The sequence below is a fragment of the Panthera onca genome, chromosome D2 (genome assembly GCF_046562875.1).
Source record: "Panthera onca isolate mPanOnc1 chromosome D2, mPanOnc1 haplotype 2, whole genome shotgun sequence".
Classification (NCBI taxonomy): domain Eukaryota; kingdom Metazoa; phylum Chordata; class Mammalia; order Carnivora; family Felidae; genus Panthera; species Panthera onca.
In genome coordinates this window covers 21,074,118-21,218,296 of record NC_138349.1, presented here as the reverse complement: position 1 = coordinate 21,218,296, position 144,179 = coordinate 21,074,118, and the positions used below count along the sequence as shown (strand labels likewise).

General features: G+C 37.6%; 1 long non-coding RNA gene across 1 annotated transcript; it reads right to left on the bottom strand.

Moving 5' to 3' along the window:
- Nucleotides 1-28,761: 28,761 nt before the first annotated feature.
- On the bottom strand, nucleotides 28,762-136,859 carry LOC132684569 (uncharacterized). The gene is made up of 7 exons (XR_009612728.3): nucleotides 136,710-136,859; nucleotides 134,998-135,082; nucleotides 131,126-131,196; nucleotides 125,162-125,252; nucleotides 58,045-58,173; nucleotides 41,497-41,602; nucleotides 28,762-28,870 (listed from the first exon to the last, which is right to left on the bottom strand). It is a non-coding gene; the product is annotated as an uncharacterized LOC132684569 (long non-coding RNA).
- Between the last annotated feature and the right edge of the window lie 7,320 nt (nucleotides 136,860-144,179).

Genomic DNA, 144,179 nt, shown 5'->3' with positions numbered 1-144,179 from the left:
CAGAATTGCACCAAAAAGCATAAAATACCTAGGAATAAATCTAACCAAAGATGTACAAGATCTGTATGCTGAAAACTATAGAAAGCTTATGAAGGAAATTGAAGAAGATGTAAAGAAACAGAAAAACATTCTGTGCTCATGGATTGGAAGAATAAATATTGGTAAAATGTCAATACTACCCAAAGCTATCCTCACATTCAATGCAATCCCAATCAAAATTGCACCAGCATTCTTCTCAAAGCTAGAACAAGCAATCCTAAAATTTGTATGGAACCACAAAAGGCCCTGAATAGCCAAAGTAATTTTGAAGAAGAAAATCAAAGCAGGAGGCATCACAATCCCAGACTTTAGCTTCTACTACAAAGCTGTAATCATCAAGACAGCATGGTATTGGCACAAAAACAGACACATAGACTGATAAAATAGAAGAGAGAACCCAGAATTGAACCCACAAATGTATGGCTAACTAATCTTTGGCAAAGCAGGAAAGAGTATCCAATGGAAAAAAGATAGTCTCTTTAACAAATGGTACTGGGAAAACTGGACGGCAACATGGAGAAGAATGAAACTAGACCATTTTCTTACACAATACACAAGAATAAACTCAAAATGGATAAAGGACCTGAATGTGAGACAAGAAACCATCAAAACCCTAGAGGAGAAAGCAGGCCACAACCTCTTTGACCTCAGCCACAGCAATTTCTTACTTGACACATCCCCAAAGGCAAGGGAATTAAAAGCAAAAATAAACTATTGGGACCTTATGAAGATAAAAAGCTTCTGCACAGCAAAGGAAATAATCAACAAAACTAAAAGGCAATGAACAGAATGGGAAAAGATATTTGCAAATGACATATCGGATAAAGGGCTAGTATCCAAAATCTATAAAGAGCTCACCAAACTCCACACCTGAAAAACAAATAACCCAGTGAAGAAATGGACAGAAAACATGAATAGACACTTCTCTAAAGAAGACATCCGGATGGCCAACAGGCACATGAAAAGATGTTCAACGTCGCTCCTCATCAGGGAAATACAAATCAAAACCACACTCAGATATCACCTCACGCCAGAGTGGCTAAAATGAACAAATCAGGAGACCAGAGATGCTGGCGAGGATGTGGAGAAATGGGAACCCTCTTGCACTGTTGGTGGGAATGTGAACTGGTGCGGCCGCTCTGGAAAACAGTGTGGAGGTTCCTCAGAAAATTAAAAATAGAACTACCCTATGACCCAGCAATAGCACCGCTAGGAATTTACCCAAGGGATACAGGAGTACTGATGCATAGGGGCACTTGTACCCCAATGTTTATAGCAGCACTTTCAACAAATGCCAAATTATGGAAAGAGCCTAAATGTCCATCAACTGATGAATGGATAAAGAAATTGTGGTTTATATACACAATGGAATACTGCATGGCAATGAGAAAGGATGAAATATGGCCTTTTGTAGCAACGTGGATGGAACTGGAGAGTGTGATACTAAGTGAAATAAGTCATACAGAGAAAGACAGATACCATATGTTTTCACTCTTATGTGGATCCTGAGAAACTTAACAGAAGTCCATGGGGGAGGGGAAGAATAAAAAAAGAGGTTAGAGAGGGAGGGACCAAAGCATAAGAGACTCTTAAAAACGGAGAACAAACTGAGGGTTGATGGGGGGTGGGGAGGAGGGGAGAGTGGGTGATGGGTATTGAGGAGGGCACATTTTGGGATGAGCACTGGGTGTTGTATGGTAACCAATTTGACAGTAAATTTCATATTTAAAAAAAAAAGAAAAGAAAAGAAAAGAAAAGAAGAGAAAAAAGAAAAGAAAAGAAAAGAAAAGAAAAGAAAAAAAAAAAGAAAAGAAAAGAAAAGGTCTTGGGATTACTGGATTTCCTATTTCCCAATAAAATATAATGAGCTTTTGGTGACATTTTTCATAGTGCCATGGGTCAGTCTTTGATAATCCTGGGCTCCACCATACATGAGACTCCATGCACATACCAAAAAGTGACCAGCATTTAGGCACCTCTAGAATGACCTGTACAATTGCTCAGAAAGTCTCTTTTGAGCAAACAATGGCCACTACCATCTATGGGCAAGAGAGTGAGACACAGGATGTGCTCTCAAATCTGATGCATTTCTCTGGCCAGAATTATAGTTCAATAAGAGAACTGAACCCTTTGGCACTCCCTTTCTCCACAAATCTTTTCCTGGCTAAGTTAATGAGAGCAAACCCACCAGGAACGTCAGGACATAGAGTTTTTGCAGGGAAATAAACACAAGCTACTTCCAAGGTAAAAGACAATGATGCAAGAAGGATCAGAATGGTGAAGAGGAAACAACAGAAAATACATCACTGAGGGGTGCCTGGGTGGCTCAGTCGGTTGAGCGTCCGACTTCAGCTCAGGTCATGATCTCGCGGTCCATGAGTTCGAGCCCCGCGTCTGGCTCTGGACTGATGGCTCAGAGCCTGGAGCCTGCTTCCGATTCTGTGTCTCCCTCTCTCTCTGCCCCTCCCCGTTCATGCTCTGTCTCTCTCTGTCTCAAAAATAAATAAATGTTAAAAAAAAATTTTTAAATAAATAAATAATTAAAAGAAAATACATCACTGAACCTATAACTACAAATAAGAGATATCAACCATCTTGTGATTTTCCCAAGTAGCCTAGCACCCGAGTAGGTACACAATCATTGGCCTATGGTCAAACTGCAAACTTACAATAGAATGTTTCCAAACTAGATAAATTACAACAGCTGTAAGCAGCCACATTTTCCTTATTTGTTTATTAGGATAGAAGATATTTAAGAGCTCAGCAATGGTCAGAAAATCTGAAGGACACAAAGACCACAAAACATGAAGGACACAAAGCTCATGGCTTACTCTTACCACCAATATTACCAAATTGTTTAGTTACTACTCCCACTTCATTTCAGAAAGGACTACCATGAAGTATTAAACACTAGTGGGAAATGGACTTTGAGTTGTTTGCAGTCAGTGTAAGGAGGGAACTTGTGAGTTACATGATGTACAGCAGTTCATGCACCATAATTGCAATTCTCACTGCAATTCTCACTAGACCGAAGCACTGTGGTGTGGGCAGCAGACTGAGAGAAGACAATATTCTAAGACCTATATGTCAGTATCATTCCATAGCTGAAAAGTGGTGTAACGTACAATAAAAACTAAACCTCTGTAATATAAAATTAAGAGGTTTAGGACAGTTGAATTGAACCAAGTAGGAACTGCAACAAACTCCAAAGCAGAAATTTTTACCCAAAATTGAAAGGTGGTCACTCAATAATATGGAAAAAAACCAGCTGAAGACCTACCTGACTTTGCAGCTACAAGTGCACACATATATGATAATCTTCCTCAATGGCATCATCCTCAAAAGACAGAGACCAATGACAAAAGCATGAAGTGTATGTGTCACAGCCAGACCAATGATGACCTAATGTCTAGAGCAGAAAAGAATAATGATCAAATACATTAATCACAGTTTTGCTGGTTGATGTTAATCATTTATTATCAATGAAAAGGCTAGCCTTATTCAAAGCCATTAGTGTCCATTAGTAAATTAAAATTTGTTGTTTTTTAGTTTTGTTTTTATTCCACATATTTTGTCCAGTTTGACATCAGGAAGTCACTTAGATTATTTCTACATTTAAACCTAAATATAAAAAAGTGAATTTTCTTTTACAACATTACCTAAACAGACTTTCTAAGTCGTTAATTTGCAGAATGTTCCTCTCTCCCCTCAATCACAAAATTACTGAGTACTCTATCTGCATATAGGTCTTAGCCACATCTTTATCAATGATGTTTTGTGAGCCCTAGCTTAATATTGAGCTGAATAATCTGTGCTTGGTCAAAGTTTTTGCAAGTAAAGAAATTTGCCAATCCTAGATTATAAAACAAAGTACATTTTGTAGAGAAGATGTACTTGCTTTACTTGATTTTCTTCTGTATTTTTCAGTGTTCAAGTAACATTTTTAGCATTCCAGGCAACCTATATAATCAAACATAAGTAATGTCTTTCTTCATATCTCTTCAGAAGCAAAACATCCCAAAATACTATTAGTTGGCTTATTTTGTGCATTCATTATCTGCTATATAGTCTCTGTCACCTCAGAGTATTCTTTCTCTCCCTTTCTACACACACACACACACACACACACACACACACACACATTATGAAGACAAGTAAATATTCAGTTTAGTTATAGACATAGGCAAAGTTCAGAGGATCACTAAGATCTTAGTAAACAAAGATTCTCAATCTCCACTACCACTCATACTTGATCCTCACTGAGCTTTTCTCAATGTCATTGTTTGTACATCTTTTGAGAGTGAAATTTTGTATCTCTTCAGATAACATGAGTTAAATTCTGGGCCTTGGAAGGAGCAGGAAATCATTGGAACACACAGTTGAAGGAGATAGAAGAGAGGAAGAGGCTTCTGGAGAAGAGATCTCAGTGGGCATCAGAGTGTCAGCCAGACAACACGAGCAGTGACTTTCCATTGAGAAATTACCAAGTGGTGGACACTGTGCTAAGCAATTCACATTTGTTATCTCTAACAACAACTCAGTGATATTAGTACTATTATTATCCCCACTTTACAGATGAGAAAATTGAGGCTTATAGAGTTTCAGATGTGTATCTAAGGTGAAAACTAAGTCCTGGAGCCTGAATTCAAAGGCAGGCAGTAAGATTCTTAACCATCATGCATACAGTGTTAGCTTCACATCCTATGCCAATCTGCAACTATGCCTACGTAAGGAAGAAGGAAAGTTTACGTGTGTGTGTGTGTGTGTGTGTGTGTGTGTGTGTGTCAGAGAGAGAGAGAGAGAGAGAGAGAGAGAGAGAGAGAACTCTAACTAGCCAATCAGTGAGACACATAGCCTCCTGCCATTCTGTGCATTAAGTATTCTCCCTGGAGGAACTAGACATGGGAGACCAGCTCTCATTCCTTTCATCAGACCCAGTGTCTCTCACAGCGCAATCTTGTGAGCCTCTGGGGATCTTACCAGTGCCTGAAACACACACTTTTTAATACGGCATGGCCTATAGATGAGCCAACTACTTCATCAGATGTTCAATCACAGAAGGACCCATAGGGTCCACCAGGAGATGGCATTTGTGTCTCCAATGTGGCACTTTCTTAAAGGATTTGGGAAGCAATGTAACTTTACCTCATGCACCCCTTTAAAACTTAGTGCCACAGTGAAAGTAGCTTCTCTCTGCTTCCAGATGGTACAACTCCTGCTCTCTCTCAGAAGCCACAGACTTTTTTGGATGCCCTTATTTTGCTCTGGTCATTCTTAATACAGGTCTCTAGATTCCTGAGTAACATAAGATAATGTAAAACTATTATTTAATTGCTCTAGAAAGAAATTAAAAGTGCCTCACCAAGGACACATGTTTTTTCAAGACAAGGCTGATCATAAGTAGTCATCTTAAATAATCCAAGACAGTCTATTTGACATAGGACAGTCTCCCTATTACTAGAATAGTAGATAAGTGAACAGATTTCCAATTGGGATGAGAAAGATAACAGAATGAGAGATGAGACATGAGGGGCTGAATATGAACAAAGATTTGTGCAAATATAGATAGATGCCCACCTTCTTTCCCTCTTTGTGCAAGGAATAATACAAAAGCTATTGTAAAAGAAAGAAGTACATTTGAATTATAGTTCTGTCACATATTAGCCATGCATCCATTATTTAATTTGTTTGAGCTTCCCATTACATACTTATAGAGAGGTTATCAGAATAGCCATTTAAGAAGTCTACTAGGAAAATATATACAAAGTTATTGGAGTGGAGATATCCAATAAGAAGTTGCTGCCTCCACAATTTCCTCCCCTCTCTTATTTCAGGAAATAAATGATGGGCATCCTAAGGCACATGATGGAAATGTGACTGTGAGAATCCATTCTGGTGATAGTGATGGAGCCGCCTCTGTGCTCCCCATTTCCTACTCATGGATGGGTAGAATTATTTTCTAACCAAGTCCATCACCATTTCCAGAATGAAAACCTCATTGTTTTCTCTTTGGTTTCTCTCTTTTTGGCACTTACTGTCTCTATGGCAATATCATGCCCTGAATAAGAGGATTTGTGGACAGAATATATTCTATGTTATACCTATACCTATATTATGCCATGAGTCAGAATCAGGTACAGATGCTCTATCCAGAAAAGATGCTACTCCCAATGTATGAATCACAAAAGAATCACCTACTTTTTGCTAATATCACACCTGCTCCCCACTTCCCTGAAATAAGATTCCACAATTTCATAGCAACTTTTATTTTATTCGACACCCAGTTGACCATTTGCCTGGAACCATGTTTTGTTTGTTGATTTGGTTTGATTTGATTTTGCTTTTTTCCCCCACCATTTTCCTTTGTTATCAATGAAAACATATAATTTGGATGAAAAAGAGAAAGCAAGATCAGTTAAACTACTTTAATTTGGTGTTTAAATATCAACATCTAAATTTTTAAAAACCAGCACTGCTTTCTTCTCAAGATATACATGGAACTCTGACCAACTGACTCTAAATCTTACAATTGCCTCAGCCCTGTATTTATATGATAGATATTAGCAAGAAAACAAGCACACAGATGAACCACAATATCATCTCTATTTGCTTTCAGACATTTTGCTTACAGCATATCTCCCATTTTAACTAAGTTTTATTTAGTCTCTCTAACGTGAAATGTCTTCTGATTCTGAGAGGACTCCATTTTATTCAAGTGGGGCAAGTATGTCCTGAAAAAGTTTGGTGGCTGAGGGAACCAGCCTGGCTCTTACATTTTACTACACAGAGTTAATTAAGATCAGTTCAGTAGTCCTGTATCTAGTATCTCCCTTGTGCCAAGAACTAATCCCTTCCCGGTGGTGAACCTTCGTGTGGCCAGCACTTGCTGGGACATCATTCAAGATATGTTGTAATATGCCATTTTAGGTTATTCTCCTAATCTCATCTCAGAAAGGCAGAAACAGACATCATTTCTTTTCCTTTTAACAATGCTCCTTAACTATTTTTAATTGCTTGTAAACACTTTTTTATTTCATAATAGTAGATGTCATGTATATAGTGAAAAGCACAGTTAAAAGCAACATATGATGCTTTTTATCAATAAAATGAAAATAGTTCACTTTCTCTTGCCCCAGTGCCTCCACGTCCCTAAATTCAGCTCCAAGAAACAACCATTTTTATCTTTTTAAATAGTTTGTGCACATCCTTATTTAAAACAGAATTTTCCTTTGCTATCCTTCTCTCCATTCTTCAGCTCAAGAACTTGGCTATACTGGGTGACACCAACTGCAGTGAATATCAATTCTAACTTAAGCCATTTAATGGGGAGAGGAAGAATCAACAAAGAAGTATCTAGAGCAAGCAGTACTGCATCATGTTGTTACTTTCCTTCTCTGGAGTCATACCCAAATCCAGCATTAGGAAAAAAAAAAACAGGAAAACATACTCTTTTCAGTCCTTCCTTTCATCTCTACCCCCTTCCTTACTCTGTTTATCCCCACAGCAGATCTAAAATTTCCTCTGGATTTGTTTTTTACATTAATTTTCTTTCTCAGTGCCACTTCCTCTCCCCATCTTAATCTTCACATCAAGATTTTGATGAACAGTACCAGCTTCATCAGAAAGGCCACATGGCTTAGAGATTAAGTACCTAGTCTTTGGCACCCAAAGATATAGTAGGAATCCTAACTATATCATAAGGGTGACCTTGGGAAAGTTATGAGTTTGTCCTATCTCCAGAATGTTGAGGGTATTGACTATCTTTCAGGATTTCTGTGAGAAACAAAAATTTGATGCAAAAAGCACCCAGAACATAACAGGTAGAAAATAAATATTTAAAAAAATTTTTTTAACATTTATTCATTTTTGAGAGAGAGAGACAGAGGGACAGAGACAGAGACCAAATGCTAGCAGGGGAGGGCAGAGAGAGGGGAAGACACAGAAACCAAAGAAGGCTACAGGCTCCGAGCTGTCATCACAGAGCTCAACATGGGGCTCGAACTCCCAAACTGTGAGATCATGACCTGAGCAGAAGTTGGCGCTCAACCGACTGAGCCACCCAGGGGCCCCGAAAATAAATATTTTTAAGTCTCCTGTTATAGAACACTGTTGCTAAAGAGAAAACAATTTGAAAGTATTTAGTCACTGAAAGGTTGTAATAAATTCGGATTATTGTGGCAGAGATATTGGCCATGAATGCACTGGATTTCCTTTCCAACATTGACACTGATGTGTTACTCTTGATCAAGAAAATCTCTTCTGTCCATTGATACATTAGCCCTATTTTGGTGATGCTATGGTTTCTCAAGGACAGAGTAAAATAATTAATTTATTATTATGGCATATATTGACAAATTTGCATTACAGTTGCTTTTACATGAGAGGTAAGAGTCAGATTCTCACTCCAGAAAGGATAGGCAATAGGACTCTGACATTACTAACTACAAGGCCTTGGGAATATTACTTAACTTTTCTAAACCCCATCTGTAAAATAGAAATAGTAGGCTTGCCTCTCTTTAGGATTTTTCTGTGAATTAAATGGAAAAAAAGCATATAAATGCTTCATCACATATGGGAAACCCTAATTTTTCCATGACCATTATGGCAATGATGAAGATTCTGATGATGATAGTATCATAAAATGTCAAGAAATATCAAGATATTAAGAAGGAGATAGCCTTCCTGGTGGAGAAATTCTTCTTTGGTGAGATATTGCATATGTCATTTTTAGTTAGGGAGCCTACTTCTCCAGTTGCTCTGGATAAGTAATCAGACTACTCAAAAAGATATAAAATGACTTTATTTCTCATTAGAGGATAATTGGATCTGTCACCTGTTAATTATGACATTAGTTAAATATTTTGGAAGGTCATTGAGGGTAAATCACTAAGAGAAATATCACTGCATTTGTTTGGCATGTTTCTGTGTATTGCAGATGGTGACAGCCTCAGCATAAAATTAGTCATTTATAACTTCAAATGGTGCCTCACATCCCCTGAGACTCCACCTAAAATGAAATCCAAGGAAAATGACAGTACAAAGGACAAAGAAGATGATTGTTTGCAGTAGTTCATCTTTAGTTTGTGCACAGAGGAGTTATCAAACCAGGCTTGTTATTAGAGTAGATAAACTTCAAATACATAGAGCTCTCTTTTGTTCATCTTCAAACTCCTATCTCTTCCATCATGATGCCATACAGCTCATAAGGCATGAGCAGAGTCACCTGTTCTCAGGACCCACTTCTTCTGGGAACACGGTGAGGGCAGACAGTGCCCAGTTCACAACTAAACCACAGTGCAGGGACGGAACACAAGCAATTGTACGGAAGCATACAGAGTACCCAAATAACATCCAGCTAATCTGTCAAACCACTACTAATAGCCATTCACAAAACCTTCCAAAGCCCCAAAATGTGTCCCAGGCCCTATGTATCAGGTAATAGAACACAGCATCAGAGACTAAAGCACATTTATGGGGAAAAAACCCTACAGGTAGTATCATACTCAGTGATGAAAGTCTGAAAGTATTTCCCCAAAAAAGAGGGAAAAAAGATAACCTTTACCAGTGTTATTCAACATTGTACTAGAAGTTAACTAGAGCAAATAATGGTGGGTGTGGGGGAGAAAGAGTATGAAAGACACCCAAATTGGAAAGGGAGAAATAAAACTATCTTTATTTGCAGATGGCATGATCCTATATATACAATATCCTTAAAAAAAAATCACAAAAACTCTACTAGAGTTAATAAATATATTCAGCAAAGTTCCATAGTATAAGATCAATACAGAGAATTATCTGTGTATACCAGCAATGACACTCGGCAAATGAAATTAAGAGAATTCAACTTATAATAACATACAGATAATAAAATAACTAGGAATAAAATTAATTAAGGAGGTGAAATATTTATACACTGAAAACTACAAAATAGTGCTGGAAGAAATTTTAAAAGGCCTAAATAAATGGAAAGATACTTCACATTTGTGATTGGAAAAGTTAACATTAAGGTGGCAATATTACCCAAAGCAATCTAAAGTATAGATTCAATTCAATCCATAAAAAACAATATTGAAAAAAAGAATAAAGTTGTAGGATTCACTTCCTGATTTCAAAAACCAATACAAAGCTAAAGTAGTAGTAATAATAATAATAATAATAATAACAACAACAATAATAATAATAATAATAATAATAAACCTTTGGTACTGGAATAAGGGTAGGCATAATTCTATGGAATAGAATTAACAGTCCACAAATCCATGTGCAAAAGGATACAGCCTCACACTTTACACAAAAATTACCTCAAAATGGGTCAATGACCTAAATGTAAGAGTTAAATCCATGACATTCTAGTGGAAAACGTAGGAGTAAGTCTTTACGACTTTGTTTGACAATAGATTCTTAGACATGACACCAAAAGTACATGCAACAAAAGATAAAAATAGATAAATCAGACTTCATCAAAATTAAAAACTTTTCTGCATCCAAGGACATTATAAAGAAAGTGAAAAGATACCCTGAAGAATCGAGGAAATATTTACAAATCCTGTATCTGATAACTGATAAGTATCTAGAATATATAAAGAAATATTATACAGCTCAACAACAAAAATATAAGCAACCAAATTTTAAAAAGGGAAAGAATTTGAATAGACATTTCTCCAAAGAAGATAAACAAATGAAAAACAAATGCATGGAATGATACTAAACATCATAAGTCATTTAGGAAATACAAATAAAAACCACAGTGAGATACCACTCTTTACTCAATAAGATGCCTAAACTTAAAAAAGAAAGAAAGAAAGAAGGAAGGAAGGAAGGAAGGAAAGAAGGAAGGAAGGAAGGAAGGAAGGAAGGATGAAAGAGAAAGAGAGAGAGAAAGAGAAAAGAAAGAAAGAAAGAGCAAATATTGGCAAGGATGTAAAGAAATTAGAACATTTGTCCATTGCTGGTGGGAATGTAAAATGATTCAGCAGCTGTGGAAAACGTTTTGGTGGCTCCTCAAAAACTTAAACTTAGGATTATGATATAACCCAGTATTTCCACCACCAGGTACATACACAAAAGAATTGAAAACAAGTACTTAAACAAATATATACATATCCATCTATGTTTGTGTTAGGACTATTAACAATAGCCAAAAGGTGGAAATAACCCAAATGCTATTCAACAGATGAATGCATTAAAAAAAATTGTGGTGTATATAGTCAATAGAATATTATTCTTCCATAAAAAGGAATGAAGCACTGATACATGCTACAACATGTATGGACCTCAAAAACATGATATTATGTGAAAGAAGCCAAACACAACTGTCAAGTATTCTGTTTTCATTTATATTAAATGTCCAGAAAGAATAAATAAGCTCATAGAGACAGAAAGCAGATTTGTGATTGTCATGAACTGGAGAGATGGGGAAATAGAAGACAGTTGCTTAATGAGTACTGGGTTTCAATGCGGGATGATGGAAATATTTTGAAACTCAATTTTATTATTACATAATATTGTGAGTGTACTGAATGTTGCTGAATTGTACCTTTAAAATGGTTAATTTGATCTTGTCTGAATTTTGCTTCAACTAAAAAAATGTTGAGTATTGAAGTCTCCAACAATTGCTGTATTATTTCTTCTTTCAATTCTGATAGGGTTTTTTTTCCCCATGTATTCTGGAATTCTATTGTTAAGTACACACATATTTATAATTGTTTTATCTTCCTGATGGATTAATCCATTTATCACTATAGACTTTAATTTTGGTACTAGTAACATTTGTCTTGAAGTCTATTTTGACTTCTATGAATATAGCTGTTCTATCTATTTTGTTTTTAAGTTGTTCCCATGGTATAATTTTTCCATCCATTTAATCTCAAACTTTAAGTGTCTTTAAGTCTCAAACATACATCTTATACATAATTTGGTTGAATCATATTTTTAAAACTTTTTCAATTTCTTTCTATTTGTTAAATCTATTTATTTTAAATGTAGAATTCCCATCTGTCATTTTACTATTTGCTTTCTTTATGTCTTATGCCTCTTTAGTTCTTCTATTCTTCCATTACTGCCTTCTTCTTATTAAAAAGATATATTCTAGTCTATCACTTTAATCCCTTGTCATTTATTTCACTATAATTTTTACTTACTCTTACAGTGATTGCCTTGAGATTAGGGGGATTTTACTCAGTTGATATGTGTAAAATTTTGTTTCTAGATTTTCTGCAATAGTTCTTTATGGGTTTTATTTTCCTTTTATTCATTTTAACATATTGAAGTGCTTTTACAAAATGCCAAATCTAATGCTGTGCTTTTTTGTCAGGCTCATAAATGTCCAGATACCTCAGTGGGTTCTGTTTGCTTGTGTGTTTTTGTGGTGAGAAAAGAGTTGTAAATTCTTTCACTGTCTGCTTTAACATTCTTAATGGTTCCAAGTTTCAAGAACATTGAGAAGGGACTCATTGGCACAGCCGGTTTCAGTCACTTCATTCTTTAAACAAAGGAAACTTTGTCAATAGGGTGGGTCATATAATAAATGCTATCTATTTAGAAGTCATTTCTTTGTAAACCAAATGGTATTTGTGGGTAACATTTTAGGAAAAAATTGAATTGCTTTTCCCAGAAAATACAGGACTACTGACTGGAAAAATAATTATGAATCCATTATAACTACATATGCAAGGGAAGGCCCTGCATCAACCATATGAGGGTACTTTCCTGTAAAACCAGAATATGATAAAAGGAATTACATGGTATGTATAACCAGCCAAAATCATCAATAACTTTGATCGTGTGGTCCCACTCTCAATTCCATTTGAATAACCCTTCTCAAACACTTTATTCTGTTTAAATTCTGTACACACACAATACTAGTGCATTTCTATTTTCCTCTTTGAGCCCTTTACCAAGTGCCATATTCATAGCTGTCAATCTTTTTCCCCAACTTCCATAATAATGATAATAACTTACATTTGCATTCATTGATGATACAATGTGTTTATCACCCATTGTCTTTGATGTGCAGCTCATCCATTATTGTCAGCTCCTCAAAAGTCTTGGAGGCATTATTAGGAATAGCATAGTTAAGAAAAAAGTATCTTTGCTGTATCATCGGTAATTTGTACCCCAAACCTTGTTAAATTAGTGAACTTCTGTTTGAGAACAGATTTGGGAAAGAAAAGGTTAAGCATTGCTTTTATGAAGCACACTGAAAAGCCCCACAACAAGCAGAATAGTTGACTTCCAGGATAACTGACTTCTTGCTGAGACATAAACTGGCTCCAGTATGAATCATATCTTTAAGAATCATCTCAGACTGAGTGATCAAACTCCTGGTGTTTGTCACATGTAAGACAGTGTTTTGGCCACCTTGAAGCAGTATGCTAATGATGATCATGGAGTCAGGAGACCTTTACCCTATTTCTTCTATTATCTATAAGATTTATCTCAGAAGAGGAGGCTCAAAGGAGTATTGTCGGTTTTCCAGAAGACAAAGGAAGTTTTTCAACACAGATTTTTATCATTATTTTTTTATATGTTTGTAAAGTTTTATTTATTTTGAGAGAGGGAGACAGTGAGCCGAGGAGGGGCAGAGAAAAAGGAAGAGAGACTCTCAAGCAGGCTCTGAGCTGTCAGCTCAGAGGCTGATGTGGGGCTCGAACTCATAAACAGTGAGATCACGACCTGAGTCAAAACCAGAAATCAGACGCTTAACTGACTGAGCCACCCAGATGCCCCTCAACACGGATTTTTAATGCTGAGGCTTGTCAAATCAGGCATTAAAAACAGCTAACATACCAGCTTACTAATTTCAACTACAATAACAATTAGAATTTTTTTTAACTCAGAATTAAAAGGTAAAATAACTGAAATCTAATTAACAATATGTAACCAGAATATTCTCCACACAGCAAACATTCCTTAGCAAACTAATCATGAAGATTTGACACCGGGCTTTTTATTGTTAGGATATAAACAATGATCCCTGCATGACTGAAAACAGCTTGTTCTTTGAAATAAATTAAATCCTTTTTTATACCTGTCTACATTATTGTTTGCTGACTTTTATAATTTTGCTCTTGATTATGTGCAACAGATTAAAGTTTAAGGTGACATTCTCATTTAACCATTACTTATCTTTAAGAAGTAAGTAAAGACACTTTAATGGGCAAAATAGGTAGTTTAAAGATATTTTGTGAACTGCCTCAAGACAGGTGTGTGTATACAGTGGGGCTAAAATCAATAGAATCAAGTTCCTACTAATGACTCAGGTAAGCATTGACCACAATCTTCCAGTCTGTTAGTGAAATCTGAATAAATAATGTCATTTTTTAAAAGAGATATATGTTGATTACCAAAAAAAATATCTCTGTTAATTCTCAAAGCTCTTACAGACTTGATATATGGAGTGTTTGGAGTGGGATGTAAGAGTCTATCTCCCTTAGTTTTGGCTGGGCTGGACTGCACTGTAATATTTATCATTTTTTTATTTGTTGATCTGATCCAACGTAATAAGAATAATATATGTTAAAATAAATGAATGATATTTCCTTTTATGTCCATTTATCATGACTGGAAAATTGGAACCAAATTGATCTTTTGAAGTTACACTGAGTAAGCTCTCTCCTTGCCTCTCTGTCTGCAGAACCCCTGCTCAGGACTGTTGACAGAAAAAAATTACATTCACTGCTTGCTTAAACCAATATATTTTGCTGCTAGATATGCAAGTCCAATTAAATCCTCTGACAATATGGTAAAATGAGGATATTGAATTATGTTTGTAGCCAATTAGAAACGTCACGGTTGAATACTCATTCTTGTAACACTATTTAAAGTTATGAAATCATGGTACTGAAAAATATTTCATGGAGTGGGGAAGAAAATTCAGGAGCAAAGTGAGGAACAATTAGTCCCTTTAGATCACGATATCAAAGTCATAAATTCTTATATATGTTTAGTGGGGTTTTTTTGTAAGAATCAGAATTATGTGGGGCATAAATTACTAGAAGTATATCTCCTTATCATTAACATTATTACTAAATTATAAAAATTAACATTTTTTGATGGAAAAAAATATGGTAAAATGGATGGAATATTGGGTTAGGAAATCAATAGGCCCAAATCCCAATTCTATATTTGCTGTTCCCTTAGTCACAACCTCCCTCATTTGAAAAGTGGAAATAATAATTCTGATATCATAAGAATCAAATGAAATAATACATGTGATTGGATTTGAAAAATATGAATCATAAAGAATAAATACTTTAAATTTATAAATTTAAGTATAAATTAAAAAATTATAAAACAAATTTGGAATAAAACATAAGTCTTATAAAATTATTTTAAACTGTAGTGCAAGCAAATCTTCCTTTACATATTATGAGTACTTCCAAGGAAATATTTATAAAAAGAATAAGTGAGAGCCAAACTTCACTTTAATTGTGCTAAAGAAGATCTCTCATACATATTATATATTTCATATATATTATAATATATTATAAATATTTTGTGAGAATGGAGTTTCTAATATAACATGGAAAAGCTGAAGAACTTATGCCAGAAAAGCAAAACATCATTATAATGGAGCAGATCAACAAGAATAGAGGGGCCTCTTGGAGGAACTCAAAGCCAAGTGCTAAAAACCAAGCAAGCAGTGCTGAGCACCAGGACTGAATGACCCCAGGTCTTGGTCCCCAGCACCAGTTCTTATCCTCTCTAGCCATAGTTCAGCCCGATTCAACTTTGGTGATAGCTAACCCCTTCAACAATACTTCTCAGGTGGTATTATCACCCACAGCTCAAAAATAAACCTGAGGCTCAAGGTGGTCATGCAATCTCCTCAAAATCACAAGATGAGTAAGTGAAGAGTCATGTTTGATCTTAGTCATACTCGAGATCTCCAAAGCTCATGTACTTCTACTCCTTTAATCAAAGAAATCAGGTATTTCTTTTGAAGTGGCAAGTCCTCTCCCATATTTGTGACCATGTATACCTAACACAATTTTCTTCCTTGGTTTCTCATCATAGTCAAAACACCACTGTTCCCGATCACATAGTTAAAAGAGAAGTACAGACAGTACTTGGCAGAATTGGTGAGGGCAACAGCAAGGACAGACGGGCTTCCTCCATTCTCCAACACAGTGAGAAAGCAGACCTAGATAATGGATCATCAAGTTGTAATAACATTCACATGGCTGCCATGAGATGGGAGAGTCAGGAGCAGGCACAATGGGAAGGAGTGTGGCTACCCCATCATTATCTGTGGACCCACTAGCCAGGCCTCCGGCACAAAGCAGTATTTGTTTTCCCTTTTGCACAGCTGAAACCAAAAAGGAAAAATTCATCCTTAATCACAATAAACACCTTTTTCTAAACTGCTTGGAAACTACCTTAAATTAGGAACAGCTTTGAGCATGAGCATGCACAGACTCAAAGTAATGTAGTTGGTGAAGCCGCTGGAGGTCTGTAAAACCAACCTGGAAACAACTTGACTGAAATTCTTGTAGTTGTAGCAATTATTAATCCTTAAATCCTATAAATTCATATGCCGGTAACTGGTAAAATACTAGTTAAACCCAGAGTTACAAATGAAATTCTTTTGTGGATTACTTAGCTTTGTTTCCTTCTTCAGAGAGTACCATGGGTTCCCACACAGTTAAGATCTAGACCAGAAAGTGTGGGTGACTCAAAACATACCCATCTCTGCTACTACAGGGGAATAAAAATATGAAGAAAAGTTCTGCTATAGTTGGGAGAATAGCCTAATAGCATTCTTTTTAATTATAAAGCATTATTTCCGTACTATTTAATATTTGTATAAGTGTCAGTTTGTATAAGTGTCTGACCTAAAAGTTCACATAATGTTAGGGCTAGAGTCTATGCCCTATGAACACTAAAATTTGAGCAAAGAAGAAAGTGGAAAGAGTAAGATGGGTTAAAGCAGTGATGGGCATGTGAACAGACAGAAGCAGAAATATTATCTCACAGAGACAGACACACAAAAATACTAATTGAGACATAATTTGACAGAGTCAGAGACACATTTAGATATAAAGAAAAATCTCTAATGGCTTTCAGCTATCAAATTTAATTCCCATAAAATCTGTGAGATCTCTGATTCTTAAAACAACTCTGCTTTTCCATTTGCATGAATTTGCTTAAGTAGATTTCTTTTTCTCATAAACCAAAAATACATGGATTTTATAGTCGTAAGGTTTTGTAAAGAATATATGTAGTTCACTTGTGCATTGCATTAGAATAATGGAATGCCCAGGATTCTTTAACCTGATTCCTATAAAGTATATCTCCTGACACAAAAAGAGTTTGAGCATCCTCCCTGGGCATAGCACTACGCTCTCATTGAGCTCTATGTTTGGAAGTGTTAAAATATTCATTGGTGATAGATTGCAAACCTAAGTGAAGCTCTTTATGGAAACTAAAAGAAAGAGTTTGACTCAAAATATAGAGCAAATTTGGCACAGACTAGGGCCTCAGCCTTACATGCAACAGGGAGTGTTTCCAATAGACAGAAGTTCAAGTCTCATCTTGCCTCATTGAACTAATGGGAAAAGACACAGCATCACAGAGACAATATAGCTTGCGGGCTTTTGGAAAGACTGGGTAAGGAGTTCCACAAATCTTCTCCTCCTCAAATAGCAGCAATAAAACTTGCTAACAGTTTGAAAAACATTTAAAATCTCTGATAATTCTCTGGCATACAACAAATAAAGAAATAATCATTCAAGAAAATCTAAGGAATCTGGGTAAAAACAATGGGAGTGTGTGGTTTATAAATCAGAAACTGCATCTTAATCCAAAGCCCCTGCTACAGAAGTTTTATTCTTGAGATGCAGGGCAGGTCATGAGAACTAGCAGCTCCAGCTCTGTGGCATAGAGATTCTACTCCAGATAGTTGCATAGGAACTTGGGGTCAGCAGCTATGTGATCCTGCCTGAGGATGTTGGCTTGTTAGAAGTAGAGTATGGGGGAAAAAAACGTACCCAGAAGCACTGTTAAAGATAATAGAGATCTTAATGGAAAACAATTAGGGAAGGCAAACATCTCTGTGATAAAGCAAGATAAATTGTCCATCCAAAGAACAGAGAGAATAAGCAAAACGAACAGTCTCAGAAACCTGTAGGACACCATTAAATATATAACTCATTATTATTCTAATGGTTGCTTCAGTGGTTGTAGTGTTTACCAAAGTCTACTGGGATAGACTAAACAATTTCCCCCAAATTTTCCATGTCCTAATTCCCAGAAGCTGTGAAAGTTACCTTGATTGGTAAAAGGCACTTTGCAGATGTGACTAAGTTAAGGACCTTGAGATGAGGAGATAAGCCTCTACTACTGTAGTAACACAGAGCTCAAAGTAATCACAAGGTCTTTATAAAAGGAAGGTAGAAGGTCATGGTCATGTGATGACATGGAGATGTGTGACATAGTCATGTGATGACAAAGGAGAAGACAGAGAGAAACTTAGAGATGTTACACTCAGGCTTTGAAGACAAAAGGAAGGACCTATAGCCAAGGAATGCCTCGAAAATCTGGAAAAGGCAAGGCAATGGAGTCTTCCATAGAGGCTCCAGGAGGAACACTACCCTGGTGACACTTTGAGTATCGCCCAAGAAGAACATTTTGGAATTTTTAGCTCTAGAACTATGAAAAATAAAACCATGTTCATTTATACCACTAAGTTTGTGGTAATTCGTTACAGTAGATATAGGAAACTAAGACATCATATTCAAATCAGACTGCACTGCTTCTTGTATAGTAGGTATTCTTAATGGAATCATTTGTGCCCTAGGGGACAATTGACAGGATCTGGAGACATTTTTCATTGGCACAGATGGAGGAAGGCAAGGAGGGTACAGGAGGATGCTGCTGGCATCAATTGGGTAGAAGGCAGAAGGCCAAGATGTTGCTAGACAGTGCATAGGATAGATCACAATCAATCAATCTATCAATCGCCCAGGCCAGAATGACAATTACTAAAATTAAATATTTTGATGTGTAGGGGCACCTGGGTGGCTCAGTCGGTTAAGCGCCCAACTTCGACTCAGGTCACCATCTTGCGGTTTGTGAGTTCAAGCCCCGCGTTGGGCTCTGTGCTGACAGCTCAGAGCCTGGAGCCTGCTTCGGATTCTGTCTCTCTCTCTCTCTCTCTCTCTGCCCCTCCCCCGCTCATGATCTGTCTCTCTCTCTCTGTCAAAAATAAATAAATAAAAATTTTTTTAATATTTTGATATCTAGAAGTATATAATATTTCTAATATATTTCTAATTGCTATATTTCTAATATAAAATATATAATGATAGAACACTTTTATTTTTCTACTCCCATATTCTATGCTTTTGTTGTCATGTATTTTGTTTATTCAAGAGTTATTAAGTATAGAATACATTATTATTTGTATGTAAATAGTCAATGAGAATTTTAACAGCTTTATGGAACTATAATTCATATATCATACATTTCAAAGTATACAGTTCAATGAATTTTAATATGCTCAGAGTCCTGTAGCCATAACCACAATCAACTTCAAAACATTTTTATCACCCCCTCAAAAACCCCATAGCAGCAGACACTCACCAAGGACTTCTTACATTCTTTCATTTCAAGCTCTTGGCAGCCATGCATCTGCATTTTGTCTTATAAAATTACTTATTCTGGCCACTTTATATAAATGGAACTGTCTAATATGTGTTTTTTGTGAGTAGCTTCTTTCACTTAGTGTAACTTTTCAAGGTTCATCCATACTGTTGTAGTACTATTTCCACTTACTAGCGCCAGATAATAACCCATTGAATGGATAAACCAGATTTTTATCATCAATTATTCAGTTGCAGATACTTAAGCTTTTTTCTATTATTTGGCTAATAACAGTCATATTGTTAGGAAAACTCAGGTTACAGATACTGTGTGGACATATTGTATACAAAGGAGATTTACTAGCTCATGTGATAACTATAACATGTTGAGAAACTGCCAAACTATTTTCCAAACTGGCTGCACTATATTACACTCCTACCAACAATATACAGTGTTCCAATGTCTCCACATCCTAAGCAATAATTGGTTATATCTGTCTTTGTGATTACAGTCATTCTAGTGGGTATGAAGTCATAGGTAAGTGTGGTTTCAATTTGCATTTCCCAAATGGCTACTGATTTGAGAATCAGTATATCTTTTCTGGAGAAATGTTTACTCATAGAGTTTTCCCATTTTTAAATTGAGTTATATGTCTTTTTATTATTGAGTTGTAAGAGTTCTTTCTTTATTCCAGAAACAAGTCCTTTATCAGATATGTGATTTGCAAATATTTTCTTCCATTCTCTGATTTGTGTTTTCATATTCTTCATGGTTTTCCTTTAAAACACAAAGTTATTAATTTTGATAAAGTCCAAATTATGTTTTTCTTTTGTCACTTTTGCTTTTGTTTTATACCTAAGAAACCATTGTCTGACTCAAGGTCATAAAGATTTACTCTTGGGTTTTCTTTTTAGTATTTTATCGTTTTCATTATTCAAGTTTATGATCATCTTGAGCAAATTTGTATATAATGTAAGGTACAAGTCTAACTTCATTGTTTTGACATGTATATTTAGTTGCCTGAAATATCTATTTTTCCCCCTGAAGTTCATACTTGTCTTTGTAACCACCTTTCATAGAGGGAGAAGAATTCCAATCCAATGCTCCTACCCTTCTCACCTTTGATCATGGTTCTTTAAAGGAAGACAAGGGAGTGCTGGATGAAAGTTCATTTTTTTAAAATTATTTCCTTTCTTCAGCTGCCATGCAATAGCACTGTCCCTTCAAACTGCCAATCTTGAGCAAATTAAGAGAGGAAAAATGCAAATTCCCCTGTATCACTAACAAAAAGAGCAAACCAATGATTTATTCAGGTAATTTCCCCTTTCTAAGGGCCATAGGTACCAAGAAACTCTCATTTCTGGCTTCTGCAGTGCTGACTTGATACTGAAGTGAAACAGCTACTCAGCTCACTTCACCTTGTATTCAGTACCATTTTCCTAAAGAGTTGATACATAAACCATACACATCAACTCTGAATCCATACTGCAGTGAGCATGCCATATTTACTGGCAAAAATGTGTACCTTGTCTAATATTTACAAGGCAGGCAGTTAAGAGACATAGGGGCAACCTGGATAACGAAAGCAGAAGAGAATTCAAAAGTTTAATAATCAAATATTAACCTCCTTAAACCAAAGTGAATCCCTTTTTATAAGCACTGTACCATCTCAACTATCTCTAACTCTGTGCATTAGTCTGAATACCCCCAGAAAGAAGACCTTGAGACAAAAGTGCAAGTGCAGGTGATTTGCCTTTTGGGAGGAAATTTCAGGAAACACAAGTAGGGGGACAGGAGAGCCAGACAGAGAAAGGTAGGAAGCCAACAGAGGTAAGTTATTATGAAAGCTATCATTATGGATGACTAGAAAATAATCACAGTAGGAAAGTCTGGGAATAGCAGGGAATGTACGCCTCATAGCTATCACACATGGAGGTGGGGAGGGAACTGGATTTTTTGCAATAATGCCACTCATTGGGTGAGGGCCTTCCCCTCTTTAGGAGTGATAATTCCCCAGCACATCTTGCCTGCAGAGTCTATGGGCAGAGCAGGCTCTGGTGGTGAGAGAAAGCCCCAGACAGAAGCAGGGATGCCAGTTAAGCCACCATGAAATGAAAAGGTAAGGGCCAAGAGGATGCAATTAGGGAAACAACAGTGCCTTCTATGATCACATATTTGTCAACTTTCTTTTTTTTTAAGTTTATTTGTTTATTTTGAGAGAGAAAGAGAGCATGTGCAAGAGAGAGTACCAGTGGGGGAGGGGCAGAGAGAGAGAGAGAGAGAGAGAGAGAGGAAGAGAGAGAAATCCCAAGCAGGCTCTGTGCTCTCAGTGTAGAGCCTGTTGCAGGACTTGATCCCACCAACCTTGAGATGATGGCCTGAGCCAAAACCAAGAGTCAGATGCTTAGCTGACTTATTTGTCAACTTTATAAAACAGATCTAGATCAAGGAACTAGCTAAGAAAGGTGTCCTTGAGTACTCAAATCTCCTTTCCTTGTGGAAGATGCCATAACTTCCCTCTTAAAACACATGTGCTCACTCCTAGGAGAGGTTTTGAACCTCTACAAAATTTGAATAACGAAGGGCATCTGGTTCCCTAATTCATTTTAGCTTTCAAATTAAAGGCAGCAGATGCCTCCTATTGGCAGGCATAGGCTGAAAACTAAATCAACGGCAGTGGAGTGTTAAGAGCTGATAGTGAAAAAGAAAAGTGAAAAATTATACAAAACATATAAAAGAGAACAATGAATGCAGATCTTTAGGATAAGGAATAAATAATCTTATACTTTTCAATACTGTTAAAGGTACATTATATTAAGTCCTAGGATCATAAACAATGATCATAATAGCAGTGTCTGGGTGACCCCATCAGTTAAGTGTCCAGCTCTTGATTTCGGCTCAGGTCATGATCTCACAGTTCGTGAGTTCAAGCCCCACATCAGGCTCTGTGCTGACAGGGTGGAGCCTGCTTGGGATTCTCTCTCCCTCTGTCTCTGCCCTTCCCCCCACTTGTGTGCACTCTATCTCTCCCAATCTCATAATAAATAAACTTTAAATAATGACCATAATAGGCATTGATTAATCCAATATTGAGCATGTTGATATGTCATTTGCACTGTTGAGCATGCAAAGGATTCATAATTAATATTGCCATCAGTGTCACAGCCATTATAGAGTCACCATTCTGTGGTGAAGGCAGATACTTAAAGAAATAGATATGTAAAATGGTTATGTTCAAAAAGATAGGAAGTAAAATTCATCCTGCAAAAAAATACTCAAAGAGAAGTTTGTTTTTAATTTTGAGGGAATAAATATGGGCAGGTTGTTCCATAAAGAAAGAAAACCTGGTTATTTAGAAATATTCATTTCCCTAGACTGAGCAATTGCCAGACTTTCACTGGGACTGCCCTGCACTTTCTTCCATTTCTGCTTGCCTTCTGTGTGAAAGGTTTTAACAAACTACTATGTGGTAAACACAGGACTACACAGGAAACGAAACTTATGGAATTAATCCTCAGAAAGGACAATTAACCATGAAGAAATGTGTATAGTAATGCTGAAAGGACACTAGGTTGTGATGCACTGCAGAGAGCTTTGGAGTCAGGAGAGCTCAGCTATCTGGTAACTAATCTTGAACAAGGAACGTTTCCTCCCTGACCCTCCTCAGTTTCTTGGGATATAAAATGAAGGGTTTTTTAAGGTTATTTTATTTATTTTAAGAGAGAGAGAGAGAAAGAAAGAGTGAGACAGAGAGAGAGAGAGAGAGAGAGAGAGAGAGAGACAGAATCCCCAGCAGGCTCCACACTGTCAGCACACAACCCAATGAACTCGTGAACCATGAGATCATGACTTGAGTCGATATCAAGAGTCAGACACTTAACTGACTGAGCCACCCAGGATCCCCTGAATTTTTTAATAATATCTAGCTTTAAGGGTTGGGAAATTGGATTGAAATATAAAATGTAAAGTGCCTAGCTCAGCAATTCTTGTCACAATGATAGCACAAACAGTAAATAGTTCCCTTCTTTTCATAAGAATATTCAGTCACTTGCCAGATTTGCGTTGATCCATCCACATATTTGAGGCCAAGAGTGCCTCAGTGATGGCTGCCCTGGACTAAGTTTACCTGTGTATTTTGTCAAGCAGATATTATCTGGGAGAAGCTATCAACATGAGGATTTCTAGCCCACAACTCTAGACTTATTATACATATTAACCATACTCAACTCACCAAACCCGACCACCCAAACCTTAGTAATTTGCTGGCTTCAGAAATAGGAGTAGCATTTTGCTTAGAGTTTATCTATAATTCACTTCGCTGTGTTCCAAGTGTTCTCTGTAAAGGTGCCAAGCACTCTAATGTTTCAGAACTTGGAAAAATGCACTGAGCTTCCAGAATCACTAGCAATCAGGGGCAAATATGAGGAAGGAGAGACAGATGAAGAATAGAACCCATTCCAGACCCATTCCAGATGTTTAAGGAAAGTCATTTGCTTAGAGCACACATCCTACTTGCTTAACTAGCTGTAATCAGAGCCTTGTAGAGCTTCACAGAGAAATTAGTAGTAACAAATAAATAACCTAAGAAGACTTAACAATTCCATACTAAAGACAGAACAGAATGGCATATAATAAACAAGATGGCAAGTGAAATTGCAGGTTAACGACCTTGTACTTTATAGTATAATGAAGCACATACAGTACCAGGCTGGAATAAAATGTATTATAGGATATAAACTCATACAATAGCAGTTTATAAATAAATTATTTTACACTAATTGCGATTAAATTGCCTTATTTTAATATGATCTTGTAATTAAGATATGAACAGCTTGCTGCCTAGTTCTTGCCTGATCAGCACCAAACACAGATATTTTTCTTAGCTACAGTCATTGTGAATAAACACCCAAACATTTTATCTGAACTTTCTTTTTTCTTGACAAACATCCACGTTCAAAAGTAGATTCTCAAAAATTTGGTAAATCTGCAAACATGGTCTATTCTGACTTCCCAGAGATTGTATCTAATTGTTTCCAATGTAAAGAAACTCTTAAGTCCTCCAATTTTCCCTTTCATGTGTCCAGTACTACTGGACTGATGAAGCTCTGGTCAGAAATGTCATAGCAACTTTGAACTTGGCTTCCCCTTCAGTCTGAATCAGGGCCACTTCCCCTGGGGCTCCTGTGTGTAGCTCTCCTACCACTACCAATTGAGAGGTCAATTCTCAACATCCATTCATAGGCTTGTTTATGTTGATCCTGAGCAAAGAAGCATGAGGTCTTTTGATGCCCCAGATCACATGCTTTTTCTGGAATTGGGTTAGAACCCAGTATATACAAAGGAAATGAAAAATCCAACAATCCTTGCCTTTAAGAGCTTCAATTTAGCAGAGAAATAATAACATATATACTACTTATATAAGGCACCATGACATTAGCTTTCAATAATGTTAAAAGAAACAATTTCTGGAAGATGAATGGAAGGCACAACTAATTGGCTAGAAAGTAATAGGAAAAGTTCATGATAATGGCATTTTTTTGCCTGGGAACTTGAAGGGAAAGACTCCCTTTGCCAAGGAGTTCCTGTGTGTGTCTCTTTTGACATAAATGAAAGGATGTCTTTTCAAAGTACCATTCGACGAAGAAGGAAAACCCATCACGCTTGAAGAACAAACAACTCTAAGGAGAAGCAAATTAAAAATAAATAAATCCTGGATTGAGGAGAGGGAGTATGTGTGAAGAGAAATGTCAGAGGGAGAGGGGATTGCAAGAGAAAAGAGAATTTAGCACCACTGGGGTATTGTGAGTAGAAGAAAATCACTATCAAAATAGTTGAGAGAGTAGGCTGGGTGTAGTGAGATCAAAGGAAGTATGCAGAGATCAGTACATTGCTCTGTACTAACAAGTGAGTAACGGGCAAATTTAAGTAAGAAAAGCCTATGTAAAGCATTAGGTTCTCAGGAGACCCAACAAATAAAGGCTCTCTGTCCCACTCTGGGTTCTGAATAAAAGAGTAAGGCCCAAGGGGTTCAAAATATCACCTTTACTATGATAAAACCAAAACAGGAAGACATACCTTTAGTATAAAGACAAACAAAACAAAGCATAACAATGAAGTCTGCCATGTGAATCTCAGAATTGGAAAGACCATTGGTGCACGCAGAAGCACTGGTCCAGGGCAGGCCTCCCCACTCAAGAGGAGGAGGCATGGGGGGGGGTGGAGAGAACCCCACTTACCTGCGGGTACCTAAGAAGAAAAGCAAGCAGGTCCAATACATTGTTTGGAAATTTACCAATCCAATATGTCATTCCAAAAGGGGATCATAAATCTTCATTTTTAACAAGCAGCTGCCATTCCCATCCATTCTCTTCACCCCACCCCCACCTGGGAGTGATTTTCTTGCAGCTAGTGTGTAGGCACTCTCTGAGAGCAGCACACTATCTCATGTTGCCTACTTCCACAGCTTGATTGGGATGACCTAGCAAGCTAATGAAAGTGAACTATGTCAAGTTTTGTATAGTTCTTTATCACTACTAGTCCTATGTAATTATTCACTGCATTGTTATTAGTTTAATTTTACATTCTCAAATAAATATATATTTTTAAAAGAAATTCTTTTGCCTCTATTGGTCAAAAGTCTAAAGATCATTTTCAAAAAATCAGTTGCCTAATGATTTCTCAAGTGCACTGAAGAGCCCTTCATTAACTAGGTCCCCAAATTTCAGTTGTGAGACATAGCCATCGAACTCTTCTGATGATTTTTTACCAAGAGCTCTCCACCCCATCAGAAATGACATACAAAGGCTTTGGGACCCTAGCATTCACACAAATCTCATCCATTTTCTTGGCTACGTGCCCATGGAAACAGTTACTTCTACTTTCCAGGTGATTCAAATTCTCTTTCAAATAAAAGACCAACAAGTAATTAAGCACTAATCTTAATTTTCCATGCTGAGCCATGACATTAAATCTACACAAGATTGGAGGATGTGGATTGAGCAAGGAGACACAGGCCTCGGTAGCTGCCCATTTTGCTCTTCAAAAGTTTCACCAAGAATATTTTCTTAGTTTGCTTGTGTTTAAGATGTCTAGCTTATTTAACTAAGTGTGACACTACACTTGATTTATGATTACATCCTTTAGAATCAATAGACATTTTGGGCACCACTGTTTCATTAACAAGGTATTTCTTTAAATTAGGTGATGGATTATGGAGATGTACTTAGATCTCAATTATAAATGAGGTATTACTTGAAGAAAACTAAAAGAGTTATCTCTTGCCAGAGATCATCAGCCAAGTTGCTCTCTTTTGCAGGGATAGGCTTTATGAGTTAAACTATAGTCATATTCTGCTTTCGTGATCCAGGTTTCGAGCTAATGCAATCATGTTCCCCTGGTATCAGCCTGATTTATTGAATAGGGTAGCTCCCCACAGAATAGGCCCTGACTTTCAAGAAGCCCCTGAGAAAACCATCTCTAGTTTAGTCATCCCAGGAAAAACTAAAGCCTAAAGCCGGACAAAGGTCATGAAGAGTTGAATAGAAAATGGGAGCTAACTGAGTGTCCTAAACATACATAGATTTATATCATTTCAGATCAATTTCATGTTTAATAATTGACCAAATAATAATAGCAATGAAATTATAATAGGAATGCCTGGCTGATTCAGTTGGAGGAGAATGCTACTCTTGATCTCAGGGTCGTAAGTTTGGACCCCACATTGGGTGTAGAGATTACATACACACACTAACTAACTAACTTCAAAGTCTGCACAATCTTGCCCAGCCTACTTGGGGTTGGGCAGGTTGGATGTGCCTGCCTGTGGCCACACTGGTGCTATGACACTTCTTGTTTTATCAGAAAAAAAGAAAGGAAAGGAAAGGAAAGGAAAGGAAAGGAAAGGAAAGGAAAGGAAAGTAAGGGGAAGGGAAGGGAAGGAAAGATAACCATGACTTATGGGGACATACTACATGTCAGACATGATGCTAAGTATCATATTTCTTTCAACCCTTACAACAATCTAGTCAGATGGATTTTATTACTAACATCTTTTTTAAGTGAAAGTGGCTCGATATGTTAAAGCTTTTTGCCCAGAGCTACATGGCTAATGATTGACAGTTTTAGAATTAAAGCCCAGGTTGGTAAGATACTGAAGTCCACGATCTGATCTGCCATGCTATACTCACCAATACTCTTACCAACCAACACAGGTTAATGGGAAGCAGGAAACCCTGATGGCTTGATTTATTTATCTGTCACAAGCACAATGAGCCTCTATTTGTTGGTAAGATTTGAGGGGCATAAAAATTCACTGGTTAAAAAATCCATGTCTGCAATGAGCCAAAGATTCTTTTTAGTCATCGGTGAAGGCTTCTTTTAAATTCAAATTGTTTCATGTATGGAGGAATGGAAGTAGGATGAGAAATGTATCAATATTCTTTGGACTATTTTCAGGCATTCTGTGGAGCCTGAGACAATGGAAATAGGATGAAGAGCAGGATAGAGGGAGAGTCCAGATGTCATATTACTTAAGGACATGTCAAAATAATGATAGAAGGATTTATCTTTTTTTTCCCTCTGTTTTCTAGGTGGAAAAAAAGCTCCCTTAGAAAAAAGTCAAGATTTGTCCTAATTGACCACAGGAAAAAGTATTTCTGCATTGTTAAGCCATTTGGTCACAAGTAAGGTAGATCGAAAAAATTTTGTAATTTTATAGAGTGCTTTAGTGTTTATTTTCCTATCAGATCCTCACAATGGCCATGTAGAAAAATAGGATAGAGATTATTTTACCCCATTTTACAGGTGAGTAAACTATTTTTTTTTAAATTTTGAGACCAAAACACTAAATGATTAGCCTAAAGTCACATGGGTGGTAATTAGCAGAGTCAACACCACCCCCCTAATCTTCAGCTCCAAATCTCCCTTCTATTACAGCTCAGAGACGGGTTGAAATAAAATGTAATGATCTAAGGATAAGTTGATGGATAAATCTGTGAACACTGATCCTAGTCTACCTTTACCATTTCCCATTCTCCCCCAAACTTTGTGAATAAGAGGCCTCTAAGAATAAGAGCAATCACATATGCTTATGCATCTATTGGTTCTAAAAGCCATTTCACAGACATAGTTCATGGTTAATTGAGGATGGAGAAACATCAGCCAATGGTCTGTGCTATTCTTGTGTTTTTCATGCCATTATCTTGGCAGTCATGGAACCGAGAGATCCAAACATGCTCCAGTCCATCTGCTGGGAAGGTAGCAGAGTTGGGAGAACATAAAGAAGAGTATTTCAATGTTTCAACCTGTTAGTAATGATAAAAAGATGTTTTAGAGTCTTTAGGTTAGAGAGGTTAGTAGCCAGGTGCTAGTTTTTCTCACTACTCAGTGCAACAAGGCCAAATGTGTGTTTTCTTTATTTTGGTTTGGCTGGTTTTAGGTTTTTAATTCTTGTGCAATTTCCTTAAGCTAATCATTACCAGCACAGCTGGACCAGACAAGCACATGTACTGCTTCTATCATTACCAGTTCAGAATAAATACATTAGGCAATGATGGCACCCTATTGCTGAGAACTTTTCATATTCAGGGGTCTAGAGACTCTGAAAAATAACCCTAAATCTTCTTGTCTTTGAAAAGTCAATACTGGAGTTGAGCAGAAGATAAATTTAGCTATGGCTTATTTTTGATGAAACTGAAAGCTGAATAAAAATGTAGGTACAGAGGTTCCTGGGTGGCTAAGTCAGTTAAGCATTGGCTTCAGCTCAGGTCAGGATCTTGCAGTTCGTGAGTTCGAGCCCTGTGTCAGACTCTGTGCTGACAGCTTGGAGCCTGGAGCCTGCTTCAGATTCTATGTCTCCCTCTCTCTCTGCCCTTCCCCTGCTCACACTCTCTTTCAAAAATAAACATTAAAATTTGTTTAAATACAGGTACAGACACACAGTAAGTACATTTGAGCTTTATCTGTGCTTCCAACTAGAATGTGTTACAGAAGAGACTAGAGACATGCATTCTATGGTTCCTGCCCATAATAGGTTCAAAGTCTAGTTGAAAAGATAAGACTTGGATGTATATTTCACATGAAGAAACAGTAAGATTGTTCCTCATGAACAGGACACTCATTAGATATTAACCACCAGTTTTTAGTCATTTACAAGGGCCGTGTTGTGCTTATGAGTATAAACTCTAGAGTCTGATGCACCTGGCACACAGTCCGGAAAATGCACTTCCTTGGGTATCATAGTTACTTTCACCAAAACTTCATATTATTATCAGCAAAATGGGAACACTATTAGCTACCACATACTGTTTTCATGAAGTTGACTGAGCTGATACATAAAAACAACATAACAGTGTTTGATGTTTTGTAAATTCTCTTACGTGTTAGTAGTAGTAGAAATAGTAGTAATAAGCAAAACCTTACAGGAAAAAGATCAAAACTGGGTATAATCCCATGGGGCTCAGTAATGTGAACGGAAAACAGCATCTCAAGGAGTACCACATCAGAGCTTAGAGGATCACTTACAATGTTATTGCCAATCCAATAAGCTTGCCAGAAAAAGGAATGATGCCCTTGGAATCTGCCACCAAGGGGAACAGATAGAGGAAGATGTTTGAAGCAGAGGGAGGGAACAAGAGCATGAAGTAAGTTCAGAGCTAATGTGCAGGGGCTGAAGCCCTGCTACTATCTAGAATGGCAGCCACTATACCCTGGAGAGTGCGTGCTATACCAGATGACCCCGTTGCTATTCACCCTCTCCCATCATAGCCCAAAGGAAATATCTGAGATTAGAAGTTGCCTGTCTGTGGACTGGCCAGTTTCTGGCTCAAAATCAAGAATGCTTCTATTGGGAATTTGAACACAGGGAAATTCCAATCCCAAATGGTAGAACTCAGAAGTCCATGAAAGTGGAGATTACCAGCCCATTTATACCACATAGTCATAAAGAAGTCCCAGAGGCTGCAGACCAAGAGCAAGTTAATTAGTTCAGAGCAATCACACGTAAGGAAGTAAGCTGAGAGAGCAGCCACATTCTGGGGCTGTGCTGGAGGTTCTGTTGCTGACATTTCTGAGACTCAGCTCTTTCTAGATTCCCATGAAATCTCTCTTTAGTTTTTCCATGGCTCCTCCTCCAATCCTTTCATTTTAACCTATTTTCCTGTCTTTCCAAATAGATCAGAACCCCTATATTAATTGTAAAAGAAAAGATTTGAAGGAGCCAACTTCTAAGCAAAGCTTTTTTTCTAAAGTTTCACTTCATGCTTGCTAATGCTTTGGGATTATCCAGGAAAACTATATGCAAAAGTATCTGCTGGAAGCTGAGCTATCCCAGCCTAAGTGGCAGGGCCCGGGCTGTGGACGGATTGGTGACTGCGGGGCGGCCCACGGCAGTGAAGCTTCTTGTAGTGTCTACAACAGCTTGGGAGAGTCGCAGGTAAACCAACTGGTATCTAATCTGACTAACGAAAAGCCACAGCTCCTTTCCATAGAAAAGCTTCTCTGTGGTGCAGTGCAGACCTTGAAACTGAGGGGAAATAAGCCAGGACTCTGCAGTTTCCCAAGACTTGAAAGGAGTCTTCTGGTGACTGGCCCCCTGACCATGGCTGATTTGTATCATTCCTATGGGACTTATTTTCTGCAGCTGTATATTGTGAGTAATAATATTTACCTTATATGAGTTCACATAAATTAAATGTGATAGTGCATTAAATTTCTGCACGTGGGCACCCAGTAGCAAGTCTTCCTCAAGCCCATACTACCTTTACGAGAATAAGAAAAATGTGCTTTTCCTTCTGGGCAAAAAACTGGCAAGTAGAGTAAGGTCTCTAAAGAGCAGTACAAGGCAACCCCACTTAACTAACAGTCACTAAGTGGTGATTATTATGTTGTTGTAGTACATAATGTGTGTCCAAGTTTGCTTATTTTGGAAAAGTAGCATGGCTACATATAGCAACTTATAATTTATATAATTTTTCCTCTGCAAAGGTTCATAACCAAGTAGTTGGAGTGAAAAAAGGCTGTCATCAGATTTCAGGCTGATAGGAAAATCAATGCAGGCCAGAGTGTTGTCAATAGCACCAATTACATCTCATTGGTCATGATGGAAGTTTACATTTAATATGGATCCTTTTTTTTAACTTGATATCTGTTTACATGTCACCATAAACACTGAATCAGAGCAGGATGACATAAAAATAAAACACATCCTGATCTTCCAGCAGCTCAGTTAGCTGCCTAGGAAGAGTTGATCTATCTATAGTACAGAGTGCATAATTCAATTGACAATAAAGAAAAAAAGAAGCTTGCATAATTTCACACACATGAAGAGTAAAGATTGCTGACAGATTTATGGATTATAACCTGCTGAAGACTCTGTGCGGAAATGTTTCACTCACTCCTCTTTGCAGACAGGCAAATTCTTTCATCTCCAGACCTTTTGGATAAATTTTCCCCAGAACTTTTTGGACATTAAATCTGTCACATAGAGACCTATGAAATCTGACTCAATGCTATAAATAGTAGCAGCTCTAAAGATGACACACACCTCTCCGTGTGGCACTTTGTGTAGAGGACAGCAAGGTTGTTAGGATCGTCGTTCTCCAAGACAGAAATGGTATGGAGCATCTGTGATTCCTTCCCCTCTTAGAGGACTCCTCCTTTTAAAGCAACTAACACCAACCCAGGCAGCTGTGGCAACTGCCCAGCTGGACTGTGCTTTGCTCTCACATGTTTCAATGGTCAGGATGGGTGGATAAAAAACTCAGAGCCATGTGATTCTCCAGAATTGGTTAATGAATATTACCCAAAAGACTGGGAAGCAGTGATATTTTTGTTCCCAAATTTGGCAGCTGGTGATCAAGCATTCTGAAGGTGTTAGATTTGGGAACATTTTGATCTAACACACTTCACTGTGTGAGTAAGCCAACAAAAATTCAAGGATGCTTAGCCAACTGAGCTCTCTATAGTTTATATTCCATCTGTCTGCTTCCAGAAATCAGTGCTTAGGCACCAGAACCTAATTAAGGAAAAGAGAAATGAGGTCTCCAAATGGTCAGTCACATCATTCCTAGCAATAGGCCTAGTATACAACAGGTGTATCTTAAGAAGGTCCCCCTTTCTTGCTTATCTAGGATATTCTATCCTTCTGACTGAAGAATTTCTTCATAGCATGGGGGAAGGAAGAATATTAATTCTGTCCAGAGGAGAGTTGGGCCTGAGGACTCTCAGGGTCTATTGGAGGTTGGTATTCCAGAAGCAGATGATAAGATCGAGTTTGGCATGCTATACACCTTCTAGGGATAAACACTTGTGGAAGAGTGTTGGAGGAAGTGAGATTGGTAAGAGAGAAAAGTCTAACTGCAAACCAGGTCATATAAGACCTTGGCTAACCCCACTGGAAGCGCTGGAATACAATTTGCTTGTCTGAATTGTTCCTTGTTGGGTCAAAATGGCTGGGCTTTTGGTCATATCTTTAGGGGAGGTGGCTGTCTTCAGTAAGGCACATCCTGAAGAGATGACAACTAGATAGTCTGTAGGCTAGAACCTGGGGCAGCCAGATCTTCTTTGAAAGAGTCCCACTCTTTCCCTGTAGTTCTCAGCAAAACAGACCTATCTTGGTTGGGTTTTAATCTCTGTAGCTTAGCCACTCTGATTTAGTACCTGGTTCTCAGCTTTCTGTTCCTCTTGCTACCAGAGATGAGAGCCTTTACATAAGCTACCAAGGATGCCTTCCTTTCCAGTTTCCACACTTTTATTTCAATTGCTTATTAGTCTCCTTGGACTTTTCTGTCCCTTCCTTAAATCCTGGCCTATAGGCTAATTGCTACCAACTGGCCTCTATTATTTAGTGTTCTCTGATCTCATTGTTATCAGTGAGCCTGGTTCTCTCTTAACCCAACAATAGCTTCCAGACAACTAGCTCTGACCATTGTTAGTACACAGATGTCCTCCCTGAAACTTACAGCTTGTAAAGTCCATTTTAAAACTGATTACCTATTTTGGAGATAAGGAATAGGCTAGAATTATTAATAGTGTGGACTCCAGAGTCACATGGATAAGTTGGATTGTGAGCTCAGCCTATATCAGAGTAACCTTTGTGTAAATTATTTAACATATTTGAGTCTAGGATTCCTTACCTACAAAGGAGGTCTAATAGTATCTAAATTAAACCATTAATAGATAGGGTATTTAGCAAAAGGAAGGAAGGAAGGAAGGAAATATGGTAGAAAGGAAAAGAAAGAGAGAAAAATCAAATAAAACTGTTTGAAATCAAGTCATTTATACAAATGATCTGCAGTGGAAGAGACTGGAGATGTCCTTCCCAGGGCATTCCAACCAGAGCCTGTACTTATTCTTAAATTTCGCTAACAATTCATATGAATTCATTTAATATGAATTAAAAGGTAGAAGATTATATTAACATGGAAGGAGCATCAGCCCTCTAGGAGTGTGTACCCAGAGGCCATCCAAGTGTCAAGCAAATTTACTGATAGTCATGGTGGAGAGAGAAGATGCCAAGTTTTCCTATGGCCATGTGGCCTAGCAGAGAACATCAGCAGATACATGCCCTTGCCCTTGCCCTGTAATTACAGACACTATTATAAGGGCAAATGAAAACAAAAGAGTCTGCAGCAGCTTAAATCCCTAACATCAGCTACTCTGCCTGCACATATCCTCAGACCCACTAAAGAGAGACTTGGGCTAGAGCCTTCTCATTATCACTTGGCAGCTTCTTTTAGAAGAAGTATATGGTGGAATTTGGTGACCCCACTTTGTCCCTAGTAAGGTTCTCTGTCCCCAAGATCATAATTACAATAAAACTAAAAGAGCTGATTTTGTGAATATATGCAACAGCATATGGAGGGTGGCTATATAATTTATTACATAAACCAAAACACTACTGGGAGTAAAGATGTATTAATCTTTAGTATTAATCTTTAGTATTAATAGATGTATTAATATTTAGTATTAAGAATTCTATAGGCAATAGTCTAAACTAGAACTATCCCAGGTAAATTGGCCATACATTCATCTAATTATAGACACACAGCTGATGCAGGGCATGAAACTGGGGCTTCACACTGCATGAATCCATTTAAAAAGCAGGTATGAAATCTTCATTGGTTGCCATTCTCCCTTTGGAAACCACTTATGGTGCATTGAATAATGGTCCCCCAAAACATCATGTACTAATCCCAGAATCTGTAAATATGGCTTCACATGGAAGACTTTTCAGATGTTTTAAGTTAAGGATCTTGAGATCAGAAGGTCATTCTATCTGGCTGGGCCCTAAATGCAATAGCATGTATCACTATTAGAGACAGAGGAAAATGTGATTACATGTAGAAGAAGGAAATGTGAAGGTGGAGCAGAGAAAATTTAAAGATACTGGTCTTGAAGACTGAGGCAATACCAGGAGTCATCATAACTAAGAGAGACAAGGAACAGCTTCTCCACTAAAGCCTCCAGATGAAGAATGGCCCTGTGACACCTTCATTTAGACCCAGTGATACTGATTTCAGACTTTTGGACTCCAGAACTATGAGAAAATAAATCTCAGTTGTTTTGATAGTGGTAGTTTAATAGTGGTAGTTACAGCAGCCACAGGAAACAAATACACAGTTTTTTCTTTAGCAATCATTTCTTAAAACAAAAGTTTTTTTTTTTAACTTTTAATAAGTATGTAATATAAAAGCATACCAAAAAAATAAAGTTAAAATAAAACCACTGAAAGTTTCACATCCCAAGGAGGGGAAACCATTTGTTGAACATCATTTATACTGTCTTTCTATTCATTTAGGATAAATCCATAAGTGGAAAAATAGCTATATTGAATAAATCTAATTCAACAGAATTGAATTATATTCAATTTTAATCAAAATATTTAAATTTAATTTAGCATGCCAAAGGACATAGACGTGAAATAAAAGGAAATGTTGAGCTTCAAATAAATGCTTCTTAATAACGAGTAAGTTGAGACTTGATTTCCAAACTCTCCAGGACTCTACAAGACTACATTTCTTAATCTCTTTCCAATGTAACCCAAGTCTAGCATCAGTTTAATGTGGGTTAAAGAGAAGGTTGGCCTTTAGCAATGCAACAGCCTTTTGGTAAGACTAAAGAAACATCAAAGATATTCTTTGTGCCAAAATATCTTCCTTGTGGCTCTGGGCTCTCTAATCTCCACCTTCAGACACTGGTTTGTAGAAAGGCCTCTGATAAAATGCCAAGTGCAACATCAACGGTTGTATTGTGCAGCAGGGAAGGGACGAAGGGCAGTGCTTGGTAAAAATAGGACACTAAGGACTTTCATCCTTGTGACTTTTACTTGCTGCTCATTATCATTCAAGGTTTTTTAAAAATTTTTTAATTACGATCATAAGAGCATAAGCAGGGGAGGGGTAGAGAGACAGAGCATAAGCAGGGAAGGGGTAGAGAGAGAGGGAGACACAGAATCCAAAGCAGGCTCCAGGCTCTGAGCTGTCAGCACAGAGCCCGACGCAAGGCTCAAACTCACAAACCACGAGATCATGACCTGAGACAAAGTCAGACGCTTAACCAACTGAGCCACCCAGGCCCCCCTCAAGTTTTTTTTAATCATGGTTATGTTTCCTTCCTTTGGATCTGGTATTAAGATCAAATGTGAGGCATCATTTGAAATTTTCAAAACGTATAGCCCTACGATATGGTTAGTACAATAGCCCAATCATTATGCATTTAGGATTTGGACTCAGGAACGAAAAACAAATAGAAGGTCAAAGGAATAAGTTATATTCCTATGGTCTTAATCTCATTTCTTAAAATTCCTGAGCCTCAGTTTCTACATCTTTAATGGAAATAGTAATAAAACTTGTCTCTTAGGGTTAGTGTGGAATTAAATAATATACCCTATAAAATTATCATAATGCAGATTCAGCATAAACGCTTTATAAATGACAGCTAAGAAAATACAACAAAGCAAATTTTCATGAAAAGAATTAGGGAGAAGGTACTTCCTGGGACAGACAGGCTTGAATAGGGTTTGGCAATAGGGAGCCAGCACCACGGACAGCTCTAGAAGATCATAATGGCACCCCAGAATGCAAATACAGAAAAAAAAACACTTTGTCCACGTCAGATTTTTACCTTACCCAGCTCTGCTGATCATGGTTCATATTCAATACTTACAACGTGCAAATTCTCTGAAACACATTGAGTGGGATAGAGAAGTATGGTGGTGAGGAATACGGGCCTTGGATTCAACCACTGGCTCTGCTCTAAACAGGCTGTGTGACCATGGGCAAGTTACTTAATCTCCCTGTTTCTTCATCTGTCATATGGGAATAGTGATCAACTTAATAAAAATGTGGGGAGGATTCTGTTTGTGGTGTGTGTCCCACAGGACCAGTTACTAGAAGTAGATATTTTACAAATTGGAGGTACTTTTAGGACAAATTTTACCAGAACCTGCCTTTGGAGAGGCTACAGCATAGCTGGAGGGATAAAACTAATCAAAGTGAAATAAATGAGCCACAAACAGAACATGGGAAATTATTAAAAGTTAAATTTAGGGATTGCTTTTCTCAATACATATTAACTATGTATTGTACTAGTAATTGTATATTATTATGTGCCAGCTGCTGCACAAAGTGTAGTGCATAAAGTAGCAACACTCCCTGCCTAATGGCATATACAATCCTGGGGTGCTGGTGACTCCACAGGAGTCCATCCCACAGAGATTCCTACTTCCTTCTTCTACTCCCAAGACCAAAAATAAGCATAAAGAAAGGTTTATTTGGTGTTCACCGTCCATTTTCCCTCCTGCTCCTGCTAATATAATCCAGCACCATTTGCACAAATTTCTGTTAATATCTAGATATAAATTTGCAGAGTCAAAAGCTGTAGTCCTGGAGTCTGATTTGCATTTATGAATATGTAGTAGGATATTCTTTTACAAAAGTGGCAGTATCTAAAACACGATACATATAGAAGAGCCATAGAGTACGTTATTTGGTGTTAGACTTGGCCTGAAAAATGAACTTTGAATCAAAAGAGAAACGGGACAAGAAAGAACACCTTCACTCACTGAGAACTACCCTGAATCAGGCCAGCTGCTTTGAAATATCAGTAATTTGAAAAACTAGTCCTTAGGGTTTGCATTATTACTCCCACTTCACAGATGAAGAGCCCGAGGTTCAGAGATATTAAGTGACTTGCCCAAAGTCACAAACCCAGTGAAGGACAAAGGCAAATTTTGAAGCCTAGTCTGTTTGACTCCCATCCCAAGGTTCATTCCACTCTATTGTGGAGCTTCAGGAGACAGACATCCTGGCACTGGCTCTGTCATCAACTCACTGTGGCCACTATACACAGAATATGCATTGTCTCTTGGGCTCTGTGTTTGTGAATAAATGGGTGGTTTGGACTAGAGGATCTCTGAACTCTCTCCATGATCTCTTCCTTATCTTCTGGCTAGGACTTGACCGAGGACAATAAAGACAGAGCTGTGGACATCAAAAGCAGTGTGTACTACTTGTAGAAGGATTTCTCTGAATATGGTCTCATTGTGAGCCTCTTACCCAAGGTACCTTTAGATGACACTCTCCTTTACCCAAGACATTGTAGATGCCCACTGTCCTGGGAATTAGAGGACAGCCTTTAAAGAAGTCTCTATCAGGGAGCCTGGGTGGATCAGTCAGTTAAGCATACAACAGTTGGCTTCAGCTCAGGTCATGATCTCATGGTTCATGGGTTCAAGCCCCACATTGGCCTCTGCACTGACAGTATAGAGCCTGCTTGGGATTCTCTCTCTCCCCCTCTCTCTACCCCTCCTCTGCTCATGATCTCTCTTTCCCTCTCTCTCTCTAAGTAAATAAACCTTAAAAAAGCAACTTAAAAATTTTTTTAAATAATAATAAAGAGGTCTCTATCTAGTAGAGACAATTCTTTTTTTATTATTTAAATTCAATTTAGTTTACATACTGTGTAGTACGGGTTTCAGGAATAGAACTCAATGTAAATAAAGAGACTATTCTGATTGCAATTTCAGGAAGCATCCTGTGGCATTAACACAGTCACAGTTAACAGTTACAAGCCTAATTAACCTAGAAAGACCATCTAACCTTGCTTAGCCTCAATTTCCTCAGCTGTAAAATGGGGAATGATACACATGCTCCTCATTTGGATCTCTTAGATGCCAAATGATTAAATTAAGATGTGAAAATACTTTGAAAAAGATAAAACGGTCTCAGTAGGCAAGTTAGATGTCTATAACTAGAAGAGATCACATAGTTAATATCAGAAAAGGAATAGATATATTTAAATTTGTATATATTAAAATTTATATAAATTTCATCATTTATATCTGCTCATATTAGTATTCTGTCTGTGTTTTTTAACACAACTCTAATTTTAAGGACAGAGAGCACATTTTCTGACAAATTCATCTATATACAACAATATGTCTCATCATGATCCCAAAACAAGTCAGAAACACTGGAGGCATTTACAAAAGCAGATGCTTATGGCACCAACAAGACCAGTTGCTTCAGAATTTCCAGGAGTGGGACCTAGAGATGTACATTTTAACTTAATTTAATTTAATTTCCCAACTGATTCACATCTAATGACCCACAGGATTCCAGGGGCAGAGAGGGTAAGCTGAAATCTTTTGATGTTGAAGCTAACCCAGTCTGGGGTTAACTAAGGAGATGACAATGGGTAGATGGCAGCAGTAGGTGGCAGATGTGGGTGGACCATCCTTGTATTTCAGGGGATAGGGGTCAGTTTTAATTAAGGTGTTACAAAATCTTCTATTTCTTTTACTCTGTATCTATAAAATCAGGAATAGCCCAAGAGGTTGAGAGCTGACTCACTAACTAAAAAATAATACTAAATGCTCTGAGAACCTTAGACTATCTATCAAGGTATCATAAAAGTAAAGGGTTAGGAATACGGTCTCTGGAATGGATGGCTAGGACTAAATTCCAGCTCTAATAATTGTCAGCTATGTGACTAGAAAAGTTAGCTTCATTCACCTAATTCATCTCTAAAATATGGATAATAATACTTCTGTTGCATAGTTTATGTAAACACTGCATGAAATAAAGTATTCTAAATACCGCACCTGGCATCAAATGAGGGCTCAATAAATGTCAGTCACCTAGGAAAATGGACCATCTAAGTCACATATTTGGATCCCAGTCACATTTAGAAAACTTGCCAAGTAAACAATTATAATTTTTTAGGGGTTACATGTATGTGCACGCACACACACACACACACACACACACACACACACATTTGAACTGAGAAAACATCTGGGAGTGAATGAAGGAGTCGTCAATCCTAAGGGAATCCTTACAGAATCTAAGAGAAAACAAAGACAATCCCAAGAGCCCACTGTGCCTGTAACTTTCCTGTAACTGAACCACACATCTTGATCATGGTTGTCCAACTCTTCTCCTATCAAGAGCATGTAAATTATTCCGTATCTCTTGATTCACAATGAGGAGAATGAGAATTTACCATGTTTCAGAACTAAGTGTTTTATATTATAAAAGATTACAGTATTCACTTTTCACAAGAATCACTGTCGGACAGATATTATTAGCTCCAGTGGATAGGTGAGGCACTCAAGACTGTTCAATCTCCTTCTAGATTTCAAGATCTCTTAGAAGAGCCATGTCCTACCTTCTTTGGCTATGCTCTTGAAGTAAGCAAAATCCTTGAATACAGATAGTGCTTAATAAATAATTGTGATAATGCCCAGCAAGTGCTCCCAGGAGATTTTAGCTGTGGCTTTCTAGTCCTTATATCAAGCAGCTGGGTAGCAGCTTCCTGCAGTGGATACCTTCAGTGACTATTGTATGAAATCTGCAATGTTTCTCTCCTCACGCAAACCTTCAAAAAGCTATTAGGTCCCCAGAACTTGGACAGATCTCATGTACTTGTTTCCACAGAGCAGCTAGAGCATAGCCCTAGTGCAAACCCAGTAGTAATGGATATTTTTTTTTAATGTTTATTTATTTTTGAAAGAGAGAGATCATGAGCAGGGGAGGGGCAGAAAGAGAGGGGGACAGAGGATCTGAAGCCAGGAAGCCAGCTCTATGCTGACAGCAGCGAGCCTGATGCGGGGCTCCAACTCACTAACCATGAGATCATGACCTGAACTGATGTCAGATGCTCATCAGACTGAGCCACCCAGGCACCCCAGTAATTGATATGATGATGCAACTGGTCTTTGAATTCACATGTGCTCTTCCCACTGTATATCAGATGACTCCTGTCCCCAGGTCAGATAGATGCTTATGAATCCACTTTGGTTTAAGCTCTTATGCTACAAAAGTCCTTTTTCCCCCTCACTCATAAAGTAGGAGAAAATCACACACATATCACAGTTTCCACAAACTCTGATGACATAATTTGCCACAGACCCAAATATTCCTCAAAATTCTCAATATTATTCACAGAGAACCTTATGCAAATAAAATCCTAGAAGTTACTTTATTGCACCTATAACTTAATTTGATATGCAAACCAAATTCTGATAGTGACTCTGAGGTTATACAGGATGAGAGTTGGAGGAAGAGTATGGGAAAAGATAAAAACTATGTATTCCTATTTCAGTATTCTCAAAGTGTGGTCCAAGGACCATCACATTATAAACAAATGGGTTTTTTTGATAAAGTCTAAGTGAAAAACCACTCAATTAATTATAGGATGTGATTGGCAATTACTTCCCTGACCCCACAAGAGAAAGAAAAGATATGGCACTCTTGATTTAAAAGTTCCAACCTTCCCAAACAAGCACACAGGATTATTCACAAAGAAAATATAAAATTTGAGTTGATTAATTATACATTGCTCAAAGCCCACAAAACAATCCTCCCAGCTTACCAATGATATACTCCAGGGATCCTCAAGATAAAGCTCATGGATGTGCTGAATGATATCTGTAAATCTCACTTGTGTTTAGTCTGGATAACAACCAGTGTTCTTTCTGCTGTAAATGTCAGAAAATCCATCCCAAATTAGCTTAGCCAAAAAAACAAATGTATCAATTTCCTTAACTGACAAATTAGTTTAAAGCTGGATCTAGAGGCTGAAGTGATATTAAAGGGTTTCTGTTATTTTTCACCTTGCAGGTCACCTGCCTCCAGGTGATCGCCCTCAAAATCTTCTGTTTTAGGCTTTTCCTGCTTTGAGTTCAGCAGAGGAGAGATTTCTGCTTCCTTAAATCTCCAGGATAGGCCAAGTAAAGTAAAGCATTCATTCTTGAACGAATCAGTGTGACTGGAAAAGGAAGTATCCCTTATCCCACACTTCCAAGTCATAAGGGGGAAGGATGTTTTCCCCTACCAAAAAAAAAAAAAAAAAAAAAATGTTCACCTGCTTTTACCAAAAGTGTGCATGGATATTATACAAAGCAACAGAATTCATCATCGTTCATAAATGTATTAGCCCCCAACTTGAGAAGAGTGTCCATGGCTTTCATCAGTCTCAATATGATAAAAATAATCTTTGAAGTTAACAACCGATCAAAACCTATAGTTCTTTCATTACAATTAAGGTAGTTATAAGATGGAAGAAAGGAGTTCTAAACCAGGAAAGAAAAGGTATATGTTTTTGCTCCTATATCTTCCTAAAAAATCCTTAGGAATTCCTTTTTCTTCATCTATGTTTACAAAAAGCAAAAATAAAAGAATCAAAGAACCTACAAAACTTTCCCTTCCATAACACTCTTTACACTTGCAATTACTTTTTAAATGCCTGACTTCTTATTAGATAAGAATTGTGAAATAAAAATTAAGTGTTAGTCACACGTGTAATTTTAAATTTTCTAATAATCATATTAATAAAAATAAACAGAAGTTGAAATTACTTTTAATTATAAATACTTTTAACCAAATACATTCAAAATATTATCATCTCAAATGAATAAAAAACCATCAGTGAGTTACGTTAAAAGCTTTTTTGATAGATAAATTAAATGACATAAATTTCACCCATATAAAGTATATAATTCAATCACTTTTAGTATATTTGCAGAATTATGCAGCCACAATCATAATCTAATTTTGGAACCTGAAAAGAAATCTTATACCCATTAAATTAGTAATCACTCCCTACCTCACCCTTCCAGTTCTAGACAAATTCTAATATATTTTCTACCTCAATGCATTTACCTATTCCGGACATTTCACATAATGAAGGGTGAGACTAAATACACACATACACACACACACACACACACACACACAAATAGATAGGCTATATATAAATATACAGTATAAATATAGAACTCTCAGTCCAAAAAAGTCAACCTGCTACCTAAAGTAACCAGTTGAGGAAGTCAGACAATAAACAACATAACAATAGGCCCAAAATGTCTAGGACATGATTAAAAACTGACACTTTTCTAATTCTCGCTCCCATTTCCAACTTAGATCAACCAGAGAATACCAAATATTTATCCCTAATCAATTACTTAGAATGCCCTACTTCTAGTTAGCCTACCTAAGACTTCTTATATCAACAGCATCCAATCAGAGCTACCTGAAACCATCCTTTTTTTCCATTATAAAATTTTCCCACTCTTCTTGCCTTTGATTCTCTGCCAAATGCAAGTGATGGTGGCTGCCTCCCTTGCCTTAGGAAACTGAATAAACAGGCTTTGCTTATTCTCATTTGGGTGGTCTTTCTTTATTTTCCATAGAATCATACAATACGTGACTTTTGTGTCTGGCTTCCTTCCTTAGTATAATTTCAAGATTCATCTATGCTGCAGTACGTATTGGTAATTCACTCCCTATGATTGCTGAACGATATCCCACTGTATTGTTATACCACATACTGTTTATCCATTCATCAGTTCATAGACATTTAGGTTATTTCTGGTTTTTTTTTTACTATTATGACTAATGTTTCCATGAACATTTCTGTACAAATTTTTGTATGGACATATTTTCATTTCTCTTGAGTATATACCAGGAGTAGAATTGCTGGGGTCATATGACAACTTCATATTCAACATTTTAAGGAACTAATAACCTATTTTCCAAAGTGGCTGCACCATTTTATATTTCCACCAGTGGTACATGAGAGTTCCAGTATCTCTACATCCTTGTAAACACTTGTTATTGTCCGTCTTCTTTATTTTAGCCATCCTAGAGGTATGAAGTTGTAGTTTCTGGATTTTGTTTGTATTTTCCTTCTGACTAATAATGTTGAGCATCTTCTCATGTGCTTTTTGGCCATTTTTATATCTTATATGGTTGTATAGCTATTCAAATCCATTGTCTATTTTCACACTGAGTTATTTGTCTTTGATTATTATTTGTATCTTCTCCCGGGCTATTGATATGTGGTACAATACTTCCTTGAGATGCTGGGAAGTGACAAGTGGTTTCCAATAAAGTTGGGAAAAAAGTACATTTTATTTCATTATATTCTATTAATTGGTAGTTGTAGGCTCAAATTATCTGGGAGAAAAAAATCTGTGTATTGAAGGAAATGCCAGAAAAATCTACATTCTAATTCCAGCTCTTCTGTTATCCAAAAGGGTAAAATTTTATCATTATTAATTTCTCTGAGCCTTTTTCTCATATGTAAACTATAGGGATTAAAGTGAATGATCTACAAAATTCCTTCCAGGTGTAAATTATGTGGGTTTGATATATAGTAGGAGAAAGTGTGATACCTGAAATATAGCCACTTCATATATCAAAATCCTGATGTCAAATAATTGCTCTATAGTCATATATCATGCATATGAGTTGTGTCTCTGAGCACCATCCATCATATGCTTTCCTCATCTTCACTTCCTTTCCACTCTTTCATGCATTTATTAGTTACTGAACACTTGCTTTGTAAGTGCCAGCTCCAAAGGGGATTAAAAAAATTAACTGAATTTCTCTATATACCTTCCTTCATCACCAGGGTGATGGTGTAGTACAGGTCTTCCACTTCCTTGACTTATAATTGGGTTACTTTCCAATAAACTCATTGTAAATTAAAAATTTCCTCAGCAAAAATGTGTTTAATATGGGGTGCCTGGGTGGCTCAGCTGGTTAAGCATCCAACTTCAACTGAGGTCATGATCTCACAGTTCACGAGTTCGAGACCCAGGGTTGAGCTCTGTGCTGACAGCTCAGAGCCTGAAGCCTGCTTCGGATTCTGTGCCCCCCCCCCCCCCCGTTCCTCCCCTGTGCTCGCTCGCTCTCTCTCTCTCTTTCTCTGTCAAAAATAAATAAAACATAAAAAATTCTCCTACAAAAAAATGCATTTAATACACCTAACCTATCAAATACCGTTGCTTACCATAGCTTACCTTAACATGCTGAGAAAACTCACATTAGCCTACAGTTGAGGGAACTCATCTAACACATGCCTATATTATAATAAAAGGTTGAATACCTCATAAAATTGATTGAATACTGCATTCAAAGTAAAAGACAGAATGGTGGCATGAGTACGGAATCATTGTAAGTGTATCGGTTGTTAACACTTATGATTACAAGACTGACTGGTCACTGTCACTGCCCAGCATCTCAAACAAGTATTGTACCACATACCAATGGCCCAGGAGAAGGTACAAATTCAAAGTCTTAAGTGTGGTTTCTACTAAATTCATACCACTAACCCGGGAAAATATCCAAATTCAAAATTAAAACTATGATTTCTACTGTATGTGTATCACTTGAGCACCATTGTAAAGCTAAAAAAAATCTTAAGTTGGAGATCACCTGTATCTGTCTTTTTAGAAGTCTCAAAGCCTACACTCGTACAATTAACAAGATAAGCTATTTCCTGATCTAATGTATAGGCTCTCACATATTATGTAAATGACAGACTATTTCTTTTTTTGTGTAACAACCCTTTGAGAATAGAACTTTGGATATAATAAAATAACCAAATATATATTAGAGAAGAACTCTTCTCTCCGGTGAATTTCTTCTTTCAGTATGGATTAATTTGGCTGCTCTTACTTCCCTGAAAAATTTCCTAGCCCTCAACCATATATTAAAGCTACCCATGCTAAATTGACTCCCATGATGTATTACACCTGAATGTAAAAAAAAAAAAAAAAAGTCATTCCTCCAACGATATACTTTATGCCACAGGTACTACAGCTTTCCCCAGCTTGTTCATTGGTTCAAGTCCATTAATAAAACAATGATCAAATAAAAAGGCCTCAGGCATAAACACAAGAGCAAAAGTCTCGATGATGGTTTGCACTCATTTCTAATATATTTTTCCAGCATGTTATGAGCTTTTTACCTTAAGCAAAAAGAAGTTGATTTTATAATAGAGTTTTCTTTCTAAATCCTTTTCTTTCTGCTTAAAAACTGCTGACTTTTACCACAGGCTCTCATACAACTGCTTGCCAACACATGTCTCTAAATTTAAAAGCTACTTCAATAATGCCTGGTTAATTGTATGGGCACTTGGTGGCAAGCAGAAGGCACAAATCATTAATTGCACAAAATGTAGCATCTGAATGGCTACTATTCTTTAAAAATCTCATTTTAAATTGTAAATAGAACTTATTTAATTCCAATCTTCTAAAAAATTACTTTATACTAATAGTGTCCTAGCTATTCAAACTATAATTATGAGCCTTCTGGTCTTACAGATACAGATTCAAATCCCATCACTATCATTTTTAAGGGTGAAAGTTTGTATGTTACTTAAATTATTTAAGCTTCAATGCCCTTACCTTTAAAATGGACTGAAAATAGTACCTACCTCATAGGGTGTGGTGAAATTTTGGGGACATAGCTTGAGGTGCTGTACAGATGAATCTAATAAAAAACTTCACAAATGCTTGTGGAGCACTTAAGAACAGGATTGGTATGAGCCATGTTCTTGTGACACATGGCATGAATGTCTTCATGTCTCCATGTGACACATGGCATGAATGTCACTTCAGTTTTGTCAATCTAGACCTTTGGTTCTAGAAGTGATCCAAATCAAAGACAGCAGGAATCTGTATAATATGATATGATCACTTTACTGCCTAAGCCCTTCCCCAGATCACCCTCACATGTAAGCAGCCTGCATACATTCCTGGAATCCCTTCTCATATCTTCAGGCAACAGGACACTGTGTTTGCTTTCTACTCTGCCTTCCTTCATCCCTATTACCGGGTCTTCCCTGGTCTCCTCTCCTTTCTGTGTATGGTCCAATCAATTAAAGCCTATGTCCATCAACTTTAGACATTTTCCTAAATCCAAAACAATATGGCTTTAAAATTTTTTAACGTTTATTTTTGAGAGACAGAGAGAAACAAAGCATGAGTGGGAGAAGAGCAGAGAGAGAGGGAGACACAGAATCCCAAGCAGGCTCCAGGCCCTGAGCTTTCAGCACAGAGCCTGATGCAGGGCTTGAACCCAGGAACCATGAGACCATGACCTGAGCCGAAGTCGGCACTTAACCAACTGAGCCACCCATTTACCCCTGAAACAATATGGCTTTAAAATCCCTGATCTCACCAAAACTAAAACTGCTAGACTCCCAAATGACACTTGGGAGCCGCTGTATCACAAGCTTAGTCTATTTTCCACCTAGGATTACAAATGCTTTCTCTGCTTCTGGAGCAATCTTTCCACCATTTTCAGAATCAACATACAGAACTGGTTTACATGGTCCAGAGAGGAAAATGTGCATCTGGTATACGAGAGCTAGAACTATATTAAATCAGCTGCTGCTTTTGTTAGGTTACTATGGATGGATGGGTTGGATTCAGCCTTCTATTTGTTTGTACGTCTTTATTTATGAAATGTTTCTTCCTTTCTCACTGGCTGAGTAGAGGTGGGAGCCCCAGCTGCATTATTCTAAAGGAAGTACTAACACCATTTGTTACTTAAAGAGCTTTTCTAACACATGTCTCCATTTTCCCAGGAATGTTATTCTAGTGAAATAATATAAAAAGAAATTAATAGAGATGCCCAGGTGCTATATTAAAATGTCAACTCTGACCTTTGAAGAGCAGAACAGCCAGGTGGTCATGATTAATGATTAATGGGTGAAAAAACATATTTATAAATTACAACCTGTAGGATGAAGAGAAGGTGTGTGTTACTGGACAGGGTGTGGAAAGCAGTCAGTCCCTGTCTTCCACCCTCTTGTCTATTTCTTAATTATGCCAGTTTAGAGGCCATCATTTGGTCATTTATTCTTAAGTTTCTGCCATATTCATTTAATTTATTTATCAATTTCGTATGTTTTTCTTAAATGTCTTAGCGGTCATATGTCCTCCAGGTTTCGGAAAGAGAAAACTTAGGCATGGATCCAGAAAACTTCAGCACATACTTCTGTTCACCTGAAAATATGTCAATATCTCTTCCCATCCAATTCCTAGAACAGGTTCAAGGGGACAGTGCAGATGGTTGTGGACATGCCAAGTGCCTCTCCTCCAACACTGTACTATGGACAGGTGACATCGTAGTTTGAGGCATGTGTTTATGAGATACAAAAATGAAGTTGAAATAACCTAAGTGACCAATTACTGGTTTTTAAATATTGCAACACTAGCAGATTCCAGTATTTGAGGGAGAAGACTCCAGATTCAATTTCATTAACCACTTATCTTCACGTCTACCACACACATAATGATTTACACACACACACAAACACACACACAAGGCTGGTTTAAATGATTACATAAATACATGCTGACAAGGATCTAGAGAAACATCATACATTGATGGATGAAATACAAATTAGTACAATTTTTAGGTGGAGAAATTTGGTGATATTATATGCTTAATCCTTATAGCCTTTGATCTAGCAATTTCTTTTCAGGTACTTATCTTACAGTTAAACTAAAACGTGTTAAATGTTAGAAACAATGTAGATGCCCATATTAGTGACTAAGGTAAATAAACTATGGCACATTCATATCTTGGAATGCAATACAGCTGTGAAAAATGAAAAAGCTCTGTCTATGCTGATATGGAATGATATATTGTTAACAATAACAAAAAATCTCAATGCAAATCTATGTGTATTTTAGGAAAAAATAAAGAACATGCGTGTACCTACATGTACATACATAAAAGGATACACAAAAATTGATAATAGTGTTTATCTCTGGGGAGAAACACTGGATTGCTGGGGTTCAAGAGTGGAAAGGAGAGTTTTTACTTTATGTCATTTGATATCTTTTGAATCTTGAACCATGAAAATGTATTACCTATTCAAAAAATTTAATTATCATTAAATATTTTAAGTAAATTTAATATAAACTTGTCATTCTTTACATTCCTCACTAGAAAGATGCTTATTTCAGCAGGACCCCCAAAGATGCCTCAGGTGTAACAGAATCCCAATGAGGCCAGGAAAAGAAGAAAAGACTGAGGGAAGGAGCACTCAGGGCATTCACCTGGTATGTTCTTAGTAGGACTCATCCTCACCACATTTTGAAATCATCGAAAGTTACTCTTAAGTCATTTTGGTAAGAACTCTCAGCAGAAAGCATCATGAAGAGGAGCTCAGATACGACAGTTGTTCTGGGTTCCTCACATCCTGCATTCCTGCGCCAGAGATGGGCTTAGCTTATATTTGCCTGTTTCCATCATTAATGAATAGAATAAGTAGTTTGTGGGGTTTGAGGCCTTGGACCTTTGTGGAAATGAGAAAGCTGAAGGCCCAATCTGTTTACCTTTGACAGTTTGATGTGAATTTGGAGATATGTCCTTCCATACTTTCTTTTCCCTTAGGGAAATTTTATTCATACCCAAAGCATCCTGGGCTCAGGATATCTCAGAGGATCTGATGGGAACAAATGCAAACTTCCAGGGCTTTGGTACCAAGCAAAGGTCAGTAACAAGTCTGAGAGTCAAAAGCAAAACAAAAGAACACAAACAACCTGCATCGAAAACCAAGCATATCTTACTGTCTCCTCTTTAATCATAAAAACTCATTTCTAAGAAGAGGTAATTAGAATAATGCTAATTTCCAAACCACTTTAAATGATACTTTAAAAAATAAAGAAGACAGTTCTTCATTTGAATTGGCCTCAATAAGCTTTAATTATGCAACGTGAGCAAGTGAGCTAATTAGAAAGTATATCCTTGTGTAGGTACATTCCCATCAATGTGCTTTCCTAAGTAGTTTTCATTTAAGAAGAGACCATTTTTTAAAATTCTACATAGGAACTTTATCTTTGTGGATAAGGAGTGAACAAAAAGAAGTGTTAAGCAGGATAAAAAAGTGAACGTAAATGTTGTATGGAGGCTTTAAAAAATACAAATTAAATGCTTGTGTCAATTGAGTCAATTGGCCCTACTCTGAGCTCCCAAACAGTTGAAAGATGATCTCCAGCCTGACTCCAATGGGAGATGTTTACAAGCTCTTCAATTTCCATTTAGCAGGAAGGAATTGATTTATTATTAAAGCCTTAAAAGTTGCAAAGGGCTCATACCAGACCATATTAAATTTTGGATGAATACGTATAGGATTACAAGTTCTCTCTTTTACTGTGTCTAAGTTTAAAGTCAGAGCATGTTTTGAAAGAAAAACTTTATAATCTACACCGTTGTTCTCATTTCTAACATTTGTGGTGATTTTATTGTTACATTATCACAAACTCCTCACCTTAGAGATACATCTGGTTTTATTTTCAATCTAAAATACCCAACGTTCTGGAGGGGAAAGTGTGACCCATGGTGATATTCAAATCAACTAACAAATTACAAAATATAAAAATAATACTTGCTTCCATTTACTGAAGTATATGTTCCTCTCTGTACCTTGGACTTTACACAGATTTACTGAGTCATTTCAACTGACCTATGAATATATTTATTTTATTTGTAACAATATCTTTACTTCTGCTGCTCCCCAAACTCCCAAGCCTCTAGGCCATTTTTTCAAGCCAACTGTATCCAAAACACTGAAAAATTTCCAGTGGGGAAGATCCCAGGAAAATCCTAGGAATATCAGAACTTGCACTTTTCCTCCTCAGTCACACACACAAATCAACTTACATCACTATTCTTCTGAATCAGCAATACAGCATATATCTGACCAGAGAGTTCTTTCAGTCCTAGAGAAGTGGGATGAGGGTCATAGTGATGACTTTTTCTGGGTACTCCACAGTAATCTGTTGGACCAGGTTACTACACTCTGCCCTGGACGCCGGCCTCATACACACAGCTGGCGCCTCTTTGCACAGTACCAAACACTTTCTAGATTATAAAACATATTTCTTGAAATGGCCCTATGCTACTTGCTAACCACATTGGCTGCCATTGCTATCACCTTTTGCTTTTGATTTTTAATCAACTTTTTACTGAGACAATAGTAGATTCATATGCATTGTGTAAGAAAAAAAACACAGATAAATCTTCTGTGCCCTTCACTCAATGTTATGGGTTGAATTTTGTCCCCCAAAAGATACGCTGAAGTCCTAGTAACCAACTCCTGTGAATATGACCTTATTGGGAAAGTCATATTGGGGCATCTGGATGGCTCAATCGATTGAACATCTAGCTCTTGGTTTTGGTTCAGGTCATGATCTCATGGTTCTTGAGTTCGAGCCTCGCATCAGGCTCTGTGCTGATGGTTCAGAGCCTGCTTGAGATTCTTTCTCTCCCTCTCTCTGCCCCTCTCCCACTCATGTTGTCTCTGTCTCTCTCAAAATAAATGAACTTAAAAAAAAAAACAAAAACAGAAAACAAAAAAAACAAGATGAGGTCATTGCAGTGGGCCCTAATCCAACATGACTGGTGTCTTCAGAAGAAAAGAGACACAGAAATAGAGACCCACAGAGGGAAGTCAATTATTTAAAAGATGAGTCAGAGATTGAAATGATGCTGCCATAAACCAAGGTGTGTCTGGAGCTACTGGAAGTTACAAAGAGCAAGGAAGTATCCTTCCCCAAAATCTCTGAGGGAAGTATGATCCTGCCACCATGATTTGAGACTTCTAGTCTCCAGAACTGTGAGAACAAATTTCTGTTCTTTTAAGCCACTGAGTTGATGGTACTCTGTTCCCACAGTGCTAGGAAACTATTAAACCCATACTCCTTCTATTAGTAACCTTTTGCAAAACTATAGGATAATATCATAACCACTGTTGATCTTGACACAATCTACTTTTCCTATTTATACTTGTCGCAGTTCAATTTGTATGCATTCGTGTGTTCAGTTTACACTATTTTATTATATGTATAGGTTTATGTGCCCATCATCAAGTTAAGATAATGAACTGTTGCATAACCTCAAGCATCTCTCATGTGGCCTGTTTAGAATCACACCAACCTCCTAGGATTGTGCAGGATTATACAGGATTCCATCTTTAACCATTTGGAAGCCCATAATTTGTTCTCTAGCTCTAAAATTTTGTTATTTCAAAAATGTCATATAAACGCAATTATATAGCTCATAAACTTTTAAAATTGCTGTTTGCTGTTTGTTTTTCACTCAACTTAAATCCCTGGTGATTCATCCAAGTTGTTTTATGTCTCTATCTGCAAAAACCTTGCTGAAATTTTGATAGGAATTGTATTAAACTCATACAATAGTTTGAGGACAAGTAGCACCATTACTGTGCTGAGTTTCCAATTCAGGAACATTCTATATCTCTGTTTATTTATGTGTCCTTGATTTTTCCCATCAACATTTTGTAACTTTTACCATACAGATTATGTACATATTTAAAGAATATCTAAATACTTGATTTTCTTTGAAGCCATTGTCAAAATATAAGCCCAGTTTTACATCAAAAAGAGATTCTGACACATGTCTCCAATGAGTTCTTAGATAATAAGGAATGCTTTTGAAGTTTTATCAGTGCGTTATAATGCACTTAAGCTTATTTTGATGACCAATTTGCCATCAAGCAATACACACACCTTTTGTACATTATAAGATAGGGTGAACATGTATACTAAATTAAGTTTGTTGTTATTTATTGTTGAAATTCTGGATCGTGAAAAAAATACAATCAAACTATAACACTTCAGACCCTCATTGCTAGTGAGAGTCTTGAACACAGAGCAAATGGAGGAAAAAAAGAAACCAGTGACATTTAAGAAGGCTTTTTGCCACCCCCACCCCTAACAAAAGCCTGGGTATAAGGATTCCTATATCTACTCTTTCATCACCCAAAAACATTTTGATATATAGGAAAGAATTCAAAATCCTTATTAACTCATTTGGTCTCAGTTTCTGTGCATGCTGCAATATAAATCAAAATAAGAACATGATAGAAAGTAAGAGGAAGAAAGTTTAGACTGAGCTGGAAAAACTGACCAGGCTGAAAGGCTAACTCTTCTGTGTAGTTAGCATTCCCCAACAGTGTGCAAAAGGTTGGCAACCTCAGAAAAGTTTCAGACAAGTTTTGATATTTATAAACCGCTAATTCAGGGGCGCCTGGGTGGCTCAGTCGGTTAAGCGGCCGGCTTTGCCTCAGGTCATGATCTTGTTGTAGTCCGTGAGTTCAAGCCCCGTGTCGGGCTCTGTGCTGACAGCTCAGAGCCTGTTTCGGATTCTGTGTCTCCCTCTCTCTGACCTTCCCCCATTCATGCTCTGTCTCTCTCTGTCTCAAAAATAAATAAACGTTAAAAAAAATTAAAACAAACAAACAAACAGCTAATTCAGTAGTGACATCATAGTGTTCTCATCCAGGTGGGCAGAGTACTTTGGCTCTGAATAATTGCTCTCTTTACATCAGTATGCAAAGCTATGATTAAAGATGAAGGAAAAAGTTACTTCTACCGAATAGGGCTATGATGAGGTCAGGGTGGAGGTGTCAGGGATCCAGGAACATACTTTGTTTTCCAGAGGATACCAGGAATAGGGCAAAGAAAATCTAGATAGAAGGAAAAAAGCAAAGACTGAATCAATGGTGGCAAGCTCGGTTTAAAAGGTTGTGTCCTGGGGTGCCTGGGTGGCTCACTTACTTGGTTAAGTTTCCAGCTTTGGCTAGGGTCATGATCTCAGGGCTCCTGGGTTTGAGCCCCAGTTCGGTCTCTATGCTGACAGCTCAGAGCCTGCAGCCGGCTTCAGATTCTGTGTCTCCCTCTCTCTCTGCCCTGCCCACTCACACTCTGTCTCTCTCTAGATCTCAAAAATAAATAACATTTAAAAAATTGAAAAAAAAGGTTGCCTCTTGATGGGTACTTGGGGGTTCAGACCACAAAATAGGTACAATTAATAAGAGATCTATGGCAGGCAGGTAACCCTAAGTCCTGGAGGGCTAAGACTGCTGATGATCTCCATGGCCTGGTCAGGACTGACTCAGGGATTAAATAAAACAGAGCTTGAAGGTAGAAAGCCTCTGTATTTTAGCTGTTTATCTTGACCAAATGTTTTGGGGCAGTGGGATCATAACCACAGTATCTCTCACACCCAGCTCCCCATTAATAAAAGTTCATTGAACTTCAGGCATGTTTATCCTGTGATTCAATCCTCCCAGGAATCCTAAGCAGTAAGCACTCTTATTAATTCTATTTCAAAATGAGGCCCCGGAGGCAAAGGGAAGTTATGGAATGTGTCCATGGTCAGAGAGATAAAAAGCAAAGACTGACTCTGGAGCCTAAGTAATTAACCACTAGGTTATACTGCATTCTTTTTTTTTTTTATTTTCTGGACCACATGAGCAAAACCCAACCCACTGGTCCTAATGCAGAGATACCACTGAAACTATCCACTACATCAAATCAGACTTTTTTTTTTTTTTGCCCCTGGCTTTTATAGTAGCAGATACTGTTTTCCTTTGAATACTAGAGCATTTCAGAAATATCCTATGAAGATGTAGCAGTTCATACTATGGTGGAATTCAGTCAGGATCTCAGGAAAAAAGCAAAATCTCTTTCAAATCAACACACATATAAGAGTTTATTTTTTAATTTATCTCACAGGAGCAAAAATACCTATGAGTGAGGGCAATGTGTATAGCAGTGGAAGTTATCAACCATTCTTTTAAAATATTTTGAGATAATTATAAATTCAGAAGCAACTGTAAGTAATGATACAGAGATTCCACGTGGCCTTTTTCCAGTTTTCCCCAGTGGTTCAACCATTTTCAAAACTTACATTTTGTAAAAAAAAAATGTTATTAAATGTATCATGCCATTGTAAAATATGGCAGCAACCAGTGGGCAATTGGGAAAACCATAATAGTTTTATGATATGGCAATGAGCTATAATTATATTTCCTCCAATGCATTAGTCCTAGATTCAGATACTTTTATTTAATCTAACTCTGTGTTGTTTGTGAATTATATTTCAAACAAATGAGTGTGTGATAAATTATTAGCAACCTCTAGCTAATAAATCCAGCACACTCTTCACAAAAAGCTAATTTATTTAAGGATATGTATGTTTGACAAACAACTCTTGCTTGCATGATTTATCAACTTACTGAAATGGCATTACAAAAGCCAGCTAGTAGTCCTATTTTGCGTTTGGATCTTCCATTCAAGGCTGAGAGAAGGATGGCAGAAAGTATAATTCTATTTCAAGAGATAAATATTAAAAGGAAAAATGTGTATGAAGTACATGTTAAGTACATGTTAGAAATGAGTATATGTTAAGAGAATATAGCTCAAAAAAATGGAAAAATTATTTTAAAAATGATAAAATACACAAACCATTTAAATCAGAAATCATAGAAATTATATATGGTCACTGAAGAGAGAAAAAGTATCATTAATACTATATAAACCTATTATGAAATTGTAAACTTCATGATTACTAGTTACTAATAATAAATTAATTAATAGTTACCAGGGTTGTTACCAAAAAAAGAAAAAGACGAATTGTTGCAGCCACTCATAAACAATTAAATGTATAGGCCTAGGTCTTGAAGAGTGATTTATTTACTTATTTTAATAACTATAAGTGATTTTAATGTAGAGCCAAATTTGAGAAACACTGATAGCTGATTACGTTCTTTGAGAATTTCAATGTATTCATTCATTCTGCAGCATTAACATGTAATTGTGGTAATACTAATTTATAGCAATTGATATATAGATCAATATTGCCATATCTATATCTATATATCATGTATCTATATCTATATGTATCACACACACACACACACACACACACATATATATATACACACATATATACACATACTATAGCATAATTCATTGTCCTATGGGTTCTATTTCCAGCGTCTATTTAATCCAGTTAAAGTGATTTAATTTTCATGCCTCCATTTCTTTATTTGTAAAATGAATGGTTAATCTAAATGACTTCTAAAATCCCTCTGGCTCTAAAACCCTAATCTAAGATTAGTGCTTAATCTTCAGGGAAGATGGCAGAAAACTATCATTTTTACCTGGGGGATTTTGCTCAGTGCCAGTTATCCATACCCCAAGAGATTTTGACATACTATATCTCCGTCTTCACCACCAATAACACACACTAACAACAGGCAGAGAAAATAAGATTCTCGGAGTCAGAAATGATCTTTCATTTCATATCATTGGCTGCATAAGAAATTATCCTCAAACTTAATGGCTTAAAGCAACAACCATATCATAGTATCTCATGAATTTGTGAAGTGTTAAAATAGATGGTTCTTCTATACTCTATGAAGCACTGAGGTCATTCAATGATATTCTGTGAGCTACTGGACTGGTTTGGGGTCCAAATGGTTCTACTTAAATGGCTGGTGCCTTAGCTCTTTGTGAGGCAGGGCTCAACTGGGAACTTCTAACTCTTGGGGTTTAGGCTTAGTATGGCTAAGGGCTTCTTATAGTCTTAAGGCTTCTCCAGGTCATCTAACAGGACATCAGACTTCTTACATGGTGGCTGAGGACGCCAAGATAATATATATTAAGGGACAAGAAGAATAAAGTTTCTTAATACTTGGACCCATAAACTGACATAGTGTCAATTCCATTGTGTTCTATCAGTCAAAGCAGTCAGAGTCCACCCAAACTGGAGGGAAGGAGACATAAAATCCAACATCAAAATGGAAGAAATTCAAAGAAATTACATCAACCCTGAATCAGCGACACAGTCTATCAATCCATTCATCCAACATAGGGAGGTATTTAATTGTACTGCATTCAGAGTTTTAATCCTAGCTCTACTACTCTCTGGTTCAGTGATTTGAGGCACGTTAATCTCTGAACCGAGCCTGAGAGTCTGGATCTGTAAAATGAGGTTAGTGATAATACTGCATACATCATAGGATAATTGTGAGAATTAAATAAGAGAATTTGTGAAGTGGAAAGTGCATAGTGTCTGGCACATAGATGATAGCCGTAATGTGATTATTAGGTTTAAGAAATTCTGCTCAATATTTCAGGATGCTACAAAGATGTTTCAGATGAGGGGTCTATGAGCAAAATTTTTACATTCAATGAAGATGCGTGCTCTAGAGTTGAGAGGAAGAAAAAACTGCTTTCTGACTTGGGTGCTCAGAGAAAGCTTCATGAAGCAAAATCCTGAAGGCTGGCGAGGGTTTGGCAAAGGGTGATGGAGGAGATGAACACATCTGTACCCTCCTTTTGAAAGAGAAACACATTGATTCCCACAATAATAAAGGGAAATGCTTAAGACTGGTTCACAAATTTATTTCTTCCTCTATTAATAAAAAACAAATAGAACTTTTCTATGCGCCACTTGTAGCCATATGAGTGACTCCCAGTTTCACTCACCTCTCTCATCCACATCCCTGGAACAGTCATTCCCCTTCTTAAAAGAGTCTGTCCAACACCCTATCCTTTGTAAAGATTTCTCTGATTCTCTCAGGCCGAATGAGTTCCCTCATCCCAGGGTCCCACAGCACTTTCTGTGATTTTTCAGTCACAGATATGTGTCCATATCCCATAATATTGTAATTATTTGTCTAGGTACAGGATTTATGTGTATCTCTCTACTCTTCACCACCCCATGAATGCTTTGAGTGCACAAAGGAAGCACTAAGCACCTGCACCTGGTTTGGTAATAAGACTATACCAAAAGGGAGCCATGGAGATGAACATGTCCTATGTCCTTGCTGTTCAAATACTGTCCTTAGACAAGAAGCCTCAGCTTCACCTGGGTACTTGTTACAAATGCAGAGTCTGAGGACCCACCCAACATCTATTGAGTCAGAATCTGCATTTCCGTAAGATCCACAGGATAACCCTGTGTACATTCATATTTGAAAAGCATTGCCCAGGCATAAGCTGCAGAGTGGATGCTGTTCATTAAAATGTACCCCATGTTTCCTGACAGAAAATAAATGGAGACATTTTTCAAACCTTTCTCCCAATTTTTGAAGTTAAATAATTAATTTAGTATAGTTTGGTTAAAATTCAGAGGTTTTTTTTTTGACATTTACACATATTTTTTTTCACTCATGGACAAATCTATGATTTGTCCCCTTGTTCTGGGGGTGACACTAACATTATTCTCAATACTTGTGAAATTTCACACATTACTCAGAGAATGGAAAAGGAAGAGAAAATTCTACTTTAAGAAAGCATACCTTCTTTTTCGCATTTCATCTTATTTCCTTGAAACTTCTCTCCTGATTGGTTGTTCACATCCCCTGCATTACTTGGAGAAAGTGATGGCGGATGGAGTGGAGAACAGATTGATCAGGAGAAATCGATCTCTGTGGGGAAAAACATCAACATTTTCTTAAAATGTAAAGTAAGAAAAAATATGTCCTGTAATCTGAATCTGGTCTCCAGCAAAAGGTGTGGCAGAAGCAATAAATGAGAGTCAGAGACCCCTCCATCTGGGAATCAGACGGTATTGCCCATGGATTGGGATTCAAAAGAGTGTCCTGGATTGGAGCAATAATCTGCCACCTTGGAAATGCTCCCCTGTGTCCTCGCTGGTGGCCTTTAGGAAGACAAGTCTTATTCAAAACCCAGCATGAACGACAATAATGCGATTTCCTTTCATTTATTGAGAAAATTACTACGTAGCAGACATTACCCTAAATGTTTTACCTACATTACCTCATTTCACCTTCACAACAACTCTGAAAGGTTGGAATAATTATCCCCATTTTATAGAGAAGGAGATTGAGATTCACATTCACAAAGTGATTTTTCTCCAGGTTTTGTGAAAGAAATATAGTTTTTGATCATCAAAGTTTATTACTTTGATTCCTATGTCTAAAATAAATTGATGAAACTAATGTTCTAGAAGACGTGGTAATGGGCACCAGAAAAACCTTAATAGGGGTGTTGTCAAGAGACACATCAGGAGGGGCGCCTGGGTGGCGCAGTCGGTTAAGCGTCCGACTTTGGCCAGGTCACGATCTCGCGGTCCGTGAGTTCGAGCCCCGCGTCAGGCTCTGGGCTGATGGCTCGGAGCCTGGAGCCTGTTTCCGACTCTGTGTCTCCCTCTCTCTCTGCCCCTCCCCCGTTCATGCTCTGTCTCTCTCTGTCCCAAAAATAAATAAAAAACGTTGGAAAAAAAAAATTAAAAAAGAGACACATCAGGAACTACAATGTCCAGTGGATGTGGACTGATCTATAACAAAGTCAGTTAGGTGTTAACACCAATTTCTGATGGACCACAAGATATCAATCTCCACAAGTGTTTGAATTTGTAACCAATGGCCTCCATAGTGCTTAGTGGGAAACAGACCAATCGGAAAGCTTCATGGATAAACATCCCAGGATCTCACAAGCCTGTGCCAGCAGATTCTCCTATTGATGGTCCAAGTGAAAATCAGATCCTTTTGCTGAGAGCAACCCCTCAAGCAATAGATTGTGTGTACTGAGTAAGTAGGTCCACAAACCCCCGTTAGATCACCACTATGGAAGCTGAGCTCTTGCTTTTATTTTGGCTTCCAGGTGAAGATGATCAGGGAATATGTGGAATGTGACAAACTCTTGTCAGTCACTCCAGGGGTGGGAGGTAGGGAGAGAAGAGGCTTTGACTCCCACTCAGAGAACCCTGTATACCTCTGAACAGATACCATTGAAATGGCCAATACATCAGGATCCTAGTTCAAAATGGATGCCATTTTATCACTATTACACATCCCAATTATAGTGTCATTTTTATCACTACAAGATAATGTGTTATCTTTCATGACACTCTGACATGACAGTCATATTGTAATTTCCTCGCCTTTGCAAATTTCTTCCTTTTCTTCTCTCTGGTTAACAGCTTTTGCTTTGTTTGCTTGTTTTATAAGTGCTACTATGTGAATTTTCATGTATGGGGTCAAAGGATTTTTTTGGTGTGACCTAAAGCATTATGCACGACATAGCTACATCACACACCCCTAGGTGTGAATGTCTGTCCTCAACTTCATTCCGTGTTGGGATTTTGCTGTGAAGGAGAGAAACAAGATAAAAAGTAACTTGAGAAATCAACAAGTTAATTTTTGTTCTGAGAATGAACAAGTAGTGAAATCTACTTTACAAGGAAAATCAGAAGGGGCTGGAAAGGGCAAATGGGGGGAGCAGTGTAACAGGGTACAGGCTCTCCCATCAGACAGGAGTAAGCCTGAATCCTGAGTATATCATTTGCCGGCTTTGTGACCTGGAGCAAATGAGTCTTCAAGTCTCAATTTCTTATTTGTCAGTGGGGCATACCTTACCTAACTTAAAGGGACTTTGCACAGAGTAAAGAGAAAAAGAAGGAAATGGACTGTAGCGTCTGTGTCTAGGCACTCAAAATTATAAACTGAATTTGTAAAAGTATTAAATCCCCTTCTCAGGTGGGGTTCTCTGGAAGCAGACTCTGGAATAAAGGTTTTCTTGAAGGAGGTTTATGAAGGAGTACATTTAGGGCCAACACATATAGGGAAGTGAGCTTATGAGAGCGAGTAAGTTCAACACATGGAACAGTAAGTTCCATGTTCTAGTCCCATGGAAATCTTTGGAGCTTCTAAGGTAGTTCATCAGAGTTGTCTAAATTGAGGCAAGGGAACTAACTCAATCTGTTACCCATCATCCCAACATCCAGTAATAACTGGGGTCCTTGGGGAGAGTTGTAACTTTGGGCAGGGCAGTTCCCTTCAGCAGTGTACAATTCTGGAAAGAAACACAAAAGTCAACCACAGCAGTTAACACTCCTGGCAAGTGGAGAAATCAATGTCTCTGTTCTGAAGCAGGAGTCTGTACAGAGTACTGTATTATCCACTACAGACCTCCAAGTGCCAAAGACAAAATTCTGGTTCCAGACCTTTGGAAGAAACCACTCATGTCTAAATCCAATGAGACAGCAATAGCAGTATTTGCCTTTGCACTTCTGAACAAAACCTCGGGGCTGGCCTCTACCGTATATCCCATCACGATGCAGAATATCAGCTTTGTACATGCTAAAGTGAAAGCACTGGGTTCATAGGAATTGGATCATTTTGTCATTAATAGATGCACAGTACCTACCACAGGCCTGCACATAATAGGGGTTCGATAATTATTGAATAAGTGAATGAATGGGTATACATAATGGGCTGAATGTACCCTAAAGAGAGATGCAGAAGAAGCCTGTACAAAGGAATCCCAGAGGTCTTTTCACCAAATACCAGATAGGTTCTTAGAAGTTGCTCAAGTTGCTTCAGAGTTTATTACATATGCTTTAAACAAACAAACAAAAAAGGCACTAAAAGGGTTATAATATTGAATAATGAAGAATCTCAGGGAAAATGTAATTTTAGAATTCAGTTCGTTTATATCCCATAATGAGTGTAGCAGCAAACATGCTTTTTACAATAGTCTTTAAAGCTCTACAGGGTTGGAGGGGAAAAAATTGTCAGAAATCCGTTTCCCCAGATGGCAGCTACCAATTTTCTAGCAATCCTAAAGGAGATACAGAGTTAGCTTCATAATATCTGTTATTAAACAATGTCAGCCTAATATTACTAAGAATACATATACAAGGCACAGGGGACAGGTTGTTATCCAATGTATTTCATGGATACATTGGCCTGGCTAATGCTTTTCTCATTAGACCATAGGGTGAGATGACACCTACCTAGAGCTCGAGAGCAAATAAATATTTTATGTAGCTGAAAATTACATGTAACCTTTGCAGTGAAAAACCATTTTTCACATTTCAAATTTAACACGATTTACATGATGAAAAACACATTTATGAGAGCCAGCTAGCACTTTCATGCCTTTGATTTTGGGTAATTATTTTTACGCTGAAAGATTTTTACTGTCTTCCTATATTACTTTTGTCCATAAGCATGCCAAGTTATTCTTTTCTTTTCTCTCTCTGATTAAAAAACATAAATAGAAATTTCTCTGAAAACTATTTTCAGAGGCAACTGATCGCCCAAAGTTGATCAGGAAAGGGAGTGTTCTGTTCTTGCAGCCTGGGTAGCATACTCCAATCTGACAGAACCAGGCTCAGTGACAGGCATGCAGAATCACATGGCTGTCTGAGTTCTATTTAAATCACCTTCCAGTGTGTTCACTGGGAACTTTCACCAAGACCACTGCTACAGTTCCAACTGGGCTCCCTGCTTCCCCTCTTGGCCCTCTTTAACCCACTCGCTAAAGAGTTATACTTAATAATTAAGTATAAATCAGATGTTGTCACTTCTCTGCTTTAACCATTTCAACGGCTTCCCTTGACTCTTAAAATGAAACCAAAAGCTCATGCCATGTCCTAGTGGTACTCATGATCTGGCTCTAACTCCTCAACCAGGATTACTTTATGAGAGTTTTGAAAGCTAGTTAAATTGGTATTTCCTACATGGTCATGGTCTAAGAGATTTGTCCTAGAACATTACTAGCAAGTCCCCAAGCATCCCGCCTCCCATTTCCAAAGAGCCACTCCTCTCTCTGCTCATATGCTCCTACTCTATATTTCAATAAACTTGTTTGTTTGTTTGTTTCTAAACTTGCCTTTGGTGCTGAAACAGAAATAGAGACTATGGAACTTAGATCTCAGACTTTGGGGAAAAGTATAATTTTTCCCCTGATGATCCTTGCATTTGGTCCTTTTCTAGCTTTTAATTTAGCATCAAAGATTGATGGCCTATGCCAACATTCTAAACCAGCCTAGCCCATTAGAGGCACATAATAGAAAGCAGAAGAAAAAACCTTTATGTTCTTAAGCAATGAGTTTGGTATATAGAGAACAGTTCATTTGCACAAGCCCCACAAGTTGGTTTTTTTTTTGTTTTGTTTTTTGTTTTTTTTTTTTTTTTTTTACTCTTAGGTTGTTCATCTGTGTCTACTTCACTGCTGAGGCCCAGATATGTTTTGATGTTTGGTGAGTAGGTAGGACCCGTAAACATTTTACCTCCCAAGTCCTGTGATAACCAACAGAGCAACAAATTTAGAAACCCTCCATGGCTACCATGGTTACATTAGGAACTGAGAGATAAGAAAATTTATGTTAACTGTTTGAGTTCCACAGAGATTCAGGAAGGAGAAGACCCTGGCCAAAACCAGTAGGAGTGGCCACCCTAGAAGCTGTACAAAAAAGAAAAATGCAATGAGCAAAGATGAAGCCAATGACAAGAACCTCTCACACCCCTGTGGAAGCCTGCTCCCTTCCTTATTTATTTATTCAATAAATATTCAAGATTATGGTCAGGTTTAGTGATTGATTTAGCTACAGCACACAAGGCACTCTAGTTCTGTTATGTAGATATATTTAGAATTATTAATGGTATATGTTATCAGTTATTAATTAATAGTGAGAACTTGAATTCTTCTCCTTCTTATACTTGTGAGAACAAGTCATGTGCCGATCAACCAAAATTTTCAGTGCTAGCATGAGGAGAGAAACTTCTCCATTTTTATCAGATTTATTGAATGGCACCATTATAGCTATATCTCACACTGACACGCAATCTATAATAATGTGAAGGAATTAAATTTATAGTTGGGTGATTAGTCCCAGCTATGAAATAAGAAGTGACAGAGATTGTGATTTCAGTAGTTTTGCAAATACATGTTGGAGGAAACTATCACCTGAAGGGAGCTATTTCTCAAATGTGTCTCCTCTGTGGTTTCAGAAGAATAAAAATTTTGAAGTTAAAAAAAACCCTATAACTTCTCAAAAATACATATGCAGTGTCATCAAAATGAGCAATATGCAGGGCTGAGCAAGGAAGTGGGGAAAAGTTCTTACACACTTTGCCTGCAGAAGTGAGAAATAGATAACACTTTTATTTAGAGAAGAGAGATCCCAAACTCATCATCCTGATAGTTAAGTTAGTGGTTATTATAGTCTGACTTCGAGATATTTCGTTTTCAGTGAATGGTGAAAGCCACTCAGCAAAAGCTCAGAAGCTAGAGAGCTTTAGAACCATAGCCTTCAGCTCTGGGATTCATGCCAACTCCCTCTCCCTGCAGAATGTAATCCTTTCTTGGATTCACAATAGTGTGCCTACTAAAAAGGGTACCTGGGGAAGTTCCGAAGTACTTTTGGGAAAAAACACCAAAGAAATTATCAGGGCCCATTGATCCTATCGACTACAGCTACAGCACTCTTAGAACTAGGCTTCTGATTACAGTACTATTTTGCCTTCCTCGATATTTACTAAATTTGAAGACTCAGGCAACCTATTTAAACTGTTCTCATTTTCCATGTCTATCAGATTGGTTTGATACATTCTCAGTAGACTACTTTTGAATTACATGAGTAAATAAGATAAAACACTCAAGGCAGTGCCACCTGTCTTAAAGAGAAATTTTAGTGGTAAACATCACACTAACATCGCCCCCACCACCATCATCATTATCACCATCATCATCATCACCATCATTACCATTATTACCATTGTAATGATCAATTGTCAAAAATAAATTCTGAGCCATTCAGTATTGATTTCATGGTGGAGGAAGTCTTGTGGCCTTGGGAAAGTAACACTAACTCTATTTCCTGAATATTTTCTATGTTATATGCTTCATGTTCTGAGTAAATAAAATGACTTCTACCACTTGGATCACATATGTTTGGACCAGGGCTTCATCATGAGCTGAGAGCACCCATACATTGGCAAGCTATGAAAATGGAAAACCACCTCTGAGATGACATGTATGAAGTTCTTCCCAACAGGAGTGCTCCAAATTAGATGGTAGCAGGCACACCAATCAAAACCTCCCTTTTTCGGGGCACCTGGGTGGCTAAGTCAGTTCAGCTTCTGACTTCGACTCAGGTTATGATCTCATGGTTCATGAGTTCAAGCACTGCACCGGGCCTTGTGCTGACAGCTCAGAGCCTGGAGCCTGCTTCAGATTCTGTATCTTCCTGTCACTCTGCCCCTCCCCTGCTTGTGCTCTCTTTCAAAAAAAAAAAAAAAAAAAAAAAAAAAAAAAATTAAAAAAATTAAAATTAAAACAAATAACCTCCCATTTTAGAATGTAAATACAGAGAAGTTAGTAATGAGCAGCATGGTCATTAAGCTTGAGTATAACACAAATGAACCTTTGAGATTGCTATGGTTCTACCCGAGGACCTGGAAATCCCAGTCTTAGTCCTGATAGTCAATGTTTTAGAAGGAAATCACCTGCTGCCCTATGGGGTGTGTGTGTGTGTGTGTGTGTGTGTGTGTGTGTGTGAGCGCGCGTGTGTGTGTCTACGTTTGTCTATCTATCTATCTATCATCTATCTATCTATCTATCTAGAATACCTCCCATTGGTGAGGCACAATTATATATGTCTCTTCATTTAAAAGCCTAAGTGGTATTATATGTCACTCACATGTGTATGTCTCTTACTTCCTGTCTTGGCACACAACTTCAGCATCTCCTAACTTGTGTATTTCAATGAGAAGACTTGATTTTTTGTCTCTCTCCTTATATTTTCATTTTTCTATACACTTCCCTATTCTTCCATTACTGTGGCTCTCTAGAATCAATCTTAATGAAGAATATCATTACAGTGAGAAGAATTAGTTCAAAAATGATTACTTTTTATAGAATGTTTGGAAAATTTTTCTCTTCTAATCTTTGTAATTCTTTTGGGATTGTCAATCATATGATCCCTATTTTTCTAGCTTCTGGGGTAAGCAACTGACTAAGCCTATCCAATGAGTGCCACATGCCCCTTATATGCTATATAGTGATTGGTCTGTGGTTGGGCAGTACTCATTTTCTAGGGCTGCCATAACAAAATACAACAGACTAGGTGGCTTAAACAACAGAAAATTATTGTCTCACAGTTTTGTAGGCTGGAAGTCCAAGACCAAGATGTTAGAAGGTTTTGTTTCTTCTAAGGTCTCTTGGCTTGCAGATGGCCATTTTTTGACTATGTCCTTACACAGGACATAGTCCTCTTTCCTCTGTGCATGTACATCTCTGGTATCTCCTTGTATATTCAAATTTACTCTTCTTATAAGAACACCATTCAGATATGATTAGCCCCCTGTGATGGTTAATTATATGTGTCAATTTGGCTGGGTCACAGTGCCCATATATTTGGTCAAATATTACCCTGAAGTTTTCTGTGAGGATATTTTTGAATGAGATTTACATTTAAATCTATAACTTCAAGTAAAGTAGATTGACCCTCTCTCATGTGGGTGGGCCTCAACCAATCAGTTGAAAGCCCACACAGAACAAAAGGCTGACTTTGCCCAAGCAAGAGGGAATTCAGCCAGCAGACTGCCTTCACACTTTATCTGTAACCCTGGCTCATCCTGGTTTGCCAGCATTCTGCCTTTGAACCTAAACTGCTACTCCTTCCTGAGCCTCAAGCCTGCCAGTCTTCCCCACTAGATTTTCTGCTTCCAAGCATTCATAATCACATGAGCCAACTCCTTAAGATAAGTCTTTCTGCATACATACACACACACACACACACACACACAATCTTATTGGTTCCATTTCTCTAGAGAACCCTAACACAGGCCCACGCATATGACCTCATTTAACCTTAATTACCTCTTTAACAAACTGTTATTCTGAGGTACTGAGGGTTAGGGCTTCAACATATGAATTTTGAAGGGAAACAATTCAGTCCATAAAACAAAGGCCAATCATAATCTTTTGTTGGCACTGATATGGATACTAAGGGAGAAATATTTGAATTCTTACACTGGACTGATGAGTTTTAAGGATCTTGTAAGCCCAGGTTGACTTGATGCCATCTTGCTGCCTGATAGACAGCATACTGAGCATACTGAGAAGGAAATCAGCTCAAAGGAAATCAAGCCAAGATACACATAGAGAAATCCCTGTACAACATCATACGAAAAATGGAATCTAGCTACATCTAAGGTCAAATATTGGACTTTCAAATATGAAAGCTACAGCTATAAATGATCTTTCTTTGATGCTTCTAAATCTAATCAATCATATATAAAAAGTATTTCAATTATACCACTAAAACACTCCTTATATTATCTCTATTTCATCTCAGGTTAGCTCCTCTTGGTCTAGTCTTTCATTACCCCTTGAATAGACAATTGTAACAGCCACTTGTCTCTAGTCCCTCTCTGTCCCCAAGACCTATCTTCCATACCCAGCTTCTGATAACATGTCCCATTCTCATTTGGGAAACTGTCCCTTCCCCTACTCTTCCGATTTATGTGCCTCAATGGTATAAACTCCATTTCAGCAACCTGGGTGCTGTATAATCTATACCTAGTCATTTAAAGTCTCATGTTACCATGGCAAAAGTAATTGACACAGGAATGAGCATGTGACCCAATCAAACCAATCAGAGATGATAATGTTTAATTCTAGGACTTTTTCAGCACTATTAAGGGAGTAGGTACACATTTCAGTCTGCAAATAAACCAGAGAAAATGTAGCCCAGGAACGACTAGCAGCCAAATGTGACCAAGAGGAAAATCCTGACTAACAATGGAGTTAACACAAAAATGATGTTAATAGTGCTGACACTGAGCAACCCTGACGGAGAGAAACCAGATCCTGAAGATGTCTTTTAAGCCCTTGTAACCAGTTATGCTTGTCCCTACTGCCAAAGAGTGTGATTCATAGGTCTGTGAAGGAGCCCTAAAGCTTAAGTTTTAAAGTGCTCAGAAAATGTCTACAAAGACCTTATATAAAGTGTCTTTTGAAAAACCATGACATAGACTCTTTTCCTCTTACTTCACCCCTGACTCAAATTTCTGACTAACTCAGCTCTTCAGCCCACCCTAAAGACTGAGCCACCCCATCTGGTTCCTTGAGCCTAGTGAATCTGACTCTGTGGCCTTTTGAGATGGAATTTCTTCATCCTTCATATTACCTTTATTTTCTGAATCCATGCTAGATGATTTCTATATTATTTCTTAAATGTATCCATTGAAGATGGATTCTTCAAGAAATATATGACATGCATACAAATTTGAATCTCTCTTTACTCAGTAGTTTTATTTAACACTAAAATCTATTATGACAATACATTTAAATAAAGTTGGTGCTGATGATCTGGGTTCTTTCCTTGGTGATTCTAATAGCAAAGCATATATTCATACTCAGAAATGCTCTCTTTGAATTTGTCTACAGATTACCCTGTATTTACAAGTTTGTCTTGTATATTTCACAATAGCCTTTGACCAAAGGTATGCAACCTGACACAACATTCTTAATTTCAGAAAGATGGGTAAAGTGTAAATGTCACTAAAAGAAAAAAAAAGCAAATGTCACTAAGAAATAAAAGGAAATGCAGCTAAAAGGTGTGTATTGGAATAGCAGGTATAGGCTTGACGTTTGAAACTGAGAAGAGAGAGATCATGTTACAGATGCAACATTCTCTAAACCTAGTGAGAGCTCTCACATAATGGACAAAGTGAGGGAAGTAGAAAGAGAGTGAAGTGAGTGAGAGGCAGAGCTACTTGGGAGCAAAATCTGTATCTCACAGGTCTTTGGGGCTCCTAACATTAAGAATCCTAGGTTCAAAATTCTGAGTTTACTCACCTCCTTTTCAAAGTTTTATTCCTTTACCTCTCACACCAAATCCCAAAATAAATTTGGAATGAAGAAGTAACTTGCAGCCAGGGCAGTATCTCCCTTCCATAATTAATCATATTCTTAACAATATTTTCTTCGATGAATCCTTTTATTTCTATGACTCATCTTTTTCCCCAAGACCAATCCCCCAAAACTGCAAAAAGGTGGTTTTATCACACTGTATGCAAGACATTTATTCAGCCTGTGGTGAGTGAAGGTTTCTAGCCTGAGCCAACCCCATCCTCAGGCTTTGATGATCCATACACCACTCAGCGGTGAAAAATATTTCAAACCATAATAAATTCAGATCAAGAAGAAATCATACTGTGGAAATTGAAATGATGCACACAATGGTAAAGGGTCGAATTTTATTGGAACGTCTATTCCTTCTGAATTCCCTGAGTGTATACACTGACAAGTACATACTTTTTTCCTATCCACATGAAGGGTTGTGTACACATCAATATTGGTCCTAGTACGTAGTACAAAATACATTTTTGTTGTATGTTGAATGAATGAAATGAATGCTTGAATGAATGAAATGAGAGTAACTGGGAGGTCAAATCTACATGTGGAACAATCTCTAAAGTGTCTTCATTATCTGTGTTCGATTATTATATCATATTGCCTTTCATCAAAGTTGGCTCATTTATGGGGCACCTGAGTGACTCAGTCGGTTAGGCGTCCAACTTCAGTTCAGGTCATGATCTCCCAGTTAAAAAGTCCGAGCCCCGCACCAGACTCTGTGCCAACAGCTCAGAGCCTGGAGCCTGATTCAGATTCTGTGTCTTCCTCTCTCTACCTCTCCTCCCTCACTGTCTGTCTGTCTGTTGATCTGTCTCTCTCTCTCAAAAATAAATAAACATTATTTTTTTTAAGTTGGCTCATTTGTGGAGTCAAGTTTAAAATGGGACGGAAGCATAATTGTCTTGGTTCAGACATCCCCCGCCACCACCCCCAGGAAGCAGGCAGGAAGACAGGATTTGCAAGTGATTTATTAAGGGGTGTTCCCAGGAGAAAGGGAGGAGAGTGACAGACACAGGGAAAGAGAGGGAAGAAGCCAAGCAGGATACAATTTCAGGTATCATACTCCTCTTCAGCCTGATGCAGCAGGGGCTCTGCAGCACAATTACATCACAGAGTTTGTCTCATCTCAAGGCAAGGGGACGGGGCTTACATACTCCCTCCCGAGTGCCCCCACAAGTCTCCAACTGGAATAAAACTCCAGGCATCTTTGACTTCTGGTTTGATCAAAATAGTGCCAGAAGCCCAATGGTAGGTCTCTATAAACAGTTAGCAGGTTCAAACCCTTAGGAGAAGCTCACAGAAATCAGGACTTACCCACAGAACTAGTGGAGGAAATCTTGGGGACATAAACAATATTTTCTATAATATTTAAAACAAAAAGAAAAGATGAAAGCACCTACTCTATTATCAAACAGAATGGAGCTTAAATCTTACCTGAACACTTAATTGCCTGCATCACATTAGGCAAGTTACTACATCTCCTTGATCTTTAGTTTCGTCATATGTAAAATGCATATGCTAGTAACACCTACCCCATGTTTATGAGACTAAATTAGAAAATATATATGAAGCAATGTAAAACTGTGCCTTCTATGATAATCACTCAATAAATGTTAATTATCATCAATATCCTCCTCCTCATTTTCACCATTGCTAGTGACAGAACATTCTTTGGTAAATCTCAATACTTTGGCATTTCCCTAATGCTTAAATTCCAGGCTGTCTTGGTCTTTTGTTATTGTTGGGTTTTTTTTTTTTGTTTGGTTTTGTTTTCTTTCTCCCTGGCCTAGAATATGTCATTCTCCACCTCAGTTTTTCAATCTTAGGAAATATTTGAGCTCTCCTCCTCCTCATCATCCTTCTCTTGCACATCTGTCTAATCCTCATGTCTGTGTCAATGCCGGTGTTACTCTTGACCTTGATTTTGGAGCCAGCCAATTTATTCTTTAGCCAACACTGGCCAGTCCAGAGAGGGATGTAGATCCAAAACTAATGGATATACTTAGTAATCCATATTCTGATATTAATGGAATTATTGCCAGCAACTTGGAAGACCTGCCAGAAAGAAAAAGTAACAGACTTCTGGCAAGGACAAAGCTGAGATGAGCAAGCTTTCTTAAAATGCGGCAGGAGAGAGACTGCAACACAAAAATATTGAGGCTCAGCACTGCTGAGGGTCTTGGAAAGTCTCACAACATTTATGGCATCATTTCAAGTGCCTTAGCTCATAAATTAATTTCTGAGGCAAATAAGGAAGGATAAGAAGAGCAGTGTGTTTTCCAGGGAACATTTTTCTGGGAACTTCCAGTACTTAGCAAACTGGAAGCTGACACAGCTTCAACTTTTAAGGCTTCCGCGCAACTTGTCAGGCTTGTCAATGGTTCCACCTGCTCAGAGCAGGACAACAACCAAACTTTTTGTTGTTGTGAATGTCAAGTATGTTCCCATATAACACCTTAAATGATTCCTTGGATTTTCTGGTCCTTGACACTAATCACGGAAGGGTCTGACATTTAATTATGAATACTATGCCCTTAATTATGGAAGTACCTGATAAATACAATAGATTCTCAGAAGTTGGTCCCAGCACTCAAGACAAGAACTCTAGCAAGGTACCAGAGTGGTTTAGCAAGGAAAACATTGCCCTTCAACATTTGTTACTGGTTTTGCCAAGATGCCTAATGACACAATAATTTGAAGATAATAGAAATGAAAACCAAATTACTCACATTCTTAGATTATGTTTCACATTAGAAAATATAATTTAGTTTGTTCTATTTTTCTCCCATTCAATTGATCTATAACAAAATCATCAGTTAACTTAAGATGCCAGTTTAACACGGACTAGAGATTCTTTGTTGAGAGATGCTTCTTGGAGGCACACCAATTGAATATGTATTGGATTTTATGTGACATGTTATTGTTATTTCTTTGCTCATCTAAGATTCCAAGTTGGCAAAGGAGATGTCAGGAAATAATCACCGTTGCACCAAATTATCTTAAGTCCTGAAAGTGAGAGCACTAGAGCTTGACGCCAATCGAAGGCACATACAAGCACATATGGCCCCAATCTGTAAACATGGTAGAACACTAAATGAATAATGTATTGGAACATAGAGTATTCAACATTCTGTGGATTACTTGTGGCTGTATGAAAAGGCAGGTTGGAAGGCATCCATCGTTTCATAAAATTCATCTCTGCCTCTCACCTCACAAGACAAGGAAACATAGCTTCATGACGGTAACTACTATAACCTAGCCTCTTGCTCCCTCTCTGACTAGCTGCAAAGAGGAAAAAGATTTGAAGATTTAAATTCATGATACTGGTGTTTTGTTGTTCTTGTGTAAAAATATAGGAAACAAAATTAAAGGAAAAAAATTATCACGCCAGATATTTTCCAAGACCCAATGAATCAAGGAACCAAAATGTCTTAGTGTTTTACAACTATTATACCTCCCATACTGTGCTTAGTGTGGAGGGATGAGAATATCTGTTTTCAAAGTTAAGAATCTGGTGGAGAAAGCAAGATTATCATATATGCAAAATAGACTGAAAGAACACAAGACATGCTGAAATTGTCAGAAAATATCTTGGGTGGAGGGAGATAGATGATAAAATGCTCATAAATCAGATTAGTAAACTCTCTTCTTTGAAGCAAGGTCAAACAAAAGATAATTATATTCCTGATGAGAAAAAAATGATTAAGCTGGCCCCTAGGTACAGTAGAGGCAACCCCAACTTCCAACTTCCAATTTCTAAACTTAATTTTCATTCTAAAGGGTCCTCTGGAAAATGAGGGATACATAAAACAATTGCTATACAGTAGCGATGCTCCTGTTCTGCTCTTTGTGTAGGTATATCAGTAATGAGGTCCCCAGGACCAATGTTTTCCCCAATCTCTCCACCTATTCAATATTACCCTCATCCATCAGGGCACAGCTGAAAAACTGCTTTCTCCATGAAATCTTCTCAAATGGTTCAATCATTGGTTCATTAATGTTTCAAATGACAATCTTATTTCTTTCAAATGGATTGCATTATACTTTTTAAAAATAGAGTCTATGCAAAACAAAATAATGTTATATATTTATCAAACTGTATTATTTCCCTAATGGAAAATATAAAAGACTAAATTTTCTTGCCTCTAGGTAAGGTCATTTGATCACTTTTATCAAATAGAATATTAGAGAAAGTGATACTTTTCCCAAGCCTGACCCCTAAAAATCCACCCATTTAGAATTTTCCAGTATATCCCTTTACCACACAGAACCATATGTTAAGGATAGCCACGCCCAAAGATGGAAGGAGCCTGGATCTTTGAGTCAGTGCTTAGAGAAGACCTACTTAGGAGTACTAGCTGAAAGCAACAATCTCAGAAATATGACTAGGAAATAAAATGTGGGGAGCCTGGGTGGCTCAGTCTATTAAGCAGCTGACTTCAGCTCAGGTCATGATCTCAGAGTTCATAGGTTCGAGCCCCACACTGGGCTCTGTGCTGACAGCTCAGAGCCTGGAGCCTGCTTCAGATTCTGTGTATCCCACTCTCTCTGCCCCTCCCCCCATTTGCACTCTCTGTCTCTCAAAAATAAACGTTAAATTTTTTTAAAAAGAAATAAAATGTTATTATACTAAACCATTGAGACTGTATGATCACTTATATAGTAACTAATATTCATAACTTTAATATAGATGTTTTTTATTTGTATTTAACCTTTCATTCAAGTATGATACACTTCAGTATGTGTTATTTTAATATGAAGTATAACATACACACTTTTGTATATGCATATAAAAAAGCCAAAATCAGTGTACAATTTGATGAATTGTCACAAACTAAATACATCCATGCAGCTGGCCCCAGGATCAAGAAAAAGATTATCTGCCTCCCTCCATGTCATCCCAAAATGATATCCTGGAAGAGTTACCAGCATAATGGCTTCCAACAGCACAGATTAGTGTTGCTACTTTATAGAAATGGAATCACGAGACTATAGTTGAATGGGTTGCCAGTAGAGGCAAGAACACAAATCCCCTCACATTGGACTTGCCTCCCAACTGCAATCCCCTGAGCACTTCATCCACTATAATAAAGCCAGTGGTTTCTCATGTTAAGGAATGCAGGGGAAAAGAGAGACATGATGAAGCACCAGAACTACTAAGTGGCCGGGTCCACAGTTCAAAGGCCCCCAAGGAGACAGGAGGGGGAAAAAGTGGGTGCAGAATCATCATGTAGGGCTTTGTTGTCAAATCTCACTGCAATGTGCCAGTGAGCAAGTGTTGCCCAAATGAACAAAGAGAAACTACCTCTTCCCAGGAAAATGCCCTGCTATCTCTTAGTAATTTATTCTAATCTCAAACCCTAAATTCAGCTCACTCTTACTATAAAGAGATAAGGTGAAGGCCAGGAAGAACATAATGTGAAAAAAAAAAAATAAGAAAAATAAAAAACAAAATAGCACACAGAGATTAAGTATGCAGGTACTGGAGTCATTCAAAGAAAGGTTGAAACATTGTTATTTATTCGATTTGTAAACTAATATTCTGATTATTTTTTAGTATCTGCATAATATTCCAAAGTGCAGCTGTTCTGTAATTGAGTAAGCCATGTGCCACTGGGATACGTAGGTGACTATAAAGGGAGTATCACAAGGGTGTGTTTCTGGAGTTCTCCATTTATAGACACTCTGTACTCAGTTGATCACCACTAAGTACAATGCTGTCATAAACACTTGTACATATACCTTTAAAAACCTGGAGCTCTTATTTCTATGGGAAAGATTCAAATAGTGAGCCTTCTGGGACAAAGGGTTTATGTAGTTTCAAGTTTTAACAGCTGTTACAAGATTGCTTTCAAAAAAACTTCTGTTGCAATCTACATGTTCATCAGTAATATATGAGCATCCTTTTACCCAAATTCCTGCCAGCCGTGTTAACCTTCTTGAATTTGTTTGCTTTTTACTTTTCAAACATGTACAAAATAGAAAAAGTTGCATAATAAACTCCCAAACACTCATCGCCCAGTTTCATCGATACACCACCTCTGAACCCTTATATTTTAATTTTTTGAGGCATCATTTATATCTAGGAAAAAATATCCTCTTTAGTGTGTAATTCTATGAGACTTAATGAATGCATACCACTGTAAAACCTTCCAGACAGTCATGACACAGCCTTCCATCACACCATAAAGTTCCCTTGGGCCCCTTTATAATCAAACATTCCCTTCACACCCTAGTCCCTGGCAAGCTCTGGTATGGGTTTTTCCCCCCCTCTATTTTTGTTTTTTCCAGAATGTCATAGAAACATAATCATACAGAATGTAGCCCTTTACATCTGGTTTCTGCAATTTAGCATAATGCTAAATCTGAGAATCATCCATATCATCACGCTATCGGTAGCATGTTCCTTTTTATAGCTGAATGGTATCCAATTGTAAGGGTGTGCCAAAGTTCATTTATCCATTCGCCAGCTGAAATTTGGGGTGATAATGAATATAGCAGCAATAAACATTGATGCCCAAGTGTTTGTGTGAACATAACTTTTTATTTTTCAGATAAAAACCCAGGAATGGAAGTGTTGGGTCATATTGGTTAATATATATTTGACTTTATAAAAAATTGCACACCTGTTTTCCAGAGTGGCTATAACATTTTACATCCTGCCAGCAATGTATGAGAAGTCTAGATTCTCCATATCTTCACAAGTATGTGGTACTGTCAGCTTTGTTTTTAAGTCACTTACTTGTTATTATGATTAAATGTGTACTTTCTTAATAACGAATGATGCTGAGTACTTTTTCTTGTGCATATTTGTGTTCTCTGTTGAAACATTCTTCATTCTTATTTTTTAAATTAGATTGAATGTTTTCATATTATAAAATTTTGAGAGGTCTTAATGTATTACAGACACATGTGTTTTATTTTTTTTTCCTTGCCAAAAAATCTTTTTATTTTTCTTCAAGAAAGCCATTGGCTACATAATTCTTAAGATATTTTATCTAAAGCAACCCACCCAAACGAAGTCTTTGATACATTCTTTTGTTTAGAGGCTTTTTAAATAAATATGAAAAAGGCAAAAGCTGGAGAAAGGACAGTATTATTGCAAATTATTGATATAAAAAAGGAAATTATGAGCATTCGGCTCATCTGAACTCAGAACTTCATTTTTTTTTTACAGCTTTATTGATATGTGATTTATAACATGTGTTTTATTAAACATGTGTTTTGAAACTGTTTTCTGTCTTGTCTTTTCATTTACTTACCAATGTCTTTATTTTTTAAATTTATACAAAAAAGTTGATCTGTTGGTAACACAGTTCTATGAATTTCAACCCTGTAAAGGTCCATGTTAATACCACAATAATACAATAATCAGTGCATAGGAAGCTCAATTTCCAAAAAATAAAAATAAAATCAACTTCAGAAATCACTGACATATTTTCCATATTTGAAGTTTTATCTTTTGGGGGGATATTATGTACATGTAATCATACAGTAGTAATGCATATACATGCAAGTTATGTGTACAACAATTCTGTTTCATTCTATTCCTATATCTGAGCTGTATTCTACTGTGTGGATGTACCTTTGTTTACTTATCCCTTCACTTATCGGACATTTGGTTTGTTTCCAGTTTGTGTCAATTATTAATAGAGCTGCTATAAATATCCACGTAGAAATTTTTGTATGAACATATATGTCCATTTTTTAAGATATATTCCCAAGAGTGGGATCACTGGGTCCACAGTGTAGTAGGGTTAACTTCATAAGAAAATGCCAAACCATTTTCTAGAGTGACTGTACTCACCTGCAATCCATGAAGAGTTCTAGTGACTATGACTTCCTTGTCAGATCCTGGTATTGAATGTTTTGATTTAGCCTTTCTGTTCGATGTGTAGTAGTACCTCACCAAGTTTTAATTTGCAATTATTATGGCTTTAACTATTATGACTTTTCATGTGTATATTTGTCATCCTTTGGGGAGAAGTGTATGTTCATGTCATTAGCTCTTTTTTAAATTGGGGTTTTGTTTTCTTATTTTTGAAAGTATAGTTGACACATTATGTTACATTAGTTTCAGGTATACAACGTAGTGATTTGATAAGTTTATACGTTATGCCATTCACCGCAAGTACAGCTACCATCTGTCCCATCACATCACTATTACAATATCATTGGCTGTATTCCTTATGTGCTGCTTTTTAATCCTGTGACTTACTCACTGCATAATTAGAAGCCTGTAGTTCCCTCTCCCTTTCACTCATTTTGCCCAACCCTCTACTCACCTCTCCTTTAGCAACCATCATCAGTTTGGTCCTCTGCACTTATAGTTCTGAGTCTGTTTTCCATGTGTTCATTTTTTTTTTCAGATTTCATTGATGAATCATAGGATATTTATCTTTCTCAGTCTAACTTATTTCACTTAGCTTAATATGCTCTAGGTTCATCCATGTTGTCTCAAAGGCACAATTTCATCCTTTTTATGACTGTGTAATAGTCCATTTTATTTATATTTATAGATACCATATATAGTATATATTATACATACACATTATGTTTGCCTTATCCATTCACTTACAGTGTGCCCTTAGGCTGCTTGCATAATTTGGCTGTTGTAAATAATGCTGCAATAAACATCGTGGTGTGTGTATCTTTTCAAGTTAGTGTTTTCATTTTCCCTGGGTAAATACCCAATAGTGGAATTATTGGAGCATATGGTATTTCTATTTTTAACTTTTTGAGGAACCTCCATACTGGTTTCCATAGTGACTGTACCAAGTTTATATTTCCACCAACAGTGCACAAGATTTCCTTTATATTCACGCCCTCCCGAACACTTGCTGTTTCTTGTCTTCTTGATTTTAGTCACTTTAACAGGTGTGAAGTGATATCTCATTTTGGTTTTGATTTGAATTTTCCTAATTCCTGATTGATGTTGAGCATCTTTTCATGTGTCTGCTGACCATATGTATGTCTTCTTTGGGAAAATGTGTATTTAGGTCCTCTGCCCATTTTTAAATCAGATTGTTTGGAAGGGGGGGGGGGGTGGCTGGTGTTGACTTGTATAGTTCTTTATATATTTTGGATACTAATCCCTTAGTAGATATATAATTTGAAAATATCTTCTCCAATTCAGTATGTTTTTAGTTTTGTTGAATGTTTCTTTTGCTGTGCAGAAGTTTTTTATTTTGATGTAGTCCCAATAGTTCATTTTTGCTTTTGTTCCCCTTGCCTTAGGAGACATATCTAGAAAAATGTTGCTATGGCTAATGTCAGAGAAATTACTGTCTGTACCCTCTACTAGTATTTTTATGGTTTCAGGTCTTGCATTGAGGTCTTTAATGCATTTTGAATTTACTTTTGTGTATGGTGTTAGAAAGTAGTCCAGTTTCATTCTTTTTCATGTAGCTGTCCAGCACCATTTATTGAAAAGACTGTCTTTTTCTCACTGTATATTCTTTCCTCCTTTCTCATAGATTAATTGACCACATAAATATGAATTTATTTCTAGGGTCTGTATTCTGCTCATTGATCTATATGTCTATTTTGTGCCAGTACCATATTTTCTTATTTTTGAGTTTTGAGAGTCATTTATAAATTCTAGTTATGATCCATTGTAAAATATATGGTTTGCAAATATTTCTCTTAGTATATAATTTACAGTCTATTTATTCATTCCCTTAATTGTATCTTTTGCAAAATTAACATTTTAAATTTTAATGCAATGAATTTATCAATTTTCTTTTATGAATCATGCTTTGGGTCATGTATATAAATTCATGATCAAAGTCATATAAATTGTTCTCCTGTGTTTACTTCTAAAAGTTTTACAGTTTTACGTCTTACATTTAAACCAATGACCCATTTTGAGTTTATTTTTCAATGTATAAGATTTAGGTCAAAATTTTTTTCTTGCTTTTGTTTATTGCCTATGTATATCTAATTGACCAACAACATTTGTTGAGAAGGCTCTTTATTGGATTGCTTTTTGTATTCTTTTTTAATATTGGTAAAAAATAAATTATCTGTAATTATGTGGGTCTATTTCAGGATTCTATTCTTTTTTTTTTTTTTTTAGCTATATGTCTCTCTTTTTGCCAATACCTCAATCTTGATTGACATAACTTCATGGAAAATCTTGAAATTGAGTAACATTATTCTTTTTTTCAAAATTCTTTAACTATTCTAATGTTTTGTCTTTGCATATAAAATTTAGAATCAGCTCATCTATATCCACACAAATAAAATCCTACTGAAATTTTATTGGTATAAAGTTAAATCTATAAATAATTTGGGGAATATTCAACATCTTTCCTATGATGATTTGCTAATCCATGAATATTGTCTGTCTTTTATTTAGCTCTTTTAAATACTTTTATCAGTGTTCCATAGTTTTCAACATACAGATCCAGTGTATTTTTGTAATATTTATACATAAATATTTCATTGTTTTTTGGTTTACTGAAAATAGTATAATTTTAATTTTGGCCTCCAAATAAACATTGCTAGTATAAAAATATCCAGTTGACTTTTATAAATTGATTTTATCCTGTGATTTTACTAAACTCTCTTATTAATTGTAGGTTTTTTTAAAAATTAGTTTCCTTGGGGTGCCTGGGTGGCTCAGTCAGTTAAAGGCCAACTTTTGATCTCAGTTCAGGTCATGATCTCAAAGTTCATGAGATTGAGCCCTGCATCGGGCTCTGTGCTTACAGCTTGGAGCCTGCTTGGGATTCTCTTTCTCCCTCCCTCTCTCTCTGCTCCTCCCTTATGTACTCTCTGTCTCTCTCTCAAATAAATAAACTAAAAAAAAAATAGGTTCCTTATAAATTTATGTTATCAATAAATAGGGATTGTTTTATTTCTTCCTTTCCAATTTATCTTTTATTTCTTTTTCTTGTCTTATTATACAGACTAGGGCTTCCAATTTTATTTGGACTGCAGTTGGAATAGGTGTCTGTTTATCTTTCCCTACATTTGAAATTTAAAGGAAAGAAAGTAGAGATCAATTGGATTTATGTGTTGGCACTGAGAAGCAACAGTCTTAAAAGCACTCAGACACATAGTTGTGACTACCCTCAAAGGACTGTATGATTTGTGTTACAGAACCTGAAGGGAATATTGTGGAACACCCTGGGTGGCAATTATGGAAGACACACAGAGTAAAGGACTGTTCTCACCACTGCCACACTCTGATCATGTTGACCAGAGATAGCACATATTCTAAGCACAGTCAAGCAAGACCACTAGTGTCTCATACCCAATGGTTAGTTGTAGACTATCTATAAACCAGAGCCCTGAATTCATCTCATGTTCATCATCAGTAAGTGACACCCAAAATCAGGGTGTTAGCACTATTCTGGAAGTAAATCTTATGTAATCTGTGAAAGAAATATTGTAATGGTCAGCAGGAGCATTCCACTTACCAAGTTGCTTTCCTGAATCAGACCCTGGCTATGAACCCCTGGGACAATCTCACAGTTACAGTCCCTGAGCTCCTTGGGGTATGTAGTCAATTCCTTGTATGAGGTGGATGGTTACAGTGTAATTCCAAATAGGAAAGACCAGAGACCATGTGGATCTTGGTCAAGACTGGGTGACCATGCCTGAATGGCACTGCCATATTGGTTGGCCCTAAGCACCATAGAGGACTCCAAAATTTAGGGGCTCCTAAGGCATGGATCTAAAGTCCTGGGATCCCTCTTGTCTGAGCCTATGGGTGGTACTTCCACAATGCTTGAAAGTCCAAACTAGACTATATACGGTGTGGAATGGTTCCCACAGAAAATTTAAGAGTTCATTCCCAAGCAAAGAGAAAGGGATGCTTCGCTGTCATAAACAACAGACATCAATTACAGATGAATATGGTATTACAATAATTATAGTTAATATTTATTATTCCTTATTATTCCTGGAAGACTGTTCCAAGCACTATTTTAGAAACTTTTCATATTTTAACTCATTTCACCTTCAAAACAACACTATGAGGAAAATAATATTATTATATATTTTTTACAACTAAAACTCCAGAAGAACAGAGAATAAATAACATATCCAAGGTCATAGAGCAAACAAAGGGTAAAGCTAGAATTTGAACTCAGGCCACCTGGAACCAGGGTCTACACCTTTAAACTCTACTTTATGCTTTTCAAATGTGTCATTCATGCTCAATGGAGAAGTACACCAAATAGTTTAAAGCAGAGAGAAGAAAAGGCCTCGAGGCATTCAGTTTTTCCATTTTCTGTTTTGTTTTAGTGTATTGTTTTATTCTATGTACTGTTTTATCCCATTTACTGAAAGGGTTTTCTAACCATCATTTGATAGATACGAAGCAAATTCACAGTCTCACTTTCACTGAAGGCTAGAAGATTAACACACATACATGCACACCCACAGAAACATAATCATTTGTAATGATTTAACACGTGAAATCAGGATTTTTATCTTCTCCAAAATTCTAAGGCTTTAGTGCTGCTGTTACCAAAAGATTTCTCCCCTTTTTTATTAAAACATGAGACCTTCTTCTTGAAAGCAGCTATGATCATTAATGCCTTGTCAGTTGAAGTCCCTCATGGAAATATTGAATAGAGTCACATAATTGAAGACTTGGCAAAGCAGAGTAGGTGTTAGACAGTGATAGTAAAATCAGATACTGCTTTTATCTCAGAGCCTGAAAACCTAGGCATTTCACACTAGAAATGACTTACCAGTCTCAGGAGGGACAAAGAAAAAGAAGCCTTAGATAGCATGTTTATAATAGTCAGTATATCAGCATTCTTGAGATGTTGCTGCAATAATCAGTCCACCTAAAGCATATGCCAAGGACACACAAAAAAATAATGTCAAATAAGAAACTTTTGTGGGATGGGGCTCTAAAACAGGCAGATGTCCAACAGCAGAGCTGTTACTATTATCAGCTAGTTTTCCTAACAGTGAGCATCCATTATGATTGTGACCTTAATTTTGTACATGCTACTCCAATTGAAAATTATATTTACATGTGGGCAGCACTGATACTCTTACCCCAATCCCAAAGCTTAATATTGATTTAAAATGACTTTGTTCCTTTAAAAAATGTTCATCTTCATGGACTTTTAAGTCATTAGATAATGTATCATTATATGATCTATTATTATATGCAGGTTATTCTATTATAATTGCCATCATAATAGAAAACAAAGAAGAATCTCCAAAGACTTCTAGTAAATCTGCTTTCCAAGATAAAATATTTTTAAGAAAACTTTAGGGTTAAAATATCTTCTCAAAGTCATTTTCATATCTGTGCAAATATCATTTGCACCCACCCACATGTGTCTTGGAGCTCAGGGTCAACAAATGTTCAAAAAATAAATGTTAGAGAATTTCAATACAGATGGGGTGAAATGATGGAGGGAGGGGAGTATTAGATTTAAGACTGCATTTTAATACAAGATTATAGAAAATTTATCTGGCACAAAAAGAGAAGAAAGATTGCAAAGTAATCTTGACTTTAATTTCTCTAATATTATTTCACACATAAGAAAGACTTCTCCAGGATGGGGAATAAGAAAAGAACTCATTTTTGAAGGAGAGAGCAGACAGTTTGTGCAGGATGTATATTCTATTGGTCTGATGGAATACAAGGAAATTACACTCTCAGGTTGCATTTTTATTGTTTGGAGGTTCTCATCTCATCAAAGTAACTCAAATGGCATAACTCTATTCTCTAGAAGAAAGGACCAAAGGAAGGAAGGAAGGAAGGAAGGAAGGAAGGAAGGGAAGAAGGGAAGAAGGGGTAGAGAGGGGTAAAGGGGGGGGTATGGGAAAAAGGAAGGAGGAAAGAGGGGGAGGGAGGGGGAAGAAGGAAGAAAGGGAAGAAGAGAGAGGAGGGAAGGAAGGGGGAAGGGAAGGGGAAAGGAAGGAGGAAGGAAGGGAGAGGACTCAATGACTCTCCAATCTTAAGTCAGAAAAACAGAAATGCAAAAATTTTACAATAAATTGTATTTGTATAAAATACCCATTAAAAGAAAGTGTGCTACAACAAAAGTTACAAGGAGGTCAGGAAGAAAGGTGACACACATAAAAGAAAAGCAGAAATCCATGAATAACATAGATAATAAATATTGGAAATGTCAGGTTGGAGATACTTAATGAATTCTCTACATTAATTAGTAAACATTAGAAAAAAGAGAATAAGAAAGCTTTCATATCATCCAGTGTTGGAGCACCATCTTGAAAATTAAGGAGAAAAGCAATAATAAGCCATGATCTTGAGTATCAAGACTCCTGGAAGAGGAGAAATACCCAATCGTTCAGGTTACATTAAACAAATATTTAGTGTCTTCTATGTGATATGCATCATACTAGACACTGAAAATTAAAGACTACAGAAGGCAATCCCTATTCGAGAACTTTTAGTCCAGATTTTGAGTCCTTGTAATATTCAAAAGAACTGCCTGATTCTAGATGGTTCAGCTAAATATAAAAAGATGTAGGGAAAGGCAATGGGCGAGAAAAGGCTACAAAATGGAGTTCATCCTGAGCACAGTTGCCCAGCACATCCTATGAAGGGTAGGTCAAATCATGTCACTTCTCTGCTCCAAAACCTTCAGTGGGCTCCACATTTCCCTCAAAGTAAAATGTCCTTATGGTCCTTAAAAAGGGCAACATGCCCTAAAAAATCTAACCCTCTGTTTTCTGTGTGTAGTTCTTTCTAATCTCCCTTTTGCCCCTTCAGTCCCAACCATGCTGGACAAAATACACACTGCTGCCCCTTCTTCCCTTTCTCTAGAATGTTCTTCCCACAGACATCCCCATAGTTCACTTCCTCACCTTCACCTTCCTCAAGTCTTGTTTTAAATGCCACATTTCAATATGGCATTATTTGAACAACCCATTATAAATGTGACACCTCCATAGACCAGATCCCTATTTTATTTTCAGGTATCTCCTAACACATTATATAATGCACATATTTATTGTGTTCTCACCATGCATTATCTGCCTGTCACTGGAATATAAGCTGAAGGAGGGCAGAGGGATTTTGGGTTTTATTTTTTCTTTTTCTTTTAAATCACTGTTCTACCTGCAGCACTTAGAACAAATACTAAAATAGATTACACATTTAATAAATATTTGTTGAAACAATGAATGAAAGCTAAAAGAATCAATACATACAAAAATTCCTTTTGGGGTGCTTCATGTTGAGAAACCAATTTTAGTTTTGCATACTAATTAAACATCATTTATAAGAATTAAGCGAAATTTCATCCCTAGAGACCTGTCAGGATAAGAAAACTGGCTGTTCTGAGCACTGTAGACAAGCCTCCATCTATAAGAAAATGTGTACAACCAGAGAATCGTCAGGATACTTTCACTGTTCTGTCCTCAGAGAATGGGTAGTAGGAAAAGAAGTGGATATTGGGTACTTCAATGACCATACTTTTTGAAGAGTATATCTTTGTGCATTAGCATAGCTACATGAAAAGAGCTGCCATTACAGACTGTTTTGTTTAAATATGTCCAATCCTTACAATGCTGCATTGTTTTCTCATATTACTTAAACTCTTCACCTATATTGATGTCATATTCTATTTAGAAAACAAGCATAATTGGAGTTATTATAATACAAACTGATTTACTTGTATTAAATGCAGCATGACATGGTAAAAAACAAACAACAACAACAACAAACGGGATTTGGAGGCAAGCAGACTAGAAATGTAGTTTCAGTTCTCCTGATTTCTAAGCAACTGGTCTTGAACAAATTACTGAACTTCAAGTCTTCCATTTTCCATTCTACAAACTGGAGGGAGTTGGTAATAACACCTACTTTATGTCATGGGAATTAAGTAAGATTATGTAAAGCACTGTTATAGCATTTGGAATATAAGGTCATTAAAGCATTAATGATAATAGCTACAACTAAAGATTCTCTATAACCCCAGCACTTGGGTGCCAAGTGACTTCCAAGCATTATTTCCTTCCATCACAATCTTGTAAGGTAGAAAATATTATAATCCCCATTTCACAGATGAAACAAATACGATTCATTGCGATTGACTTTTTCACTGATTGCACAGGCATAAAGCAGCAGAGCTAAACTATCAGTCCAGTCTTCCTGAGTTCAGAAGTAGAAAATACAAATACATATCTATACTGTGTTCCCACATGTTAATATGCTAACTCCCTTACCCTTAGATTTAAGAAAAACTTACACAGTCTTGCATTTTACTCCAAAATAGATTGTATTATAGCAAGACTCAAATATTTCACCTATCCCCTAACTTGCCACAATGTTTTTCACTTCCTCCTGGTTATTCTCACTAAACAATCTCTGTCCGCCCATTAGCACCTTTTCTTTATGGAGGGAGGGAGGATTCAGAGAGTTTTTTCTCATTTCAACTTTCCTTCATCATTTTTTTTCCCCAAACCATCAATATTTAACACCTTTACCCACAACCCCTCCTGACTGGTTCATCATTTTGCTTCCTTCTTTCTCCATTTGTTGACAACTTCCAGGTATAGAGATACTCTGAGATAAAGCCATGTTCCAAAGGGAGGCTTGCAGATCCCTCATTTTTACCCAACAAGATTCACTTTTGATTTCTAAATTCAACCTCCCAGTGCTTCCCAAAACAGGAACAAAATATTCTAAAACTCAGTTTGGTAGTTATAGTGATGAGCACAGATGTAACTTGGTTTGAATTCCAAACAAAAGGGGTTAAGAAGAAGGCCCAAGGCATTATTCAGATGAGAAGCCAAGAACAGACAAACCAAAGAGCTGGAAGTACCTAATACTGCCGTTCCACTTATCTTCATAAGACAAATATTTGAATAATGATTGCTGGATGAAAGTACACACACATACCCTGACATAAGTCAAGAAAGTTGAAAATACCCAGTAAGTTCTGCTGAGCAGTTAAAAGGAGACACCAGATAAAAAAGAAAACAGGGAGACTGCCCTAGTACATGGTGTAAACACAAGCTTTTTCAAAGACCTCCATATATTCTTTGAAGCTACACACAGCAAAGAAATTCTATGGACAGCCCAGGCATAGCCAAAACCAAAAAGAAAAGGGAAAAGTAAAGAAAAAGGACAGGGGTGAGAGAGGGTTGCAGTCTCAAACTGAAGAATGGTCTTAAATACACAACTCATTAAGCTTTTACTAGATGTCAGATATATTTGATATTCTCTGATCATTATCTCAAAACAGCTCCATGAGAGAGGAATCTACTTCATACAAATTAGGAAACTGAGGTGAGATTACTCATAAATCATTTCTAGTCGCAGGATTCAAACTCAGATCTACATTATTTCAAAGCCCTTTCTCTTAAGAACTCTGCTTTCCTCCTAAGAAATGTTTGTAGACCTACTTCTTCGTTGGAATTATCTCATGAGGAGAAATGAGGGTTTCCAAACCAGGGAGAGGTGGCTACATTTAGCAACGTGGAAAGCGTGAATGGTCCAGAGTGTTGTTTTCAGCCACTTTGATCTTTATAGCCATGGTTTAGCTACCAGGATCTGTTAAAGTCTTTCCGCCAGAAGTGGGAATCCATTTAAATATGCAATTGAGCCTTTTTAAAATTTTATTTCTGCCTGCGCCATCAACACACCCTGCACTGAAAAGCAGTAAGGCAAATATCATAGCGAGTAGGCTTCTGAGTATGTGAAAATGTCTGTGTTGGCAGCAAAGTCTAACTACAGCTAAGCAGGAAAAGACATACTTTCTGTTATGACTCCAAATATCTTCCTATAATATATTGGAGAACAATGATTGTTTAGAACTTCTTGGAATTATTGGGGAATATGCGGAAAAAAAAAAAGATCTGGTGATTGATTATAATTCATCTAAACTGAAACTCTACTGAAAGAGAAAGGGGATGCTAACTGAATAGGGTATTTGGTTAAAAAGACATAAAGTACGAATTTCCTAGATAAACTGGGAATTTTGGTCATGCTGGTTATTTGTAATTTTGCCTCCAAGGGAAGGTGAAGAGTTTTCAGACAAATGAAGAATGTTAGATCCCACCTGAACAAGATTATTTGCAACACACAAAGATACCAGGTTTGCTCAAAAGATGATAGTTTGCTCAATTCTGAAGTAAAATCAATTCTGGGTGTCTGTGTATTATTTGAATAAAAAGAAACAAATACCCATTGTAGCTGACTCTAATTCTATCAACCCTTTATATGTGACAACATATGTAAAATTGTTTTCTCTACTTGTTACCTGTTCTGAAATGCCAGGGATTTAACAAGGTTTTCTAAAATTAAAATAGTATTATCCTTTCTACCCAACACCATCCCTGCTATGTGTGGGAGCTTTGTGTTCTCACTCTAACCCAATCACTTTAATACGATTCAAAATTTAGTAGTCACAAATACAGGTAATTCACCCCTTAATTCAATTTTTAAAATTTTTTTAACATTTATTTATTATTGAGAGACAGAGAGAAACAGAGCATGAGCATGGGAGGGGCAGAGACAGGAGGAGACACAGAATCCTAAGCAGGTTCCAGGCTCTGAGCTGTCAGCACAGAGCCCTATGCGGGGCTGGAACTCACAAACCGTGAGATCATGACCTGAGCTGAAGTCGGATGCTTAACCGACTGAGCCACCCAGGCGCCCCACCCCTTAATTCCATTTTGTTCCCACATGTGCATTTCTGGAAATAATTTATTCCCTAGTATAAAAAACATAAGCCAAAAATTATCTAAAATGGTTAATAGCACTCAAATTCTATAATCCTATATGTCTAATATGGTGTGCATTCTTAAAGACAAGAAAACTTGTTTTAATGATATTATCTATCTTGTTAGCACCCAGCACAGTGATTAACATGTGATAAGTAATGCACATACATTACATGGAATAATGAATCAATGATTGAGAATGGCATTGGCAAACTGAGAGAGTCTTAAACAGGCACATATTTTCTGCAAAAATATCATGTAGCAAAAGTTCACAGACAGATTCCTCTTATCACACTTTAACTTAACTCCCATTGTTTTTTCAAATAGCTGAAAAATTTTAGATATAAAATGCCTAAATTATAGCACATTGCTGAAAGACTCAACCAGATAGACCCACTAAGTCTTCTGGGACCCTGCTAGGTAGACTAATTTATTTGATGTCAACAATTGCAGTAATTTCCAGCGACCACGCCTAATTCTCCTTCATGACTTCTCTACTCCGGCACAGTGGGCCCATCTATGACAACGGCAGGGAGCCCACAAGCAGGCTGTCAGCAGTGTGGCATAGGTAGGATGAGAAGGGACTGGCAAGGAAAGCTGGCACAATGACTGCTACAGGCTGCCAACCCAGGCCATGTCACTCCAGAGCATTAGCCTGAGCCTTCACGGTCCTGAACCTCTTTGCTTCCATGTGTGGCCACTAACACTCAGGAACTAATAAAAACTGGCAAAGGAAAATCAATGGAATCCAGGAAATAGAAGAAAATAAGGAAAATCATTGAGCTGTTCAGTTGGAAGAAGAAAGTGAAAAAAGACATAAAATATTCAGGAGTTTCCTGGTTAAAGAATGGTAGAACTGCAAGGTACAGGACTGCAAACTCCTGGTTCTATATTTGAGGATACAAGTCCAGATGGGACAGAGATCTGTTCATTTCTTGAACTGAATTCACAGAATGGCTTGGTGCTGGCACACTAATGACCTTGCATGTCCTCACATAGATGATGTAGCCAAAGCTCAACTACACGCTGACCTAGGACTTGGTGGAGCATCCTGTGGCCCTCCCAGTCTAGAGGAAAATAGCTAGTCTTGTAAGGAACTGCCACCAGGCTATTTCCCACCTGCCTCTTACTATGAGGGAGGCTGTCATGAGGCAGTTTCTCATCTGCCTCCTTCATTCTGGTGAGGAATGGCGCTCTCCACCGTGCCCACCTTAATGTGGGCTAAGCGCTTGGCTGCAGCATGGAAATGGTTCCTCAGCAACAGTGACTCAGCACTTATGCTGACTTTTGTTTCCACACCATCCTGTTGGACAGGGACATGAGGAACTAACATTATTGCTGATCTTGCTTTTTCTGTCTGCATAAGTAATAAGCTGTCTGCATTTATCTGGGCTCATTGTTTTCTTTGCAACTGAATCTGTTAGCCTGTTTGACACTTCTGACTTTATACACCTAAGAGATTAAGCAACTTCCCCACCAAATTCATAAGAATCTTTAATTCTTTATCTTCCCTAGAGGGCAAGTTCCATTAAGGCAGAGTGAACTCTCTCCAATATTTGAAATCCCTGGTGGACAGAAGGCACTCCACCAGTGTCCTGCTGTTGGAAGTCAGTACAATAGTTAAGAGTTTTGAGCCAGACAGAAACAGATTAACAGCTACCATACAATGTATGTGCTGCCTTAGGTGAGTTATGGAACATCTCTAAGCCTTACATGAGATATCAAGTGAAATAATGTAGGTAAAGCATGTTACACCGCTTGGCATATAGTTAACATAGAAGTTAACTGAAAATATTCCTCCTCATCTTTGTAAACTACCTCTCTGTTGCAGACCATGCCTAAGTGTTTTAGACTTTCCCATGTGAAACCAAGTCTTATTAGCCCCATTTGATGAATGGCAAAAGCAAAGTTCAGGTAGGATAAGTGATCTGTCCATCATTCAAAAAGTTTGGGAGGGAAAAATAGTTCACCGAGTTAGTCAAGAAACAAATATTAACTTTTGAGATATGTTTGCTAAGATCATTTATATGGCACAAAATTTTACATAAAAAATAGGGTTTTTTGCATGTTATAATGGGGAATTTTAAGTAGCTAAGAGAGATGAAGTGAGAATGTAAAAATTAAATAACACTTATATATTGATTCTGGATTTCTCTAGAATCAAATTGAGGGCCAAGCAAGCCAAGTATTTCCAAGTGTTCATCTACAGAGTGGTGACTGTCTCCAGGCCTCAAAGGAAGAAGAAATAGTCTCTACCAGAGGGACAAAATGGTTAAAATCGGAAGCCTAGTTTAAGGAAAAAAAAAAAAGAGGCAAAACCCCAAGCTTTTCTCAGGCATAGATCCATTCCTAGACCATGACGCACCACAATGGAGGCACAGATGGTTTGTGAGCTTTAAAAAAATGAAAAACAACAGAAGGCCAATGACTACATAAAAGCACAAACTAAAAAGGCAAGGAAATCAGAAGAGACCCTCCAAACAACCCATCAAAGGTGGCTCAATTTGGCAACAGAGCTGATGAATCAGCAATTCTCTGATCATGTGCTTTGCATCACCATTACTTGAGCTAATGGCCTCTTTTTCACCCTAACCATTTTCTATGTTTGTTTAATTTTAAGATACTAGGAAAATCTCATGCGCTTTAGGAAGGAAGGAATGAACGAATGGAGAAAGACTCAAATTATAAACCATGGCCCTGACTTTTTCAAGAATACCAATCAAAATGGTACAAGGATAATCTCTCAGAAGTTCCACACTATTAAATGAACGGATCTGCCAGGTTTCCCCCACACCTGCTACCCGACATACCTCAGGTTCCAGAAAACTTGTGATATTTCTGCTCCCAGTGACCAGTAAGCTAATGACAGGAAAACAAAATAATAGTCTTGTCCAATTCAGATGTTTTGAAGAATGCTTTGTTATGCAAGAGAATCCGGATGTTCAGGATATGAGTGCCCAGTTGAGTGAGTGTTGGAAAATAATTATCCTGCTCAGAAATGGCAGATTTATTCATGAAAAAAGATAACCCATTGTCTGCCTCCCTGTCTTTTTGATTATTATAACAAATAATCCTAATAAAGCTGTCTTTGTGTAAAACAAAAGAAGTTAGCTACCCGAAGACACTTTAGACACCTGGACAAAACCTACTGAGCCAAAGTTCATCATCACTTGTCCTTCTCCTGCATCTAAAACATCTATGGGGCACCTGGGTGGTTCAGTCAGTTAACTATCCAACTCTTGATTCCAGCTCAGGTCATTATCTTGTGGTTTGTGAGATTGAGCCCTGCATCAAACTGGATGCTGGCAGCGTGGAGCCTGCTTGAGATTCTCTCTTCTCTGATGCTCCCCTGCTCACGCTCTCTCTCTCTCTCTCTCTCTCTCTAAATAAATAAACAGTAAAACACAAAATATCTAAACCATAAATTTACTTCATTCAACTATAAGAAGACTTAAAATTAATATCTCTAAGAAGAGAAAATTTTATCATTGGGTATATATATTTGAGACAATGTTTTTTTTGAAAGTAAATTTTAATTCTAGGTCGGCTGTGACTTTGAGCAAGTTATTAACCTTCTATAACCATCAGTGAAATGCCTTTAAAAAGCAAAATAATAACAACAGACTGTGAGGATCAAGTTAGATAACGAAAGTAAGTAACACACTACCAGGAACATAGTATGAACTCAGTTAAAATTAGTTGCTATCATTTTTATTAACATGTTGGTGGGTTAGGGGTTGAAGAGAATGAATATGAATGAAAGATACTTATCCAGTAGCCCAGACTAGAACAACAGCAATTAACAACAATATTTTCAAATTTCTCGGTTTTACTCATCTTGTCTCTGTTAAAGAAAAGTTAAGCCATTTCTATACCTAGTCATTCTTCAGGATCTTTTTAAAGCAAATATTTAAATACCTCGGTTCTTCCCACTAACTTTGAAAAATAAGGTGGATTCTGATTTCAGTTCTGATAGGTAACGATCTCAGAAGCTGTCACCATCACCCTTTACAACTAGGTGAATAAACTGAAAAACAACTACTTTTTGCAGATCCATCAGAAAAGTGAGGTCAGGGGCACCACGGAGGATCAGTTTGGTTGAGTATCTGACTCTTGATCTCGGTCATGATCTCAAGGTTTGTGAGCTCGAGCCCCACATTGGGCTCTTCACTGACAGCACAAAGCCTGCCTGGGATTCTGTCTATCCCTCTTTCTGTCCCATCCCCTCTCTCTCTCTCTCTCTCTCTCTCTCTCTCTCTCTCTCTGTCTCTGTCTCTCAAAACAAATAAACTTAAAAAAAAATTAAAAAAATAAAAGAAAATTGAGGTCACAAGGCAAACAGCCACCATAAAACATGAAGAGTCAGAGAAATACAGTATGTGGGATCTACTTAACCTGGAGCAGGAGTTTCTGGAGCTATAAACTGGTAGAAACATTTACACAGTAATTTTGACAAATTCCTTTGACCTAAGCATGGATTAGGTCGAAAATTAGCAACTACTGGTAGACTCAGTCTTAGGACAGTCCACATACTTTTATAGACTTTTCCACCAGGAACATCACAAAGTTATCACAGTGAGGATCCAAGAAATATTCCTTGCTGGTTATGGGCAGGAAAGAGAAAGAGTAACCATTATGCAATACATGTGAAGGCCTCTCCATAAGAAAAATGTACTCTCCAGAAAAAAAGATTTTCCTACAGTGCAATTCTGAAAGCTAATCTCAGCTGGGAGAAGGGATTCCCTCCTCCTTTCAGTACTCTCCAGCCTTCTTAACTTATCTAAAATGGCAAAAGTGATAGTCAACAGGGAAAATGTATTCAAATAAATATGAGGATATCTGCAGGCAGAGAAACGAGAGAGGAATAGGGAGCTACACCACTAAAACCAGTGTAGAAACATTTGTGAAGGTCACAGCTCTGAGACATAAGCCCACTAAAAGAATAAGAATTAACCCAAGGCTATAGAATGTACCCGTCTGAGATACCTTACCATCACACCAAAAATAATAACAGTGGACTACAGCTAAAAGAACTGTAATAATAAGATCTCTCTCTCTCTCCCTCCTCCTGCTCTCTCTCTCTCTCTGACTAGAACACACAGGGAACTCCAAACAGGGGATACAAAACCAAAGACACTATAGGAACATGAAGCCTCTGGCACCTACAGCTATAACAAGTATTGAACACAACTAACTCCCAGCCAGATTAATATACATTCTCACATACAAGGCCTATTTATATCATATGGTATGATCCAACACAAAATATTCAGATAACAACAAAAATTACTAGCCATGTCAAAGAGTAAGAAAAAACACACTCTGAAGTGCTTATCATCAAAATATTCAACATAGCCAAGGCAAGGATCAGTGAGTTTGAAGAAAGATCAGTAGAAATTTGCCAATCTGAAATGCCAAGAAAAAAGAAGAACTTTGGACAATACTGAAAGATGTAACATATGCGTAAGTGATTCCATGGACACCATTGAAACAAGGCTCCTTGGAGAAATGATGGCTGATTCTACAGCTGGAACAGGAAATGTATAAGATGAGCTTGGATCATTGTGTAATGCCAAAAAGTAAGGAACACGCATGACGAGGGCATTTCCAAGAGACACAGAGCCACCTTACAAGAGCTCGCAATGGTCAAAGTTGAAATAATTGGAGAACAAAATTAAGTAGCTTTGAAATATAACCCAAAGGATAAAATAATATTTATAAGTACACACTTATATAAATGAATAATTGAATAAATAATTAATGGGTAGAATAGATAAACCTCTCATCAGTAAGATTCCAAGTAATATTTGTGGATACTTTGCCTTCAAGGAGTTAGAACATAATTCCCCTTTCCTTAAGTGTTGTCAGCACAAAGTGACTTCCTTCTAAAGGGTACAGCATAGAAAGGGAAGAGGAAAAAAGTACTTTGACAATGGAGAAATTTGACAAACACTACTTCACCACGTGGCCATGATAAACATCAAGAGTGATTAGATATACTGTAGAACATATCTTTGATATGATACAATGAGAATGGCATTTTACCTCTGTCGCTTCTTCCCAAAATCCATATCCATAAACAAGGCTCCTTGGGTGGCTCAGTCAGTTAAACATTGGACTCTTGGATTTGGTTCAGGTCATGATCTCATGGTTCATGACTTCAAGCCCTGCATCAGGCTCTTTGCTAACCTCAAGGAGCCTGCTTGGGATTCTCTCTCTCCTTCTTTCTCTGCCCCTCCCCTGCTCATGCTCACTCGCTCGCTTGCTCTCTCCCAAAATAAATAAACTTAAAAAAAATTCATATCCATAAGCAAACAAGAAAAACATCAAACAAATCTCCAATGAGGGACATTCTACAAAATATCTCACCAGTACTCCTCAAAGCTTTCATTAAAAAAAAAAAAAGAAAACTGTGAACAACTGTCATAGTCTTGAAGAACATCAGGACACACAATGACTAAATGTAATTTGGTATCCCAGATGGGATCCTGAAAAAGAATAAGAACATTAATTAAAAATGAAAAAAACTCTAAGATATGGAAATTAGTTAATAATAATGTAAAACCATTAGTGCGTTAGTTATGATAAATTCACCATACCAATATGTGAGTAACATGGGAATCTAGGTATAGTGTATATGAGAAGTCTGTACTATCTTTGCAAATTTTTTTGTAAATCTAAAACTATTTTAAAATTAAAAGTTTTAAAATATATATAAAGATTCCTAATGCTGACATTTTATTCCTAAAAATATACACAGTGGAAATTAACATTCACATTAAGACCTCATTTCACTGAGTAGCCTGTCAATTGTGGTTGTTTCTTGAGAAGTATGATGACTCCCCAGTCGTTCATACATTTAAATAGGCAATCAGTGTCATTAACTCAGAGAGCAGCTCAGTAAAGAATATAAAATTTAAATTTATCTAAAGAGAAGAAACTGCCAAATTTGATTCCTTGTTGTATAACTGGTATGCTATGAAATTAAGACAATATCCTCTAACCTTATGTTCATTAACTGCAATAACAGATAAAAAAAAATCCAGGGTTCCACTTGCTTAGAAACCAAGACAAGATGCAGAACTAACAAATAAGGAAAAGAATCCCAGACCAGGAATGCCAGAAACACATATGGAGGGAAAAAGAAAAAGGCCAGATGGAGTATTCTACAAAAAATAAGTTTATATAGTCAAAGAAGACACATAGAATATATATCAGAATATATATCTCTTAAGACATATTACCTATTTTTTATAATATTATATATATAATTTTAAGGAATTCAAACCACCCCACCCCAGAATTCAAAGAAACATGTTAAACATCATACTTAATCTCACCTCTCAGTGATAATTACTATTAATTTGAATTTCCTTAGACATTTCTCTGTACTTAGAAGTACATATGATGCATTATAAACATGTTATTTTTTCTATCTGCATAGATACCAAGCAACAATGACCCCATGAGCATCTTTTCAGATTAATAAATACAATTTTATTATTATTTTTATTGGGTTGATATTTCATAACTTTATACATACCAATTTATTTATGAAATCTTATGCTAAGAAATTTAGTTTGTTTTGACATTAAAATCTACACTAGCATATAAATATTTTGTAATTTTATAATCTCTGTCACATAAATATTTAGCCTTTGTCATTAGTAGCAAAATGGTATAGGAGAAAAGCACTAGATTAAGAATCAAGAGGCCTAAATTCTAATATTCTACAGATATATACAGGAAAGAATATTCTTCTTGATAATCTTCTAATGCATAAGCATGAAATGTCCCTGATTTTTAATGTGTTCTTTAATTTCTCTAGGCAAAATTCTGTAGTATCCAGTATTCTTTTGTTGCCTTAATTTAATTTTACATGGTTCATTGTTAATACTGCATTTTGATCTTGTATCCTGATTTATTGAACTTGTTATTACAATAGAGTTTCAGATGGTTATTTGGATAGACTCAGTAGAATTTTCTACATTAAGGATAATGTCTGAAGGAGAGGCCAACATGACAGAGAAGTAGGGAGATCTGTACTTCCCATGTCTCTCAAACAAAGAAGGGCTAAAGCCAAAGGACTTTGAACCCCAAGAGTGTGGGAGGAAAAGAGACTGAGTCTACCAGGGAGACACTGGGACAACCTGATGGGCCATAGGTGGGTGATTATGAACTGGAGGAGATAAAACAGGCTGCGTAGGCATGGAGGGGAGGGATCCCCTTCTGCAAAGAGACAAAGAGAAGAGAAAGAGTGGCTGGGGAAGCATACGACTGTATTTCAACAAGAGAAAAACCTCGGACCATAACAGAGAAAGATCCCCTGTCTAGTGGCACTTTCTTCAAACCAGGGCCAGCTGCCCTATTTGTGTACCTGGGGAGGAGGGGAACCACCCCAGAGTTTGGTGGTAGGTCAGGGGTGCAGTCTGCAGGAGAAACTGGTCCCCTCCCTGGAGTGCTGCGGCACAGGACAAAACCAGCTGGGACAAAATATCAGGCAGCACAGAGAGGCACTTCCCCAGGACCGGGGCTCATGGAGTTTAGGCCACAGCCAAGTGCTGCGGCACAGGAGTTTGTGGACTGAGATGGACTGCCTCGTCTGCACCCACAGCACACAGAGGACAGCTCAAACGGAGTGATTTGGGACATGAGGTCCTTGGAGAAGAGACTGGAGGTCGCCATTTTTCTCCCCACCACCACCAAGGTGGGACCCACACTGGAGGCTGAACAGGCCCACACCAAACCACGTCCCTCTGCACTAGGTAACTGTGTATCTACTGGAGGGGGATAGACACTGAGGAACCAGACGGCCCCCTCCTCCAGACCAGTTCTGCTGCATTGCCTGGATTAATTCTAGGCAACTCTTGTTATATAGATACATTCTTCCTTCCTTTTCTCCTTATCTCTTCCCTCCTCTAGGCGGGTTACTCTGTTGGTTTGATTAAGCAGACATATTTAATCCATTCTCTTGATACTTCTACACCTCCTTTATTCTCCTTTCTCTCTCTCTCTCTCTCTCTCTCTCTCTCTGGAATAAGCAAGCTGTATAGTTTCTCTGGGTAACTTTATCTTCGTTTCTTTTTCCTCTCGCCTCCTTTGTTATTTTCCTTTCTCTCTGGATTAAGCCATTGAGTCTCTCTGCCAGGTCAATGTTTATTTTTTCTTTTTTCCCGCCCATGTCATTTCTCTCTTTCTATGTGCTCTTCCATCAGCACCGCTTCCACCCTGTTCTTTACTTGTAGTTGGTGTTTACATTTTTTTGCTTTTTTGCTTTTAAATTTTTTTTTCAACGTTTTTTATTTATTTTTGGGACAGAGAGAGACAGAGCATGAACGGGGGAGGGGCAGAGAGAGAGGGAGACACAGAATCGGAAACAGGCTCCAGGCTCCGAGCCATCAGCCCAGAGCCCGACGCGGGGCTCGAACTCACGGACCGTGAGATCGTGACCTGGCTGAAGTCGGACGCCTAACCGACTGCGCCACCCAGGCGCCCCGCTTTTTTGGTTTTTTTGATTTGTTTTTTGTTGTTTGTTTTTCCGTTTTTTGGTTTTTTTTTGTTTGTTTGTTTGCTTGTTTTATTTGTTGGTGTGTTTGCGTGTTTTTGTTTCCTGTTTGTTTGTTTTTCATTACAGGGCTACTTCAAGGAACAAATCAAAGCACATCTGGTGGAGGATCCAAAAAATCACTAAGAGTAGGGAAATAAAATAACCAAAGTCACAACAGAGAGCAAGTAACACTCTCCAAAACACCCCTCCTGAAGGGCCAGGCCCTGGATAGTGTATGACCCTCCATTAATATAGCAGTTCTTGCAGATGCAGAGCACATAACAAGCTTTTAAAACTCATAAGGGATGGAAAACTAGCCAAAATGACAAAATGGAAGAATTCTTCTCAACATAAATTTCAGGAAGAAGTGAGAGCTAAAGAATTTATCAAAACAGATATAAGCAATATAACTGAACAAGAATTTAGAATAACAGTCATAAGATTAATCGCTGGGCTTGAAAAAAGCATAGAAGACAGCAGAGAATCTTATTGCAGAGATCAAAGAAATAAAAATTGTTATGATGAATTGAAAAATGCTATAAATGAGGTGCAAAATAAAATGGAGGCAACCACAGCGTGGAATGAAGAGGCAGAGGAGAGAATAGGTGAATTAGAAGATAAAATTATGGAAAAAGAGGAAGTAAGAAAAAGAGAGATTAAAAAAAAATCCAGGCTCACGAGGGAAGAATTAGAGAACTAAGCAACTCAATCAAATGGAACAGTATCATAGGAATTCCTGAAGAAGAAGACAGAGAGAAAGGGCTGAAAGTGTATTTAAATAAATCATGGCTGAGAACTTCGCCAATCTAGGGAAGGAAACAGACATTGAAAGCCAAGAGACACAGAGAACTCCCTTCAAGCATAACTTGAATCGATCTTCTACATGACATATCATTGTGAAACTAGCAAAATACAAGAATAAAGAGAGAATTCTGAAAGAAGCTAGGGATAAACGGGCCTTCACATACAAAGGTAGACACAAAAAAGGGTAGTAGCAGACCTATCTACTGAAACTTGGCAGGCCAGAAAGAAATGGCAGGAAATCTTTAATGTGATGAACAGGAAAAATATGCAACCAAGAATCCTTTATCCAGCAAGCCTGTCACTCAGAATAGGAGAGACAAAAGTTTTCCCAAACAAAAACTGAAGGAATTCATCATCACTAAACCAGCCCTATAAGAGATCCTAAGGGGAACTCTGTAAGTGAAATGTTGCAAGGACGACAAAAGTACCAGAGACATCAGTACAACCATGAAACCTACAGATAACACAATGACTCTAAACCCATATCTTTCAATAATAACACTTAATGTAAATGGACTTAATGCTCCAATCAAAAGACATAGGTTATCAGAATGGGTAAAAAAAACAAGACCCATCTACTTGCTACCTACAAGAGACCCATTTTAGACCTGAGGACACCTTCAGATTGACAGTGAGTGGATGGAGAACTATCTATCATGCTATTAGAAGTTAAAAGAAAGTATGGCTGGAAGAGCCATACTTATATCAGACAAACTAGACTTTATTTTTTTTAATATGAAATTTATTTTCAAACTGGTTTCCATATAACCCAGTGCTCATCCCAACAGGTGCCCTCCTCAATACCCATCACCCACCCTCCTCTCCCTCCCACCCCCCATCAACCCTCAGTTTGTTCTCAGTTTTTAAGAGTCTCTTATGGTTTGGCTCCCTCCCTCTCTTTTTTTTTTTTTCTCCTTCCCCTCCCCCATGGTCTTCTGTTAAGTTTCTCAGGATCCACATAAGAGTGAAAATTAAATGTTGTAACAAGAGATGAAGAAGGGCATTATATAATAATTACAGTGTCTATCCATCAGGAAGAGCTAACAATTATAAATGTCTAAGCACTGAATTCAGAAGCACCCAAATATATAAAACAATTAATTACAAACATAAGCAATCTTATTAGAAAGAATATGGTAATTGCAGGGGATGTTAATACTCCACTTAACAACAATGGACAGATCATCTTGACAGAAAATCAGTAAAGAAACAATGGCCCTGAATGATACACTGGGCCAGATGGACTTGACAGATATATTTAGAACTCTACATCCTAACGCAGCAGAACATACTTTCTCCTCAAGTGCACATGGAACATTCTCCAAGATAGATCACATACTGGGTCACAAAACAGCCTTCAAAAATATAAAAGAATTGAGATCATACCATGCACACTTTCAGATCACAATGTTATGAAACTTGAAATCAACCACAGGAACAAGTCTGGAAAAACTCCAAAAGCATGGAGGATAAAGAACATCCAACTAAAGAACGAATGGGACGGGGCGCCTGGGTGGCGCAGTCGGTTAAGGGTCCGACTTCAGCCAGGTCACGATCTCGCGGTCCGTGAGTTCGAGCCCCGCGTCAGGCTCTGGGCTGATGGCTCGGAGCCTGGAGCCTGTTTCCGATTCTGTGTCTCCCTCTCTCTCTGCCCCTCCCCCGTTCATGCTCTGTCTCTCTCTGTCCCAAAAATAAAAAAAATTAAAAACGTTGAAAAAAAAAAAAAAATTAAAAAAAAAAAAAAAATAAAGAACGAATGGGTCAAACAGGCAATTAGAGAAGAAATTTAAAAATATATGGAAACAAATGAAAATGAAAACACAACAATCCAAACCCTTTGGGATGCAGCAAAGGCAGTTCTAAGAGGAAAATACACTGCAATCCAGGCCTATCTCATGAAACAAGAAAAATCCCCAATACAGAACCTGAATGTGAGACAGGAAACCATCAAAACCCTAGAGGAGAAAGCAGGCAACAACCTCTTTGACCTCAGCCACAGCAATTTCTTACTTGACACATCTCCAAAGGCAAGGGACTTAAAAGCAAAAATGAACTATTGGGATCTCATCAAGATAAAAACTTATGCACTGCAAAGGAAACAATCAACAAAACTAAAAGGCACCTGACGGAATGGGAAAAGATATTTGAAATGACATATCAGATAAAGGGCTAGTATCTGAAATCATTAAAGAACTCACCAAACACCACACCCAAAAATCAATCCAGTGAAGAAACAGGCAGAAGACATGAATACACTTCCAAAACAGACATCCAGATGGCCAACAGACACATGAAATGATACTCAACGTCACTCATCATCAGGGAAATACAAATCAAAACCACACTGAGATACAACCTCATGCCGGTCAGAGTGGCTAAAATGAACAAATCAGGAGACTATAGATGCTGGCAAGGATGTGGAGAAATGGGAATCCTCTTGCACTGTTGGTGGGAATGCAAGTACAGCCGCTCTGGAAAACAGTGTGGAGGTTCCTTAAAAAAATTAAAAATAGACCTTCCCTATGACCCAGCAATAGCACTGCTAGGAATTTACCCAAGGGATACAGGAGTGCTGATGCATAGGGGCACACGTACCCCAATGTTTATAGCAGCACCTTCAACAATAGCCAAATTATGGAAAGAGCATAAATGTCCATCACCTGATGAAAGGATAAAGAAGATGTGGTTTATATATACAACGGAATACTACTTGGCAATGAGAAAGAACGAAATATAGCCACTTGCAGCAACGTGAATGGAACTGGAGGGTATTATGCTAAGTGAAATAAGTCAGTCAGTGAAAGATACCGTATGTTTCATTCATATGAAACTTGAGAAACTTAGCATAAGACCATGGGAGAGGAGAAGGGGGATGTTACCAACAGAGAGGGAAGCAGGCAACCATAAGAGGCTCTTAAATACTGAGAACAATTTGAGGGTTGATGGGGGGGGGTGGTGAGAGAGAGGGGAAAATGGATGATGGGCATTGGAGAGGGCACATATTGGGATGGGCACTGGGTATTGTATGGAAACCAATCTGACAATAAATTGTATTAAAAAAAATAAAATAAGGGGCTCCTGGGTGGCTCAGTGGTTAAGCATCTGACTTTGGCACAGGTCATGATCTCATAGAGCCCATGTTGGGCTCTGTGCTGAAAGCCCAGAGCCTGAAGCCTGCTTCAAATTCTCTCTCTCCCTCTCTCTCTGCCCCTCCCCTGCTCTCACTCTGTCTCTCAAAAATAAATGAACATTTAAAAAAATGAAATATAAAATAAAAATTAATAAAAATAAATAAATAAAAGTAGTTTGCTGAGGAAAAAAAGGATCATGTCATCTGCAAATACAGTTTTACTTCTTCCTTTGCTAATCGGACATCTTTATCTATCTATCTATCTATCTAACTATCTATCATCTATTATCTATCGACTTTTCACCTATTTCCCTTACTGTGCTAACTACCTGTTCCAATAAAAATCTTGAGCAGATGTGGCAAGAGTGGGTATTCTGCCTTATTCTCAATTTTAGTGAGAAACTATTCAGTCTAATATCATTAAGTATGATATTGGCTGTAAATTTGTAATATACACCCTTTATCAGGCTGAGGACTTTTATATCAAGCTTATTGAGACTTTTCATCATTAATGTGTTTTTATTTTTGTTATATGCCTACTCCACATCTATTGAGCTAATCATGATTTTTTTTGTCATTTTCACTCTATTAATATGGTATATTGTATAAATTTGACATTCAGATGTTAAACTAACCTTGCATTCTTGATATAAATTCAGGTGTATTAGTCTTTTTGTATTTTATTGGACTTGATTTGCTAATACTTACTTGGCTTAGGATTTTTGCAACTATGTTCAAAAAGATTAGCCTTCCATAATTTTTAATTCCTGTAATGTCTTTATCAGGCTTTAGTATAAGGGTAATACTGGCTACATAGAATGAATTTAAATATGTTCTCTCCTTATTTTCTGACAGAGCTTATAAAGCATTCATATTATTTTTTTCTTTAAATACTTGACAGAGTTCAGTCAGGGAAGTCCTCTAGGCCTGGGCTTTGCTTTATGGAAAGATTTGTAACTCTTTTGTAAGTCAACTCAGATCCTTTTTCTTATTTTTGCAATATGTTTCTGCTTATATTTGTCCATTGCATTTATGTTGTCTAATTTTTGGTAGAAATATGTTTATAAAATTTCCTTTTACACCTTTTAATTTTTGTAGGATTGGTAATGATATCTCCTCTTTTGTTACTGATTTTGATATTTTTTATGTTGTATTTTTTTGTCTGTCTAGGTAAAGGTTATCAATTTTGTTGGGTCTTTTCAAAGACCACCTCTTCCAGATTTCTTTCTAGATGTCTCCCAATGTGGAGTTAGCTAGACTAAGAGTTATACTAGCCCATAAAATGTTTTTGATGTTTGCACATGGCTTTGCATATTTGCATGTGAGGGTCACTGAGAGTAAATGAGTGAGACATCCATAGTTTACCATAAATCAGGTCTTCAAGTTATTTGGTTGGGTTCCAACTGAGCTCTGTTTGTTCCATTCTGATAGTAAGAAGAAGGGTTAATAATGAAGTCTTCCCTTTATTTTGTCAATTTCTTATACTATCAATTTCTTATATGATCACAATACAGTTTATATAGTTTTTCCCTATTCATAAAATGGAAAATATTTCAGTGAAAAGTTGAATGGCCCCCTACTTCCTTCCCTGAATTTTAAGAGTATGGGAGCTACCTTCTACTAGAGATAAAATATCTATCCTATGGTACTTAATTAGGACTCCTGAATACTAGAGACATAATATGGTAATAGTGAAAAGCAAAGAGGACTAGCTCAAGAGCCAGAAATCCTGAATTACTCTACCACTGGAAAGCTAAATAACCTTGAGTACTCATATCATATCTCTGGACTTCAGTTGTCCCTCAGGAATATGGGAATAATAATAATAGCAATAATTAAATCTGATGTTCTTTTAAAGATTACTGCCAAAATACTCTTAAAATTATAAAATGAGATTTTGAAATATAAGACATTGTGATTATACAACTTTTCCAGAAGGCAGTTCAAGGGGAAATACTTAATCCTACTAAATTCATTTGTGTGGACCCAGTCTTCCAAGAACCAACAAGCACACCCTCCAATACCAAATGATAAATCTGCAGTTCCAAAAACCTCATAAATGCTGAGCTTATGAAACACAATGCCTCAGCTGATACACAGATTATATTTGTTTCCAAACAGAATAATCAATGGGAAAAGGACATGTTCACTAGCTGCTGCAATCCATTGTTGGCTTATTTTCTAAATTTCTCTATAACATCTGCAAAAGTAATAAAGCAATTATAGAAGCCATCTGGAACAGAGCAGAGAGGAAGATTTATTTTTAAAAGATTCTATTCTGCATAACTGGCACTGTAATAGGTAACACATCAGAAAAAGAAACATATTAAGAGGCCCATTATCATTAAGGGAGGGAGGAAAGAGATTTGCATAAAGAAAATCATGATTTTTCATCACCAAATGTGATGGGGTCACATGACAGCCCACTGCTAAAGGAGGCTGAACATCCATCTCCATTTCTTCCTGAGTCATAAACCAAGGCTCTCAGTTCATTCATCATGGGATACTGGTCACGCTAATGGATTGAGCAAAGGCAGATAGCTTGGAGACTCATTCAGCCACCCTGGGCAAATTACTCATGCCCTCCAGATACTGGAATCATTAATAAAAATATGGATTTCTTTTTACCATCAACTCATACCACAGAGCCACAGATTATTGAAGGAACACAGCAAGAGGATGTTCATGAACAATCCCTGCTAACACAGGGACTCTGCGGAAGATAATCCTATCTCTGTCCCCAGCAATCCTGAAAGGGACCTATACATGGCTCCATCTTCCTCATAGCCACATGTGACAGCAGTCCTGAGAGTCCCAGCTTCCTTAAGGAGACACTCCACGGACACCTCCAGACACCTGAGTGAGAACTTATTCTCAACCCCAGCCCCGCACAGAAGTATTCATGGGTTGGAAGGATTGATATTGTTAAAATGTCCATTTGCTTAAAGTCTTCTATAAATTCAATGCAATCTTTGTCAAAATTCCAATGACATTTTTCAAAGAAAAAAACAATCCTAAAATTCACATGGAACCACAAAAGATTCTGAATAACCAGATCAATCTTAAAAAAGAAGGGCAAAGCTGGAGACACCCTTCTCTTTTTTCTTCTCCTCCTTCTCCTGATAAACTAACATTAGTATTATCATTTTGTAGCTTTGTCCCATTGTTATGATGTTAAATACACTGAAATAAAAATGCAAATCATACCTCCTTAACAAGTTATCTTTCTCTGATACAAGAAAATAAATACTAAATTGATATAAAATATAAAGTGATCAATAAAAAATGAAGAACAAAAATATATAAAAACAGAAATAATCTCCTTCTTTTCCCTAGATCAATGGGAAAATCTCTAGGCCAACAGATGGTTCTAGGCCTGACTCTGCTTCTTGCTTTCCATGCAGTCTTGAATAACCATTGAATTGTGTTAGAGTCAGTTTTCTGTCCATAAATTAGAAGATATAATTTGTGTTTGCTCAACTCCGGACATTTTGGGTATTCAACTCTAAAATGTATGAGAACATTCTTTATCAATATATCAAGCTTTAGTATTTATCATCTTTAATGCAGAAATCCTTTTCCTGAGAATTTATCCTAAAAATATTTTTTTTTAAAGCGTGGGACCATGAATGCAAAGATATAGTGTATTTTTTTAATATATGAAATTTATTGTCAAATTGGTTTCCATACAACACCCAGTGCTCATCCCAAAAGGTGCCCCCTTCAATACCCATCACCTACCCTCCCCTCCCTCCCACCCCCCATCAACCTTCAGTTTGTTCTCAGTTTTTAAGAGTCTGTTATGCTTTGGCTCTCTCCCACTCTAACCTCTTTTTTTTTTCCTTCCCCTCCCCCATGGGTTTCTGTTAAGTTTCTCAGGATCCACATAAGAGTGAAAACATATGGTATCTGTCTTTCTCTGTATGGCTTATTTCACTTAGCATCACACTCTCCAGTGCCATCCACGTTGCTACAAAGGGCCATATTTCTTAAAGTATCAAATAATTGTAATCAAACAAAATGTCTAATGATTTACTTAATCTTGTAAATAAAGCTGTTTCCACATACATTGCCTCCTTTTAGAATCACAACAACCTGGAGGGAGACAAAGGTAAGCATTTGATTTATCAATGAGAAAACTAAGTTTCAGACTCACTTGCTTATGGAAGGTCACACAGCTGTTGGTGCCTCAGTCCAACACTCACTTCACTGCACTGCTCTGGTTGGGCTGCCCCAGCACCACCACAAGTTTGTGGCACCTCGGTAAATTAAAATGGAAGATCAACAATTCACAGAGCAACTAATTATGCAGGACACGGAAATGGACACGTTGAAACCAATCACTTCCTTAGAAAGCACTCCTAAGACAGATGCACCCCAACCGGCATCATCATAGTCATCCCTGCAAATGAAATACTTAGATTTGCAACGTATGTCCATTAGCTTCTTGTAAAATACAGATAAACGCATTTCTTCCCAAGCTACTTGCTAAGCACATTAATATGCATTTTCCCCAAGTGTAATGAATGACATACTTAGACCATCAGTAGGTAAAGCCATCAGTAAAAGCTATTCAAGCACAAGAAAGCAATGAATTAGCTAGGAGCTTGTGACAAATCTGTCTATTTAATGTAGACTTCCAGCATGTACTTTCAGAATAAACAACATCAGGGAGGCAACTACACAGGAGATTATAAAGCAGAAGGAAGAATCAAAATGAGTGCCTGGCAGTGCTATCAAGGAACAGCAGATGTTTGCTGGTGAGCTGGGGTCCTTGGCTTTAATTCACAGAGGGAAATGAACGTTTTGAAATAAGAGAAGCTGCTATTATCAGTCACTCTCATGGAATCTCTGCAAACCAGGAAACCTACTGGGTGTGAAGGTCAGCTCCATTCAGTGTGAGGTGACAGGGAGGCACCAGTCATTCTTCTTCTTGGTCTGTTTTTGGGAACTTGATCTTGCTAAAAAAAAAAAAATCCTCTGGAAAAATAGAATCCTGGGATACTCAAGAAAGTCTTTTAAACTGTGGGCCATTCAAGGTAATTAAGGAGTAATTAATTAAGGAGTGGGGAAGAAGAGAAGAAAGTGTTCCTAAATTCTTAAGATGGCTTTTTAACATTACAGAAGCTAGATTGTGGGGGCACCTGGGTGGCTCAGTCAGTTAAGTGTCCGACTTTGGCTCAGGTCATGATCTCACAGTTCACGGGTTCGAGCCCCGTGTCAGGCTCTCTGCTGTCAGCGCGGAGCCTGCTTCAGATTCTCTGTCTCCCTCCCTCTCTGCATCTCTCTCTTAAAAATAAATAAACATTAATAAAAATTAAAAAACAAGATTGTGAAATGAAAAATATTCAATCTTCTAAAAAATCAATCTTCTAAAAAATCATCTCTCTCAAAAATAAACATTAAAAAATAAAAAAACAAGATTGTGAAATGAAAAATATTTAATCTTCTAAAAAATTAATGAGATAAATGGCATTTTACTCTTTAAAACAAGTATGTATATGTTCTATTCTTCAAAAGAATTATTTACAGAGAATATAGAGATAGAAGTTCAAATCTCTATAGCTACCTAATAGTTTTGTATATATAGATACATACGTATCTATCGATTTGAGGTACATATGTGTATATATGTGCCTATCTATGGAATTGGCAATGCGTGTCTATGTAATAATGTATACATATGTGTGTACACATACATGTATATTTTAAATTAGGTCTTTTGTTCACAAGTAACAGTAAATACCGTAAGCAAATAGGAAAGGATAATACAATATCTTACCAACTGAATTCTGTGGCATCAAGGTATCTCAGTATTTACTGATGGGCCCCATGGAGTTTATGTAGAGGACATGCCCACATGCTCAACTCCCTAAGAACAGTCTTGTTGAATTGATGTGCTAAGGTGAGCTTTGGTATATTTACCACTCAAAGCTCACACACTCAGAAGTGCTACGTGAAGCACGACAACTTCAGCACCTTGGGACATGATCGGTTCCGTGGATTTGCAGGACACTCAGGCTGCAATGAATGTGTCGGTATCTCCTCTGTTTGCATATTCTTCCAGTGATAACTTTTTACTTCAGGTAATATAGATGAGCTCAATCATTTGCATTCACTCTAACAGCTCAGACAAGCACCTGTCCATAACCACTGCCAACTTGCAATCGCTGAATTTTTGACTCAAATTACAAAGTCCCCAAGAGAAACAATATGACTAGCCTGAGAACTAATATCCACTTCTATTCCCGTCCACAGCAACCAAGTATGAAATGCAGAATACAAAGATACATAGAATAGATAGATAACACTGCTATCCTGTCCTTCTTTGAATGTTCTAGAAAACAAAAGAGATCATTAGGAGCTAGGCAGATGCCTTTCAAAAATGACTGTAATTAATAACTTTCTCTCTTTGTGCCAGTTTCTCTATAGAAATGAGAAAAATCACACCTGTCACCCACCACATCTGCCTTATTTTTTCATAGTCTCAGAATCTGCTGTATATTTTATTCATTAATAAATATAAAAACCCTTTGTTTTTCTCCAGTGAAATGTTAGGTTTGTGAGAGAACAGCTTTTTTTTTGATGGTTTCACTAATGAATTTCCAGGACCTTAAGGAACACCTGTCACAAAGTAGGTGATCAGTAAGTATTTGAAAGGTAATGAAATGATTGAGTTATGAGGATGAAATTAGATAACCAATGTATCTGCCATTACATAGGATGAGCAATACTGGTTGCTTACTTTTCTTATTAACATTTCCAAAATAATTTGCACCCTTACAAAATAACAGAAATAGTTAGCTTGTTATAGTAAGTTATAAGATAATAGATCTTCTTATTGAATAATTCTTGAATAACTGAATAAAAATAGTATCAATTATATATCATGCACTGTTCAAAATGTGTTATGTGAATTAAGTAATTTCATGTCCACCACAGCCTTGTTTGGCAAGCAAAATGTTATCTTCTTCTCCTGAGGGAGGAAACTTTGGCTATGTAATTTACACAAGGTCATTGAACTAGTAAGAAGCTGTGCTGGACCAGAACCTGGAGTCTGAATCAGGGTCCATGCTGCTTTCCCAAGACCCCAATTGCAGGAAATACATGGAGAAAAGATAGATCAAACAGAATGGGTAAAAATTTTAAGGTTAGAAAAAGTAGAGGCACCTGGATGGCTCAGTCGGTTGAGCGTCTGACTTCGGCTAAGGTCACGATCTTATGGCTCATGAATTTGAGCCCTGTGCGAGGCTCCGTGCTGACAGCTCAGAGCCTGGAGCCTGCCTCAGATTCTGTGTCTCCCTCTTTCTCTCTGCCCCTCCCCTGCCCATGATCTGTCTGTCAAAAATAAATAAACATTAAAAAAAAATACTGTACCCAAAATAACAACAATAAGAAAGGCAATGGTGAAATGTATTAGAAGAAACACCAGAGTAATTCACAGAAGAAGAAAGATTGGAAGAACATTACATGTTGTTACTGTTTATTGTTAAATAAAGAAACCAAAATTCAGAAGATTATGTGTAATGTGATCCCACTTAAACGTCAGACTTTTAAAAGGCTCATTAACATCATTTGATTTTAAAGACCTACAAGTCAATGAGTCTGGGTCAGTTTTATTTTTTCCTTCTTGTTATCACTGACCTCCTCTAAACCAATATACTGAAACCTCATGTCCTCACAGACAGTGAATAAGAGCATCATATGATTTCACTCATGTGGAATTTAAGAAACACAACAGATGAATACAGGAGAAGGGAAAGAAAAATAAGATAAAAACACTGAGGGAGGCAAACTGGTTGTAAGAGACTCTTAAATACAGAGAACAAACTGAGGGTTGATGGGGGGGAGGTGGCTGAGGGTATGAGCTAAATGGTGATGGGTATTAAGGAAGGAACTTATAGGGATGAGCCTTGGGTGTTGCATGTAAGAGATGAATCACTGGATTCTACTCCTGAAACCAAGACTACACTGTATGTTAACTAACTTGAATTTAAATAAAACAAATAAAATATAAAATCAAAATATAAAACAAAATAAAATAATTTAAATTAAATTTAAATTAAAAAAAAAAACAAAAACAAAAATGAATGAGGTAGGCTGAGCATATATACAATGGGAACTGGTAGGAACTGTGGAAAATTGAGAGTTCACACCCTCAAGGGCTGTTCAGCCCCAGATGATCTCCAGAAGAATTCAAGCCCAATAGTGCCAGATCTCCTTCTTTTCAAGATATGAGAGTAATCTTCATTTCAAATAAAATTTTTAAAGTAAGAGTAACTAATTAATGTAACATAAACACTGCATTGGCAAAAAAAGGTACCAAATTTACCCGAGTTCTGTCAGTGTTTCCATCAACAAGCCACAGACTCAAGAACAAGAGACTTGTGCTTCTTTCTTCTTTCCTCCAGTCCCTACCACCACGTGGGGTGCACTGTGGGCCCCCAATAAAACTACCTGACCAGACAAACTCCGCGATTGGCTGCCCCCATTCTAGAACAGGGCAAAGCCATTATAGCCACCAATGAGAACAAACCATCGTTCTGCCTCCTTGCATTCTGCCCTGGCAGGGGACCAGTTTGCATTTGATATTATGTCCCACCTTATGATCTGACCACGGTGCAGAAAATTGTTTTGCCCTCATTCTCCACTCACCAACTGGCCCTCCACTGCTGTGCATATGTTTACCTGCTTGACCAGGCTCAACCTACTAACAACCCTAGAAAACATTACCCTCCCATAGGTGGTAGTGTTTTCAAAGTGACAGACATTAAACTGGGGGAAAAAAATAAAAGAACCATTTAAAAGGTCTATGTATTAATGAAAACAATGGGGAACAGATTAGCTCATAAACACTGGTGAGAACATTATTGGGAATGCTGTAGAGGAGTGCAGTCCAGTAGTACATATTAAAATGTAAAATACACCTACCATCTAATGCAGGAAAGTTTAAAAAAAAAAAAAAAAACAGGAACAAAACGCTCTGAAAACAACTAACATTTTAGACATGCAGTAAAGGAATGAATCTGGTCTTTTACATGAATACGTTTAAATAGGGAAATTAGAAAAGAAAAAGTGGCCATTTAGAGTTGAAGTGGATTTCGTGAAGTAAACTGGGATGAGGAAGAGCCTGGAACAACCAATGGCTCCAGAAATTGAGTACTAGATTCAGGGCATTGTGAATGGTCCTCACAACCACATGGAGATGTTCATTCCATAGATTAGAAATTAGGGCTCAGAAGGTTTCTAGTTCTCAACTTTTTTTCTGGCATAAATATGATTACATAATTGAAAATGCATGGATCAGAAGGGGTGAACTCCTGGCAGTGATTTTCCACGGGGGTGGAAGGCATTAAACAAACTGCCCTTACAGCGATTTCATGAGGATTACAAGGATGCAGGGGAACCAAATTTGGAAAAGATCTCCAGGCATTCTGATTAGTACCCCTCTCTTCCTTGTATGAGAACACCTAAATTTTAGCTGCCTTTAACCTTAATCATTCTGTCTGATGCCAGTGTTATTTGTATCACTAGCAATAAACATAAGAGCCAGAAAATCAATTCATTTTATTTGTGAAAACTCAGCATTTAACTTAATAATGCAGATATTTACCCATCTTCATTAGTACATCCCATAACCATGAGCAAGAAAGAGTAACACAAGTATAATTTCTCACCTTGTCAAGTTCAACAAACACCATATTGATGTGCTAACAGTTTATTTGTTTTTCTAAGTTTATTTTTATTTATTTTGAGAGAGAGATAGAGAGCAAGAAGGGGAGGGACAGAGAGAGGGAGACAGAATCGCAAGCAGGCTCCATACTGCCAGCACAGAGCCCAATGTGGGGCTAGAACTCATGAACTGCAAGATCATGACCTGAGCTGAAGTCGAGAGTTGAATGCTTAACCGACTGAGCCACCCAAGAGCCCCAATGTGCTAACAGTTTCTAATGAAGATATAAAATATCATAAACTATTAGATTCACGAATGCATACTGAAGGGTTCAGAACACATTTATGGGCTCATTTGTTGTATGTTTCTTATCCAGTGCACAATCGAAAGTCTATAATGTAGCATTGATCAATGGGACTCCTGTAGTGAAAGAGAATTGGGTTAAAATGTATATAAGAGTAGGAAAAATAAACAAGTACTTCAATCATTACTAGTGGCTTGGAACTAATAAGGAAATTATATTATTAGCCCAAGGAAAGATTTTATTTCACAATTGCATTATGGAGTTGGAGCTATTCCAGGGGCTATATGCAGAGTTGGCTACTTATTTGTGAGTCTCCCAACTGCCCTTGATTTGAGGGTTGGAAGCCTATGGCTCAATTTAAAGTGCCTTTGTTATTGCCCTTTTTCAAATGTTTATTCGTAAGTTATTTTCCGCCTGCTTGCTAAGAAGGATCTGAAATGGTTGAAAGTACATTTGCTCTTGAGCCAAGGCTGTGTTCTACCAGTGAGCCAAGCAGGGGAAAGCCCAAGCTGGTCTATTCATTCCATCCCAGTGCAGCTATGGGATTGGGGTGTTGGGGTGGGGTGGGTAGGTAGAGAGCAGGGATGGAAAACTGTTTTTGTTTCAAAACTAAAAGTTCATTACAAGTAATCGCTGAGTCTTTTGCTTATTATCAGTCTTCTCAAATTTACTCTAAAACTGGACACATTCTCAACCAAGAATAGCAACTTTCAAGGCTATTAAAATAAAAATCCCAGGCCCTACCTCCACAAATGAGTCAATGGGCCTGGATGAGGCTTGTGAGTCTAAGGGGAGTCTAGTAGACTGGATCCAGTATAACGGATGATATTTTTGAAACAGTATAATGAATAGTATAATGTATATTTTTGAGAAATGGTATATGAACAATATTCCCAATTGATTAATTCTTTCCATAATGTGTTGGTCAATCAGTTTCACTCATTCCTTTTTTTCCGCTGACATCTACTGCCACCCCACACCCAATTTTAATCACCTCCTGCTGACCCCATTGGTGAAGGAGGGATTCTCACACTATAGTTTAGAGGATGGCCAAATATACAACACCTGACAATGGACAGACACAATCAATAGCAATTTATCCATCACACGTAGTCACAGCCCAGAGAAAGAGGTCACCGCATGCCAGCCAGGGACATGGGGAAACAGAGTAAACAACCAGAGTACGTTCAGGAGGCTGGGGTAATACCAAGAGATAATACCAAGAGGGTGGGGTGATTCCTGGTTCCTGAAGGATGTTGTAATTGATTTGCTTATATAATTCTGCAGACTGTCAAGGAACTAGAAAAAGCTATGCAGACCAGTTGTGCCTGGTCCCATGATAAGGGGGTTGTTTTGTTAGGGGACCTTATTTGCAGGAGCAAAGTGGGGAGGCAACCTGAAATGGGCCCACTCAAGACCCTCCCAGTTCTACCATATGTCAAGGCAGCACAAATTATCTATCCATAATTTTAGGCCTTACTCCACACTCACCTTCCTAAAATCTGACCTTAGTCAAGTGTGCAAATTAAAGTGGCTCCTTTTACCAAGGTTATCCTATGTACTAGTCAGGGTTCTCCAGAGAAATAGACCAATTGGATATACATATTAATATACAGAAGGAGATTATGGAGGCTTCCAAGTCCCAATACCTGCAGGTTAAGTCAGCACGATGGAGAGCCAGGAGAACCAATGGTGTACCTCTATTCTGAAGGCTAGCAGACTTGACACCCAGGAAGGGCCAATGTTTCAGTTCATGTCAGAAGGCAGGAAAAAGCTGATGTCCCAGTTCAAAGGCATTCAGGCAGGTGGATTTCCTTCTTACTCAGCCTTTTGTTCTGTCTAGGCCTGTAACTGATTGGATGAGATCTGCCCACATTAGGAAGAATAATCTGCTTTACTCAGTTTACTGGCTCAAATGTTAATCTCCTCCAGAAACACCCTTTCAGGAACATCCAGAATAATATTTGTCCAGGTGTCTGAGAACCCCATGGCCCAGCCAAGTTGACACATAATATTAATCATCACATTCTTTAAATCTAAAACATCCGTTTCTGGTATTCCAAGAAATCATCTGATAGAATAGAAGACAATGCAGACTCAGAGAATACAAAGAGATGATAATCTCATTAATTATCACATTTATCTGAACATTGATAATACAACCCATTTTTTAACAGCTGAGAAAACTGAAGTTCTGAAAGTTCAAGTGACTGAGCCAAGATCACACAGTTATGAGCAAAAGAGGGAGGGAGAACCAGAGCAGTAGGAGAGGCCAGAAGAGCAAAAAGAGGGAGGGGAGTTTCCTGTGAAGTAGGAGCTTGTCAATTGCTGCTAAATGCTCTATTTATGGATTATAATGGGTCATTGTTCCTTGAGGGAACAATGTATGTCAACAAGCTGAGTCTGCTATCAAACATGGCCTAGAAAAAATAAAGAAGCAAAGAAGTTTGGTTTTATCACCAAAGTCATAGTAAAATATATGACAATCCAAAGTAATAGGTCAGAAGCTTTAGCATGTATCAGAATTAAATGTGCTAATTGAACGTTAAATGTGTAAAACACAAATTGTTGGGCCTAACCCCTGAGTTCTTGATTTAGTAGATATGGATGGCACTGATATTAACCTTCAAACAAGTTCCCAGGTGATGTTAATGCTACCGGTCCATGGTCCTTATAAATCTTTGCTTTAAAGAGGCAAAGAAAGAATACGAAGGCTTAGCCTCAAATCTACACAGTCAGGGTATGTGAGAGAGCCCAGTCTAAGGGTGTATGTGCACAATTAACCTCCAGGAAAGTAAATTATTATCTTTCTAAAGCAAAGAACAAGGTGAGGTCATGTTAGTCAAAGGTCGGTACCAAATAGGAGGACTTGATAACTAACTGTCCCCAACCCCACCTATAAACTTTCCTTTTTGAAGGGAGATAGTGGACAGGGTTAGCATGAGTTTCTCAAGTCACATAATTCAAGTCCATCTCATTCTGATTTACACACCTCAATTTCTCTCCAACACACTGTTTCCCTGCCTCCTTGGAAACAATTTGCAAATGTACCCTGTGAGGTCTCCCCTGGACTAGAGCTCTTTTAGGTGCAGATAGATGGAAAGACTTGGGGAACTTAATCCAGGGACTATAACCATTAAAAATGAGTAGTGTTAAGCCATCAGGATGAAAGAAAATCATATTTCATACATTTCAAATGTAATCTATATGTAAATTTAGCCAGCCTGCATTTAAAATGAATAATTTGTGAATATTTATGTTTACACCATTAATCTGTGAGAGATGCATGCTTTTAATTAATGCTTTAGGAGAGGCATTCTTTTATTTTATAAAACTAGGTATTGTCTGAGGAGATACAGACAAAAAGACCCACCTCCTGTTTAAAAGTAAACAAAATCACTAAACTGCATCTCAGCTATTAAGGAAAAGGGTGAGGTTGATCTGAAAGCTGCTTATTTTCAGTAATTCATATTCAAACGGTATTTGGGAATCTTAAGAAATATCTTCCAAATGCACAATTTTCTAATACTAAGTACTCAATCAACATAGAATATAAAAGATAAATCACAACTGAAATGCATGTTACAGGAACCAAATAATAGACACTTTCATTCTGTTTCATCAGGGTCTAGCACATTGATGATGGTGTGATGTATTTCCTCATAGGGCTTCTTAGGCTATTTCCTTAAAGGAGAATTCACGTAGAAGAGCAGTTAGGGTAACACTAGATGCTAAAGAACCCCCACAGTTCTGTGACTTAACACATTTGAAGTTTACTTCCTGTTCATGTAATAGAACAGTTTTTTCATGCATTTCATGAAATCCTAAATTCCCTCTATCCTATGGCCATGCCATCCTCTAGAGCCTAATATGGTCCACTCCCAGGGGACTAAGGGGGACTCAATGTGTGTAAGGGGCAGGACCACTTCTAAATTCTTTGTCTCCACCCACATTCCATTATCCAAAACCAGTCACATGTGCATCTGACCAGAAATGTGATCACAAGACAGAGAACCAATTTCAAGCTTAGAAGCCATACTTTGAAAGGGGAGTACACTCTTTGGTAGATAAATAGTTATCTCTGACATAAAAAGAATTGTAACACATCATCCAATGTAGTGTTCCCAGGCCTGGCTGGGGATAAGCACTACCAGACTCTGGAAAGTTTGCTTAAAAAAGAAAATAGAGATTCCCTGGGCTCTGGGTCCAGAGATTCTGATACTAAATTCTACATTAAGGTCCAAGGATAAATGTTTTTAAGGTGCTTGCCAGGTGACACTGATGCTGCCTGACCAGAACCGTGGGGCTCCATGCCATTTGTCATCTCCAGACAGATACTCAGCACCCAAACCCACATACAAATGCTTATCCATCCACATAATGTGATGTGCATAAGAATTTTGGATCAGAATCCAGGAACTTATATTTTAATATTAGTCATCATTATTAATAATGTTAGTTAACATTTGTTAAATGTTTACCATAGTGAGTGTTAGTAGAGCTTAAAATACAAATAGACTTAGTTAACCTTCATACAATCCTACTAAGTTGGTACCATTAATCTTATTTCACAGAGGAAGAAACTGAAGCACAGAAGGGTTAAACAAATTGCCTACATTTACAATAATAAATTCAAGAGCTGAGATTCAACCACAAGCTGAGCCTGCGTCCTCCCCTAGACTATACTCAGGGGAATCTGACACAAAAGAAGATATAGGGATGGACCACTGAGTTACAGAAGAGATAGGCAGAGACCTCTGCTGAAAATGACCCCGAGCCACTTGAGAAACTGACAGTAAATAAGTGCTTCTTACTGTTGCTCTCAAGTTGGAATACCCAGCACAGGTGTTTCCTCTGAGTTCCATGGACATGGACCACCTATGCTGGATATACCACACACCCACACAAATGGACTCACAATTTGTCCCTGACACTTGCTCCTCCCCTTGTGCTCCCATTGGAAGGAACAGTGGCACTTTCTACTCATTTATGCAAGCCCAAAATCTGGGAATCCTGTTTCACATCTTCATCACACTCCAATTAATGATGAGTCCTCTAGACATTGCCCACCTAATACCTCTCAAACTCTCTACTCTCCACCTCCCTGTCACACCCCAGTGAGCAGTGCTTCCAGCATCTCCTCAGAGCTGTTGTGATAGCCCCTGCAACTCATGCCTCATGATGCAGTGAGGGTGCTCTTTCCCAAACTGATGCATGAAACCCAGGATCCTCAGCATTTCCAAGATAGCCCTGCAGGTGCCGGCTCTTCCTGCCTCCTGGGCTTAGCTCAGACCACTCTGCCCCCGTACCCACGCTCCAGCCACAGGTCCTTCTTTTAGTCCTTGCCGTGCTACTTGGCCTCACTCATTCATATATCCTGCAATGCTCTACTTAGCCTGCCTTGAAAAAGTTATTTGATCAGTCTAAGCTTCAGGTCTTTTATGTATAAAATGGGAATAAAAGATATCAACTAATTGTTAAAAGATGGAATAAATTATCTGTATTAGTACCTATTACACTTTACATGTGTAATGTACACATTACACATATAAGTGTTCAAAAAATTTTATTCCCTGAATATAACCCAGCATTTTAATTTCTCCTATTAAGCATCATATCAAAATGATGGATCCATTCCTATCACTTTTCTATTTTTTTCAAAAAATCTAAAATGTAAAAGAACCTCTGAAAGAATCATCTCACTTTATAAATTACCAAAAATCATAATATATCTATTTCACTGTGAACTAGTTTTTAATTACTGTTTAGCTAGCAATGTCCCTTAATGATAGCATCTTACAGGTATTGGACTGTTATAATTGTCCAAATTGCTGTTTTCTATAAACCATTTAATAAATGAGTAAAAATAAATAACAAAATTTATACACGTTCATAAAATAAATACACAAAATAAAGAATCCAAATAAATATTAATTAGTACCTAATTTGTGGGAGCAGCACAAGATGTAGAGTAACTTGACCAAGAAATGAATCTATATGTACTTGATAAGGGGGAAGCATAGTGTGTCTGATATATACAAGATGAGTGTCTCCCTAATAAAAATATTATTAAGGAAACTGATTTGTTGAAAGAGCGAAGGTTTATTGCATGAAAGAACATTAAGAGCAGATTATCTGCCCAGCACTGTAAGAAGAAAAGATACAGCTAACTCATCACCTGGGTAAGAAAAATTCAGAAGTAGACTGAAATTCTGGAGAAAAAACTTTAACGCTATTTTCAAAGCAACAATGTTATTTAAGTGTCAAATCATTCAAAACTTCCATTTGTGTGTCCTCTTGAAAATATTTTAAAAATAAAAAACTACCTGATATTGAAGACTGGACACTCTGGGTATACAATGGCTTGCTTAGCAAAAGTTTTAACAAATTTTTATATTGACAGGATGCCTGGGTGGCTCAGTGGGTTAAGCGTCCAACTATTGACTCTGGGTCAGGCTCTGCACTTTCAGTGCAGAGCCTGCTTGGGATTCTGTCTCTCCCTCTTTCTCTTTCTCTTTCTCCCTCTCCCGTTTGCATGTGCCGTGGTGTCTCTCTCTATCTCAAAATAAATTCTAGAAAAAAAAGAAAAGAAAAAAAATTTCATATTAACTAGTTGAACTCAACATTTGACAGTGTTCTCTAATTCCCTTGTGCAAGTCCCTATAATTCTTAGTTATGCTCACTGTGAAAAGATGGGACAGGAAGCATTAGTTTTTAGCAGTAGTTATGATACTCAGAGGAGTGAATATGAGGTACCAGGTATGAGTGCCTGTGCAGCTCTGGGACTGAGCACCTGGGCTTGGGACTCAGGCAGCCTCAGTCAATCTCACTACTGCCCCTTACTGACTGGAGGTTTTGGGGGGAAGTTACTTCAACTTTCTAAGTCTCAGTTTCCTCATCCCTCATGTGGAAGCAATACCTGGATAACAACATGATGAGATGATTAAATAAGGTGGAGAAGAGGAGCCAGGATTCAAACTCGAGAAGCCTGACTCCAGAGCCTTTGCTTTCGATCAACATTTTTAACATTTGACCAAAATTGGCCAACCAAGATGAATGACAACATTTAACCCCAATATGTCCTATTCAAACCTTGGAACTGCTAGTGAGGCTCAGCAGGAAGCCAGGTGGGACAGTGCGGGAGGGGTGGGGTGTGAAGCATCAGCCAGGAATCCATTTCCTGAAAGGACCGGCAAAGCCCAAACAGGGCATCAAACCTGCACGTTGCTATATCCCATGTCCACCTCCATTTCTACTTTCGTTGATTGCTACATCCATCACCAGTGAAGGGGAGCCTCTCAAACTAGCACTGGTATAGAAAGTCCCGGGAACTCAACTCCAACAGAGTGATCCTGATCCCTGTGATGGGGCCAGTTTTTGTCTCTCACAGTTTTGGGGGCAAATCAGGAGTTTACAAGTTGACCTTTTTTACCCACATCAAATGCTAAAATGTTTGCATCTACAAGTTTTGGTCCAAGAAAGGAAAATCTTAATTTAGATACGCTGGAGGAGATTACTAATTTCAAAGGCCCTCTGATAAAAAAGCAGCAAAGTGTTTATTTTAAAATGCTTAAGTACTCTCTAGGATATCGAAAACTGGAAAATCTGACTTCTTATCCCAAGCTTTTATGATGTTTATTCAACAATCATTAGTTAAGCACCTACTGTGCGCCAAACTCTGGAGGAATTACAATCCGATCAAACTCTGTCATGAGGAAGCCTGAGGGCCAGGGCCCAGAGAATAGAGAGGGAGGGTAGGAGTGTTTGCTCTTACCTGGAGCAGAGTAAGAAACGGTCATGAAACCAGCTTACCCACAGAGGCAGTGATTGACTTGAAACTAGAAACAGTATGTGCTCCCCAGCCAAGTGGAAAAGAATGGCCCTTCAAGCTGAGTCAAGTACAAAGGCATGAAGCAGTCACACATGTGTATGATTCCTCTAATCCTCTGTGTTCAGTCTTGGATGGGGCTGTATAGCAGTTTTCATATCAGATAGACAGGCTTCCCCATTTACCAGCTATGTGTGCGGGAATCAGTAAATTCACCCCTTTGAAGTCTTGATCTTCTTTTAATATCATAAAAGGACATCACAGCCCACCCTAACCCTCCTCCACTGTTTTTTCTGTCACTTCTAATGTATTATCTACTTTACTTATTTGTTTACTCATCTGGTTTCATCTGCCAGAGGTCAACTCTAGGAGGGCAGAAGTCTGTGATTCTTGTTCTCTATTGTATCACTATCACCTGGAACAATTGCTTTTTGTTGAGAGTGATTGAATAAATGAATGAAGTGTAAAGTGGGAAGAATAATACTATTGCATGATTTGGTATGAAAGATACACAATGTGCAAAGCACCGAGGACAATAGCAAGCACATATGTGCTGAATAAAATTAGTTACTATTAGATAGATCAGTGTGGTAAGTGTTCACAGTGTGAAGTGGTAAGAGGTGAGGCTAGGGAGGCACAAACACCAAGAACATGGGGTTCTCAAGGGTCATGCTAAGGAGTCTGTATTAAGTCCTAAGTTTTAAGTAAACATGGAACAGTAAGATTGGTATTGAATGAATATCAAGCCAGCAGCAGTGAGGAGGATGGTTCAAGAGAGTGCAAGTCATTTAACTCCTGAGACACAGCTTTCATCTTGAAGATCGGTAGAGAGAATAAAACGTGCCCAGTATGTTCACAAAGAGAAAACTGTGTGTGTGTGTGTGTGTGTGTGTGTGTGTGTGTGTGTGTACGCATTAATAATGAAATGATGTAAGAATAAGTCATGACATGGTCATCACATGCAGAGGCACATCAGACTTGGTGTAGTCGGGCTTGCCAGAATATTTTTCACAAACAACCAGTTTGAATCCTGAGGAAAATATTCTAGTACAAATTATCCACCTTGTTTTGGAGAAATTTTCCTTCCAAAACCTAATTTTCATTTGCCCATCGCACCCATGAATCAAACATGCCGTGGGGTGGTGGGGGGAAAAGATACGGCTGCAGACACATGGGCATTTTTCCTAAAATATAAGCAGTATTTTAAAATGAGAGGAAAAACAACTACCCTGAGAGATCACTGGCAGTGGGTGTAAAAGCCGTCTTGTCATCCTGCAGAACTGAGCTGCAGTATTGAAAGGCTCCGTGATGGAAGGGGACTCACCCCAGTGAGAGAACCAGGATCCAGATGACCCAAGTGTTAAAAAACTCAGCAGTCAAGATAACATAGATAAATAACATTTTATTTCAAGATAAAGAACATTTTATTTCAATATTTTAAAAAATCAAAATAATGCAGAAAAAATCTGTGGTAAGCCAAATATCAAAATTTTACATTTTTTTAAATGTTTATTTTTGAGAGAGAGACAGAGCGTGAAAGGAGAGGGGCAGAGAGAGAGGAAGACACAGAATCTGAAGCAGGCTCCAGACTCAGAGCCTGATGCAGGGCTCGAATCCATGAATGGTGAGATCATGGACTGAGCCGAAGCTGGACACTTAACCGACTGAGCCACCCAGGCGCCCCGCAAATATCAAAATTTTAAATAAAGATCAGTGTTACGCAGAATCATATTGGAGACTGAGGCAAAAGGAAAATATGCACCTTTATATACATGTTTTTATGTAATTTTTAGTGGTTACTTTTTGCAGAAAAGTAGTTGAAAAAATATTTACAAATGGAAAAAAAAGGCATATAGAATTAACTTCATTAAAATACATTTTATTCATTTAATTTTTTAATCAGGTAATTTATATAATTAAATTCGTTAAAGTTTTTTAAGATCATTACTCGGTCAAGAGAAATTGTCAAACATGGCAATTCTCTCAATGAAACATGACATAAGCAATGAAGTAGATTTTGAAAATATTGATGAATTTACTTGCATTAAAGCCAAGAAAGAAGAAAGTAAAAGTATAATATATTCTGTTATTAACATAAATAAAGTATTTAAATTTAAAATCATTAAAATCATAATGTTTTTACATGTTAGCATCTGGTTTGATATTTTTAAAGCATTTTGAGGGCCATATTAAACATACCTTTTTTCTGGCCAGAGAGCGCTATTTATTCTTAAATCTGTCGTCTCTGATCTATTTGTTTCTAAAGATGCAATGATTTTTATTGCTATTTATCTTCTCAATTAAAACATGAGTAAGTCTAGGGGCACCTGGGTGGCTCAGTCAGTTGCGCATCTGACTTTGGCTCAGGTAATGATCTCACAGCTCATGAGTTCAAGCCTCGCCTTGGGCTCTGTGCTGATAGCACGGAGTCTTGAGACTGCTTCAGATTCTGTGTCTCTCTCTCTCTCTCTGCCCCTCCACAACTCGCGGTCTGTCTCTCTCTCTCTCAAAAAAAAAAAAAATAAAATGTTTAAAAAAAAAAAATAAGTCTCTTGAGTATAGTAGCACACCATAACCTATCACAGAGAGAAATGCTTAGAAAACTCTTCATTAATTTCTGATTACCAGACTACTTTGTAATCATGCCCTTTGTCCTAGCACACACAATTTGATCTACACTCATATCTAAGAAGAGATTTAAAAAGACATTCCATGTCTATAGTCAATAGTATTGTAATAGTGTTGTATGGTGACTGATGGTAGCCACACTTCTGGTGAGCATAGCACAAGGTATGGGCTTGTTGGGGCACCTGGCTGGCTTGGTTGGTGGAGTATGTGACTCTTGATCTCAGTTTATAAATTCAAGCCTAAATTGGGTGTAGAGATTACTTAAAATAAAATCTGAGGAAAAAAAAAAGACATTCTATGTCAAGTCATTCTAACCAAGATGGTGTCCTTAATCTTGAGCCACACTCATCCCACAGAAAATGACAAACACATTTTCACAAAGGCAAGGCTCTACCTTATTAGTCCAAGCAGTGCTCCAAGAGTTACTCAGATGGTATCAATCTGCAAGTTAGAAAGAACAGTTCACAGTTCTCTAGCAGGGGGGTAAAGATAAGAGATGATCATAAGCCCATTTCTTCTAGGAATCCCATCTCTATTTTGGAATAGTTGAGAATAGTTTAGTTAGAAAACTTATGGAATAGTTTTAGAATTACTGTTCTGTTTCCAACCTTGTTTGTTGAGCCTCAAAGTCGGACTTTTCTTTGTCCCATGCTATAATTCAGGACCTGAGTTTGACCCTGTGGAGGCTTGCCCAATGTTGTTAATTTCTCTTATTTTTATTGTCATCTTTGAAGTATGAAGGACATCAATAACAATCTCATTTCACTGGTACAGATTCAGTGTCACATAGAGGTAAAGAGCACAGATTCTGAAGTCAAATATAAATGTGGGTCTCAGACATGCTGAAACCTAGAGAAAGTTACTTAACTTAGCTGAAACTTAGTTTCCACTCCTATAAATATTGGATGCAATAATAACTCATATTTCATAGGTTCTTCTGAGAATTCTCAGAAGATGAGATCACACCTGTAAAATAGTGAGGTAGTAAAAATCCTACCAACAAAGAGATATCTCTCCATATTGATACAGAAATAAAGAAACCTGATGTATTTAGAGTGCATGTATATATGTGGCCCACAAGAGACCACAAAGTCAGAATAAAATTTCACACAATTTAAACAGCAAAGCAGGTCCAAAGTTCACTTGGGATTTGAGATAGCTATTTGTTTAGTTAATTGACCTCCTCTGTAAGAATAATAAAGCTTCTCTTATCTCTTGGTAAAAATACAAATGGTTACACCTCAAAATAGACTCCCAGAGGTGTATTCTCACTTTATAAGGGGGAATGAGGTTCATGACCTTGAACACAACTCTGCATTGCAAAACTGAAGATGGGGCTTTTCTAGTCCCTGGAGACATTATCCTACATTGCAAAGGTTAGAGAAAGGACTCAGCCCAGGCCCACAATGGCTCCTGAAAAGACATTCTACGAAGGGGAAGGGAGGAAAATGGTCTCTTTCCCCTTTACCCATCTTTGTCACCCTTGCAAAAGTCCCCTTCCCTTACATCATAAATATAAGAAATTATTTAGGAGGTATGAAAACAGTCAGTAAACTCTAAAATATGTTTATATTTTTAAATATTTGTATTTGACTATTTTATTCTGCCATCCATTTTGTTTTTCCGCCAAGGTTGCAGGATCACATAAAGAAAATTTCCCAGTAAGATCTACTTTCCTCTGGGACTATTACCACCACCCTGCCTCCCACACTGTCCACCGAGAAAATGAGTCTAGGCAAAATCACATCTATGGAGAGACACATCGAAGCAAATAATCCCACGACATTGCACTAAACTCTATAGACAGCTAAGACCTATTTTTTTAAAAAGTCCTATGTGTAAATAAATGTTATATCTGTGTGTATGTGTATGGTACTAAATATATGTAACATATATATGGTTATATATATTGGTATGTACATTATAGGATTGTGTCTAATTTTAAAAAAGATGTAGCTGACTTAATTTCCATATAAACTTTCCACATCTACTGCAGGTGTTTAAAAAAATGGAGGATTTATTGGTCTAATAAACTAAGCACTTCATAAAATTTTTTATGTATGTTTTTGAACATTTGGAAACAGGGAAGAGGGGAAGAGAGAGTGTCACAATGGTACACATTTTTCACCTGGAGGGGGGACAGTGGTATCTAAAGAAAGAAGAGAAAGAGATTCTGAGTGAGAGGGAGAGAAATAAAACCTCAGATTCTTAATTCCTGGAAGGCAGAGTTTTGCCTAATCCATGAGGCCACTTTGGGTGGACTTAAAAAATTCTCCTTTTCTCCAGAATGCAGCTCCCGCTTACTTTTGAGATGGGTGCCACATAACAGGTGTCATCCTGCTGAGAGGGTTTTATGGAAGGTTAGGCAGTCTGAGTGTCCATCTGACTCTTCCTTAACCCTCCTCCCACAATCAAAAATTCTGTCTCTAGAGAACTCTCCATGGTTTTGAGAATTTGAAGTCTGCAATTCATGAAGATTCACTCAGGTTAATAGATCAACTCTCAGACAAGACAAAAGGTAAATCTCCAAATATAACAGTTCTCAGTACTGCACCTAGCTGTGTAACTGGAACACAGTAGGTACTCATCAAGAATATGCCAGAAAAAAAAATTGCTGAATTATTAACTGACTGAATTGCTTTTAAGAACTGGAATATCCCAAATAGGCAACTAAATGGGCTATTTTTTTGGCACTTAAAAGAAGCACAAAGCCAATAGTGAAGCTTTTCTAGGTCAATATCTTTCTCCTCTAGGAGATATTCTTGAGGAACAAAGTAAGATAGAGATAGGAAACATGAGCCCTTGTATATATTAGCCATATTTGATGATACCCCTTCTGGTCAAAAGAAATATAAAGAAAAAAATTCCTGAATACCTCCATTCCTCCAGATACTTCCATAAATGCAGCTCCTTAAGGGTTTTTTTTTTTTTAATGGGTAGCTGTAATGGCTACAATTCATTGCATTCTCACTGTTCATTAAATATGTGGCTTGTCTTATTTGATTTTCTAAACTCCTTGATGAGGTTGATATTACCATTATCTCTATTGTATGATGGAAAGAAAACAAGTGTCAAGGGGTTAAATAACTCAGCTCAAATCATTTAATTAACAAGTTGGGAAAACAGAATTTCACCTCAGATCATATGACTCAGAATCCATGTGCCTAACCATTATAATATGTAGATACTAACTTTTATTGTTAGCAACCTGAGCTGCTTGGGTACAACACAGACATATCCAGACCCAACAAGTTTGAGGAAAGACTTAATGGAGAAAGTATGAGGTTACTATGCCTAGAAAATTTAAGACGTGGAAACAGGTCTGCCTTGCAAATTTTAGAAGAGTCATTGGTCCTAGAGATATTCCATCACTCTTAGAGTTGAAAAAACTGTCTCTTGTATAGTTGAGAAAACTAATGCCTGGACACAAAGAGAAGTAAGTATAATCACTCAGCAAGTCACAGTAAATCCAGAATAGGAACTCAGATATATTAATACTCTTCATCCGCTGTTCCTCTCATCATATTGAAGCTACTTGATTTCTCTTTAGAGTGGTTTGACCAAAGCCTGTTTGGAGGAGGAAACCCTTGCTAATTGTGCTGATTACTGGCTACACATGTGCAGCCACAAAGATTCTGTTTCCCTGATGTACTAAAATTTTTTAATAGAAAGATCGAAATCTCTTTTCCTATGAGGACTAAGAAGCATGTGTTCTCAATTACCTCCAACCCATACCTGATCACATGGGACAACAATGAGCAGCATTATACAACCTAACCTTTACTATGAAGGACTTTAGATTGAATCCCATTATTAATTTGGCATCTGGTTCAGAGTGACAGTTTCCTGAAAATAAACAAGTAACAAAAAACATACTAAGTGCCTTTCTTGTCTAATGCCACCTAATCTGTATATGAAATTAGGGAGAAAATTGAACAAAACATTTTTTTTCTTTTTGTGGTAACCCAAATAGTCCCCAGAAATTGTAAACATTAGGATTCCCTTGGAGCGTTTTTTTAAAATCAGGTCCTCATAAGCTGTCAGTCAAGTAAACTGCTAAACTCATCTTACTTTCCAGTAGATTCCAGTGCCTTTATCTGCCTCATAGTTCTTATTATCTCTTGCACATGTTTCCCACATACACACTTACCTCCATTTGTGCCACCAGTCTCCAAAAGAAACAGACTTCCACTTACTGATTACAATTCAGTTCTTAGAGCTACAATGTTGGCCTTGTGACTCTGGAGATGAAGGAAAGCAAACGCCAGGTTAAAGGTTGGCAGTTCTTAAAAAGTGGTAATCAAAAAGTGACCATTACAGAAATATCAAGATTAAATCCTTTGGGGAGAAAAAAAAAAGGACTTAAAATTTTGAATAAATTAGGGGAAACGTCTAAAAGGAAAATAAAGGATCATTGTTTATTCTTCCATTCTGAATTTAGCACTTGCATACACAACATGTCACTTCAACTAGAGTCTTAGAAATCCCAGAACTGAAAAACAGTAAGGATATGGACTCCAACTAACCATCTTAAAATCCATCTATCAAGTCACCATATGGTTACTCAGCCAGATGAATAACTCCAGAAAGGCGTTATGTGTGTGTATGTGTGTATTATTTTTGAGGGGTAGAAGAATTGATGAATTTGTCACCCCAAAATATGCCTCTTTGGCATAAGAATTATTTTAAGCTGATCATTTTTTTAAACCAGCAGATATGAAAAAAACTCTGAAAACCAAGTGGAAGTTACCCTTTTATATGAGCAATTTACATTTATAAGGGAGATCTCTATTTGTAAGGGTAACTCTGTGTACTAGGGAGAGGAGGAGGACTAAATCTGAACTTAAGCCTGCATAACAACCATACACTTGTTTACTGTGCTTTGCCTGAAAACCTGGCTGTCTCCCACCCTATCTTCTTCTGTCAACCACTGGAGTTGGTATTTAAGGTGATGGCTTGGTCCATTTTGGAGAGTTACTCAGTTTTTCTGGGTATCTCCCATATCTACAGGAGGTATCCATGTTAGTAAGCTTGTTTGTTTTTCTGTATACTATTAATCTCTCTATTAATCTGTCCTTCATCACAGGGGGTCTCAACTGAGAAGCTAGAAGGGTGGAGAGAAATTATTTTTCCTCCCTTTATATTTTTCACATAGAAAATTTAAAAAATTATTTTTCATTGATGATACCCAAAACACATAAGAAAACAATAAAATTGTCACTCTTATACATTGCTTCATCACATAAGAAATTGCTATCAACTTTCAAAAAAACACTGTGTTAAGGAATATAATATGTGATAATTTTTGTCCCAGTTGAAGTAAGGAAATTGAAGGCACTCCATTTTTAGAAAGGCTTCTTTCTGCTGTTTTTCTGCTGGGCCCTATTTACTCATGTTCTATATTTTACTTTGCATCTGAATAAACCAAAGAAGCTATGTTCCCACTCCAAGGAGGAAACAAGAAAGTTAATCATTCTCTGAGTTTCATCCTAGGCCCCCACACACCTGCTAATATCTAAAAAGAACCAGATCCCAAACATGTTCCAAGACACTAGCTTCAAAAAACCTCAGCCGACACTGGCATCAATATGCTCTACCTTCAGTGATTTATGAAATAACACCTACTATTCACCTGTCACTCACCTTTAATCAGACTCACCTCTGGATTCCTGAAATAACATGTATCCTGGACCTCTTTCTAATATAAACCTCTAACCCCAAGTGATGACAAGACTCTCTCCTTTCCTTCCCGAGTCTCCCAGATACTCCATCTGCTATACTTGGTCAGTTACACTATTCAGTAACCTCGGTTTTCATTTCCTCCTGCCTTGTGTTTGATTTCTATCCCGTGGGAAGCCAAGCACTCTCTTGGCTGGTCCTTCCCGTGGGACCCCTCTGGGTCCTTGGACCCAGCCTGCTTATACCGTGATAAATACATTTCTTGTAAATATCATAAATTTTGAAATGTTATAAACACAAAAACAGCAACATGCCTGTTTTTAAGTGAGTTACTTTTCTAACAATATAATATTGAATATCATGCATTACTTTTAAACTATGGTCAGGAAAATACAGCATCATGGAGTTTGGTTTTAACATGACGTTAATTTACAAGAGCAGCATATTATATCAGCCAGGGTGTTAGCTACAATCAATAGTACAAACTCTGGCTAACATATTCATGCAAGACATTTATTTACACATTAGTCACTAGGCCTGGGAATGTAAGACTGGAAGCCACACAGCTAGGAATGTGACAGACGTGGTCCAAGGAAGATGGTACATTGTTGTCTCTGGCACAAACATCTCACCTCCAGTGCCAATACTAGGGTCCCTATACAAGCCTAAAATCACCTCTGTTGCTTCTTAGGAAATTAGCTGTAGCTATCCGACACCTCTGCTGCCACCATCCCCCTCAGTAGGATGTGACCTCAGGTCACCAGATTCTGATTCACTCTGGGGCCAGTGTCTGATTGTTCTTGGCCAGCACCTTGGGCTCAGAGGATGTTGTAAAAGCAAGAATATAACATTTTCAACTGCTATAGTGGGAGAAAGACCCGATCCAGTAAAGAATTCTCCAAAGATAAGGCCAAGGTTGGGTTCTATGTGTTTAGAAACAATGACAAATATCCACCAGAGGCACAAAATTATATTACACTATGGTTACAACAAGTTAAGCTATTGCCATTGGAAGGAGACTGGAAGGAACTCAGTCTTCTGTTTATACAGTGAATAGTACTCAGGTTCATACACTGAAGCTTGGGTGACTTTTTTCTATATACCAATATAATTTTCTGCACCTTATTAAAACACAAAAAAAATTGGGGGAGGGCATTCTTTCTTCTGTTGAACTTAGCATCAAACTTCTATCGTGAGGATATATACTTCTTTATAATCTAAATATGCTTTCTCTTATAGCACTTTGAGTAGGGTTTAGCATATATATTTAACAAGTGTTACAGAAAGAGAAAAGAGGATGGATGAGGGAAGGAAATTGCACAAGAGGGGGAAAATATATATATATATGTAAATGATTCCACATGGAGTTTATAGAAAATCTGACACAAGCTCAGAGATCGTTTCTTCTTCCAGCTCCTCCTCATCTGCTTCCTCCTCCGCCTCTCCTCATCCTCATCATCACCATCATCATGTTTACTGTCATGTTATTATCTATTTCATAAAGAATCTGATACAATCAAGTCTGCCCAGGCCTCTCAATTAAGTTTTAGCTATAAATCTTAGCAAATGTTTCCAGACTCAAGGTCAAAGTAATGTTAATCAAAACCTTAAAATCTGCAAAAAAAAAAAAAAAAAAAGGAATTTGGAATTTCATTAATAAACAATCTTAATATTTTGAAAAGTTGGTAGATAGGTAGATATGGAAAATAGGTAAACAAAAAGTTTAGAACAGATAAGTTTTTCTATTATCAGTAAAAAGATATGTTCAGATGCTGTTCAAAACATTAGAGAGAACCTTTCTTCCCTTGAGGCATATACAATCTGAAGTGCAATTTAGGAGAAAGAGAGCAAGGTGAAGTGTCACATATCAGAAAGAAAATAACTTAAAATATGTATCAGTTAGTGTTTATAAGTGCTGTGGTGTGTACATTTATGGCCCCCTAAGGATGTTCACAACCTAATTCAAAGATCATGTGAATATATTACCTTATGTGACAAAAGGAAATTTTTAGATAAAATTACGTAAAAATCTTGAGGATAGAAGACTTTCCTGGAATATTCATGTAGACCAACGTAATCACAAAGGTCCTCATAAGAGGGAGGATAGAGGGTTGAAGTCAGAGAGAGAAACGTAGGGATGGAAGCAGAGGTTAGAGAGGAGAAAAGATGCTAGGCCTTTGTCTTTAAGGACCACTGTAGGTAACCTCTACAAGTTGGAAAAGACAAGTAAACACATTCTTCCTTGGAGACTCCAGAAGTAACAGAGCTTTGTAGACTTTGTGTGTGTGTGTGTGTATGAGAAAGAGAGCAAACATGAGCAGGGGAGGGGTAGAGTGAGGGAGACAGAGAACTTTAACCGTATTCCATGCCCAGCACAGAGCCAGACACAGGGCGCGAGATCACAACCTGAGCTAAAATCAAGAGTTGGATACTTAACCAACTGAGCCACCAAGGTGCCCCAACATTTTCATTTTAGCCCCTTGAGATACTTTTAAGACTTTTGACTTCCAGAGCTATAAGATAATAAGCTTGTGTTGTTTCAAGCCACTAAATGTACAGTAATTTGTTATAGCAGTGATATGAAACTGCCTAACATATAGGAAGGTATATTAGTGATAAATCATAACAACATCCATTGTTTACCTAACAAGAAATCTGGAAGTTGGCAGTTCAGCATCAGGGCAGTGGCTAAACAGTGTTTTTAGAAAATGAAGTTCTTTGTGTCTTTCTGTTCTTCCATCTTTAAAGTATTGATTTTCATTTGTGGCCTCTCAACAAAAGATGACTGCCACAGCCCCCAACACGTTCAAGGCTAAAGATTTCTTCCTAAATAGAAATATAAACTACAATCATTACAACAACAAATCTATGAACAAATACCAAAGCAAATACCTTTGGTATTAACATCAAAATAAAATTAAGTAAATAAATATCCCTTCATTTCTTTCCTCATTAGGAAACTCCAGAATCCCACCCCTTCACCCCACCTGATATCTCTTTTTTCTTTCATTGTCCAAAACTGGGTTACTAAGCCACCTCCAGGAGCAAGGGAAGTTGAGAACGTGAGTATCTAGTAAAGTTCATAAGAGTTTTATTGCTCCTCTATTACCCCCACACACAAAGTGTGGTTTATTAGCAAGAAAGAATAAATCACATCAAAGGATGCCCATGGGAAGGCAACTAACTGTATCTGCTGGAAGATACTTATCTTGGGTCAGTCCCTTGACAATAGCCAGAAGCAAGTATTATAATTAGGTGATAGCCCTCCATGATGTCAGTGTCTAAAGGAGAGGATCATCTTCCCAAGTGATTCATTAATTTGTAGACTACAACATGAAAATGAGCTGTTTAAATCAGCTTTTCCCAAATGGACACTTCAAAAGACTGGTCATCAGTGATAGTCTGGGGGGCAGGGGGGAAGGTTTCTGTTATATGTATGTATATATGTATGTATGTATATATGAATAATTTAAATGAATGAATATATAAATAAATAAATAAATTTTCATTACACATAAGCACATTAAAAGCTTTGATAGTTAAATATCTCCCAAACAAATCAATAAAAAATACCCCAAAATAATATATCATCCTATATAACACTAATACCCCATTGACTGCACTTTCAGAAAGTTTAGAAAATGATGTCTCTTCTGTCTGTTCCCTCAGAAGGCAGACAAGATTCTGGACATGTTTTTAATATGTAACTAAGAAGAGATCTGAAGGTACTACTGATAGCCCAGCTCACTGCTAATTGTATGGCATATCAACATAGCTGGTGTTTATTCTTCCCTCTTTGATCAGACCCAGCAAGGTATAAATTAGGCCAGAATGAGTAAATAGTGTTATAATCCGTCAGTTAAGGAGGCTCTGACAGAAACTGATGGGTTTAACCAAGCAGAGGCAACACTGAAAATTAAGTGGCTGGCTTCTTGAATTGTAATGAGAAAAAAAATGTTGGTTAAGATTTAGAGAGATTATGAAAAGTGGATACAGCCTATTCAAGTCGTGCTTATTGCATGGATGCTTTCATTTAAGTGATTTAGTGACAGATCTATTTCCAGTTCTCAGCTCTGTAAACAGCCCATAAGAAAAGAAAGAGTCACAGAGGCAGAGGAGCTCTGAAATCACATCCTGTCATTGACTCCCCTTTTCAGAACTCTGGTGCCCTCTTCTTCCCTTTCACCATTCATTTTCCTAAAACACTCAACCTATCGCCCAGCCAGGATCTAGAAGCCAAGAGAGTCTGTCATACTTTTCTGGAGCTCAGTGCTATCCACCCCAGACCTCATGGCCTACAAATGCTGATGCACAGAAAATACGTTCTTTGAGTGTTCTAACTGCACTTTTGAAAGGTGTTCCTCACTGCTATCATTAACAGATACAGGGAGACATAAAAATCAGAACAGAACCATCAGGCAGACACCGGACTTACATTATTGGAATTCCAGGGCCCTGTGTGCTTCCCAAAGAAAGTCTGCTGATGCTTCCTCAAGCCACCAGCCACTGTTGTGTGGAAAAGAAACATTTTAATCTTTTGAACAGAGACAGTTCAGTGCACACTGAACCAGCATTAACTTTTCTCCAAGGCTCATGAGGTTTTCTCAATCACTAAACTCCTCTATCATCAAGAAAACCCGTGTCTCCAAGCCTTGGAGGATTGTCCTGGGGATGCCAAGAGCGAACAGCCCGGTGGACCAGAGTTTCAGATGTCAGACTCCACATATGGAAATATTCACATATCTACTTAATTCCTCCAGAGACTTGGAGTTCCAAGGACGTGCCAAAAATTTTTTTCCTCCCCCCTGAACCACTCAACTGACTTTGGGCTCTGTGGTTTTATTGAAGACACTCTATGGCTTGAAGAGCCTACAGGAGGTCCCAGTGGGTAGATGTTGGAAGGGTAAATACAAGAAATATAAGAATTTGGTTCTTACAGCCAAAGTGACCATCTTTACCACATGATATCCACTTTTTCAGAATACCAACCAACCAACTCATCTAGGCACTGAGCTGGGCATTGAACACAACCCTATGTGCCTGACTCCAAAGCCCATTTATCTCAATCACTGCCTCAAATAACGGTAACTATGTAGCTCACACTAGTTAAGAGATGACTTGGGATTCTTAAACTAGGAAACCTGAGCTCAGAGTCTCACTGATATTGGTCAGGAACTGGTAAGAGACATCACATCCACTAAAACACAATCTTTCCTTTTAGACTTAAAGCACTAAGATGTTTGTGAGGTGAAGGAAGGGTCACTAGAGAAGAGATGAGAATAAATAACACAATCTGGACACCAACAGGTAGCATTTCCACCAAAGGCCCACCAGTGGCTTCATTGGCAGCTCCAAATCTGTATTTCAGACATTCCCCAGGCAAAGGTTCATTATCAAAGTAAATTCAAAGCAATGAGTCAAAGGTACTATATCCTCTTCAGAGTATCATCAGATTCCCTTACTTTGCACACTGGACAAGTACAGATTCTTACAGGAGCTGGTTGTTTTCTATCTGTTTGCAGATAATTCAAACACCGTTCCCGAGAGAAACCTTGGTGCTTTCCTGTGTGGGGTGTCAAAGGCATGTGGCAACCAACGTGGGTTGGGGCTGTATTTAAATCACACACTACAGAGGCCATTTTCCTCTCTGTGCACTGTCTAGAGAGGCTAAAATCTGTATCTATGTATTAAACATAGCTAACAGGAAAATTTAAACATCTACTTCAAAAATGTCATCAGGGATTTGGATCTGCCACAGCTATTTAATTCAGCCATCCCCTGGGACGCTGAGGTAGCATGGTACTTTACAATGTATTCAATTTCTTGTCATCTCTCCAGAACCAGCTCATTTCATCTTACAGCCATTTTAACTACCATGCACCTATAAATTAAATTTTATAAGCTACCCTGAGTTCATTTTCAATGACAATCTTATGGATCAAACCCAATTTCTAAACATTCTATTGAAGGTTCTTCATGGAGTCTCAGTTTCATGATTACACTGTTACCTTCATTTCGGCCGATCTTATGCACTGTAAAAGCACAGTTAAAAGGTTTTCCTCCAACACCTGAAAGAATTCTTCCCTCTTCTGGACTCCCATAGTCTTTGTTTATCCTTGGTCTATGTCATGTATAACCTGCCTCTTTTTAGAATTACTTATTTATATCTCATGTACTCTTCAAAATGCAAACCCCTTAAAAACATCCAGGTGCATTTATCTTTTTGAATTCCCCTGTGTCTACACCAGTCCAGTACATTCACCTAATTCAATCCATTCTTGCTAAATAAGAATATGATATTTTAACTCAATAAATTTAGTAATAAACATGATACAGAGAATCGGAGAAAAGTGATGTGGTGTGGGTATTAAAAGCATGAACTTTATCATCAGACAGATTTGCAACTTATTAATTGTGAAAACGTGGTAAGTACATTTAAATATTGTAAGTCTTGGTTTCTTAAGACCTGTGAGTTGGAGATATCTCTGGGACATGCTTCATAGAGTTTTTGTCAGAATTTATGGGATGATGCCCTTTCAGCAGCTCAGTATAGTAAATGCCCAGTAAATGTTGCTATAATTTTTCAGTAGAAAAACAAAGTACCAAGACATATAAAACATGTTCATTCCCTCTCTCTCATTATCCCTCTCTCTCTTTCTATGTTTCTCAGTCTCTTTCTCTCAAAACACAAACACACACACACTCACTCACTCACTCACACATCCCGGTTATTTTATATGTGGTCACATCAGTAAAAATAAGGCAGCACCACAAAAGGATTAATTATCACTTACATTTTATCATTCCTCAACACAAAACCTCTGCCAAACAAAAAAACAAATCCAGACTTAACTGAGGTCAGACTTTTTCAAGATGACTATTGCAATAGAGCATTCTCTACTCCAATCTCCAGATCTGTAAGTATCTCAAAACTAAGCAGAAAAGGGCTTTTCTTTTACAAGGAGAGTTGGAAAGGGCTGGCAAGAATACTGTTGAGGAAGGCAGCAATCAGTGGGGACCAGCAAACAGCATGACTGTGGTGGTTCAATAGGAAATGTTCTTCCCTGTAGTGGGCTGATTCTCGAAATAAGGAGTGGAAGGGTGGAAAGCTATATTCTGCACTTGAGTTGTTGCTTAACCTTGGGGGCAAGCCACAGTTTAGGGTTCTATGGGGAAGAGAGGATACTGACGAAAGTTTGGTCAATCTAACCCAATAGGTAAATCATAGGCAATTATGAACACTTGGTCATTACATATCACGTATATTTCACTGGCCAAAGAAAGTCACAAAGCTATACCCATTTTGGAGGAGGAAGGGAAGTACCATCTGGCAACATGTCAAATAGGATAAGAATATAATATTTATGAATAGACCAAGTGACAACCACAGTAGTTATAACCTTTCCTTCCTTTTCATGTGGCAGATCTCCTGCCACAGGTAATGTCTACCCGTATGCCCTTGCCTTACACCAAGAAGTTTCAAAATGCTATTCACACAAGAGCTTGACCAAGATATTTTACTGTTAAAATTGAGAAAATAATGTGTTTTTCCCAATGCTCATTAAAAAACTAAGACAACAGATTGAATTATTTGCAGTTATATATTTTTCCTTCATAAAAGTTTCACATTAATGACTACTATAATCTATAACCTATTAATGTTACAAACTAAGATAATTTATTTAGCCTCAAGGTATTCTATAGAGACCATCACATTTACAGATACTTTGCCCCATGAATAGATTTGAGTAGTTCGACTACATCTTATAGGCCTTGGGGAATCTCTATCTTTTCTACCCAGCAGATCAAAAGCTCCAGAGGGTAAATCTAGATATATCATTCATTTTATTTATAAGCCACATGAGCAAGTGGAGATAATAATATCTGCCCAGCTGAAGGGGTGGTTATGAGGATGGAATAATGTGATGTGAATGTGTTTTACAAATGTCAAAGAGTAAATAAGTGGAGGGGATTATTATTTATATGTTAGATTCTGTTCATTAATCAGAGTTTGGCTATGTGCCAAGAACAGGTTATATTCTTTTTCCACTTAATTTTTCCTAAAAAATAATGAGTTACTATTTTCATGCTACAGATGAGTGAACTGAAGCTCAAAACATTAAGTCTACTTATATTCTTTTAACTGATAAAATGGTAAGACCAAGTTTCACTCAGCCCTCTTCTAATCCAAAAGCCTACAATCAATAATTCATTTATTTCCTGTCCTCTGATTCATACATAGCAGATAAATAAAACCCTTAAAAGCATTACTTAATTTTAAGGAAATTTTAAAAATTCAGCACCAACCTCCTATAATTCTCATCCCAGGCCATGAAATGGTGGTGTGCTAATGAATCATTCATCCAGACCTTGCAAACAATGAGCCCTCTGCCTTGATTAGATGGAGGAGTCAGGAACCATGAAAGGAACAGGTATGTAAGTAAAAAGATGTCACCTAATTTTCATAGCCCCTTCTTTGATTGTAACTACATTCCCCTTAACAGTCTCTCCTCTCGCTTTCAGAGAGGAAAGAATACCTTATGATAAGCCATCAATCTTGCCCACTATTAGAACACTCTTAATAAACTTCAGGCTAGGGATATGTTTTCCTATTAAAGATTGAAATGAGAGGCTATTTCTTCCCTGGTGAGGGCCAAAGGACAGATCTTGAAAAGGAAATTCAATTTATGGTCAGAAGCTAAATTCCTTAGGGTGAGATCACCTCTTCTTTATTCTAAGATACCCATGCATGTTTGCATATGGATACACACACACACACACACACACACACACACACACACACACACTTACTTTGGAAACAGGGACTCCATTGATAGAATAATAGACTCCATCCCCAAAACACAGATGGAAAGGATTCAGTCTTTATAGTACAGTGGGTTCTGTATTTTAAATTCTATAATAACTTGGGCAGATAATTTCTTCACTTTAAGCTACAGTTTCCACATCTTTAAAGATAAAAAGTATCTTTCTATGGGGTATTTGTATAGATACAATTCAATAAATAAGATAATGCATATAAAAACATTTAGCACAGTGCCTTTCACAAAATGAGCACTCAATTAATGTTTAGTACAGTATGTAAATTCTTGGCACCCAAGCTTACAAACAGACCTACAAAAAATTGGAAGTGGAAAAGGCTAGAATCTACATTCAAGAAACAAACATGCTGACAGGTTCCAGGTTACAAGTCTTGGACCTGAAACAGAGGACACTGAAATATGCATTTGGACGCTGCTTGTGCTAAAGGAACAGGAAGAAACAAATGTTGCCAAGGAAACCTGGGACCTTCCTCCAAATGCTTCTGAGTTTCTGAAGATGAAAAGATAAAGGGATAGCACTAGAAAGAACATTTTCCTCACCTGTGTCCATCTGGGTCCAATCAGGAGAGAGAAACCACAAAGTAATTTGAACAGGTAAAGTTTAATAGAAAGAATTGTTGGGGCGCCTGAGTGGCTCAGTCGGTTAACTGTCTAACATCAGCTCAGGTCATGATCTCACAGTTAATGAGTTTGAGCCCCACGTCAGGCTCTGAGCTCAGAGCCTGGAGCTTACTTCAGATTCTGAGTTTTCCTCTCTCTCTTTTCCTCCCCCACTTGTGTTTTTTCTCAAAAGTAAATAACCATTAAAAAGAAAGAATTGTTAACAATAACAAGGAATTTGAGTTATGTGGTCTTGACTAATAAAAGGTAAATAAAACTGTGAGGAACACAGGTAGTTATAGGAAACTGCCACTACCCTCAAAGACAGAGGTAGAAGTCCCAAAGAAGAGTACCCCCCCCCCACCCCTAGACCTAACCCAGGGATGAGATTTGGACCTTACTGACAGGGCCCTGCAATGGTCCACAGAATAGTAGAGAAGTCACTGTGGTGCTCCACCAATAAAACTTGCTGGGAATGTGCCCATTACAGTGCTAGGGAAAACTGCTCCTGGGGAGATGCCTCACTGGAGGCAGTCTCTAATAAAACAGCCTGAGGGGATGTCAGTTAACTGCTAGCACCTGGGTGCTGTTTGCTGCCATGCAATGCAGGAGCCTGTTGCTAGAAATCATGAATTCTGCAGAATTCTGCCAAGCAGGCACACTGGAACCAGGACGCAAAAACATCTTCCCTCCAGAAGTGTCTCAGTTCCTTCTATAGAAAAAGCTTCAGTGATAGCTGCCAAAGGGACAACATTTAGAGGGCTCAAATGCATTCTCATAGAGCATTCAAAAAGAATGAATTTCAGTAACTGGCCCACAGCCTTCAGTCAGTGAAATTTTCTAAATAGATCAACAGCAAGGTAGAAACACAGCATTGACCTTTGTTTTCCACTTGCTTTCCACAACCCAGTGACTACCCATCTAGCTTTTGGTTGTCACCAGGGAGAAAGGTTGATCTAGGCCTTCTCTAACCCCCTTTGTTCCACCTCCTCCCAGTGAAACTTTCATACTCCAAGTGCACCCAGGGAAAGCTATAACTACCTAACTATCAGTCATTCATTTCTCCATGTAATCAGGTAAGAGTGCAGTGGTTCTCACAGTATAGTATTTTTTTTTCAGCAGTGTCTGAGAATTCTTTAGAAATGCATATTTTCAGGCTTCAGGTGAGACCTATTGAACTGGACACTCTGAGAGCACCCAACTGCAAGGAGATGCTGATGCTTGTTAATGTTTGAGAACCACAGCTATAGAGGAAAGCAATTTGACTAGACTGACTTACTTGGAAGTGTGAATAACAAGGTTAGAACTTACTGAGCTGTTTACTTTAAAGGGGGGGGGGGGGGGGGGGGCTTCAAAACAAGTTTGGTAGCTTCCACGTCTACTAAGGCTATATGTGTTTCTATGAGAATCAATGACAGACAGCATTTCTTTCCAAGAGTATGGAAGTTAGCAGACCTGCCAGAATGAGACCAATCTGCACTGGCCAGGAACTGTAGTATTCAGCCAGTTTCTGGGAGGTAGAGGTGGGGGAGGGAGAGATAAAAGAACTAAGTTGCTGAGCTAATTGATTGGTACATGAAGCTTATCTACAAAAATTCAATCGGGGCCCACCAGGGAAATGGTTTGAATGTAATTATAAATGGGTCATCCTTCATGACCTAGGCCCTGGCCTAGTTTGCACAGACTCAGATTGTATCAAAAGGGTCTGTCTCCCTCACTTCTGAAATTGAGGGCAGGACAGAAATTGAGGGAAGGGAAGATAAATGGTCACATAAAATCAGGTTACAAAAAACAATCTACCACAGCTTCCAGGAGATCATAAAGGGCAGAAAAAGTAAAGATGTGCTATATTATCTGAATTCCATACCTCATGTAAGTGTTTTTGTTTCAAATGCATTTTATATTATTATATGACCTGTTGCAATCTGATAGTGTGGCTCGTAATCAAGAATAATAAACATGATTTGTTTTAAGTACCCATTTGGAAACTTGGAAACTGGTCAAGCATCATTCCATTCGAGGAACTTACACTGGTGAATTAGGAAGAGCCTGTACACTTGCAATTGGGAAAAAGATGCTGTGGAAAGAAAACTGACCTCCATCCTAAGCTCTGCGGCTGAAGCAATTTCAGAACCTTGAACAAGTCATAGTCCTTCTATGACTTCAGTAAAGGCACAATTCCACAAACTACTTAATGCTGCCAGGTCTTTGCACATGCTATTCCCCCTTGGTGAGAAATGGTTTTTTTCTCTCACACTCGGGGTCTATTCTGTAAACTCTCTTACTTCAAGGTTCACCTCAAGGACTATCTCAGTAGATAGTCACTGATCTCTCTTCAGATAGAGGGAGCAGTAAAATCTCCTCAATAATCATAAGGAATATTTACTAGTATCATGCGTGTAAAATGCTATTCGATAATGAGTTTCATTTATCAAAAACTATTGTAATGATTTGTCTACTGGTCTGTCATCTTTATCAGATTGATAAAAATAATGACCACAAAAGAAAAGTTTTTAATTGTACTTAGTGGGAGAAATAGAAGTGTATTCACTCCATCTTAGAAGCAGAAGTCTTCCCAAGAACATTTCATACAGAAGAAATTGCATGGTTATACAGAAATATAAGGTATAAATCTTGTTGTCAAAGAGTGTATTTGCTTGATTGATCGATTTGGGGCAGAGAAACAGGCTCTATCCCCTAATATCTAACAAGGTGTATTGTGAACTCCAGCTCTAAGACTGCAAGACTGCACTGTTCAGCACAGGAGCCACTAGCCACAGAGAGCTCTTTACATTTGAATTTAAAGTAAAGTACAGTAGGGGCGCCTGGGTGGCTCAGTCGGTTAAGCGGCCGACTTCAGCTCAGGTCACGATCTCGCGGTCCGTGAGTTCGAGCCCCGCGTCGGGCTCTGGGCTGATGGCTCAGAGCCTGGAGCCTGCTTCCGATTCTGTGTCTCCCTCTCTCTCTGACCCTCCCCCGTTCATGCTCTGTCTCTCTGTCTCAAAAATAAATAAACGTTAAAAAAAAATAAAGTACAGTAAAGTACAAATTTATTTTCTCAGTTTCACTAATCATACTTCAGCTGTTCAATGATCACATGCAACTCATGGCTACCATATTGGACAGTGCAGACATTCAATATTTCTAGCAATCCCAAAAAGTTCTATTGGAAGTGCTTTTCTATAACCATTAATAATTTGATACAAAGAAACTCAAATTTAAAATAACAATGAGGAAAGAACCCCGGAGAAATTTCCAAGGTCAATCCCTTGACTACGTGGTGACCACCTGATCATTGCTTGTGCTCATAACTGGGGAAAAGACATCTTGGCAGGAGGTACTTTAAGAAGAGCATACTCATGGGGTGCCTGGATGGCGCAGTCGGTTAAGCGTCCGACTTCAGCCAGGTCACGATCTCGCGGTCCGTGAGTTCGAGCCCTGCGTCAGGCTCTGGGCTGATGGCTCGGAGCCTGGAGCCTGTTTCTGATTCTGTGTCTCCCTCTCTCTCTGCCCCTCCCCCATTCATGCTCTGTCTCTCTCTGTCCCAAAAATAAATAAAAAACGTTGAAAAAAAAAATTAAAAAAAAAAAAAAAAGAAGAGCATACTCATTATAAACCAGGGGCAGTGTGGTCTGTTACAGGAGGTTCAAGTCTCTCTTATCTTAGACACAGTGGTTGCAGTGATTGGCTTTTTGCAGGAATAAATAATATTTAAATGCTATGAGACTTAACACCTAAAGGACTGTAAGATGTTTTTGGTTTACCTGTAAGTTAGGGTCTATGCATGAAATAACAGAAGTCACATCTATCCAAATGAGACCTAATCAGGATGTTAACACCTAATAGAGAATCATCTGGCAATATGCATGAGATATAGACTCTTGCCAGAAATATATTTAAATTAGTAAAATTAATAACAGCTAACTAAAAGTATCAATATTTATCAAAAGTTTGAATTCTATTCTGCTCCCCCTACACACACACACACACACACACACACACACACACACACACACACACACAGCTTATTGCTTAATAATAATGTATGAGTGGGGAATAGGTATACCCATTACTGCTTTTCTCTCTTATGTTTCTTTGAGATTTCTGGAGTAGAAGATTCAAAGGGCTATTTGGCATAAGCTTGGAATACAAGGACACTACATGAAAATCTGATAATTACTGACATTTTGAGTGTAGCTACCTTCAAAATCGAAAAGAAAGAAGCAGAAAATACTAGGTTTTGGTATATACATTCATGGTTTATACATATTATCTTATGTAATTTTAACAGCCACCCTATAAAATGATTATTATTTACTTCTTTTATAGATGCTGAATCTTAGGTATAGAAAAATAATGTTATTTAACAGGTATTCAATTCATAATAAAATTTATCCAGAACATGAAAATAAAACCCAAAGACAGCAGTGTCCTTTCAATAGTCAATCATTATCAACCAAGCCCACACAACTATTATCTTCCTAGAAAACAACTTTAACTAATTTATTGTTGATTGATAGTGATTGACACTGAGTTACATGCTAACTTCTAGATATTTGTCTGATAGGAATGCAAGTGATTCTTGTCCAATAGAAAAGATGACCCCAAATGTTATGGTTTTATTTCTCTGTAGAAAACTAGCATTTGTGTCTAACTTGCAAACTTATTTTATCATGTCTTTATTGACAGACAAGTCTCTGTTCCTCAAGTATTCTTTGAACCAGCTTTACCATATTGCTGGTTTCCTCATTAATGAGTTGGATAATCTTTGACACATACGGATTTCTATATATTATATGACAGTCATGTTTTTAACTTTTTGAAAGTTATTATACTGTGACACAGGTGTTTCTTGGCAAAACCTATGTTTTGCCTATGATCCACTGTTGCTCTGACATAAAACAAACAAACAAACAAACAAAAACCTATTACCTATTAGGTGAAGCCTTAGTTTTCCTTGGTTTATTTTTTCAAGTTGATTCAGGATATATTAAAAGAAAACTACTCACATTGATTTCATACGGCAATCAGTGTGGCATTGAGCCAGACCTAACTTATCCTTAAGAGAAGTCTGAGACTATATAATACCAATCTCTTGTTCATATAGCTTTTGTTTAAGGAAAATAAATGACTGAAAAGAAACACAGAAACACAATTCCGTAGCAGACAAGAATCTTAATGATCTCACTCAATCCCTGCATTTAAGGTAAGGAAGTTGTTATCTAGGAGGTAAACTATCTTGCCCAAGGTCACACCACAAACTGGAAGATAAGAGGTCAAGATGACCAAACCCAAAGTCCTACCCCATTTCTGCTATTTCACACTGCTTCTTACAATGGAGGTAAAAAATCTACAGATGTTGTAAACAGTTTAGTGAACTAGAGGACAAATAGCACTGGCTAGTATTCCTGGCTTTCCCTACCTACACCTGCAAAGGACAGAAGAGATATAATGCGTCAACCACAATGCAGCAGGGCATGAAGTATGGAGGAAGTGAGAGTAACAAGATAAATACCATCAACATTGAGCACTGGATACACAGCTCATTGATATCCCTTTCACCTTGGTCATGAATCGCACTGTGAAGAGTGGTATAGATCACGAGATCCTGACAAAGCCTCAGTTTTCTCATCTAAACAATGGAGAACCAGGATCTGCCTGAAGGACTTTTTATGAGTTTTCAGTGAGACAATATGTTACTACATTTATTATAGTGTTTAGCAGTAAAAAGTGGCTATCATTGTTATTATTAGAATTATTTTCACTCAACTGCTACCAGTACGACTACTACCATAGGTCCAGCCTTACTGTACCAGCTACAAACTCTCTATCTCCTAGCTTCTTCTGGAGAAACCCATGGCATTGCCTGCTGATTAACTCTGCTCTGGCCTCTGGGTTTCCAGATATGTTGGTGAGGCTGATTTCTAGAAAGTCAGCCTTTTTCTCAGAGAATCACAACAGTAGGGAAACTGCAAGACAAACAATGGAAGAAGCATTCTTTCTTTTTATTTATTTAGTTTCCTGAACTAAAGATTTAATAGCAGGGACTTGCAACTCAGAAAGTGAGGGCCAACAAGACAGGAACTAATACATAGCTAAAGACATATGACTATATTAATATATTAATTCAGGGATGGTGATGCTACACACAGATAACTTATGCGGGTGACGAAGAGAAACCCATGCTTTTCAGGGCAACGTGAGAAGTGAACACAGAGCAATTCGTCTTTGAAAGGCATTCAATGAAAGGCATATTAAGTTCTGTATCTGACGTACCCTTTTTTCTCCTGTGCTATATCCATAATACTCAGAGATTTACTTTGGGTTCATCAATTTACTTATTCTACTCCTTATTATCCTTATGGTCAGAATTTTGAGTTTTGGTGTCCCTTAGAATTGGCCAAGAAGCTTAATAAACCTGTAGACGACAACAGGCCCTATCCCACAAAAAAGTGAGTGTGTAGGTTGCTTGATTTTCCCATTAAACCTAATCAAGAGTAAGTTGTTACTCCAAAAAGCTGCTTTCTCAAAGCTGAGTCAAACACCATTAGATGTTCTGGCCTGCTGAGGTAGATGAGGTTGAGTAAGGATGCCAGGGTAAGAGGGACCTAAAAAAAAAAAAAAATAGTAGGCAGAATGGATCCAATTCTTGGCTATTCAGGTAGAGGATTAATTTGTTCAAATTAGAGGCATAAACTCCAAAAGAATTTGCATTTGCTTCCCTTTGAATGAAAAATTACATGTAGATGAGGAGCTTTGGAAACTGACTAAAACAGCATGTGGAGTTTTTGATCAGACATATAGAGAGGATAGGGGGCATTCGGCCTATAAAGCTCATCACTGTATGTTCCTAAGCTAAGGTCCCAAAAAGGCTTGAGAAGGGCAGGGTGGTGTAATGAGAAAACTACGGAGCTTTGGAGACAGAGCCAGGACTGTGTTTCAGCCCTATGATTTGCTATACCAGTGTCAGTAAGCAAATTATTTTCCCTTTCAACTCCAAAACCTTCTTCAATAAAATAAAGTTAATAATACCCAAATTAAAGAGATCAACTAAGAGGATACTTGTAAAAAAGATTCTTAAAATTTGCATCACATGAGGAGGTCCTATTGGTTTATGGAATCAAAATAAGTTTTTATCTAAGTTTCAGGAAGATCAAGGAATAACATAGGAAATAGCAACACCTTTCCATTAGCCCTACCCTCAAGTGCTAGGCAATAAGGCCACTAAACTGCCCCAGTATAGCAATGTTTTTATTTCCTACTTTGTGCTAAAAGATTTAGGCAATGATCTACAGGGCTAGTATATAAAAAATAATAAGTAGACCTCAGTGAAATTGCCATAAACTTGCATTAGGAAAACTGATGTTTTGGGGGGAAAACTTTACTGCTTTACTCACTATGGAAAAAAATATATATATACCCAGACACTCCAGGAAGTGATATATAACCAGGAAATTTTGTCCTGAAGCGTCAGAAGTATTATATCTCCTGATCATGAAATCAGGAACAGGCCTAGATTAAAAACTGAGGTACCTCAATACCAAGTTCAATTTTTTACCCACAAGAACAGGTTTCTTTACAAGAACAATTTTCTTCTTGAGAGGAGCATTGTGAATTTTTTATTGTTGTTATTTTAGTTTCTGATGAATTTGGCCAACAGGAAAGCAGTGATCTTTCTAAGGGTAGACACAGCTCATTTCAGTAGAAGTTACAACTCACCCTAGAAAAAAAAACTGAGCTGAAGAGGAAAAAAAATCCTGTTAGGCTCATTTTCTTCATTCCAGTATGGCTGAGGCTAGGGCCTTCCTGGTCGCATATCCTTGGTTATTTTGTTGAGTTGAGTTTTAAATAACTGAACTGATTGGCCTTTTATTCCTCCTGGGAGACTCGTTTCACCACATAAAGGAGATGACTCTTAGGAAGTTTTTCTTGACATAAAATTATCATCTACAATACCTTCATACATTTTCATGTATTCAATTCACCTCCATAAAGCAATCAATAGAATTTTAGAAAGAATGAATGAATTTTAGAAAGAAATGAAGGAAG